General features: G+C 42.5%; 5 protein-coding genes across 11 annotated transcripts; 3 read left to right on the top strand and 2 right to left on the bottom strand.

Annotated features, from left to right (window-relative positions):
• Positions 1–9476: 9476 nt before the first annotated feature.
• Positions 9477–16724, bottom strand: PRDM13 (PR/SET domain 13). The gene is made up of 4 exons (XM_058802737.1): positions 16584–16724; positions 14785–14916; positions 14566–14686; positions 9477–10942 (listed from the first exon to the last, which is right to left on the bottom strand). The coding sequence occupies exons 1-4, from the start codon at positions 16722–16724 to the stop codon at positions 9477–9479; spliced, it is 1860 nt and encodes a 619-aa protein (XP_058658720.1).
• Positions 16725–34979: 18255 nt separating this feature from the next.
• On the top strand, positions 34980–51908 carry CCNC (cyclin C). Of its 2 annotated transcripts, XM_058800770.1 has the most exons (12): positions 34980–35106; positions 36011–36117; positions 39600–39684; positions 39930–39999; positions 41449–41500; positions 44055–44110; positions 45368–45403; positions 46818–46909; positions 48036–48103; positions 48384–48463; positions 49373–49491; positions 50147–51908. In XM_058800770.1, the coding sequence occupies exons 1-12, from the start codon at positions 35075–35077 to the stop codon at positions 50199–50201; spliced, it is 852 nt and encodes a 283-aa protein (XP_058656753.1). In that variant the 5' UTR covers positions 34980–35074; the 3' UTR covers positions 50202–51908. The 2 variants fall into 2 exon arrangements, with proteins under 2 accessions (XP_058656753.1, XP_058656754.1); XM_058800771.1 differs by lacking the exons at positions 34980–35106; positions 39600–39684 and having other exon boundaries at positions 36055–36117.
• Positions 51909–53266: 1358 nt separating this feature from the next.
• Positions 53267–55974, bottom strand: TSTD3 (thiosulfate sulfurtransferase like domain containing 3). Its single transcript, XM_058802638.1, has 4 exons — positions 55850–55974; positions 55588–55743; positions 55199–55358; positions 53267–53846 (listed from the first exon to the last, which is right to left on the bottom strand). The coding sequence occupies exons 1-4, from the start codon at positions 55926–55928 to the stop codon at positions 53783–53785; spliced, it is 459 nt and encodes a 152-aa protein (XP_058658621.1). The 5' UTR covers positions 55929–55974; the 3' UTR covers positions 53267–53782.
• Positions 55975–58281: 2307 nt separating this feature from the next.
• USP45 (ubiquitin specific peptidase 45) lies at positions 58282–108473 on the top strand. 5 transcript variants are annotated; one of them, XM_058802791.1, is made up of 18 exons: positions 58282–58318; positions 67050–67159; positions 69227–69396; positions 71522–71625; positions 72011–72111; positions 80691–80836; positions 82093–82188; positions 84281–84411; positions 93073–93160; positions 96471–96552; positions 97531–97622; positions 99605–99661; positions 101001–101144; positions 102419–103085; positions 104765–104862; positions 105240–105326; positions 105771–105924; positions 107309–108473. In XM_058802791.1, exons 2-18 carry the CDS (start codon positions 67060–67062, stop codon positions 107440–107442), a joined length of 2451 nt encoding a protein of 816 aa, XP_058658774.1. In that variant the 5' UTR covers positions 58282–58318; positions 67050–67059; the 3' UTR covers positions 107443–108473. The 5 variants fall into 5 exon arrangements, 4 of the variants coding, with proteins under 4 accessions (XP_058658774.1, XP_058658775.1, XP_058658777.1 ...); XM_058802792.1 differs by lacking the exons at positions 99605–99661; positions 101001–101144; XR_009274604.1 differs by lacking the exons at positions 97531–97622; positions 104765–104862; positions 105240–105326; positions 105771–105924; positions 107309–108473 and having other exon boundaries at positions 102419–102505.
• Positions 108474–114508: 6035 nt separating this feature from the next.
• PNISR (PNN interacting serine and arginine rich protein) lies at positions 114509–139812 on the top strand. Of its 2 annotated transcripts, XM_058800973.1 has the most exons (12): positions 114509–114580; positions 126744–126862; positions 128071–128256; positions 130036–130262; positions 131922–132108; positions 132373–132563; positions 133168–133305; positions 134331–134430; positions 135137–135190; positions 136458–136628; positions 138148–139249; positions 139488–139812. In XM_058800973.1, the coding sequence occupies exons 2-12, from the start codon at positions 126775–126777 to the stop codon at positions 139516–139518; spliced, it is 2475 nt and encodes an 824-aa protein (XP_058656956.1). In that variant the 5' UTR covers positions 114509–114580; positions 126744–126774; the 3' UTR covers positions 139519–139812. The 2 variants fall into 2 exon arrangements, 1 of the variants encoding a protein (XP_058656956.1); XR_009274518.1 differs by lacking the exons at positions 138148–139249; positions 139488–139812 and having other exon boundaries at positions 135036–135190.
• The last annotated feature ends 1928 nt before the right edge of the window (positions 139813–141740 follow it).

Below are 141740 nucleotides of genomic sequence, written 5' to 3'. Positions count from 1 at the left end.
GGCAGGCAAGAAATGGGCCAGAAGATAGGGGGAAAAGACAGATGGGAAGTAATTTGTGCAAGACCTTGAAGCAAGGAGTCTGAACTGTATGTGGGAAGCTATAGTACAAGGAATTTTTTCCATAAACATTCAAACTGAGCCAATGATATTTAAAAGCCTTAATAAGATATGAATTTGAGCAACACTTTAATTGTCTTTCTGAGAAAATTACTCAGGCAATCCAACACTCTGGACTATTTTCCATATTGTTTTCCCCATCTGTGGAGTCACTAAATAATTATGCCATTGTTGTGTTGAAGCCTCACTTATTAGGAATTACAGCAACATCTGGTTATACTGACACTAGCTCTGGTTTAGTGATGAAACTTCCTGCAGTTGCCTTAGTAACCACTTCTAGTGAAGGATAGATAGGATTAAACATTCTCTCACTCTTTTGGAAACTGCATTACTAATGCATTAATTTAGTAATAATAATTCTTCATACTTACCAATGTACTGACCTCAGGACCTGACTTCTGGGGTGACATTTGAAAATGTCTTAGTGAATATGTACTAGATTTTCTCTGTGTTTGAGCAAGCTTTTATTCTCTGTTGAATTTCTAATCAGCACCTGAAGGATCCCAAAAGGGTATTTCTCCAGTCCAGGAAAGGCCTCTGGAAAGGCTGCAAGGACATTGTCTCTTTCATCCTCGAGGTCTTGGATGAGGCAAATAAGCTCTAACTTTGCATATTTCTTGATCTATCACTTCCTAAAAGAGAAGTCAGGATCTAAGCTAACAGACTATAACAAAGGTTCCCACTACCAAGGGACAAAACCACATATTTTGCATACTGTTGCATCTGGAATATTCCAAAGAGCCCTGAAAACTTAGACACCAAATGTCCATTGTAATCCCTCAAAAGTGAGACACCAAGCTCCTTGAGTAATGCTTCAGCCAACAAATCCAATTATGCTGAGGTACAGGTGATGTGACTGGAGCTGACTGTGCTCTGACAGTGGCTCGTGCTGGATGGGGGCAGGAGAGCACAGGGCAGAATCACATCAGAAGCCATGTGGCATTCTGTGCTTTGAGAGTTGTGCACTGACATCCTGCAGCCCTCTCACCTCTGGCAGCTTTAGGTGCCAGGCTGCAGACAGGCACTCTAGGTGAGCCCAAAGACCTGCTGGGGGGTAGTCTAAGTGCAGGTGTAAACATGCACTCTTCTGCAGATGTTTGTCTTTTCAGCAGCATAGCTGTACCTGGTACGATTGAGTCCAGGAGTGCTAAGACCTGGACTGGGAACACTGCCAGGCTTTTGGGATGCTGCTGACACTTCAAGCTGTAGTACAAAAGATAAATGAAGTTGGTCTAAACTACTATTACCTCTACCCTACCTATTCTTTAGCTAGAAGGTACCTTTTAGAGCTGACTGTAGTTCTGTCACTCAGTGGCTAACTCAGTTAGGTTTGACATCTTTCATAAGCATGATAGCGATTCTGAAAGTCTTGGAAGGGTGCAGAGGAGACATCAGGAAAAGCATGCACACCACAGAAGACTGTGCCAAAACAAATGAGTTTATAAAGATCAGTTTTCTGTGTAGTCTATCTGAACATTGTACATGCCATGTCTTTCACCGTACATTCTTCAGACTATAAATAAATCAAATTGACATATATTCACAATCTAGCACCATCTGCTGCAGAAAGGAAGAAGGCATTTTAAAAGCAAAGGATCTGTTTGTTTTCTTACATGATACATCTCAATCAGTGAAATGTATTCCTTGTTTTATAAATGTGCAACTTGACCTTAAATATGACAAGCATTTTACAAGAATAATTTGAGGAAATCCTTCTAACTATGGATTCTCATTTGCTATTAGTTTCTGCACCACATTAAAATTCCTTCATTTCCAAAACATTAAGCTGAGAGCAAGAAGCAGGAAGGTCTCATCTGAAGTGTGGTGAATCAGACCTTTATGGAAGAGATATAATCAGATATAATCAGAGATAAGGGTTATGGTTTTAATGTAAATTCTTCTCATTTAAGATAAATATTGAATGTAATATTTGAGACAAATAATTGTCTGCATCATTGTGAAGGGTTTTATTTTGATAATTATATTTTTCAACTGTTTTATATATCCCCTTAAAACAGGTTTGGGGTTTTTTCATTAGCTATAACAAAAGCATGAGATATTATTCACAACAAATTTCATCCAGGAACAAAAGTTATGCATTCATATAACTCTTTCCTATTTATTCCTTTATTTAAAAAAAAATATGTATCCTTCTGAAATTCTAAGGTTCTCTACCTATTTTTAAATAGCATAGAGACCTATAAAGGCTACCTCAGGAAATTAAGGTTAAGCAACTTTGTTGGCCCACATGAAACTAAAATTAACTGATTCAGGAATTTAACTGTCATTCATTTCTTCAATAATTAAGCTGCCTTTTTTGATATTAGCATACAATGTTACAGAACCACTGAAGTAATTTAATATAACAAACTTGTTTACAATTCAGATCTCTTAGACTAAAGCAGTGAAAAAATAATTTGCTTCCTCCCTCTGCTTTGTCCAAAAGGCATCATTCTTAGCTAGCTGCCTGTCAGCAACACAAAACAAAGTGATGATAAATTAAGTTTCTGCTTTATAAACAGAAAGGAAAAAAAACCACAAAATTTCAGTGTGTTGTTGCAGTGAATTCTGGCCCATGCAAAGCTGAAGCAGCTTTCCTTATGGGCACTGACAAAGACAACTGTCACTGTGAGCCACAGGCACTGTGAGCTGCAACCAGAATCCCGCCTCAACTCACACCAGAGGCTGAAGGTCCCCATAGTTCCTTGTTTCCATCAAAAATGTCAGTTTTGCTTGTTTCTACAAGGAGGGAGGGGCTCTCTGGAGAAATAACAAGCACAAACTGGAGGCCAACCATCAGCCATGCAGCTACTCTGACACAATTCTGCGTTGTTGCTTAGCTGCAAACGTGCATTCCCAACAGGACTCTCTAGCCCATGCTGCAGCTAGCAGGATCTTTGGTGGAGCACCTCTGAAAACCCCAGGGTGTTCAGCCTCTTTGATTTTTCAAGAAGTATACGAAAAAAGTACACTGTCTGCTTTTTTGGTTATTTCTTTTGGTGAGCTACTGCATAGCTTAGACTACTGAAAAACAGGGAAGTGCAAGTCTTTTTCTGAATAGAGCAAATAAAAATTGTTCATGCTGTGAGAACCAGTTATATGCTCCAAAGCTAAAATACAAGCCTCTGCTGCTCTGACTCACCAGCAGGTTTTAAAAACTACAAAGGAGTACAAAGACTTCACCTCTTCCCGTTCTTCCTAAAGTTTTCTCATTGCAGCTGCTTAGCCATCAGCAATGAAACTGAACTGATGCAAGCAGCAGAACAGTGATGAATGTTTCCTTAGCACTCTGAACCTCACTCTACTGATGTTGTCTTTTTAAATCATACTTACTCCATTTCAGATCAGGACTTCAAATGACCTGCTACTAAATCACTCTCATTGGAAGCAAGCAGTCTACAATCTCTAAAAAAGAATATAAATATAAGCCCTTTCATTACCCTTGAAACAGGATAATGCATTCCAAACAGAACAGATTAAAAAATCAAAACTTAAACATCAAAAAGCCACACACATATGCAAATCTACATTAAAAATGTAGAATTTTCTACATAAAAATGTAGAATTTTATGAATTTCCAATGTTCCATAACATTTCAGAATTTCAGCTCTGAACATAGATTAATATAGACCTCAGATCTAACGACCTGTTTCCTCAGCTACAGATTTTTTCAGTTATTAAGAAACTTTCTCCTGATTCTTGTAAAATACAAGTTTATAGCATTACATATGCTGTAGGGAATCTTTTCTCATTGGATTGACTTTGAATATACCTGAAAGCATTTTTGTTGCTTGTAGATTTTATCTGTTATGGTCCAATGAACTGCAGTGAGCTTGAACATGACCTTGACATGTTGAACTTTACCTTCAGGTGAAAATTCAGAAAGTAACTGCTCACAGTCAAGTGCAGAATTGCTCTTTTCAGACAGAATTCTTGATCTGCACCATTCCCTGACCTGAAGCCAAGTGCAGTTAGCTTTTCTCCCATCCTCATGTCTCCCTGGCACATAGGAAATATAAATCCAAGCCTTGCTGCTCACTTCCTCAGATGCAGGTGTGGGGATTCTTTTCTATACTGAAAGTACAGCTTAAAAACACAGCGGCCATTTCAAAATGTACTTCCAAGCACATAACTTCTAGTGAAAAAAAAATATTTCCTAGAAATATCTTCAGCATGAATGTACCGAAACAAACTCATAGGCTTTTCTGGATCAATAAATCCTTTATTTGCAACACCAGAGATGCAGCTGTAGAAAGGGACCCTTAAGAACAAACATGTTTTCATACCTAAGCTGAGCTTTCTGATTAAATCATGTATATGGATTTAAAATATGAGTTCAAAACAAAAATTTTTGAAACTATATTCCTCTAAATGTATAGAGCCATTTCCTTGTTTAAAATGATCGAGAACTCCCTAAGTTTTTTACTATCAACCAGTTCAAAATCTAAACTCACTTGCATTACTGCAGACTACATCTATCTCACATGTCAAAGAGCCTGGCAGATTTTAAATCAGTCCCACTAACTTCACTGGGAGAGCAGGTGTTCAAAACCTTTGCAAAATCAGATAATTTTAGGGGTTGTTTAAAGCTGTAAACTCAAGGCTGTGTTCAAACCCATTTAGCAAGTTTAGAAGAGTAAGACCTAGACCCCTGGTCTGTGAGACCCTGCCCTACAGCTTGGTCATTCAGGGCACCATTCATCTCCCATGTGCATCCTCAGAAAACAGATACAACAGTAATTACAGCATTAACTAGTAAGATACATGACAGAGCTTTGTGCCAAAACCAAGTTTGCTTGAAAACCAAAATTGTTTTCAAGATCCTTACAACCTACTTCTTGGCAATTCTATGCACCCCCTTCCAGACACATCCAGATTTCTTGTTGGCGATTCTAAGAAGCTAATACAGGGCAATACAATAATCATCAAAACTGCTTTCCAAATTTTAAAAATAGGATGATACTGAATGAATTGCTTTTGCAATAATAGCTGAGGTCAAGTGTGAATTTTTGGAAACTGAAAGACCAGTTTGCAAAATGCCTAGACTAGTTTCTAATAATGTCCAAAAGCCATCTCAATTTATTTATTCTTCTTGGCTCTTGACTTCCAAACAGTAAATAATGTTCCATTCTTCACTCACAAAATGCACCCTTCATTATTCCCTGTTCAACTTGATTCAAAAAACCTGAGTCCTCCCATAGAAAATAAAAAAGAGAAATCTTGTCATTTAATGTGTATGGCCCTTGACAAGCATCTCAATGAGTAATATTTTAAAGGAGTTAATCCTTCTTCAGTCTTAGCACCATTCTTTCTTTCATTTTTTCATGCAAATGTGGTTAATTATTTTCTCCTTTATTATAAAAATTGAGGGCATACCAGCTTTACTGCAGCTATCAATAATTACAAATTCAGAAGGTAAAAACTGAGGGTTTGGGTTTTTTTCCTAGCTTCAAACGGCAGCCAGCCAGAAGCAATGGTAGGTGGACCTAGAGATGCTAAGAACACAAAATCCAGCGGGTATCGTGCCCAGGCTGGCTGGCACCAGCTCCGCACCGACCCTGCGACCTGAACTATTCTCACGACCCTCCAGACCCAAATTTGCCCGCAGGGAAACCAAAGGACGCGGGAACCGCCATGACCGGCATATGGCTCAATGGGCCCAGGAGCTGCAACCGGCCCCGCCGCAGGCCCACGAGCCCACGGGGGGCGCTTCCCGCAGCCGCGGGGCGATCCCAACCCCTCCGGCAGCCGCTCCCGACCCTTCCCGCAGCCGCGGGGCGATCCCAACCCCTCCGGCAGCCGCTCCCGACCCTTCCCGCAGCCGCGGGGGGATCCCAACCCCTCCGGCAGCCGCTCCCGAGCCTTCCCGCAGCCGCTCCCGACGCGGCGCCCGCACCCCCCTCAACCCCACGGCCGCGGGGGGCGGGGCCGCGCCGCGCAGGCCGGCCAATAGGAGCGCGGGCCGCCGCGGAGCTCAGCCAATCAGCGCCCGCGTTGGCAGCGCAGGTCGGGGCTGCGGGAGGGAGCGGCGGCGAAGGAAGCGGCCGTGGCGGCCGGGACCCTCAGCCCGCCCCAGAGAAGCGGGAGAGCAGCGGCAGCCGGAGATCTGACCCGCCGATCCACGAGCTCCATCCCGAGGAGCGAGGGGCCCACAGGAATCCCGGGGCTGCGGCTGCTGACCCGCCTGAAACGCTGCTTTCCCTGGCGCTGCTTGCACCTCCGGCTTCCAGGTCACTGAGGTTTCGGGAGAACGTTGCTGCCTCATCCCTGACCTGACAGGGACAGTGAAACAAAAGAAATCCAAATTGAATAAAATTACCCAAAACTTGGTAGAATTTAATAAAATAAATTTTAACGCGGTGGGAAATTAACAATCACTCCAAGAAGGCGGCGCCCCTCTGTCGGAGGCCGCTCGGGGCGGCGGGAGCTCCGGCGGGCCCTGCACCCCGGGCCGGGCACCCCGAGCCCTGCAGCCCGAGCCCTGCACCCCGAGCCCTGCACCCCGGGCCCTGCACCCCGGGCCCTGCACCCCGAGCCCCTGCACCCCGACCCCCTGCACCCCGAGCCCTGCAGCCCGAGCCCTGCACCCCGACCCCCTGCACCGCGAGCCCTGCGCCCCGACCCCCTGCACACCGGGCCCTGCACCCCGAGCCCTGCACCCCGAGCCCTGCATCCCGGGCCCTGCATCCCGGGCCCTGCATCCCGGGCCCTGCATCCCGGGCCCTGCACCCCGAGCCCTGCACCCCGAGCCTGCACCCCGGGCCGGGCACCGGGGCTCGCCCGCGGACCCGTGCCGGAGGGTGCGGCAGGAACATGGGTCCTAAAAGTGAATGGGGCAGAATTTCTCCGTGTGTCTCCGCCGGTACTTTGTATTTCGATTTAACCGCTGCATAGCAATTAAAAAAAAAAAAAAAAAAAAAAAAAAAAAATAATAATAAACCATATACTCTTTCTTCTTTTTTTTTTTTTTTTCCTCAGCTTTGGTTATTTGAGGTTGGTTAGATTTAGTTCAGTTTTGGGGGTTTTTCTTAACTCTAAGACTCATTATTATATATGCAGACATTATTATATATACAGACCATTAATTCCCATAAATTGACTCTCCGGAGTACCGTTTTTTCTTTTCTTTTTTTTCTTTTTTTTTTCTTTTTCTTTTTTTTTTTTTTTTTTTTTTTTTTTTTGTGACGGTGGCCCAAGTATTACGATTTGATGGAATCTTTCTATTAAAACTCACAAACTCTACAAACTCAAAATATTTCCCGTATCACAGTTGAATTATTATACCCTTTCCACGACCTCACAGCGCACATGGTGCATCCGTCCCCGACAGCAGCTCCACGATGGGAGTTTTTCCTTCCTTTGGGAAAGCCGCAGACAAATGTATTGAAATAAAGAGCAGGCAGGTCCTGCTGACGGTGCTATGAATGACAACAGGATTTCCAACTCCGCCAAGAGATTAAAAAGATCACCCTATTTGCAGGAAAGGGGTTTCCATTTATTTTCATGTCAGAAAGACAATTTCTGTCTTGGGGTAAAATGAATCGAATAAGTGGGTGCACAAGCCCAAAAAAGGGGGGCGGGGCGGGGGGAGGGGAACAAAAAGAAAAAAAAAAAGGAAAAAAAAGCCGACAAACAACGCTACAGCATCAAACCTTTGAAGGAAATTCAAGATTGGCATTTGAATTCCCGCTTCCTATTGCTGTCAGGCACGGTACAGCCTTAAGTGAGCAAACGAAGGACCAGTTTTGTGTCTGAAATTCTCGCAGATACTGAAAGTAATTCGTTTGTATTTTACATTGCGTCGCCTACACCCCGGACTGAAACAGGGCTCGATCCTCACAGTCTTCTAAGTGTATCGAGCAATCAAAGAGATTTACCCTCTGCTGCGCCGAACCAAAACGCGGGGCTCCCTCCTGACTCTGCCTGCCCGCGGGCGCACGGAGAGCCGCAGCTCGGACCTGAGCGGGCAGACCCGCACAGCTGGCGGGTCACAGCTGGCGGGTCACTGTCGGCAGCGCTGCACCCTTTTGCCTGGTGAGTTGGAGGAGCTGCCAGGGGAAACAGAATTTTCTGACAGTCTTTTTTTTTTTTTTTTTAAGTTGAACTCGTTTCAGATTTTTCATACCAAAGAATAAGAAGGTTTTTCCCTCAAATAAAAGTAACGATTCTAAAGAAGAGTGTTTGCAAAAAGTGGCACGTTTGACCGAGTGCAAACGGATAAAAACAGCCTAATAATGTCCAACCTCTAACAGCTCTGCCTTCGCCCTGTGCAAAACGAAATAGGAAAAAAAAAATTCGAAAATCCTAGGCATAGAGAAGAACAGATTGGATATGGGACTTTTGCCCTTTGGTTTTGCTAAGTGAGAGAAGGAAAATGCTCAGGCGACATATTCAGAGGCAAATTGTTTAGAGCTTGACCCAAAGACGCTGTATATAGATGGGTCTGAGCTTCCAATCATCAGAAGCACTGCGAAGAAACACGAGATCCTGCTGACAGCACCTCAACGAAAAACTAGGCAAACAGTAGTTTGTCAGTAACTTTATTTCTTTTTTTAAAAAATCGCATGACAAACTGGAACCAAGACCAAAATACTGTATCCACTGTACATCGTTCATTAGAAAACAAACATACACCACATTTGTATTCTACCAAACAGAGAGTGTATTTCCTTTAAAATTATATAGTGCGTGCTTTTAGAGTCATGCTTTTCAATATTTATTTTACATTTGTTACTCAAATATTATCTGCTATAAATAATTGCAACTTGATCAAATGGTGCACCTGTTATGCAAACCTCTTCCATGCTGCAACAGTGGCGTTTTGTTGCCTGGGGTTTTTTTCTGTCTTTCCAAAAAGCTGTTGGTATTGCTTTATTAGGACCGAGCAAGCACAGGTGAGGTGTCAAATAAAGTGTACAGGTGCCAGAGGCGCTTGCAGACCCGGGTCTGCTGCTGAGCCCCAAGGCTCAGACCGCTGGAGCAAGTGATGGGAGAGCGCATAGAAAAAAAATCGTTTCCAAAAGGCACAATTTTCTCGACACAAAGGTACAATAAAAATATATGGCCACTGAAATGCGGGCTCCTATGGGGATGCGGTGCCTGCCCAGCGGGATCCCGGGCCCGCCAGGGTTTCGCCCTCCCGCCCCTGTCGCGGCACCGCAGCTGCAGCGCCGGGGGCGACGCCGCGGAGAGACCCCGGGGACGCCCGCGCACCCCTGCCCGCCCCGGCGGCGGCTCTGCCCGCCAGCCCGCGCTACTCCGCGGCACGGCCCCGCGTGGGACCTCCCCGGGAGCCCGGAGTAGTGCGAGGGGGGCAGCAGCGCTGCCCTCACCCCGCCCCGCCCCGGCCGCCTCCCGCATCACTGCTCGCGGTGCCGGCTGCCGCTCTCTGCGTCGCTCTGGTCGTCGGTGAAGCAGACATCCACATCGCTCTCGTTATCAGTCTTTTGCTCCTGCTCGGGCTGCGCATAGCCAGAGTCACTCTTGTCCTCGGCCGCCTTGCCGAGGCTCTGCCCCGGGTGCCGGGATTTGACGTGCCGCTCCAGGTCGCGGCGTCGCACCAGCACCTTGCCGCAGTACTCGCAGCGGTAGGGCGTGTTGCCCTCGGCGTGCAGGCGGATGTGTTTGTTGAGGTTGCTGGGGTCCCCGAAGGGCCGCAGGCAGACCTTGCACTTGAGCGGCTTGTAGCCGGTGTGAGTCCGCATGTGGATCTTCAGCCCGTACTTGCGGGAGTACAGTTTCCCGCAGTACAGGCACAGGTGCCCGGTTTTGGGCTTCCCTCCGGCCGCCCCGGCCGCGCCCGCCGGCAGCGTCTCCAGCCTCCCCCGGCCTTTCTCGGCCGCCAGCTCGGAGAGCTGCTGCGTGTGCATGGCTATCTCCCGGTCGATGCTGGCCAGCGAGCCCAGCTCTGCGGCGTGCAGACCCGCCGCCGGCCCCGCGAAGTACGACACCGACTCGGGGTATTTCAGGAGGCCGCCGAGGTGCAGCTTCAGCGGGTAGTAGGGCGCGGCCCCGTAGAGCAGCTCCCCGTTGTAGACGGTGAGCGGCATCACCGGCAGCCCGCACTCCCCCGCGTACGCCTTCAGCCCCTCGAAGGGCGGCAGCGCGAAGCGCTCCAGGGCCCCGCCGGGCAGCGGTGGGTAGCGGGCGGGCGGCAGCGCGGCCGCGGGCAGTCCCCGCTCCACTTGCCGGAAGGCCGAGGCCTCCTCCAGCGGCGACAGCAGCGGGAAGGCGCGCAGCCCGCCGCCGCAAGCCAGGCCCGCCGCCGCCGGCTGCGGGGCGGCCTCGCCCGGCAGCGCTCCGCACTTCGGCGGCGCCTCGGCGGCGGCGCGTCCCGCCTTCAGTCCCCCCAGCAGTTTGGAGAAGCCGAGGGCGGCGGCGCCCCGCGCCTCTTCCCGCAGCGACCCGGCGGGGCGGAAGGCCGAGCGCGCCCCGGGGCACAGCGCCAGCCCGTTGCCGCCCGCCGGCCCCAGCAGCGGCCCCGGCCCGCGGGCGGCCCCCACGCTCATGTCCAGGGCCCGCTCCTGCTCCTCCTTGCCCGCCGCCCGCTTGGGCAGCGCCGCCTTGGCGAGCGGCGGGGAGGCGACGACGGCCTCCCGCTTGACGGGCTCCCGGGGGCCGCAGCCGGGCGGCGGGTGGCCGCGCAGCGAGGCGGCCGGCAGCTCCTTGGGGGGCAGGCCGAAGGCGGTGGCAGCGGGCCGGCCGTGGTCGTGATGGAGGAAGGGCCGGCCGTGGCTCAGAGCGCAGTGGAAGTGGACGTGGGCCTTGAGGCTGTTGGGGTATTTGAAGGTCCTCCAGCAGTACCAGCAGATGTACCTCTCCTCCCCTGCGGAGACAAGCGGAGGGACCCGTCAGCGGCGGCCGCGCATACCCGCGCCTCCCCGCGCTCCCTCCGCCTCGTCCCGCCCCCGCCATGCTGCGCCGCGGAGCGGAGCGGGCGCTGCGCGGTCCGGGCTGAGCTCCCGCGAGCGGGGCGCTGAAGGGCCGGGGGGAGCAGCTGCTGCCGCGAGTCGTCTGTCGGAGGGCCCATCTGTTGGCGTTTGCAGAGGAGGTAGCGTATGTCAGGGAGTCGGCTGCACCGAACAAAGGCCAATCTAATGATCGTGAGCCCCTCATTACGCGGCGAGACAATATCCGATATGTATGGGCCATATGTAATCGTTCCCTTTCAGAGGACAATGCCCTTTGTACCCCGTCCCATTTCGACTTCTCTCAAGCGGAACAGACCTCGGTGGCCGCGGCTGTGGTGGCTGCCCGACACCGCAGAGGCTCAGACTCTGCTTTCCCCTCCTGGCCTGGCCTGCCAGGAGGGCACTCCCAAAGAGGAGCATCTCCCCAGCCCCGACGGTGAAACGCCGCCTCTGTAGCCACCTGTCTGTCTAGTAATCCTTCCTTCCTTCCTTCCTTCCTTCCTTCCTTCCTTCCTTCCTTCCTTCCTTCCTTCCTTCCTTCCTTCCTTCCTTCCTTCCTTCCTTCCTTCCTTCCGACACTTCCTTCCGACACTTCCTTCCGACACTTCCTTCCGACACTTCCTTCCGACACTTCCTTCCTTCCTTCCTTCCTTCCTTCCTTCCTTCCTTCCTTCCTTCCTTCCTTCCTTCCTTCCTTCCTTCCTTCCGACACTTCCTTCCGACACTTCCTTCCGACACTTCCTTCCGACACTTCCTTCCGACACTTCCTTCCGACACTTCCTTCCGACACTTCCTTCCGACACTTCCTTCCTTCCGACACTTCCTTCCTCCTTTCCTTTCCCCTTTCCTTTCCCCTTTCCCTCCTCATTCTCTCCCCTTTTCTTCTCGTTCTGTCTCTTTGTAACCATCTTTCTCTTCTCTCTCGTTTCTCCCAGTCACCATACTATGCTGATAAGACCCTGAATTTCCCTTTCAACTCTCGCCCACCCTGACGGTCCCCAGCTGACCCTCACCCCTCAGTTTCATACGCCTAAGGTGAAGCCAAGCACCGCACCGAGATGAGAGCCCGCTCCAGGCCTGGGGGCTGCTCCTCACGTTTCAGGGAATCCCGTGGGGGAGCACACGGGTGAGACCTTGCGTCATGCCCCTCGTCTGTCGGGGCACCTGGGAAGGGCGGGTCGCCGGGGTGGCTGCGATGGCCGTGACCAGCCTCCCTGTCACCGGCTTCTGACAGGGATCAGTCGATGTCCGCTGCGGGTGGAAAACGGAATCTTCGCTCTCTGCGGGAAACCCGTGTGCCAACTCGCGTGGAAGCATCACACGCCGTTGCGTGTATCTGGCCGAGTGTGTGCTCGCCGCCGTGGGCAACCTTTCCTCGCTAGCCGTGGGCAGCCTTTCCTCACTAGCCGTGGGCAGCCTTTCCTCGCTAGCCGTGGGCAGCCTTTCCTCGCTAACCGTGGAGAGGCAGCCCCGGGATCTGCAGCATTGTGAATGCGTTGGGCGCTGTTTTTCGCCCCGTCGAGGAAGGGAAGAGACAGGACTGTGTCTGCCCGGGCCCCAGAGAGGCAGCGGCCCCGGGAGGAGGAACCACGGTGGCAATCCCACTGCCGTGCACGGGAAAAGGGGTAAAGGAGCGGCACGGATGGAGAGGAATACGGCCACGGACCCCACGGACTCCCTTCCCCTATCTTCGTTTGCCTACGCGGGTCTCTTCAGCGGTGCGGGTCGGCCCTGGTGTCCTCGGAGAAAGATGGTGGGGACCGGCTCCCGACCGCCACCGAGCCCGGCTCGGCGCTTCCCTGGCTCAGCTCCCGTTCAACAAGAAGGGCTCCAGGGGAAAGATTAAAAAAAAAAAAAAAAAAAAAAAAACAAAAAAAAAAAAAAAAAACCAACCAAAAACACCACCTACCACACCTCCCTACCAAAAACCACTTCTTTCTCACGACGGTGACCCAAATTAAAGGAGTCAAACACAGAAGAATTCAAAACTTTTGATTTGGTTAGGTTTTTTTCGTTTTGTGCTTTAAAAAAAAAAATCTCCGAGTTTCTTCCGTTGTCATTTTTCGGTTGGTGGGGGTTTGGGAGTTTAGTTTGATTTTTCGGCTTTTTTTTTCAGCATATGATCATTAAACAAGAGTACTTCAGCATGCTTTTCTGAGTCTGTATTAATCAGTCTGGAAACTGTGGGAAGACACAGCAGATTCGTAAGGTCACTTTGCAAATCAGCCTTGCTTCGACGGGGAGAGGAAGACGCTGCACTCTGGCAGCCTCTTGCAGACCTGATTTCTCTTCATTTTTCCCCCGAGTAGCACTGGTACCCATCCGCAGCAAGGGCTGCTGGAGAGGAGTGGGGCGCAACACAGCCGCGTGTCCTCCTTGCTACCGAACCTTCGCCAGGCTTTTCCAGGGAGCAACCCTCAGCAGATCCATGGCCTCACTGCCCTTCGACGTGGCGGGGACAGAAATGTGACCAAGAGTTCCTTTTCCGGGTGTAGTTTTCGTACAAGGAGGGATTTGGGCTCTTGCGCGATGTGATACAATAGCCAGAGCCTGGCCCTCCCGCAGCCGTCCCTTGGGGCCGGACCCTGGTCACCTTGCGGAGCGGCCAGCAGTGACAGGGAGGGGGCAGCTCCTGCCCGGACCGTGCGCTCGCTCCCTTCCCGGGGACACTGCCCAGCTGAAGGATCTTCAAGCAGGAGCGGCTGGGGTTCCCCCATCCCCCGCGGAGCGGGCTCAGCCCGAGGGGAGCGCCCACGGGCAGCGGCCGCCACCGACGGCCCAGGGAGCGCCCGGGCCCGGGAGCAGCGGAACGGGGTGGCCGCCGACAAAGAAGCCCGACAAGAGAACGCTGAAGTGCTCCGTCTTTCTTTCCCTGGTCTTTTTGTGAATGTGATGCCACCTTATCATTTTGTTAACACCGGTGTAACTCCAGCTAAGAATAGGCTTGCGGATTGAAGCAAGCCGTCCCAGACCGGTGCCTTCCCCTTCCCAACATCTTTGCATATCCTGATCTCAGGGTGATTTGAGGCCGACTTAACCTTTTTCCTAATGTATTCTAATTTACAGGGACTGCCCAGTACTGCCCAGGTTTGGCTTTACTATGTGAACCTACCCGCAAGAGAACCTGCAAAGAGTCTCTGAAACTCTGAGAACGGAAGGTAAACCCGATGTTTTGGAAACAGCATCGGGTGAGCTGAGCTGAGCCAATTTGCTGCCTCGCATACCAACTATAGCGATGTTTCACAGAAACCCCATTTGCCTATCAAAGAATCATTAAATCGGCCCGATGACGGAACAACTCGAGGCACGGGGGCCTTTCCATACGCTACAGAGTTAATAGATCACCCTTTAAATGTAAGCAGATGGAGCCTTAGTTTAAAGGGTGGTGGGTTAAATTCACGGCAGCTGTACTGGCATTTATTTTTCCGAGGACCCACGTTTGCCTACAGTCTGAGATCCCGTCAAAGGTGTCAGCTAAAGGGGGTTTGTTTTGTTTCATTTAATTTGGTTGCTCTGAAATGAGTGCCCGCATCTGTACCTTTCTCGTCGTGCGTCGGCGTGGCCGTGACGGGGATGTCAAACCACTGCGCCAGAGGGTTGGAGTACCAGACGGTGAGCTCCTCTCCCGGCTGGACATCTCGCAGCGCCCGGTAGAAAATCTGGAGAGGGAAGAAAGGAAACTTCTTCAGGAGGCTTGAGAGGGGAGGCCGGTGGCGGAGAGAAGTGCCCTGCCAGCCCGGAGCCGCGAGTGGGGTACCTGTCCTCCTGGCAGATCCGCAACAGCCTCCAGTGTCTGCTCTTGGGAGTTTCGGGCAGCTCGGATTAACCCTATCCATTCCAGAGCCGAGCTCCCGGCTTCATCCACTAATTCCCCTCTGACCATCCGCACCTGGAAAACAGGCGGCACTGCTGTCATTTTCACGTGAAACGAAACACAAAAAGAGCAAAAAGCTTACCCGTCCCCCTGCCTGCCTGCCCGCTCTGCCTGGCCCGTCGAGCTGCTTCCCCACACCGGGCAGGGGGCTGAGCATCGCAGCTGAAAGCAGCGGCGAGAGCATCTCCTTTTGCCGCCTGTTTAACGCTTCCATCCTCACCCACCTTTGGGTAGGACATTCCCCGGCTCGCAGGTGCCTTGGGAGAGATGCGGCTGCCCTAGCGGGGGCTGCAGCTCTGCAGCGTAAGGATGGAAGAACCCGTGCCCGGAGATGGGAAGCGGGATGTTCCCCTTGGGTAGCATTGATCCAAACGCACCTTGTCCAGTTGCAGCTGTTACATTTCGCTTAAAGCTATGTTAAATACCCAGGTACGATTTTAATTTTCTTTTTCTTTTTGTATTGCGACATGCAGGACTTGTCGGGAGATGGGGAGGGGGAAAGGGGGGAAGATTCTGCTTGGCTACAAAGTCCCTGTAGCCCCATACTTCATAATCTGCTTGCCCATACAAAGAGAAAATGAAGTGCCCATTCCCTGAATGACCGTGCAATAAAAGTCATCGGAACAAAGCAGTCTAAAGCGAGAAACCAAGGGAGCCAGATGAGAAATAAATTTGAGTGGGCTGGCAGAGCGTTTAAAAACAATTAAAGTGCATTAAAAATCAGAGCGGAACGCATGAGCCGCGTTTGCCCGGGGGGCGAAAGGAGGGGTCTCATCCGCAGCCCCTGAAGAGCCTGATGGACGGGGCGAGAGCCCTTGGCCGCCTCCTGCTCGCTCCTTCGCTCGGGCACGGGCTGAGCCCGGAGCCGTGTGCCCGGCTGTGCCATCCCCGCCGCTCCGGCTGTGCCATCCCCGGCTGATTGCGGCTCCGGGGCAGGAGAACCCCCGAGGCTCTGCGGGAAGGTCGAGCTGCCCTGGGCTGCCCCGACACCTGCGACCCGCACCCGGCGCCGTCTCCGGGGCAGCCCCGGTCCGTCCTCTCGCCCCACGCTCCCTTCAGGCCCAAGCCAAAGGACCCGCGGCCGGGAAGAGGGACTGGGGGGCACGAACCCGAGCCAAAGGCAGAAATAAATCGGTGCATTTGCCCTGCCCTGCTCCTTCCCGGGCCAAACCGGGGGCTGTGACAGCCTCGTGCCCTCGCCTCGCCGGGGCTCCAGGAACGGGGAGCCGGCCGTGGCACGTCCCGGCTCGGCCAGGGAAAGGGGCAAAGCCCCAGCGAGCGGAGCCCCGGGGGGCGGGGGCTGAGTGCGGGACCAGGGCCCTCCGACATCGGGCACGGAGCTCAGGCGACGCTTCCAGCACGTCTGTGTCCAAGGCGGAGGAGCGCCCACTCCTCCAGGAGAGCCCCCGTGTCGTCTGGCCTCGCCCCGGAGTCGGCCGGGCTGGGGCCCCGGAGCTGGGGAGGAGGCGGAGAGGGCATGAACGGGCACGCTCTCCTGGCAAAACCACGGGGAGACATCTCAGGACATTCTGGAAATGCTTCCCTTTGCTTTCCTGGCTCTCTCTAAGAAGGAAGGATCGAAGAGAGACGGGGGAAGAGCAGCCTCTTCTCCCAAAGCCGGCTTTCCCCGAGTCAACGAATAATCAAAGTCCAGCGGTGCAGGAGCGACCGTAGGAAAATACCTTTTTTTTGGGTCCTGGCTCCTTGCGGTCTGACAGGTACTTGCCCAGTTTGAAGGTGCCGGGCACAGGACCCAGGCGCAGCCCGGCCGGGATGCAGCTCTCCGCGCTGACGCTGATGGCCGGAGCCCTGCTGCTTTGCATCGCTGCCGCTGGCTGCGAGCGCTCGGGAACCCCAAGTACTTAAGGGGGCCGGAGTGACAGCGGCAGGCGGCGGGAGGATGAGCACAGGCGTATCTCCGCCCGCAGAGTGACGCGGCGCTGCGAGGACGCCGGCTTTTCAACGGGAGCAGGAGGGGTACCCCTTGGCAGGGGGATGCTCTGGGGCGCAGAGTTTGGTGAGAGAGTTTGGCTCCTCGAGCAGCTGCGGAGTCCCATCCAAGAGGGTCACATGGAGCCTTTCCCTCACCCTCCTGCATAATCAGGCGGAGTGAATGGCTGGCAGACAATGGGCCAGGCGACCTTCCCATTCCTAAAAATCCAATTTGTCAAGGGCAAAGAAAAGGCGCTGGTGAATCAAAGGTCTGGAGGGACCATTAATCCTCAGCATGGGGTATTGTCCCCGAGACAGTTACGATATTTTAAGTGACAAATCCACTGTATAATTTCTCCATAAATTTTACTTCCTTTTATTGTTCCTCGACAAACCAGTTTTGGAAAATAAGTGACTATTTTAAGTCTACTTGGCTGAGCCTTTTGAGGTTTAATATACTTCAAAGATTTTTAATTCTCTTCCCTTGGCTTTATTGTAAAGGAGATTAAACAAAGAGCTGGGGAATGTTTTGAGGACTTGTTAACTTCTATTGATTCCCGGCGTGTGCCATACAGAAATTGGGCAGGTACTTGATGGGAAAACACCAGAAAATACCTACACTTTTTTTTTAAGAACGACCATATTACCATTTCAGTGGTTTGGTTTCAGGCCAGTAATCTGTTTCAGAAGAGCTTTGATCCTTAAGGAGGATGAATAGCACAAAATATGAGCCGCCGTAGCCCCTGTAAAACACAAACCGCTGCACCTGCGAGCGCTGGGGAAGCTGTGTCTGTAGTTCGTGCGATTAAGAAATAGAGACAGGAGGAAATAGAGACATACAGCCACCAGGAAACAGGCAGGCACGGACAGCAGATAACACAGATATCTAGCAAACAATGTGCAGCTGGATTCCTCCTTTAATACATTCACAAGTTCCTTGCCACACGCTAAATCTTTTGCACCGAAACCACTTTAGGAGGTGGTACCTGCAAAAAACAACTGTAAATAAAGTCAGAACGAAGATATTTGAACGGAGTGTGCGCCTATGTCCCTCCTCTTCGCATAAATATTTTAATTAAGATACAACGAAGTGCTAGGATTAAGTCATCTTATAATTCAGGCTGGATAAATGTCCCAGGAATTTTCCGGGAGCTGACAAGGAAAAGTGTGCGACTTTTTTCCTTAAGTGCATACAACAGTTCAGATGCGCCTGTCAGACCAAGAGGGACACTAACAAATTCAATCTTTCACTTTTATTCTCCCATCTAATTCTTGCTGGTGGGTTTTCTCTGCTCCATGCCTCATAACACTCTAAAAAGGTTTCTAAACCTTTCTCCTTTGGAGAAGTTGCAAAGTTGCACATGAGATTTTATCCACTGCTTTCGGAAACAATGGCAGAGATGGAGCCCTCCTTTTTTTTCTTCTTTTTTCTTTTTTTTTTCTTTTTTTTTTTTTTTTTTTTTTCCCGTGGCGTTTTTGTAATAGTCAGCCCTAATAAATTTCAAGAGGAAAGCCAAAAAGCTACGCTTAGAGGTACATCTGCCAACAGCTGCCAGGTAACTGAGCGGGCTCTTCTCAAGTAACCCGCTTTCTGCAAGATAAGCTTGGCACGTCGCTTTCGACGTGGTTGTGTGGGAGCTTTACTCTGGGTTTGTTCGCCGCCGTCACGAGTGGCACCGTGAGAGCAAAGGCCACGGGGATGCGCACGGGGAGCGGGAGCGATTTGAACCGGCGCCTCTCACCAGCTGGCGGCCGCAAAATTCTTCTTTCCTCTCTCCCTACACTTCACCCTGCGCCGGAGAGCGCTGAGAGCTCAGCCCGGCACGTCACCGCGGCTGCTGCGATATTTGCCCTGGCTGGCCCCGCTCGCTGCCTGCCCGCCCGGTGCCGCCGCCGCCTTCCCGGGGCACCGGGGGCCGGGACGAGCCCTGGAGTGCCAGCGCCGCTGCAGAGCCGCGGAGCTCTGGGATGCTCGGAGCGGCCCGTCCCGCCCTGGGCGCTGCCCGCGGAGCTCCCCGGGACGGGCGGCACCGGGAAGGGACGGGGACAAGGACGGGACGGGCGCTGCCACCGCCCGCTCCGGGGGCTGCCGGCCGGCACCGAGCCCGCGCAGGCTGTGAGTGGATTTTCAGTGCTGGTCCGCATTGGTGAGCGCGGGAGATAAATGTGCCCCACCCCGCGCCTTCCCCCTGCAGCAGCAGCGAGCATCGATCGCCTCTCTCCGGGGTGCAACGCCAGGGACTGTCCCGGCTGCAGGGATGGGCTCGTTCTCACTCCGGCAGCGCTGGGAAGAGGAGGGGGAAGAGGATGTGGGGAACTGAAGATGACCCCTTTGATCAGCGGCATGAATGGGGGAAAAAGGATAAACAAGAAGTTGAGAGCAATAAATTTAAGCCATGAACATGTCCCTGTAACCTCTGGCCTGGCCACTCGAGGATGAGACCGGCTTGAAATTCCGCGAGCCGCAGAGGTAGAGAGAGGGCCTTTAAGGCGACCAAGGTACCCTACTGCTCCGCCTCGGGAGCCGCTCCCTCCCAGCCTTAATGAGTCAAAAAGCGTGAACGACACGCGAACAATTTTATCAATAGGACCATGTAAAGGCCGACTGTGAGGAAAGTTATTTATTAATATAGCCGATTGTGGCTGGTTCCCATCCACTCAGAAAAGAAAAGCCCTTGCTCTGGAAGCATTCACACCAGTTCTCCAATTTTTATTCTGTCCTGTGGCTCAAAGTTGAAGTTCCCCAAGTGAAATAAATTGTCCACAAAAGAGGAAAGGAACCACATTTTCTTTTATTTTTCCTTCCCTAAAAAGGAAGGGTGAAACCGATCTAATGTGCCCACTGGAGCAAGATGCAGCATGAAAGGCCGGGTGTTAAAAGTAAAAGCAGCCTTTGGAGCAAATGGGATGGAAAATTAAATGAAATTAAATAGCTTGAACGACCGTATTGTCCCTTATTAAAAAGACACATTAATTACATGGTTTCAGCTTTATTCAAAGACAATGTTTAGACTCAATCAAAACATTCCACTATCGCTCTTTATATACTTAAACCGGGCTACTAGAGGCACCATTAAAGAGAGATCACTTTTGCCCAGAGATGCGATGAAAGTTATTTTCCTCGACGGCCCTTATTTATGCCCACCGCTGAACTGCCGGTGCCCCTGAGTAACACTTTGGCACACTGTTCTCCCTGATTTAACAGGTTGCCCCATAATGAGGCATGAATGTTAAGGAACAACAGTCATCCAAAGAGGCACAGTTGCAGAGAGCAATGTCCCACCAGGGAGCTCCATTCAAACCATCAAACCGCTCCGGCACAGAGAAGGTTCAACACCACATTCAGACCAGCATGAATGCCTGTATACAGGGCCCGGCTCATTATGCCGCAGAGCATCGCAGCGGAGGCTGGAACAAAATGCTGCAAGTTCATTCAGCAGGCCATACTCCGGCGGGGCGGCCCAGCCGGCGGCTCCCGGGGTGACCTTTTTCCCAAATGGCTTTGCCCCGGCAGGGCTGCCCTTCCCGGGCCGCGGGACGGGACGGTCCGAGGCTCCCGGCCCTGCCCGAGCAGGCCCGAGCTCCGCGGCAGGTGGATAGGGATGCAAGGCACGGGCAGAGGGCAGGGAGGAGGCTTGCTGAGACCCTGAAACACGGAAATCCACTTTAAACCGAAGAGACCAATATGCTCTGAACGTCTCTTTCTTTTCGCCTTTTTTTCCCCTTCTCTTTTTCTTTCTTTTATTTTTAAATAAAATTTTGACACTTTTCTCTGTTTCTCCTTCTCCCCTTTTCTCCATTTCTCTTTCTCCCCTTTTCTCTTCTTCTTCCCCTTTTCTCTTACTCCCCTTTTCTCTTCTTCTTCCCCTTTTCTCCTTCTCCCCTTTTCTCTTCTTCTTCCCCTTTTCTCTTCTTCTTCCCCTTTTCTCTTCTTCTTCCTCTTTGCCCTTCCCTTCCCTTCCCTTCCCTTCCCTTCCCTTCCCTTCCCTTCCCTTCCCTTCCCCTCCCTTCCCTTCCCTTCCCTTCCCTTCCCTTCCCTTCCCTTCCCTTCCCTTCCCTTCCCTTCCCTTCCCTTCCCTTCCCTTCCCTTCCCTTCCCTTCCCTTCCCTTCCCTTCCCTTCCCTTCCCTTCCCTTCCCTTCCCTTCCCTTCCCTTCCCTTCCCTTCCCTTCCCTTCCCTTCCCTTCCCTTCCCTTCCCTTCCCTTCCCTTCCCTTCCCTTCCCTTCCCTTCCCTTCCCTTCCCTTCCCTTCCCTTCCCTTCCCTTCCCTTTCTTTCTCTTCTGCAATTTCCGAGTATCTTTTCCTCGATCTCGCTCACCTTCTCTAGTTTCAGCCGCTCTTTCTCAAACCCCCTTCTCTCTACCACCCTTTCCTCTCTCCCTTTCCCTCGCTTCCATTCCTCCCCCGCAGCAGCGGCTGCCGCCCCGCCGGGCGCTGCCGGTGCCCGGTGCTCAGTGCTCGGTGCTCGGTGCCCGGTGCCCGGTGCTCGGTATCCGGTGATCGGTACCCGGTGCTCAATGCTCGGTGCCCGGTGCCCGATGCTCGATACCCGGTGCCCGGTGCTCGGTGCCCTGTGCTCAGTGCTCGGTGCCCTGTGCCCGGTGCTGCGGGCGGGCGGTGCCGACCGGCGGGGCCGAGCGGCCCCCAACCAGCTGTGCGGTGCAGACGAGATGCGGGTGGGATATTAAAGCAGCTTTTGAATAGTAATTCAGGTTCTATGGGAATCCGGGCAGATGACAGGAGCTCGATTTGGTATTCGTATTGTTAATCGCGAGCGTCAGCCCAGATCGGATCCAAACACGTTTTGTGCTCGTTAAAAATTCCAGTGTAGGGGCTGAGATTTTTTTTCTTTTTAGCCCAACTTCAATTGGAGGCGAAGCTTGCTGCATAAAGTATTCAAAGTCTGTCTAAAGTTGCCTTTTAACCGTACTCCCCTTCTCCCGCAACCCCCACCGTATCTCTTGGTTCTTTCGGTTGACATGGTGCAAATAAAAGTCAGTAAACTTGTTGCTGAATTGCAATGTTTCGGTGTACCTTATAAATTCATACCTTTTCTCCCTCGATCGCCTCAGAATGAGCCCCTGCCTCAATTCGATTTTCCTTGCTGTTGGGCACATTTAGGAGAAAGTCTATTTGTGAAGTTCATTTCTAGGCAAATGTATTCAAGAGCTGATTGGGATGAATAGGACCGTGTGTCAGCCGCCCCTAATTGGGATTAAAGCACTTCGGACCATATGCAGAGAGTGACAGAAATTCTCAGGTTTCATTGTGCTCAGACTTCCACCCGCCTGGACACTCCCCCTGGAAAAGGGGGATTTATAAAGATTTCAGGGAGAAACTGAGGAAATAAAGGAGACTCAGAAAATGACCAGTCTAATGTGTCACTGTGGGGCTGCCAACGTGGCAACTGCCGGGGACAAGGACTGGCAGTGGTGGGCAGTAGCGAGAGCCCTGGCCCGGCTTTCCCTTCGGAGGGAAGGGCAGCAAGCCTCAGGTTTCTCGTGCCCAGCTTGCTTTCGGGTTTGGAAACACTGCGGGTTACACGGGAGTGAAAAACCCCATGAAAAATCTTCCTTGGGTGATTCTAGCCGAATGAACGGGCTCCCGGAGGGAAAGGGAGGCAGAGAGAGGAAATGCAAGTCTCAGGCAGACACCACTGCCTGCTCAGGCCAGGCTGACATCTGGGAAATGAGGTTTGTTTGGGATGCCGTCCTGCCGCAACAGGGATGGCCGAGGGCTGTACCCCCTGCTTGGGCCTGCCTGATCTAGTAGAATATCCCACGGCCCAGACTGGATGCTCTTCAAAGGCTCCTTCCAACCCAAACTACGCTGTCAGTCCGTGTTTTTAATCAAAGCTGCTTCACGTCCATAACCACCTATTGCCCTGCCTGTTCGTCTGTCTGTCCGTCTGTATGTCAGCCGTGCACCGCAGAGCATCCTGCCGCTGCTGCGGACTCTGTGCCTGTGGGGCCACAGCGAGAGGCAACCTCAAAGCTCCGGCCTGGCCTCCACGCTGTGACTGTCCCGTGTGTGAGGCCGTCGGGGGGCAGTACCTCAAAACGTGGTGAGAAAATGAACAATCAGGTGAGCGATTTCTAAACTCTGCGGTCAGTTATCAGAAAGACGATGTTTAATCCCATCACAGACAGACAGAAAAGAGCCTGTACCGCTACCGACCTTTGTTTGCAGAGGCTGCTCTGTGCCAATGATGATGGAGAGCTGGTTGGTGACCGCCTGCTGCTCTCACCCTCTCCACTTTCCCTTGCAAAGCAGCCTTGGGCCCGACGGAGCGGGTTTGCCAAAGTACCCGGCCGGAGGCACAGCCCGTGTGCCCGCAGAGGGGCCCAGCAGAGCTCGGCAACCCCGGGGCGGTACAGACACGACTGTATCTGTACAGTGATGCTGAGCTGGGTGTCCCCTCCGTTCCCCGGCGGGAAATGCCCTGGCGATACCTGTAGGCTTCTTCGTGGCGGTGGGAAAGGTCCTGCTCCCGCCACCCGATCGCGCTGGTCACTTATACGGGCACCTTCCACACGCCGTGGGGCTGCCCGGGTGGGGAGGGGAAATGGGGAATGTCCCCGAAGGCTGCTGGCCATGGTGCCTCATTACCAGCTTTGAACAGGGCTCGGTGTGCGACATGCGAGGCTCGGCTGGCCTGGAAAGCAGCGCTGTGACTCTTAACACCAGATATTGCTGAAGTCTCAGATCAGAACTGAAGTCGGTTCTCTAGGGCGGGTTTGCCCCTGCATACCGCTCCTGGAAAGTGGAAGATCAGGTTTAGAGGACATTGACAGAGCCCTCTGTTCCCAGTCTCTGTTCCCAGTCTCCTCCCGCAGCGTCGGGTGCCCGACGTTCGTATTCGCAGGACAAAGAGCGGCGGGCACGGTGGTGCGTGGCGCTGTGCGGGGCACGGGCACTGCAGCGGTACCGAGTGGCCGCCGCTGAGGCTGGTAAAAGCCCCTGACATAATTTCGCAGCAACTACGGTCGGCTACGGGCCGGAGGAAAAGCGAAAAGCCCAGCCCTGACGTGCCTCCGCCCAGAGAGAGCCACGATATTTAAATAAAAAAGGAAAGGGCATCCCCGCGCCAGCCGGCAGCGCTGCCCCAGCTTTCGGAGCGGGGGAGTGGGCAGGTTTGCCAGCACTGGCAAACCCGTGTTTACCCCTGCCGAGCCAAATCTTGACCCCTCCCCGAGGAGAGAAAGGCGGCCCAGGGCCAGGGCCGGGGAACAGGGGCTCTGCCCCGGCTGCCCGGTACCCCCGAGATGCCGCGGAAGGGATGTCCAGGAGGCGCCGCTGCCTGGAGGCTGCTCCTCCCGTTACAGGGAGAGCTGTGCGCCACTGTGTACAGCTACAGTAGCCGTGTCACAGGCACCTGAGAGGCAGCAAGGATGCGGGTTTGCTTGTGTGTCCGTACATGTGCACCCGAGGATGTTCATGTGTAAACACACCCAGGGATTTATTAATAAATTGATATGCTCGAGTCACTGTGATCCTTTTTCCCCCATGGTTTTCGTGATAAGAGCATAGGGATGAAGGCCTTTCATCTCCTTCCTGACCTTCCCTGAGAGACAGGGCTGTTATTTAGTGAAAAACACGTGGAAAAGTCAAAGGTTATCGAACGTATACAGGATCGATGTCTTAGGGAACATCTGCAAAAATCTGCGTGGCGCCGAGCTGTTCCTGCACTCCGGGGACCAGCAGGGTGAGGAAACAGGGGATGCTGCCTCCCTCCCCGTCCTCCAGCATCAAATATCCCCTGGAATCCAATTCATGGAGCTGTATTCTGATCTGAGCTCTCTCTGAGTCAGGCTTTGTAAAGACAGCGGTTGTAACACTTAAATCAGGTTCCCTCCACCTGTAGGCAGGCAACCTAGTATTGACTTTTTATTTCAGCCTAGGCTTTAATTGTTTGGGGTTTTTAAATATTCAGTGGGAGTACCCTTCTCTGAGCATTTCCACAGACTGTCTCTATCCGTTCTGACAGCTTGAAAGATTCCAGCCAGACCCTGAATCTCTTCCAGGGATGAAATTGTGCAGCGACAGGAGAAGCCAAGGCACGCAGGCAGAGAGCCCATCCCGCAGAGCTCCCCTCCTCATCCTCAGAGGACTTCTCTGCTGTGCTCAGCTCAGCTCAAGGCAAAAAAAGAATTATGTGAATTTGTTGCATTTTCCTGAAGAGCTTATGGGGGCTGAGGGGGGTTAATCTCTTTTAAAATCAGCTCTGTGTTTACAGAAGAATTGCAGCTGTAAAACAAGGCACTAAATTTCTGTAAATATTCTCCTCGAGGGGCACAGTTATAGCACGGTAACAGCAGCGACATGGCTGGAGCTTGTTCCCTAGGCGGATGCCAAAGACCTCGGGAGAAGCAAGTGCCATCAGTGCCGGGACAGGAGCGGGGAAAGGCGCCCTGCCCTCTCCCACGGCATCCATGCCCTCGGTTCGGCAGTCGGGAGGCGCAAACGGCGGCGCTTTCGCCTGTCGGGCTCCCGCCGAACCCAGCGCTTGATCTGAGGACAGGCAGGGGAAATAAATCACTGGCACGGAAGAAAGAAAGGGATGCAAAAACGGTAGCTGCTGGAAGGAAGATCTCTCAGTGCAGCGGCACCAGGGAGCAGGGCAGAGCTTGCTGGCTGGCTGGTAACAGTGTAAATGGAGAAAGAGATCGGTTTTGCCAGCGAGTAGGAGAAGGGGCTATAGGAGAGCTGACTTCCTAATGAGCGCATATAATGTTGTTAAGGGCTTCAGCGTTTTGTGCTGAAGATACGACTTTTCAAGACACGACTATCAGCAAGAAGAAAAAAAATAGAACTTTAGCAAAAATGCAGCCATCGGAAACTGTTCGTTACACTCTGGTAAACATTCCCTCATGGTAAAATTGTTGGTGGGGGCGGGAAGCAGAGCAGGAAAACGCATCTTCTAGTATGTGCAGCTCTAATTAATGAATTTGACAAACTGAAAGGTCTTTCTCTGGTCCCTGTGACTTGACTTTCTTTTTTTCTTTTTTTCCTTTTTCTTTTTTTTCTTTCTTTTTCTTTTTACTTTTATCTTTTTTTTTTTTTTTAACCCAAATAAAGATACTAGATTTGATTTACATATGCTGAATACAGCAGGTTAAACCCAGATTATCTAGGGCTTATCAAGTACATCACGAAGAACAGCTCTTTGTCTTCTCTTTATTTTGCCATTGTACATTCCGACGCTGAAATATGCATCATTTTTGACAGATTTGGAGTTATAAGACCAAAGAAACTTGTAGGTGTCACCTGTCAAAAACAATTTTTCATAAGAGCCTGCAGATGTAATGTTGTTCTTTCTGTTCATTGTTTGTGCTATTAAAATCTAAATAAAATCTAAATAAAATTTATTCAGTATTTTTTGCCTGTAGACCGTTGCCTTCAGCTTCCCCAGTGTCATCATCTTTCAGTCTAAATATTCAAATATGCATTTAGAAGAAGAAGACAGATTAACCTCAAAGTTTCTGTCTCACTCTGCATCTCTCACACGGTAAAACAAGGGCACACTTCGGGCACAGGCATACAGAAGGGTTAGCTATTCCACAGCTGGGAGGGAAAAATCCTATTTATCTTTGAATATTTCCATCATAGCTTGGTATTTGGCATGGGGTTCTTTTAATAAGATGACCTCCTTAAATTATTTGTGAAATGAACACTTAAAACCGGATTTGAATCAAGCTTTGCTGGGCTCAAAATATCAGAGTCGAACTAATCCCTTCTTTTGTGTCATCGTTTTTAGAGCTGAATTAGGATGCCCACCGTATAGGTATTCTGCCTGAGAAAGGACTTGCCACTATTGTTTCTAAACTCGTGCCCGAGGTATTTGAAAACCAAAAACCAAAAACCAAACAAACAAAAAATCGACTGCGCACACCGGGTTGCCGCTGAGCAAAGGTTTTCAGCAGTCCGTGTCAGCCAGAGCAGCCCCCGGGCTTTAGGGCTCACCCCCAGGTACAGGAACAGCTTTCGGATGAGTGCGGGATTGGACCTTCTGCAAATGCCTGCCCCCACAAAGGAACACTTGACTTCCACTCATCCCTTTGAGCCTTCCAGGCAGCCCCGAGGTGGCCGCACCCCGGGCACGGAGCTGCCACGGCCACACCGAGCTGTCCGCACCCGCTGGCACTGCGGCTTGCGGTCCCTGCCCTGCCCGACCTGTACAAAACCCTGCAACTCCCGACAAGTTTTACTTGAGAAAGGACAGCCCCTTCTACAGTCTGGGTGCCCCGTAGCCGGTGCGCTGAGAATTTCCAGTAGTTAACCTTGCAAAGAAAAAAAGTATTTTTTTTTCAAATTTGGGGAAATCAAAAATACGCATATCACCTGGGATGAGCTACCAGGAGAGGAAATATCTGCATTTTCATCACAGCCCACCTGAAGCTGTCACCCCGCCCCGTTGTGCCAGTGGTCAAAGCGAGCCCTGCTCTCCGTGTCTCTCAACTCCTATCAATATCAGCCTTATCAGCGCTGCCCCCGCGGTCTGTCCTTGGGAGGAGAAGCCGGCCCGGAGCCGCGGGGTCCGCAACGCAGCCGCGCATGTTGTGCGAGAGGCTGCGGGATGGATGCTGCGGGGGGCAGGCTGCGGCATCCCTGTCCTGCGGCCCGCCGGGCCCGCCCCACAGGCAGCTTGTGTTCTTGTGTTGGAGGCCATTTGAACCTGGGGCGAGAAGACAGCAGTCTCTCAAATCTCTCAAATTCCCTTTGGGAGCCCGCAAAACCGGGTGGAAAAGATATGCATTATATATATATATATATATATATATATATATATGCGTTTCTGATATATGAAAACTGTCCAGGGGAATAGAGAGACAGAATTATATAACGGGACAGGGATACATTTTCTCTCTTCGGTTGTACAGTTTTTCTTTACTTATATATAGATCCAGAATTCCCCCCTGAGTTTCTGGCTTGGAGAGAAACCGTTCGTTACCAGATAGAGAGCGAAGCCTGCCCTTGTGAAAGCATCTCTCAAGCGTGATGTGGGGAAGATGCAGCTAATTAACTCGCTTCTCTGTTTTCCGCTCATTTCTCTCCTGTAATGTCAGAGGCTTCTTGGGGAAGGGGGTGGGTTTCTCCTCGGGCCAGGCTCTGCCGTGCTCACCAGGAGCTGCAACCCCCTCTCGCCTGCCTGCCGGGTTGCTTCAAGGTTACCCGATACCTTCGCACAGTCGTGCAGAAAACCCGGCTCCCGAGGTCCCACAGGACCGAGTCAAGCAAGAAAATTAGTGTTCCTCATTTTATTCGAGTTAATAAAAGCGACACAACTGCTGCAATAGCGGGAGGCTCGGGTTGAAGGTGGAGGAGCTGCTCTCCAGGGGAGAATGCAGGTTTTTGAGTGAAAACCTGGAGGAGTAGTGAGAAAAGAAGGAGAGGAAGTGAGGAAAGCCCCTGTGCAAGCCTGGAGCAGCAAAGGGAGCATCCCTGCTGTTTTGGGTGGATGGGCTGCGATCCACTTCCATTTCACAGCAGTATCATATCCTCTGGAAGGGCCAAGAGCTCAGTGCAAAAGTCTACACCCTTGAGACAGACTCGCTTTCTCCTTCTCTTCTCAACAAGGCATTTCTCCATCGTTTATTATCAGTCCTGTCTAACTGGAGAGGTCCCAGACACCTGAGGGTTGCTCATCTACAACAAGGGTCATAAGGAGGATCCAGGGAACTACAGGTCTGTTAGCCTGGCCTTGTTCCAGGGAAGGTTATGAAACAGATTGTCTTGAGTGCCATCACTTGGCACTTACAGGACAACCAGGACATCAGACCCACTCAGCACAGGTTTAGGAAAGGCAGGCCCTGATTCACCAACCTGATCTTCTTCTATAACCAGGTGACCCATCTACTGGATGAGGGAAAGGCTGTGGATGTTGTCTACCTGGACTTCAGTGAAGATTTCAATACTGTCTCCCACAGCATTCTCCTGAATGATCTGGCAGCCAATGGTTTAGACAGGTGCTTTGATGGGTTAAGAACTGGTTGGGCACAGAGAGTGGTGGTGAATGGTGTTGCATCCAGTTGGTGGCCAGTCAGTAGTGGGGTTTCCCCAAGGCTCAGTTTTGGGGCCAGTCCCATTTAATATTTTTATCAATTACTTGTACAAGGGGATCAAGTGTATCTTCAGTAAGTTTGTGGATGACCCTAAATTGGGTGAGAGTGTTGATCTGCTGGAGTGTAGGAAGACTCTGGATACGCTGGGTTGATGGGTCAAGGCCAACTCTATGGAGTGCAATAAGGCAAAGCGCTGGGCCCTGTACTTGGGTCACAAAAACCCCAAGCAGCACCACAGCCTGGGCGCAGAGTGACTGGAAAGCTGCCCAGTGGAAAAGGAACTGTAGGTGCTACTCAACAGCTGGATGAACATGATCCAGCTGTGCCCAGGTGGCCAAGATGGTCAAAGGCATCCTGGCCTGTATCAGCAATAGTGTGGCCAGCAGGAGCAGGGAAGTGATTGTCCCCCTGTACTCGGCACACCTCAAGTCCTTGATCAGTTCTGGGCCCTTCATTACAAGGACATTGAGGTGGTGGGGTATGTCCCGAGAAGGCAACAGAGCTGGTGAAGGATCTAGAGAGTAAATCATGAGGAGAGGTTGATGTTCAGCCTGGGAAAAAAGGAGGTTTAGGAGAGACCTTATCACTCTTTACAACTGCCTGAAAGTTGGTAGAAGTCAGGTGGGGGTTGGTCTCTTCTCCCAGGCAGCTAATGACATGATAAAGGGAAATGGCCTCAAGCTGCTCTAGGAGAGGTTGAGGTCGGACATCAAAAAGAGTTTTTTCATTGAAAGGGTGGTTAAGCATTGGAACAGACTGCCCAAGGAAGTGGTGGAGCAACCTTCTCTGGAACTGTTCAAAAAATAACTGGATGTGGCAGTTTGTGCTATGGTTTTGTTGACATGGTGGTGTTTGGTCAAAGCTTGGACTCAATGATCTTGGAGGTCTTTTCCAATCTTAATGACTCTATGAAAAGTTGTTTAGGGTGCAGAGAGGCACCCAGGGATGCAGGTAGGATAGAGAAGTCTCCTGTCCTGGCTGGAATGCAGCTGTGGTCAGCCTCCTGACTTCTAAGGAAGTCTTTCATTATCCTTTCATTATCCAAGCTTAATGCTTGTTTAACTGAATGCTTGGGAAGAGGTGAGAGAGGAAAACTCTCCCTGTGAGGCGCAGGCTACCTAAGAGACCCTCAGTCCATTATTCTTGTCCCAGCACAGATTCCCAATGGAGTGACCCTGGCAACTCTGGGAAAGACCCCAGAGGCAAAGCCCTCCCTGATGGAACACATGTCCCATGTGAGTGGGTGGCTGGCCTGCAGGCTGATCTGTGTGACCTCCAGGTTTGAAGGACAGCCTGAGTAACCACCTCAGCCTGGGCAGGGTGAGCTGCTCAGGATACAGACCCACAGGCTACTCCCTGCATGGAAAGCCTGAGCCATCGGAGTAGAGAATGCATTTCAAGCTGGCCAGAGGAGGGAAAAAAAATCCAAACAACACAACATTGATATGATACTCCATCCTGCATATGCTCCTGCTGCATGTTTTACTGAGAGGAGGTGGGGTTAAATGCCAGTGTCTGTGATCCAGAAAGGAAAACCCTTTGAAATAACAGGCTACTATGTGGGAATGCTGATTTTTAAAACTTGTTTTAAGCAAAGGTCAGTAGGAGGTAGCTGAACCATCTATCCTCATCAAGAGGTTTTCACAACCCGATGGTTTTAATAACACTTCTGTCCCTTGCTATTTATCCTCATGCTGTAAACCAAACCCTCATTATTCTAAGGTCTTTCCCCCATCTAATGAAATTATCCTGAATGTCTTAGACATAAAATATTAAATGGTTGCTTCTGCAAGAGTCTGCTTTTTGTGTGGAAGTGGAAGTGTCTGTGATGGTGCTTCAAATAAAATTTCTCCCATATAAATCCCTTTCCCCTGACATTGTCATTTAAAACAACAGGATCCTTATGTTCAGATACATGCATTACTGAGCAGCTGAACTTTCATTTCGTATGTATAAATATTATTTGTGGCTACTTGCTGCTGGTTTGACACATGGAGTCACATCCAGGGTCACCACTCCTCCAATCCACCTCGCTTGTTGCAGAATATAGCCTAAAAGACCACCATTATTGGGAAAAATATCGGACAACTGTCACATTACCTAACTTAGTGAAATCATAACAAAGGCTTCCATTGGAAGTGACATAACATAAGCTGGAAGGGGTTTTCAATTCCACTTACACTTCTTTTCCCTGTTCCTTCCCTGAAATGTCTCACATTCTCAGCATGTTTTGTGGAAGCTTGATTAAAGTCAGTAAATCTGGTTTCGTACCACTCATTCATTTCCTGAGGGGATATTAAACAGCAGAGGGCAAACAAGAATGCTTATTGTCAGATCTGTGAAAAGATATGCACTGTTTTCAGTTATTAGATGAATATGTAAACATGTGAAAAACCTGAGAGTATCAGCAAAGTCCGTTTTTGTGTGCATCCAAGGAAAAGAGATAAAGAAAATATTGTATTTCCAATTGCGGGGGAGGACCTATGAACAAAAAACTGACCATGTATCATCCTATTTATTATGCTATTTATAAGATGTGGATTGGAAGAAACATATTTTGGGGGGGAAAAATTTATCTAACTATCCTGTGTATATTTATATCTAGCAGTGGACTACGAAGTATATTCAATATGTTTGTGATGGTTTTTATTAGGGGGGCAGAGGGGGAAGAGATCAGCAAGAGCTGACAGATAATTTCATCTCACAAATATGACAAAGTATAATTTTACCTGCAGGTTCTTGGCTGCGATTTTTTCATCCTATATCTGGATGTCCCTCAGAGCAGCAGCCAGGTCTGAGGCTGAGCAGGAGACATCAGCACACACAGCAGCACTGAACATCTGTTTCATGAAATCTTTGTCTGCTTGTTTTGACACACACACGCAGAGGACATGGTAAATAAATAAAGGGATCCTCCACACAGCTCCTGGAAAAGAAAGGTTCAAAAGCAATGTCAAAGGGAAAAAGCTCTGTCCTGTCTGCCCCCTGCCATGCCCCTGCCCAAGAAAGCACCTCCCAGCTGCGCCTCCAGGGAGATGGAGCCACAGTGGCATCCCCACATGGCCATCAGCCCCCCTGCACTGTGGGTCCACACCAGCTGCTGGCCTGCTGGCCTCGCAATGGGCATCCTCAGCATGGCTCAGTCTAGAGTCTTTTTGCTCAAGAGATGATGCAGGGCTGAGAATGACCCCCCTAAAGCACTGGGAGCCCCCTGGGTGCCATTCTGCAGGGAGGATCTCCAGCATGGCAGGGTGTCCCACTGCAGGGCAATATGTACCCCAAGGGGTCTTTGTTTCTCTCTGGTTTTGGGTCTGTGGAGCAAGGAGAGTTTCCCTCTCCATAGCTCTGGTATACTGGTGTGATCTGCTGCCAGAAATGGGTCATGCAATATGCGGTCTGTCCTGCTGGGAAAGAGACAGTCTGGGAGGGGAGCTGGCAAGAATCTGTGGTGCCAAGTGCTCCCATTCCAGCAGGATTAGACAGCCCCTATGGTGCCAGATACAGGGCCAGCAGAGCTGTTTCCTATGCCCAGTGCAGCACTTATCATAGCTATGGTAAATATCCTGCCCAGTCCCTACTAATTATTTCCTGCCATCCTGCAGTGTAAAATCATAGAATTGTTGAAGTTGGAAAAGATCTTGGAGATCATCAAGTTAACCCAGCACTGGCAAGTCCACCACCAAACCATGTCTCCAAGTGCCACATCCCCATCTCTTTTAAGTACCTCTAGGGATAGTAAGTCCACCACTTCCCTGGGAAGCCTGTTCCAACACTTGACAACAATTTTGGTAAAGAAAGCTTATCTAAAAATCCCCTGCTGCAACTTGAGGCCATTTCCTCTTGTTCTATCTTTTGTTTGTTGGGAGAAGAAACAGGCACCACCTTGCTACAACCTCCTTTTGGGGAAGCTGTAGAGTGATAAGGTCTTCCCTGAGCCTCCTTTTGCCCTGGCAAAACAATTCCAGCTCCCTCAGCTGTTCCTCATAAGACTTGTGCTCTAGACCCTTCACCAGCTCCATTACTCTTCTTTGGATAAGTTGCAGCCCCTCAGTGTCCCAGAACTTGACCAGCACTTGAGGTGCACCCTCTCCAGTGCTGAGTACAAGGGTATCATCACTGCCCTAGTCCTGCTGGCCACACTATTTCTGATATAGGCCAGGATGCCATCAGCCTTCTTGTCCACCTGGGCACACAGATGTCTCATATTCATCCAGCTGTTGACTGTGCAGAAGCACAAATCACCACCATGAGGGAACAAAACACAGGTACTAAATCAGAGCAAGAGAAAGGCAGAGGTCAGGTAGAGAAAGATGGTGAAAAAACCAGAGATGCTCACTTGATGTGATAACCAGAAGTATGAGCTTTGCTGCTATTTTGGTTGCTGTGGCATGTTCAGTGAGGCAATGACAAGCTTCTCTGTTACACAGCAGCCTCTGCTGACTCCTTGGTGCTGTGCTATGCTGTATGTGATGTTTGTGCTTGTGGGTCGCTGTGATCCAGGGCATTTGCTGGCAATTTGGTTCACCTCTTTGTGACACTGACACAGCAGAGTAAGTTCCTTTTCCCAAACCCTGCAAAGTCTGGATATTTTCTGGAGAAAGGTGTCAGGGCAGAGAGTCCCCACAGACTCCCCACAAACCCAGCCTGTGGTTTCCATTGTGTCTCCTTGCACTGAGAAAAGAAAGGTAAAGGGTTTGCAAAATATTTTTCTCTACCTCCCTCCTCCACCTTCTTATGTATAAACAGGGTCTCAGACCTAGAGTCTCTCTGGCATGCCAGAACAGTGTCTCATTCTGCCAGCAAAAGCATTTAGAAACACCACTGGCTCCATCTGTCCTGGCTCCAGCCAGGACAGGCTTAATTTCTGCTGTAGCCATGAGGGCCAGGGCCAGGACCTAGAGGTTATTCTATGCCACCTCCTGCCATTTTCCAGGGACAGGGCAGGAAAAAGGCTGGATTGGAGGCTGGGATAGCACTGCAGAGGGAGTGGTTGGGCATTGATTGGGGTTTCCACAGGGTGAGCGACAACTTTTGTTTTCTCCTACACTCTGTCATTAATGTTGTTGCTGTTAGTGTTTGTTTCTTATCTCATTGCTGTTTCCAGTAAATTGTTCTCCTCTTAGTCCATGGTCTTCACCTTTTGTGCCTCTAGTTCTGCTCCAGCCACCCCTGGGGAAATTGGCTGGGGGGAAGATGAGGGGACAAGGGGACAGGGAAGTGTGTGAGTCATGTGAGGTCTGGAGTAGTTTCACTGTGAACACAACACTTGAAAATATAATTTCTAAACCATGACATCACTTTACCCTCTGTGCATCTTCCCTCTCTGCTTCATCATTTCTAAATAGAATCTAAATTTCCCTTTAACTTCCTAGTTCCCAAATTTTCAAGTGCAAGGTATTGATACATCTCAATACACGTGTTGATACATCTCAGATCCCACTAAGAAGCTGAGAGGCACCACAGGAAGGAGCATGGAAAGAAAGCAGGCCCATGAACGTCCTGTTTGTAGTTTAAATCTAGAATTATTAAGTAAATGTCTCTAGAGACTCTCTCGGATGAGGAAAATTCCAGAGCACGGAGCAAGCTGAGCCATGAAAACTTGGGAACAGGGAAGTTAAAGGGAGATTTAGGTGAGGTGGAGGCAGCACAAGACAAGTAAGCTCTGGATCTTCCTGGCTGCTCACAGTAGGGACCTTATTGGGAGAAGCAGCCAGTTTTGTACTGACAGAGGGCAGGTTTGGGCTGGAAATATGGATGAAATTCTTTCCATGTGAAGGTGGTGAGGCACTGAACAGGCTGCCCAGAGCAGCTGTGGCTGCACCATCCCTGGCAGTGCCCAAGGCCGTGTTGGACGGTGCGCGAAGAAACCTGGCCTAGGGGAAGGTGTCCGTGGACACGGCGGGGGCCGGACCGGGTGGTTGGGAAGGTGCCTCCCTCCGGGCCCATCGCGGTCCGTGTCCCTGCGGCAGCCAGCGGGGCCAGGGGGGCTGCGGGGGCCGGCGGGGCGGGCGGAACCCGCGCGCGGGGGAACGGTTCCCAGTGCCGCGTGTTGCCGGCCGGCGGCGGCGGCGGCCGCCTCCTCCTTCCTGCTGCCGGCGCGGGGGCGGCGGCGCTGTGGCGGCGGGGCCGGGGCATCGCGGGCCCGGGCGCCTCCTCCCCGCTCCGCTCCGCTCCTTCCCATGGCCGGGAACTTCTGGCAGAGCTCTCACTAGTGGGTGCCGCGGCCGCGGGGCGCGGGGCACGGGTGCTGCGGGCCGCCGCCGCGCTCTGGCCATTCATTGCCGGGCCGGGCGGCGGGCACGGCGCTGGAGGGAGGCCCGGGAGCGCCGGGCGGCCGGCGGGGCCTGCTCGCCGCGGCACCCTGGCGGGAGCCGGGCTGGGTGCGGGAACAGCCCGGGCCGGCCCCGCTCAGCCGCCGCTCGGGAGGCGTTCGGGCGCTCCGGGACAGGGATCGTGTCCCGGTGTGGGTGCCCGCGGCTCCCCGGGCTCCGGAGTGCGGGAGCTCGGGTCCCTGACACGCCGGTCCCCAGCCGTGGGGCAGCCGGGCCTCGGCAGCTTGGGCGGACGTCAGGAAGTCGATACTGGATTGATGCTGGGACGGGCTGCCCAGGGGGGCGGTGGAGTCACCGTCCCCGGAGGTGTTTAAGGAAAGATTGGACGTGGCACTCGGTGTAGTTGACGGGTTGATGTTCGGTCATGGGTTGGACTGGATCTCAGAGGTCTTTTCCAACCTGATTGATTCTGTGATTCTGCCCTGGAACACTTCATGCTGAGCGCATGGTCAAGGTTTGAATGGTGCCGTGATGAAATGGCTGCAGCATAAACCTTGTTAGCGATTCCCGGGGTCTGAGATCCGTACAGCCATCTTACTGGGAGAGGCTGATCTCAGCCCCTGGTAGCTCATGTTTTGTTGTTTGGTTTCTGGTTTTTTGTTGCTTTGTTTTCAGTTGTCTAACTTTCAAAAATCCCGAAGAAGAGTTGCTTGAGAAGATTGTTTGTGGCGTTGTTTAAGGCCACAAGCTCTTTATCCCCAAGCCTTAATTCAGTCTGTTTGTACAGGAGATACAGTATAACGTTGATAAAAGAGTTGCTGAAATTATTTTCCATTCCTCTAGCTTACAATGGATTTTGGATAAACAAGATCTATTGAAAGAACGCCAGAAAGACTTGAAATTTCTGACTGAAGAAGAATATTGGAAGCTACAGATATTTTTTACTAATGGTAAAGCTTTTTTTTTACTTCTGCCATAAAATCTGTGCAATGTGTGCCATGTCTAAATGGAGGTTTGAATTGCTTAGAGAATGAAATGTTTTCATTGTTGTATTACATATACTTTCACAGCCTATTTTAACAAAGCTGTGGGATATAAACAATTTGTTAGTTGTACTAACACAATTCTAGGAGACCTTGCAGGCTAATTAGCTGCATATATGACATTTTAACCTGTGATAGGATGAAACAGTAAATTTTCGTATTTTCAAGAAGTTCTTATCAAAACATAAAAGGAGGAGAAGCAAGCAGAAACTTCTAAGCTAGTGTATTAAAGGCTCAATATTAAGCATTAGTACTCAGCCTGAGCTTTTGGAGGGTTCTTAGGGTGGGGTAAATATTTTAGGTGATCTGTGCCATCCTGTTAAACAGCAGAGTTTGGAAACTTGTTATTTGTGTTCACTTAGATTCTCTGAAACCTGCAACACAGCCCATGTTTTGTCTTCTGACTGATTTCCCAGTACCAGGTGGCTCTCAAATTGTCAACAAGTTTCTGAGAGCTGTTGGCAAGCAGCCTGTTCTCCCAAAGAATTTGGGACTTGTGTGTGAAGTTGTCTAAGATTCACTTGATCTTGCAAAGCATTAGGTATCCATATGAATGGCCACACCTGAGTATATCAGATTACAAAGGCACTTAAAATTTTCTCTGTGCAATTGTTCAGTAGTTTAAAACATCTCCTTACACAAAGGATATTGCTGACTAGTAACTTGTTTGCAAGCAGCTCTTTATATATTTATTGCAGCAGTCCTTTAAAGTACAGAATGCTTATTTTTTTCAGCTGTCTGGCCAGACTTGTGACAGAGAAGTGAAGTGACTTTCCCAGAGCCACTGGAAGATCTTATGTCAGTGCTGGAATGGTATCTGTTAAAGATACCATTGCTTCTCTCTTAGCTCAGCTATTTTTGTAACAATTGCATATGCTATAAACACGATCACTATGGATACCTCTGTTTTATTGCTTGTAGGGCATCAGGAAATCAAGCTAGCAATGATTTACCCATTTGATCCATTCCTGAAATTTCTTGAGGTTAAAACCAAGTGTCTAACTTCTTAATACAAAAAGAGACAGAAGGAGGGTAATGGATATTTCTAAAACTGTATTTTTTTGCTAATTTTCACTAGTATTAATTTGAACTGTGAAATAAGCCTTTTAAATGTTTCACTTCACTTGTTTTGCTTGGGTAAACAAAGCTTTACAAAGCAAACAAGTTAGTTTGTTAGTTATGGTTTGTGGTTCCCAGGGTCCTTTTCCTTGGCCCTGCTTGCCTCCCCTGAAGGTAGGTGAGTGACTGGGGGCAGCTGGAGAGCAGCTCTGCCAGGATCTCCCTTGTGCCTGGACAAACACAGCCTACTCTGCAGGAGTGAGTGCTGCTGGGCTTTCTCCCCTCTCTAGCAGAGAGGGCAGGACAGAGGGCAGGGCTGCTCTGTGTTCAAACCTCCATGTGTTGTGTCCTCAATGCCTCTGAACAGAGACCCTGCTTTGGGTCCCCCCTTGTCTCCCATCTGCACTACCTGAGAGCAGCTGAGGCCTGGCCCCAGCATGTCATATTCAGTGTGTGTCAGCCCAGGAGATGGTTGTTCCCTAAAGCAATTAAAATCTGCATGGAGAGGGGCAATTTCCTGCTGCTTTCTCATTGGAAAACAAGTGCAGTAGATCACTAACTGATTGTATGGCTCCCTGCAGCTATGAAGAGAAGGAAAAAGATCATCTTCTGAAGTAGTTTGAAAAAATAAACTGATATTGATTTCTCTGTTTGGATCACCAAGCCTTAACTGGTTTTGGTTGAGAAGTATTAGCTGTTTTCCCTTTTTGGTTTTGGGCAGAAGCAGTAATGTTTGTGTTAGAGGCTACTCAAAATACTCAGATTTAAAACAACCTTTACTAAAAAATCCCAAACTACCAAAACTGCTTACTTTCTAAACATGCAGGAATAAATGATTTTATAGTTTCTTTTCAAATTTTAATATTTTCAAATATTAAAATAATAACAAGCATTGGAATTTTTCCCAGCATATACAAGCTTCCATTTCATTAAGTCTCTCTAGGCTTTTGTCCATTTTTTTCTTCTAAACCACACTTGATTTTTCTCTGACAGCAGATGGCCTGACCATTCCTGAAAATCCCATGGGAGTATGAGACATATTTGGAGAATTCTGTTTAGCCTAATACTTGAATTTTTCTGATGCCCTAGTAGTAGGACAGCTTTTTAGCTCCATGGTCAAATTAAAGGCAAAAATTCTTTCCAAGCTCCCAAGATATGCTGATCAAATGTTTAATATTTGTACAGACATTGCAGACTGGGTTTAACACCCTTTTTGGAAGTGTTGCTTGTCCTATGTCACTGTCAAACTAGTCCCAATTTGGTATTCTTCTCTAGAAAAAGAATGATGTGACACAGGCAGGGATTTAGTGTTGCTTTGGGCCTTGCCAGTGGGTGACAAATGTGTACCCTGGCTGTTCACAGGGGATACATGATAACAGCATGGGCAAAAACTCTCAACTTGAGTGTTTAAGTAAAGACTAAGAATTTAGTGGTGATTGACAACAGAATTGTTTGCTTTTCCCACCAGTGGTCACTGACATGGTCTTGCTGTACATATTTAAAGTATCTACTTAAGTGTATTTTAAAATATTGTTTTTGACATTTCTCATGAGGGAGGAAAAAAAGAAGAGGGAGTCTTCACAGAGCCGAGCCGTTCTCAGAATAATGGCGGCGCAGAAGTATGGGAAAAATAACAAGTAACAACCTTATGTTTCACTGTGCCATTCTTTACATCAACCCCTGCTCTTAATCCCAGCTTGATGCATCTAATTTGCTTGGCACCTTTCCTTTGCCTGGGAGGCCAAACAAGAGCTACCTGCACAGATGACACCAGGGTTGTTTCTTGGCCAACTGGCAGAGGACCACCGTGATGGAGCAGCTGACTGCATCCTCTGGTCTCCCACCCCTTCTCCCTAGACTAAATATGTCATTTTTTTAACACCTGCTGCCTCTGCCAAATGTAATGACCGTGTTTGTGTTGGCAGTTTTACATATTTGAAAAAATACCATCCATTTTGTGTGGCACTGAAGAGCCGAGGATTTATACTTCCTGTGTCTGAATTTGTTTTGCTCTAATATGGAATACCTGAGCTTTACCCTTCAGAGGTTTGTGTTGTCATCTTCTTAAAGGTCACACTCACTTTGTACACAATGAATCAAAGTTCCTTTTCCTTTTTGAAGGTGTCCCCAAGCTTCAGGAGGCAGCAGTTCTTCACCTGCAGGTCCGTAGGTTTGCAGCAGCGTGTTGTCTCTCTAGAGCAACAGAGGGAGAAGACTGTGGTGCTGCTCCTTAGAATCCCCAGCACTAGCTGTGTTTTGAGACCCTTTGCTATTTGGTGTCAAATTGTTTAAAAAAACTCAACTCAAGCTTTTGTTCATTTTTTTTTAAGTTATCCAGGCTTTAGGTGAACATCTTAAATTAAGACAACAAGTTATTGCCACTGCTACAGTCTACTTCAAGAGATTCTATGCCAGGTAGGACTGTTTACTATGATGGTACAAGAATAAAACATTTGCTAGGCACATTTTGGTAGCCCTTTAAAAATGCAGTTCTGTATTAAAAACAGTGCCACTTTTGTTTTCTGGATGGTGTAAAGCTTTTATGCTTTAATAAAGTTAACTTAAGCTTTGCTTTTTCAAAAGGAAGTGTGGTGCTCTTAATAGATTAATCGTTCTACATGTATGAAACAACATATTATAATTTTGTTGTAACATTTCAGATATTCCCTAAAAAGTATAGATCCAGTATTAATGGCTCCTACGTGTGTGTTTTTGGCATCCAAAGTAGAGGTATGAAGTATTACAATTTTTTAATGTAACATTATGTGATGTATGAGAGAAAGAAAACGTTTAGGACTTTCAAATTTTTTGTCTTTCTTCATGCTTTGGGGGTTAAACCTTCTCTTTTTTGCATAGATTTCTGTAGCATTTGAGAAAAGGAGACAGAGAAGGCCTTCAAAATTTGTCTAAATTACTGACTTTGAAGTGCCTCTGAAAACTGAAAAAATATTTTAAATGGCTTTTTCACTGTCACACAATGTTGAAATATTTACATACACTGTATCTTAAATTGTGTATATCTTAATCAGTGTCTCCTTTCTGGTGTGTTTCTCCTTATTTATGTTCACTCAAACTTTAAAACATAATGGGAATTTTTTCCCCTAATTATCTTGTTCTATTTCATATAGCAAGGGATCCTCAGAGTTTACCACACTTTCATTACTTGGATTAAAAGTATGTTGTAGCTCGTGCTCTGTCCTTGAGAAATTATAAGGAACTGACCCATTGGGAGTGGTGGTGAGAGGGCTCCATGCCTTCACCATCAGTGCTCCCCTTTGAATGTGGCCAAGAGTTAGTGTGAGTCCTCTGTAATGCAGCAAGTTTACAGCTGGTTGAGAAGTGTCTCTGTAATGGAAAAAAGTCAAATTGGCCACTTTATATATGTCAGCACTAAGGAGTTTTACAGAAGGAGCTCAAATACTTTATGGATGGTAGAAACAGTCCTACTAAACTAGTGGTGACATGTGATACTGTTGTCTGTACAAGTACTGTGACACTCTTCAGTGTTTGGAAGACATCAAGGAAAAGAGAGAGTGTTGGAGAGACTGCTTTTTTATCAACCTGTTAAATGAGCATTTACGCGGGCACAGACATAGAGTGTATATAGGTAAATATACCTTAAATTAGAAGTCTGTGCAGCCTTCCTTCCTGTGTAGCCTTCCTAAAGCTTCTGCAGCTTTAGAGGGCAGCACTCTTGATTCAGCTATGGACTTCTCTGAAAGAACACTCTATACAAAAAAATTTTCAGATTGCTGACTGTCTCCGCACAGGAGCTAAGACTTCACAAAAACATAACTAAAAAGGGTAGTTAATGGCAGGCTTCTAAAGACAGTTTTCTCTCCAAATGAGATAAGGAAAAAAATAACCTCCTTGAAGCTGTCTTCTCTGTTTTATAGAAAGAATGTTAGCCAGCTGAGCTTTTGATGCTTTTGTACCTTTCATAAATCTTTACTGTTCCTCACAAACAACCAAGAAACTAATCAATGAAATAACTCTTAGGTAGAGTTTAGCCCTGTTTACCTTGAGGAAAGAAAAAAAAAGGGGTGGGGGAAAAAGCCAAATACTACAATATTGCAAAAGGAAGCCCAACTTAGTAAGAAGCCATTATTTTAATTTGATAACAATGTCAGTGTATGGTGTTTCAGGTGGTTCACCTCATTTACCATTCTTTTTCTTCAGGAATTTGGTGTTGTTTCAAATACAAGATTGATTTCTGCTGCTACTTCTGTATGTAAGTGTCAGTAATTTTCATTACACTCTAATTAAGTATCTCTGTAGGGAGATCAGTTGGTTTCTTTGCTTTTTTTTAAAAGGTAGCTTTTTGTCAAATCATGGAGGACTTAAAGAGCAAGTTAAAACCATTTAGAATAAATAGCTTCTGTTTCCAAATACAGAGACAGAAGAGTCCGTTCTGTGTTAGTTTTGGTTGATTATGGTTGGAACTTATGCCAAGCATAAGTGAAAACAAAGTCATAAAATAAAACTATTGAAATTTATGAACAACCTCGAGTAGTAAATTGAATGCTGAACTACTCAAAGTTAGAATTGGAAATTTACAACTTTGCCTGTTTAGTAAAAGGTAAAGCTCTATGAAAGAACCCGTTTTAAGAATTTTTGGTAGGCTGTATACCTTCAGATTTTTTAAAATCCTTTTTTCCACATCATAAAATTAGTCTTTGCACATGGTATTTATTTCTAAAAATACATTTTATCACCAATTGTTCACAATAAATTCAATAAAATTGCACTGTAATTACTTAATCCTCTATCTTTCCCACTTGCCTTTGTATTTCCCAGTTCATGTAACCTACATGTCATCCATCAAACTCTTGAAGTGATGTCTTCCTTAGCTGAATGCTGTTATCTGACCCAGAAGGTCCAGCTGCTCTCAATGGGCAATTCCTGGCTGTGCTCTGCCAAATGTAGGTCAGCCGTTGAGGGGACAGGTGACTGGCTGCATCTGCAGCCTCCAGATGCACACAGTGTATCAGTCCATGGGGCTGGCCCTGTGACAGTTCTGCCACCAGGAGCTGAAACACATCTTTGGTGCCAGCATGACCAAGACCAGTACTGGGTTTAGCACTGAGAGTTGCTATTTTTACATCAGAAGCACCATTGTCTGGAAGTTTTGATGCATAAGTGACATGGTTAGATGGATTTTCGTATAAATGTGGCAGCTGATTTTACTTAGACATCTGGTTCTTAGCTGTGCTGTTTCTCAGAATTCCAGTCTCAGGACCCTATAGAAGATTTTCCTCACAGCTCTTCGTCACACCTAGAAGTCCTGTCAGCCCTGATGAGTACTGTGCATTTCATGGAAGTGGGGGCAGGCAACAGGCTTTCTCCAAGCATTTATTCTTTTATCCCACCTGGTCTTCCTTTACCAGAGTTGCTTCAGTAGCACACAGCAGTTTTTGGGAGGCCTTAAATACCAAAGGCAAGAAAAGATGAGACAAGTAAAATCAAAAACAAGCTAACAAAAGGGTTGACTAATGTAATAGTGGCTGGTTTAAGAGGTTTGTTTGCTTTTAGCTCAGTAACAACATGAAGTTAATAACACTTGCTTCCTTTGTAAGGAAGATGATCTTAGCCTGGTTTTCAACAACCTCTTCAAGAGGTTTTTCTTCTATTAACACATCTCACTAAAATGACTGCTCTGTGTAGTAGTTGTGTCTGCAGCTTGCTTTGTGGGAAAAATGCTTTTTCTCCCTAGCTTCTTTCTCAAATTGGTATTTTTTTTACCATGAACATCTTCAGTTTGCATACATCTTGAGAAACTCTCTTATTAATTCTTCTCTTTCTTGAAGTAATTAAAATTTCCAATCAGTAGCCCAGTCTTGTGTCCTACAACAAATTTTCTAACGAAGTTCACCCTAGGTCTAAATGGTGAATTCTTTGGTCCAGAGGACTGATGCTGTCTTTGAACTGAATGTCATACTGATTTTCTGGAAGTAATAGCAATAGTATCATTTAATAATATACTGTCCGTCATTATTATAAGGAACATTGTCCACTTCCAGGATGTCAAATGTTGCTTGTTTTCCTTGGACGGCAAGGACTTAAAATAGCTTTTTAAATGTTTTATGTGTACAAAAGTCTAATCCACATCTTCAAGTGTTCTTGTTTTTCTTGTTCAGCATTTCTTACATTAAATCACTTTGGTTTTACATATTAGCATGTTTCTTACCAGTGCACTAACTGTATTCATTCTCCTTGTAAAATACACAAAGATTACTTAAATATCTCAATTAGAGATAATCATTACATTCTGGGCCTGCAAGAAGTCTGGCTGAACTCCCTTACCCTGCCCTTGGGCTTGCTTTTCTAAGACTTCATTGGTTCCTTTAAAATCTTGCCTGTTGAAGGGTCAAACCTGTGTAAAAAATCCCACATGAAAATTCCATTTGGATTTTGTGTTCGTACTGGGATCCTGAACATCAGTAGCTGGAGAGCTCTGTGAATGATAACTTGTGGGAAGTTAGCTGTCCCTGAGCTACTTGGTGGTTAACCAGAAGACTTGATAGTGTCCAGAGCAGCAGTCAAATGTCTGGCTAAGTGTGCAAATCTGGATTTCAGGTGTATTTCTCTTTCCTTTTCAGGATCTTAAATCTTGTAACTTACCTCTTCTCATTGAAATACAAGCCTTTTGTATAGAAAGCCACAAAGTGAAAGTTGTGCTGCCAGGTAGATTTGAAGGGCTATATACAAGATGAATAAATAGAAAGGGAAAGATGTAAAAGTATTAATTACATTATTTTTAACATACTTTTTTCTGTTTACTGTAGTGAAAACTAGATTTTCATATGCCTTTCCAAAGGAGTTTCCTTATAGGATGAACCATGTAAGTATGCTATTTGAAATATAACTTGATCAAATAATTATTAGCAGGAAATTCTTTCTTTTAAATACTAAGAAAGAAATATTTTCATACTCATATGTCAGGTTTGTTCATGATTAGTTTTGTATAGAATATTGGGAAAGTTACTTTTTAAAAATAATAAAAGTCTTACATAACCTCCTTTCCTTAATTGTTGATAGGAAAGACAAGTGATGTGGTAGGGTGACTGAAATGGTAGTTTTTCTATAGCATGATGAGAAAAGAGATTTAGGTTTTTTTGAATATTCTTGATTACAAATACATTGCTCCAGGGAAAGTAAATGGCCTTTGCACCTGGAATGCTTCCAAGCCTGCACACATGAGCAGTTGGCTTACAGAAAGCAGTTTTATTTTTGCCTGTAAAATTTAATGGCTCTTGAAAAATAGTTTTTAATTAGTACTTTAAATTTACCAGTGGTTTTCAAGGTATTCTCAGTCACAATACTGAGAAGTTTTTTAGTTTTTCTTAAAACTAATTTTGACCTGTGCTGTAGAATTTGGAAAGCTAAACATCTAAATAGTTTTAGATTGGCTGTAACAAATACTACTTTTTTGTTGGTTTGCTTTTCACCCAATCTAGAAAGCCAAATGATGCATCAGAATATAAAATACCGAAGATCTTATAATAAAACTGCACTGCTATTTTATAGATAAAGGCAAATGGAAATACATTTTGGAGTACTGCTTTCGTATAGCAAAAGTAGTCCAGTCTTTTCCTTTGTCATCATTGCATCACCTTCTGTATTGAGAGTGAGAGCTGATTTAATTGTTACAATTGCACAGAATATTTCATATGAAATCTGAAAATGTTTTGAAAGGCTGTTTGACAAGTTAGGGAGCCGATGAAGATGCTCTAATTCTACAAAACAACTTCTCTATTGCTGTGAAGTTCTTATGCACTGAGAACAATTTGCTGCTACCAGGTGTTAAAACAAATCAGGCAAGTGCTGCCAATGAAGCAGTCTTTCATAGCAAACTTGATGCAAAATATTCAACTTGTTTGTTGTTATGACTGGAGTTGAGTTATAATAGTGATAAGGCAATAGCCAATAATAATTTTATTTTTGTTTGGTTTTGTAGTTTCAGATAAAATGCATTTAGGACTGTTGGAAATAGTTGTTGAGAATTCTTGTGCATTTTTGATGTTAAACTCTGTGTCAGTTAATTCTTTCTGCTGCCTGAAACATACTGCTTATTAACTGTGATTTTGCTTCTTTACAGATACTAGAATGTGAATTCTATCTCTTAGAATTAATGGTAGGTTGGGTTTTTTGTGGATCTGCTTTTGTTTTTGTGAGAGAGGTAACTGGATCTGAGTCCTGATGCAGAGACTGGGATGTCAGTGTCTATTTTTCCCTAGATGGAATGGCCAGTTATGACCATGAAGAGTTGTATTCTTACTATGCCCTCTTCTTTTTGCCAAAAAGAATCTGAGGCTGCATATATGTGTTCTAGCAGAAGGTGTGGGTACTATCCCATTCAGGCTAGTCTATAGCAACCTAATAATAAGAGTAATCTTCTAGGAAGTGAGATGTGGCTTAAATCCTGTGAGGAAGAAACTGAATTCATGCCTCCCATTTTCTGAGGTGATGCTGTAACTATCAGGCTGTTGGATGAAAGGAGCACAGTGGGACATTTTCTTCCAGACCCTTTCAAATAAAGGAGCCATACCTGATTTTTGTGAGAGTAGCTATGCCATTGCTGTGTTTGGTAGCTGAAAGGAGGCAACCCAGGCTTCTTACAGGGCTTGGATAAAGAGGTGCCTAATTTCTGCATATGGCTTGGACTTGGATGGGTTAAGCACTGAACTCTAGTACTGCTGTACTAGAGTAGTTCTGCTCAAGTGCAGAGAAAAGGAGTGAGAAACCAGGGAGCAGCTTAGTGAGTTAAGCAGCAGATGAGAGAATGTTTTGGGAATTGAACACAGAGGAAATCAGATCAAAGTTTTTGTTTGTACCTACAAGTAATTTTAATGCAGTTTTTAGATTCCTGTTTAGATTTAGCCCTTGATACCTCTGCTATACATGGCAGTAACTCTTGAGTTTTGTATACAGGAGTTTTAGCACAAGTAATTGCATTTACAAGAAGTTATGTTTTGGGGATTCACTTATTTTTCCAGTACACTATGCAGTATATAGTGTGTGCAGTAATGGTGTTTCATGTAAGTGTTCAGCACATGTAACTTAATGTGGCTTTTCCCTGTAGTATCCACACATTTGGCTGCTTTTAGCAAGAGGATTATTTCTTGTTGTTTACCTGGACCTGAAATGAGGGAATTTGTGAGCAGTGGAATTTTTCTTTCCTTTCTTTCCAAACCAGCATCAATGATTTTGGCATGCTCTCCATGTATGGTATTTAGTAGCAGACTGTTTCCTGGCAGCATTTTGTGTTTCCAAGTGGGAATTACGGGTTTATAAGCAAATGAGGTTTCAGTGTGCTGCAGATGTGACTCTCTGTGTCTCTTTGGGGAAGGACATTGACAGACTGGCAACTGTGCTGTGTAATGGTATTCTAGAGAGAGCACTGCCCTCATTAGAGCAGGGCTAGGTGTTAGAATGCTACTTAAAAAAAAAAAAAATCAGTAATTGACTTGTAAACCAAATGTTTTAATATGAACTGACAACATGCTCTGTATTGAAATCTAACTTCTGTCCTGGTGACATTTTCCTAGGACTGCTGTTTGATAGTATATCATCCTTATAGACCTTTGCTCCAGTATGTGCAAGATATGGGCCAAGAAGACATGCTGCTACCTCTTGCATGGTAATGAAGACAATGGGAATAGTTCCTCCTTTCATCAAGAAAGCAAGTGTTTAGCAGTTATGCTTTTGCTGAATCAAGCAGGCTTAGCCATATTTGAATAGAAAGGGTGCCCTACTTAACCTGTGCAGGTATATGTCCCTGAATTAGCTTATTCTCTCTTTAGCCCTGTAATGATTTTACTTGGCAGTGGTCTAATTTTTATTTTGTTAGATTAGCTCTAATGGCACAGTTTCAACATTACTGAATGGCGACTATGAGTAGAGGAAGTTTCTTTCTGTCAAGATTGTCATAGGAGGTTTGTAGCTGCATTTCTCTTCCCAGAGAAAAGCAAGGCACAACTTCCCAGAGATATTTCTGGGATTCATATTCTGTCAACCTCAGAGAAAGAAAAGACAATTCTTATCTCAATTGCTGCTCCTCTTGTTGTTCACAAGTGGAGTGCATTGTGGAAGATTGTTTACCTGAAGGGAATTGGTAATTGGATTCTGGTGTGTTTTCATTCATTGACCAATTGAATCCACGTGTGTGTTGGGACTGTTGGCTGACAGTCATGAGATTCTGGGCAGTTGAGTTGAGGGAGTGCTTGTGCAGATTCAGTTTAGATGTAATGTAATGCAGTATAGAATCATATAGTATAATAAAGTAATTAATTAGCCTTCTGATATCCATGGAATCAGATGCATCATTTCTCCCAGATGTTGGGGGTTGCCCTGCTTTACAATAGAGGTAGAAGCAAATATATAGGGTTTTTTAGCTGTGTTAGCAGAAGTCATTCTTCAACTGTTTCAAATACAGAAAGACAGTAGAACTACTGCTTTTATGCTAGCCTTTACTTATTTGTGAAACAGATAATTATTTGATGGTATGCATACACATCCGCTGCAGAAAGACATTTATGTACTAAAAGAATGTTTCCAAATAAACTTCTGCTGTGACTCTAAGGGAAAAAAGGAAAGGCTAAGATATTTTTACAAGGGAAAAGATCTTTCATTAATATTGTGCCCTGCAGCCTCGTTGCTTCGACCATCTGGAAAACTGACAAAATATTTGTAAACCAACAGCAGTATTTGAAGGAATATAGTCTCATGGTGAATAGGAAGATACTTACAAGTTCTTTTTTGCACAGGAGGATAGTGAATGACACATACAGAACTGATCTTTGTCTGCTGTACCCTCCTTTCATGATAGCTCTAGGTAAGTAACAAGTAATGTCTCCTGGTCATGTTTACCTGGATGTATTCTGTGCACTGCCCCATCACAAGCATTCCTCAAAGTGCCCTCATAAGGTGCTTCAGGTTGTGTCTCATTCAGCACTGACACTGTAGCCTTGCAACTTTAAAAGCCTTAAAGAAAAGTCAGATAATTAATCCCGAGTTTTCTTTGTTGAACTGTATAGGGTTTATAAAAAATGGAATGTTTCTAACTGTATTGGGAGTGCATTTTATTCAGTATCCATGTCACCTGATCTTTGCAGCTTGCCTACATGTGGCCTGTGTTGTCCAGCAGAAGGATGCAAGGCAATGGTTTGCTGAGCTGTCTGTTGATATGGAAAAGGTACTCTGTTTTTTATTCCCACCACTTGTTATGGACTGACCAGAAATGGTAGTCATGGTTGTCTTACATATCTGCAGTACTGATTTGAACTTAAAATTCAGTGCTCTTGTTAGATGCTGTTGCACTTAGGCAAATCTCTTTGGAAGGGAGACAATGTCAGGTTATTTGGTTATCACCCTGCTCTGAAAGTCAAGACAAAACCACTGCATAACAGAAGAGCATTGCTGGTACTGCCATTTTCCAGACCAAAATATAAACCCAATATCTTTTACACTGTTTGCCAGAAAAAGGATTCCCAGCATTTTTCTGTCACACAAGATTGTCAGTATGAGTTTGACTTTTAAGTTCATATGCATGGGATTTTCTGATTCACTTTTCAGCATCACCATTCTCATTTCCTCCATGGCCTGTGCAGAGTATAGCATAGTGTAGAACATTTTTGACACTTTGAGGGTACCCAGCACTGTCACTTCAATCTCCCTGCTAAGCAGGGAGACACCAAGATCATTCAGTTGAGTTCCCTGCTAATGCAAATTCTGTGTCAAATAATCCCCTTCATTAATTTATTAGGTTTATTAGGTTATTTCAGGGTGCAGTTGTCCCTATACTAGCAGTGCTCTTCATCCTCACTAGTTTCTTTTACTTTTCAGGTTGGCTTCTTTAACCTTTATTTAGCTCCAGCAAGCAAATTGAAGTAGTACTCATACTCCTTATCACACTAATCAAAAAGTTAATTAAATGCTTTTTGGGACCAGATTAAGTGTGAGACAGCTCTGTTTATAATATGAAATTTGTGTTGCTTAGTTTCAGCTTGGGGCCTGTTTAGTTAATTGCACAATTAAACAGGCTATGACAAAGTTGAAATCACTGTTGTGTCTGACCTTAGGCTCTCTTCTCTTTCTAATTCAGATTTTAGAAATAATCAGGGTTATTCTGAAGCTGTATGAGCAGTGGAAGAACTTTGATGAGAGAAAAGAGATGGCTACTATTCTTAGTAAAATGCCTAAACCAAAACCACCTCCAAACAGGTATGGTACTTCTTTATTGCACCTTTCCCATGGAAAAACTACACTGTGATCTTAAGAATGTGCAAATGTTTAATTCAAGGTGTAGTGTCTGTTTTTACAGCCCAGATGTTTCTGATACAAAACCAGCCTGCTTGTTCAGGAGCCAGTGGGAAGCATAACATTCATTATCTTAGAGAGAGTGTTAATGTGATTAGAATGTGATCAATACAGCTCAGCAGATGTAAGGAACCCCAGTGAGAGGCTCCATGGCTGGGCCAGATTCAATGGAACTGGGCCTGCTTGATGTCCTATTTAATTACTGTGATTAAATATCACTGCTGGGAATCTGCACATGCAAATTCCTGTGCACATGCTCATGGAATGTGAACTTTGCAGTGTTGACTTCAGAAGTAGATTCAGCAGGCAGCTTCATGGGCATATATTGAATTTATTATTCACATAAATATGGTGAAGTGATTTATGCATGCTGAGAATAACCTTTGCATTTTTTTATGAAACTGAGCAGAATATTTTGACCTATTTATGTATATGTTGAAGTATTTTCTTTCTAAAGATTTTTGTTACTTTCAGAATACTGTATTTTTTAATTAAAAAAAGATAAAAATGTAATATGGTGCTTCTTACTGAAGATACATGTTTTTGTTTTTTTCAACAGTGAAGGAGAACAGGGTCCAAATGGTAGCCAGAACTCTAGTTATAGCCAATCTTAAGGCATTCCAAAGAATTTCTTTATGGACCACTTTGACTCAAGACATCCTGGGATATTTCCTGTGTTCATGAAATGGACAGAAGGTTTTAGTAACATCTTTGACAAAGAACTCGAAGAATAAATAGCTTGTTTGTGTCAAGCATTTTGAAAGCTTTTTCTCTAAAACTACATCGTTTTCTCTGACGCTGGAACAAATGTGCTAAGATTTTTTCAGTGTAAGGAATCAAACTTTAAACCAAGCTGCAAAAGATTAATGTTTTTCACTCAAAACAAATAGTTCATTCTTGGTTTTATTTGTGTTGAAGTGAACTGTTTTAGAGTGACAGTAACCCGAGGCCTAAGTGTAACTGTATTAATGACTTGTGTTGTCTTCATTTTGTTTGTGACTGAAGGAAGATAGTGCCCTCTATGTTGAATCTGTCCATTACCTTCAGTTTTGTTGATTAAAAAAAAAAAAAAAATACAGATTCTGCAACAAGTAACACAGTCCTTCAGAAACAAATGCCTAGAAAAGCCTGTAAAGAATATTGTTACAGTTCTAATGAAAACTGCAGGAAAGAAAGTCAGTTGCTATTTTTGGGTTTAAAAAAGCTGTATTCCTCAGTAGATCTACTTGGTTGTTTTTGCCATGATACAGTAGCCCAGCTTGCCAGAGAAGTGCAATATGTATAGTGATTCTGCAGTTTTCTGAAACATTTCAAGTGTTAGAAATTAAGACAACCCAACATACTAGGATTTTTTTTTTCAAATAAATGTACTGTATGGTACAATCAGAATATTTCACAATCAAGTACAAATCTGGATATTATTGCTATTTTTTATGGTGGATTTTTTTTGTAGAAAAGATATACACTGTTAGTCTGCCTTCACTGTTAGTGTGAATTTGTGTGGTACATTAGAGAGTTTATTTAAGAGGATCAAGTGTTTGGTGAGCTTCATACTGGCTAATTTTAATTGGGATGTTAGGAGCAACTCTAGAATAACTGAAATGGGATTCCTTGGTTACCTTTGTGCTGGAGAAAATGAGATATCTTCAAACAGAAGGCCATATCCTGCATTCCTCACTCAGGAAGATATCCCACTGAAGACAGGAATGGGCCTTAATTGATTACTTGATATTTTAGATAACTTTATTTCTAACTAAGTTCTGTAGAACTTTATTTTGAATGATGATGCCAATTTACCCAAGTATAAAAGTTGAATGATAAAGTTCAGTAAATTGTTCTCTTCTTTTTCTTTTTTTTTGTTTGTTTTTGGTTTTTGTTTTTTGTTTTCCTGGAACAACACATTTCACTGCTCTGAAATCTTGGAGGGAGATTAAAAATGTGTGCTCTGTGATGTGTCTTGGTTCAAAAAACTGGCCCCTTAAAAAAATCCCCAGCTGTTTTTGCAAATACCTGTCTTTGTAATTGGTCATCCAGTGGAATATAACTGAAGTGTTTTTCTATGTAGCCCATTAGGCTACTAGCATTTATTTCTGTTCAGGTTATTTCCATAAACCATTATGTGAACCAGCCCGAGACACTTTGGTGAGGTGGAAAAAATATACATTTTGGTCTTTGCTACTTGGTTTCCATTTGATCCATACTTTTTATAGACACTTGATTGATGAAGTGGAATTTGGCTATTTTGCTTTCATTTCTTGAAGTCTAAATTGTGGGATTTGTAATGTGGACTTGGGGAATAGAAATAAATCAAAGCAACTTGACCTTTGTTGTGTGGAGTAATTAAACAGGAACTGTTCTTTAGGTAAGCATCAGTCTTCTCACATATACCATGGAATCTGCCAGGAAAGTTCATGTTTTGGATTTGGGGAATTAATTAAGAATTCTGGCTAGAGTGATTAAATATTTTCTTGCTGCTGAAGAGTCTTTGCAGACTTTACTTCACACCTAAAGCACAATGGGACCTAAATCTTAGAGCTAAAATGTCAGGCACTTCTTGATGGTACCTAGAAGTTTCTTAAAGCAATTCTCTACTGGGATGATGAGGCTTTGATTCCAGTAAAAACAGTGAAAAGCAACAAAGTGCAGTCAAAAGAGCTGGATTCAGTGAAGACAGTTTTAAAAAGATGTAGTTTTGAACAACAGGAAATGGAACATAATGTGAATTCAACAGTCTTGCTACTAAGCATGCAGAAAAAAAAAATCACCTTTCTCGTGCTTCACTTCAAAGGAGAGGTGCATAAAAATGTGGAAAGACAGGTAGCTGAAACTCTTCACAGATTATATGGCAACAGGTGACTGAAGTGTCAAAGCGAACACAAGCCATCCATGCCAAAAAGACTTAAAGAAAAATCCCAAAGGAAACAAACTGGATCAGACAAGGTATTTAACTCAAACCCAATCATTTGGAAAGCAAATTAGAAAGGATCATCTAATTTCAAAAGCTACAAATAGTTTGAGAAACATCTTGCATAAAAACTACCATGATTAATAAAAAGGGAAAATAAAAAAGAGGGATACAGTAATTTTCCAATTATTAAAAAAACCCAACCCACAGCTACTCAGTTCAGAATAGACAATAGGTCTAGAAAAATCACAGGTGGTGAGAAGACTGATAGGTGATAACTGCTCACTTCAGACAGAAGGAGCCAGAGCAGCTGATGAATACATGACAAGTTGGGAAACAACAAAAGCAAAGATTTCTCACCACTGCTGTCTCTAATGGGAGTTTCTGTTGAAAATTTACAAATACCCAAAGATATGCAAAGCCTGGAGCACTCTGAGTTGTAAATGGGAGTAACCTGGAGATTGTACCACTACATACTAATCCTGTCTTTATACTTTTCCTCAGATGTTTATTACCAGTTGCTGCCAAACAGAAAATAATGGGCTAGATAGATCTTGGTGTAACACAGAATAACTTGTTTATTTTTTGTGGTTATGTAGTTTTAGGTGTTCCCAAGAAACATTAATGTAGCTACAAAAGGAAGCATTGGCTGCTCATGACTAAGTACTGACTAAGTGGATTAGAGTGCCTTGCTTTATTCATTTGTGTGCTGAAGTCTGGTGGCTTATCAATACAGCTAAACATGATGAATTGTACATTTAACTAAATCAGGAAATCCTCTATACACTCTGACCCTAATCATCTTCAAAAGGCATTGTTAGTCCTGGTGAGGCCTGGCACAACAGAGCCAGCAGCAGGTTTCTGTTGTCCCCCTGACCCCTTGATACTAGAATATCTGCAGTTTGACTATTCTAAACCAACTACCCAACACAGGTGTTTGAGAAATAATAATTTTATTTGCCTTATCATCCTTAGTTTAAACAGTCATAAACTACATTATACAAAAAAGTAAACACAATTTGCACTTCGGTTCTCTTCACACGCATTCACCAAAACCATAACCTGAAGTAAAGGCTGAAAGGTTGAGCAATTTAATGTCCTCTGTTTGTGTCATAGTCTTTGGGTATAATTCAAACCAAGCAGTTGCTATGCATGGCTGTTTGAAGGTGAATGTCCATTTACACAAGGAGCCAGTAGTGAGCTTTATTATGGAAGCAGAATGCATGTGGTTTGCTAAAACCTCCAAACCATCCTGAAGCCTTGATTGGGTAAGGGGTGGGGCTGTCATCTTCATTTCTTTTCTGGAGGTTCATGTTTTACCCAGTCATCAAAGCCACCACCATAATGCTGAGCTCTGAAAACATGCAGAAGATACCTTTCTCAAGGAGAGTCCTTAATATTGTCTCTTAAAGAGGAACATAACAAAAAAAAAACCCCAAAACCAAAAGTAAAAACTAAACACTCAAAACCCCACAAACAAACAAACCCCTACAAAACCCAGATGAAAATAAAGAGAAGACACAAAAATTCTCTGCAACCATATACATTTGTACCTAGCTTCAATGAGCCAGAATGATATTCCTTTTACTCTAAGACTGCCTGCTTCCATGCAGTGAGTTCTGTAACTTTTCTTCCATACTACAATGTTGGAGTTCAAACATCAAGAAAGAAATAGTAGCTGGATCAATGAAACAGTTGCCAGTTCTTTTTTAAAAGAGTGAGAAGAGACTCACAGCAGTGGGAGATGTACACATCTATTTATTATGTCTAATACTTCACTTGGCACCAAATAAACCCTGCACACTGATCTTTACTTCCTTGCAAACCTACATGCTCTATAGGTCTGACATCAACCTGTGCAAAACTAAACTCTGTAAAACAAAAATCCACTATACAAAACAATATTGACTCCTTCAATTGGGCATCATGAAAAACAGGTAATGGAAGGTATTTTTCACTCTGAAACAAGAACATGCTTCCATACTTTTGACTAGAATTAATGTAAGTGTTCTAGTTCCTGAATTGCAGTTCAGCGAAAACATGAGCAAATAGCCAATGTCTTAAATTTTATCTGCAGTCTTCAAGACAGAGAGACACCTTCCAAAGATAGGTTTAACAATTCTGCAAACCAAATGCTGCATTTCACTTTATCTCATAATTTTGTCAGCTATTGCCTTCACTGCTTTACTCCAGTCAAATAATCCAAAGCTTTACAGGAAGTGAAGGTATCCTTTTTCAACAGTGACCTGTAAAGGTGGAACTGCAATTCAACAAAGGGTGTGGTTTCTCAAACTATTATTTAAGACTGTACTACTACCAAAGCAAGCAGTTCTCCGCCTTTACAACCTCCCTGCATCTCAGGATTAGTGCTTATGGAGCTCTTTAAGGAAGAAACATCTCAGCAAGGGAGCCCTGAGAGGCAGAAGGACCCTTCAGTGGCAGCGTGGTCTTGCAGCAGTTTGTGTCACCAGTGGCACATGTGCAGAGCTACTGAAGGGTTGTTTCAGAGGGTGGTACACCTCACTTTGCTGCAACACCCAATGGCATCTCCAGGTTCAGTGGAGACAAAAGGAGGTGTCTAACTCAAATACCAATTGTTTTGTTCATATTCAATTTGTAAATTTTTACCCTTGCACACAAGGTGAGTACGTGTTCTGCTTCATGGGGGAAGCAGCATTAATCCCATACTTACACACAAAGTCATACCTGCTGAAACCCAAGGACATGGCAAAACCAAGTGCTTGTTTACTTCTTGTTCCTGCCAAACAGGAGAAAACCACAGGGTCTGACTTGGATGGCATTTTTTGATTATACTGCTCCTTGAAATCCGTTGGGTCCATTTGTAGAGCTTCCATTAATTCACCCACTGGGAAATACAGAAAACAAGCTATTGTTTATTCTCCATCCAAAGACAGGTTTACATGGTTTACAAGTTTGCAAGACTTCTAACTCCTCTGGAGGAAAAGTTGAGCCTCATTACATGCCAGCAGGTTTTTAGCAGCGTTCCTCTTTGTTCAGTCACCACACCTTGAGCATTCCAGCCAGGAGGAACACGGAACACCCGGCGCCTGCACACAGCGGCGCTCACAACTTACGCGGTATGTTGATGGACTGCGGGATTTTTCCAAACCTGTCGATCTCCCACCTCTCCCGCACGTCAATGTGAAGCACGTTGGCCTTCTTCAGGTCTTTGAGCTCCTGGTAGGAGAGGTCCGGCGCCGCGGCGGCGCAGAGGCGGCGGCAGGTGGGGCCTGGCGGAGGCACAGCCGGTCAGCCCGGCCGAACGGAGCCGCACGGGGCCGTCCCCGGGCGCCGGCCCAGCCCCGCACGGACCCATCCCCGCCCGCCCCCGCTCACCGGGCGCTGCCGCCCGGCTCCAGCCGCCGCCCGCCGCCCGCAGGGCCCGCGCCGCCCGCCACCAGCCCCCGGGGCCCATGCCGGCTCCCAGGCGATGGCGGCTGCCCAGCCCAGCCAGGCCCGGCCCTGCCCAGTCCAGCCGCTCCCGACCCAGCCCAGCCCGGCCCGGCCCAGTCCAGCCAGGCCCAGCCCAGCCCAGCCCGGCCCAGCTCGGCCCGGCCCAGCCCCGCTGGCGGGGAGGAGGCACCGCCTTCTCCGCAGGGGCGGGGCCCGCAGCCTCGGTCGCCTGAGGGCAGCGCCGCCGGGGTGGGCACGCGTGGCACCTGCCCGGTCACACAGACACCGCCTCCGGCCTCGGTACGTCCGGCATCTACCCTGCATTGCCTGGGCAGGGTAAATTCTACCGGCCCACCCAAACTGTAGAGACGCCTGAAAGTAGCAAAGGCTGGGCGATGAAACAGAGATGAGGAATTTTGATGCCAAATAAAATTTTAAAAATGCCAGCCTCTGAGTGTAACGTCGAGGAGAAAAGGTGATTTTAGCACTGGCCTGCACCACTTTCACCACTGTCACTGTCCCCTTACAGCCACAGGAGATGTGGTCCAGGCAACTATCTCGTTTCTGGTGACCAATGAGTGGATATGAGGGAAGGGCATGAAGCTGCATCACGGAAGGTTTAGGTTAGATATTAGGAAAACCTTCTCCCAGGGGATGGTCAGGCACTGGAACAGCCTCCTTAAGGAAGTGGTCATGGCCCATCAGAGTTCAAGCAGTGTTTGGACAATACTCTGAGGCACATGGTGTGTAATTTTCCTGTACTGTACACAAAGTTTGCTGGACTCAAACTTTGTATGTCCTCTCCAGCTCAGGATATTCTATGAGTCGATGATCCCTGGTTTCAGTTTTGAATGTTTCAGTTTTGAACTGAAACCCTAGTTTTAGCTTTGAAGCTGTCAGTCTTCTAGCCACAAGGACTAATGGCCAAGATGTATGTGAGTGGAGAAATGAGGGTCCTTCTGTTCCACATATTTTAAACCAGTATTCTGTATTTACTGCATACCTTTGTAGATATGTTACATACCAGCAATTCTAGTCTTTAAAATCAGGCATGCTGGATCTTCTCATAAAAGATGCACTTTGAGGAGTAGGTTGTTGAATCTTTACTAATTAGAGTTTTCCTTTTCAAAAGGAGAACAAAATATTTCTTGGTACTGTATAGTGTGACAAATTGAACTTGGCACATGTAACTGGTTCACTAGCTGCCCTTCTGCCAGCCTCTCCATATGGCCTCCTTGACAGGCATTTGCAAATTGTCTGTCTGAAGCAGTATATCTATATATGAATTCAGGTTTAATGCATTTTCCATTTCCCACAAGGTAAGGATATAATACACTATGTTTAGAAATTATCTTCTGAAGTATAATTTGCTGTATACTTTATCTGTAGTAAAATAATGACCACAGGTCATTAATCTCCACTTATTGCATGTATCACCATAAGGACCATAAGCGTTCAATGTGAAGCACCAGAACACTTGTCATATGAAATACTTATTCACAAGAAGAAGCGTTTTCATGGTTTTGATTTGATCCTGGATCATACTATGTACACAAAGAGAACACACTTTGTTTGCTGAAATAGGAAGCATTCACTAGCCAGCTTGTGAAAAACGCAGAGAATTTGAGGTCAGAACAGATAAAGACAGATAAAGCTTAGTAAGTTCTCGCAGCTGGGTGAAAAGGAGGGAAGCAGCACATCCAATTCTCCTTTTGTCTCTATGGCTGCATTCAGCCAACTCCTCAGCAGCTTCCTTCATTTCACCTCTTGGGACTCTCCCTCCACTTCACCTCTTCTTCACTTGACTTCCGAGTTCTGTACAACCTCCCACACTGAAACCCAGCGGCACTCAACCCAGTTTCCAGTAGCCCCTCCCTCGAGTGCTGGACATCCTTTACTCTGCGTGCCCTCGGTGGGGACATGCACATTTGATGCTGTTCTCCTTCCAGACCCTCCCACGGTGGCTGCCTCGAAAATCCAGGGCCTAGACCCTGCTGTATAACCTCTGAGCACGACTTTCCACAGCCCTGCGCGCTGTCAAAGCTCCCCTTAGCGCACTGCCCAGGGGTACAAACCCAGCGCAGCATCTCCAGCTCTTTCAGCAAAACTCAGAAATGAAGGTCACCCCAGCCTTTGCCCTGAGTTTCCAGAGTGCCTCGCAGCCAGACCTGTCGCTACCTGTTGCCTCTCAGCGGGCCCGGTGCGCTCCCGGGCGGCCCCGCTTCCCCCTGTCCTTCCCACCCGGGACACGCGTTGTGCCCTGGAACCAGCCCCAGCCCCGCTGCCCCTCGTGAGGAGCCGCCCGGGCCGCGGCTGGGGCGGGGAGCGGCGCGGCGAGGCCGGGGGCGGAGCGGAGCGGAGCTTCCTCCGCCGCTTCCTGCCGCCGCCGCGCCCGCCGCTGCCCGCCGCTCCGTGAGTGCGGGGCGCGGGGAGGGGGCGGGCGGCACGGGCGAGGGGCGCCAGGGCCGCGTCGGGCCCGTCCTGCGCAGCCGGGGGGATCGCGGGGCCTCCGCCGCGGTCCGAGGGTCGGGCCGGGTCGATCGGCCCCGCCATGGCGGCGGCCGGGCCCGCGGCCTGCGGAGCCGCGTCCCGGGGGGCCGGGCGGGCGCGGGGCGCGGGCTGGGGACGGTGGGAGGGGGCTCTGCCCCGCCGTGGCCCCGGGCCGGGCGGGCCGCCCCTCCCCGCTGCCGGCCGCGCTGCCCGGCGCTTCTCCCGCCGGGCTGGTGGCCAAGTGCGTGCGGCTCGTGTTGGGTCGCCGGCGAGGAGCTGCTGGTGGCGACCGCCCGCTGTCGGTGTGGAGCGGGTTAACCCTGCCGAGACGCGAGAGCGGCAGCGCCGGGCCGCCTCCGTGCGCCGCAGCGCGTCCCTCGGTGTGTCGGACTGAGCGCGGGCGGTGGCTGCGCCTGTGGCCGGGCTGAGCACACGGCCCCGTCCCTGGGCGCGGGGCTGCCGTGCCCGCCCGGCTCCGCGCTGCGTGTGCCGGCCTGCAGCCGCCGCGGCCTCAAGCGCCGTGCCCGGGCAGTAAAGGACAGCCCGGTGCCGGTCCTCGCGCTTAGCCTGAGACGTGGCATTCTATACCCATAGCTGCGACTCTCCAAGTTTTATTTATTATTGCGATTCTCTGTTTTGATTCCTGGTTTGGTTTTCTTTCTTTCTTTCTTTTGCTGTCATTTGTCCTTTACTTTAGGACTTTGTCCTGCCCTTGCTGTACCTGTGTTGCTACTTGCACTATTAAACAGGATATGCACAACAGCATATTAAACGTAGGTGCAGTAGAATGATGACAGCAAGAACTTAGAAGCATATGGCAATAGCTGCAGGTGTAGCACTGTATTCTAGTTGCGTGTCATCTTTAACTACAAGTATTTCCCAATTCCATGAAATAATCCTCTCATACAAGCATAAAGAACAGACTTGTATTTAAAGGATTCTTTCTGCCCTCGTTTTCTGGCTTTTAAAACAAACAGTAATGACACGAGCATGTGCAAGCTTGAAGCAGACTATGCCTTTGAAATTGTTCTTGTGTTTACTACATTTGTAAATATTTTGTCAGATTTCTTCATGAAATATTGAAGAACTGGTGTTCTGTAGCTTTATTTCTGTGAGATTCACAGAACTGCAGCTAGTGTCTCGGGGGTTCTGTTTTGAGCATCAGTTGTAGATCGAGGACAAGTTGTTCTGCTTCACACATGCCATCAAGGCAAACTGGGGCAGTCTGTGTGGAGGAAGAAAAGGGAATTAAATTTTTAGTTCTTGATGGCAAGACTTGGACTTTCAAAGAGCTCAAACTAGTAGTAACTTACTGTTTTATCTGTTCTGCCCTCACTGATCAACCAACTCCCATGACACCCTTCCAGAATAGATGGGAAGTTATGGGCAGCCATTGACTTCCTTTATTTTCTCCAACTCAGCCTTTTAGGTGGATGTACAGCAGCAGTCTTAGCTTAAAGTATTGTATTTGTGTGGGTTTCAGCCTTCTGTCTCACATGCTTCAACCACAGTTCCTTTTTTATTTCTTTGAATTCACAGAATGAGCATTTCTCCAAAGTTCATCATTTGCTCATATTGCCCTTTATTTTCTGGAGTGCTTTTTCCCTAGTTTTTGCCCACATGGTTATCCTAGCAAGGTACTGTGAGTTCCCTGGTTACTTTCCAGCTGTTTCAGTTCTTATGCCCTCAGATTTTCTGTGGTGATGGTACAGTAATGTTGTTTATATTATGGGAGTGCACAGTCTGTCATCTGACTGCCTTTTTGCATACAAAGTTTTACCTTGCAAGCCAATATCATTAGTTATAAGCTATGGCTCTTTTAATGGTGCTTAGGTGGGGTTTTTTTATAAAGGATGAATTTTCTAGAAGGACCTATGTTGGACCACGCATGCGTTTTTCCAGATGTTTTTCCCTTTTGGAATGTTATAAAAAAACCCCAAACATTTAATGTGGGATAAAGAACATAAACAAAAGTTGGAGTATGCTTTATGGGGCTGGATATTGCCAGGTATATCTGAAATTTTCCATAAAACTTTGTTGTAAGATACTAGCAAAAAATATGTCATCAAAGTGCTGCTCTTTTTACCCACTTAGAGCTTTAAAATACTCTAGTCATAAACCCAGTTACAGAGTCTTTTCAGTTTTGCTTCTGGACATATCTGGCTTCTGTTCATCCTTAGAGGTAATTTTTCTGTGGCAGGTGGTTTTAGAAGGAAATCGAGGGGCATTGTAGATGATATGAACATGGAAGTTGATAGAAAATGCTTAGCATGAGCAGCTGGCTGAAGTGGATTATTAAAAGAGATTTTTACTGTCACTTGGAAAGTTGTGTCTAGCAGTCCAAAGCCTCCATCTCACTCCTTGCTCCAAAAGTACATCAGTGTCTCACCCTTTTTAGGACCGTAATATGTCAGGATTGGTGTTGGAGCTCCAGTGACAGAGTAGGATGTGTGATGTGCCTTTGGGCTAGGACATCTTGGAGATGATGCTTTCAGAATTTCAGATGACATTTTCCAGGGGAAAAAGCTTTGCTGCCACTACCAGTCAGCAGTTCTGGTCCTTTTACTGCTCTCGCAGGCAGCGGGGGCCTGTTTTCTGCAGAGGTTTCGGTGCCTGTCAGAGCGCTGAGCCTCCTGGCCTGCTGATGGGTGACACTGCCCAGCTGCTCACCATGATGGATGTGGTGCCTCTTTTGATTGCCTGACACTTGGTCTAGTGGCCAGCAAGGCAAAATGCCACAGGTAATGCTCAGACAGATGTCCGAAATGTATCAATTTGTACATCAAAACATGTAGCAGTTCTGCGGAGGATCTGGCATTACTGATCCATGCAGGGACCTTTCACAGATGTGTTTCGAAGCATCTTTGGACTTAATCTGCACATCTGTGCTGTTCCTTCTCCCCTTTGGTGCAAGGCTGCTGTTTACAGCTGGGCAGTTCTGTTAAGTCATATTGTCCTGGTTTAGGGCAAATTTGGGAGAAAACCTCCAAAAGGAGCCCCTCCAGAAAGCAAACCCACATGGCCCCTCCCCACAACCAGTTTGGGAAGGATTCCTCAGAGAGAAGTGGAAGGAACCCGCTTATTTACCAGGCATAGCACCCCCCAGCACACAAAATGAACAATACCAGGTGACACCACTCTTTCACCGCTCTGAAAAAGATGACAAATTCACAAAGTCTCTCTTGGGGGTGGTTGCTCTGTTATCAGTTCCCCCAGTGCTGGGGCAGCTGCTGCAGCCACAAGGCGCAAGCTCTCGGTGTTCCCAGGTGCCAGTCCGGAGCAGGTTCGAGTGATTCCAAAAAAGGGAAAGGAAAAAGTCCAGGTAAAAATTTGTACTGATTAGCTAAACTAACTAATGAGCAGAATCAAAAAGCAGGAGCAAGAGCAAAGCAAAAAGCCAAAGCAAAAAGCAAAAGCTGCACTATGTACTGCCCTGTCTGTGTGTCCCACCAGCCATGGGGGAGCAGCTGATAGCAAAACCAAAACAAAACATTCACTCTTCAGAGCCAGTCTTGAAGGCACAGAACATAATATCCAGCAGAAACAGAACAGATGACTGGGGATACAAGCATCATAACGTCACCCTAGGACACATATGAAAATGCTAATTTTCCCGAGTATTCAGTGTGTGCTCTGCCCTTTCAGTGTGACCCAAATTTTTCTTTGCATTAGCAACGTAAAATGATACAATTTTAACTTGAAAGTTTGACAACAAGTAGTGATACTACTGGAATTTAGGCTACCTCAGATGAATCAAGGGATTGAGGTAAATGTATTTGCCCCAGCTTCTTTGAATTCCAGCTCACTGATGAAATAATTAACAATACTGGTTTCACAGCTAATGGGCAGTTCTACTGGGAGAGTATTGCCCATATCCAAAATAGTACCTGGAGATTCTCTGTAGACTCACTTGGCTACATTTCATAGGGTCAGTATGCTTAGATAGGCTGGTGGGTTTTGCATAATTTTTATCTTGTTTGCATTCTAGTAATGCAACTGTAATCCTCCTAGTTAATCAAGAATCAGAAAAATACTGTAATAGGTATTGCACAGATAAGAAGAAAATGTGGCACTTGTCTGAAAGAGCTTGCACCCTAATTATAAGAGGAGGGGAAAAGTGGATCTAGGCAGATGGAAGCAGTGATATGATATTAATCAGTGCAGCAGGTTATTTCTCTAACATACTGGTGGTCTGGTCTGTGTTTCTTATAAGCATCATGGTGAAGGTGCAGCATGGGAAGACTCACTAAGGTGACACATTTCAACATTTAGTAAGTGAACTATAGACATTCTAGGAGGAGGGACTCATCTTCCAAGTCAGAAGTGCAAGATGGGAAAAGGTTTTTGGGAAGTGCAGACAGTGAAGGCAGTTTGCTTCTCCAACTCTCGTGCATAAAAATGTTGTGAAGAGGAATAACCTGGTTGGTTGGTTGGTTGGTTGGTTGGTTGGTTGGTTGGGTTAGTTTGGTTTCCCAAGGAAAAGCGATTTTTAGTTCATGCTAGCCTTGTAACTTTTATTGGTCTTAGTTCTACTGAATTACTGTAAAATGTAATTTTTTTAAAAAATAGCAGTTTCTTATTTTAGGAACAACATTCAGCTCTTGTAAGTATCTAAATATATACTTTATGAAGAGGGTAAATTTCTAAATATAGGAATATTAATGCTGTTAAATATAGACTATGGCAAGCATAACTTAAATTTAAAATAGTCTAGGCACACCATAGATTTAACTTAACAAATTCAGCAGATTGATTTTTGGCACTCCGTCAAATCTGAAGCTTTTAAAATTAGATGGGCAGATCATTCTGCTGCTTTTGAAGTGATTTGTTCTTTCTAGAATGGTGCAAATGAGCAGTTGAGTGAGGAGGTTTTGATCTTAATCAGCTTTTTGTAGCAAGATTGACATTAGGAGTCTTTTAAGAAGTAAGAAGTCAACTGAGAATAGCTAGTGATGGTGATGATTGTGCTCCAGACTCTTGTATGCTGAGCTCAAAGAATCTGAACGTGTTTGGAAAGGATTAGTTCTTAGTTTTGTACAAAGTAATTTTTTAAAAGGAAAAAGTTTAGGGTTTTTTAATCTAACTTTTTCTATTTTTGTTTTTTTTTTTTTTTTTCTCAAGGAAACAGCATAATTTCTACTTAAGATTTTTACTGTGTGCCAAGTAGAGATGAGAGTAGAGCTAACATATCCTCAACTCAGGTTTTTCTATCACAAAAATCAGTTTCTTTTTATTTGTCAGATTCATTGGTGAAATATCGTGTGCACCATGACTTGATTTTTTGTGTACAAAATGAAAAGCTTAAATGTGTTTGCTTTTCCATCACAATAGAAAACTTCAAGGGAAGATTCGTGGTGACCTCTTTCTGCATAGGAAAAGGAGGAGAGTCTTTCCCCTTTGGGATAGTTGGTGGCTGTAGACAGAAAATTCTCATTGGACATATTAAAACAAATACGAGAATGGGTTGGAAAGAGGCAAATCATGGGAATACTACCATGGTGTTTAATCTTCAGTGTGTCTAGTTAATTTTGTCTAAATTGTTCTTTTCTCTTTTGCCTGATTGTCCTGAATGGCTTGTGCCTATGGCAAACAATAAGCTGTAGATCATCCCTTTTGGTTTTTTCTTAGCTATATTTTATGCTTTCTTGAGTCTGTTTGTTCAGGTTTTCCATTCCAACAAAAACTCAAATCTTTTATTTCCCACAAACTGAAATATTTCTGAAGCATCCTAAGTTTCTTCCTTGTTTAACTCAATTAAATACAATAATCAAATTCCTGTCATAAGCATTCTGATTTTGAAATTGATTGATGTTCATTATGTTTTTATTAAATGGGGTCTTTAATTTGTAATGTTTTCAGTCTCTGAATGTGCTGGAAAAGGGCTGTACTCCACATACACTCGCATTTTGCTCATGTGGAGTAGCTCGTTGCTGTTACCTTTCCATCACACTTCTGTGCTTTTCAAAATCAGGCACAAACCCTGGCTGTCTGAGTCCTTGATTTGCTCTGGTTTTTCCAAGAGCTCACAGGTCAGTAACCATTGTCTGATGGGTGTCTGTCTGTGGGTATGTCCATGGAGAGTAATTAATCTAATGGTCCATGTTGTCTTTTCCTCTGCCTGCTCTTAGTGAAAGGAGACTGGAAAGTGTTTGGGCTGTGCAGTGGGAGTGCAGCTCCTTATGCCAGTGTTCATTCTAATGCCATGTTGATTAGGCTGGGCTTGAAGTGCCGTGCTTTCAGTCACTGTGGCTATCAGCTGGCACTGTTTGTTCCCCATGTCCAGAGGGTCCCCAGGAGATGGGTCCAGCAGTGGGCTGTGCTTGCCCTGATCCAGGTCATGACACCTGTGCTGTGAGCCTCAGGATTTCACACAAGGGAAAGACTTGTTTGTATTTTCGCTGGTTGGGCCCACAATTATTTATGGGAGCTCTCTAAGTGTGCTGATACAAAGATGACTTTCATTGAGATGAAGTCTGTGCTTTGGACAGTCTTACATAGTCTGCCCAAAGAGATCAAAACTGTTATGCTGAAATGAACTCATAGATTGTTTATGTCAATGTTGAATCACCTAAACACAGCTATGTTCCTTTAGGGATGACATTTTTGCTGTCTTTGCTATTGACTCTTTGCATAATTTAGTGTAAGGTCTTGTGTTTTCTCACAACAGCTCTGTTGGCCCTACTGTTTGATGAATGTCTTGATGAATCTTGTGCTCAGTTAAGTGGCAGTGTGACAAGAGGTGATGGGTAGTCTCACATGAAACTTGGGTATATATGGGAAGCTGCCAAGGCAGAAGGACACAGCTGAAGTTGTTTGAGCCTCCTCATGTTCTAGGGATGCCAGGTTGCATGGCTGTTGATGGACATTAGGTGTGCTAACATCTGTTGAATATACATAGTCAGGAGCTGGAATATTTAGACATTTCTTACTGTATAAACAGTAAGAAAGGTCTAAATATTGTGAACCCATGAAATCAGCAAAGCTGAATTCAGTGGTGCTTTTCACTTGCATGTCTAGGCTTTATAACTATAAGTATAGGAAAATTTGAAATCTGTAAGAACATCATGGTATTTAATTTAAGAACATCATGGTATTTAATATAAGCTAATTTCTGTGTAAATGTAGCATTTTGTAAAAAAAAATTGGGCTGTGTTTTGAAGGATTGAGGAGACATGAAGCTGTTGATGCAAGGAAGCAGTGAGTAAAGATTTCTTTTATACTATACAAAAATGTGACTTGTCCAAAGCAAATCTCTCGCTGGTAGGTTCATGCAGAAAACCCCTAGCACTAACAGTATGTAGGGATGTAGGGCAGATGCAGGGATGTCTATCCAAATGTGTAAAACTTGAAACAGGAGCTTGCTGGTGCAGATTGCCTGCTTTCCTTCAGGGAAGGCTGTTCAGGTGTCAGTGGTGGTGGTGCTCTAATATCAATATTGATGGCTGTTCTGGTGATTGGCTTAGTGGATAAATAAGGACAGGGAATATTGAATTCAGTATACTGGTTGTTTCCTGTGTTTCTCAGAGCTTCAGTAATACAAAGGTCTAAATATATATACAGAAAGGATTAAAAAAATTTAAGTAGACAAACTTGTTAAACTTTGGCAAACTTAACTAATTGATCTGTAGTAAGAATACACCTTTTGCAATTCCCAAATGTAGGGCATTTTAGATGCTTCCTATACCTAAATGCAGTAGCACAGTTGAAAATCTTTGGTCCTGGTGGCTCAGGTGACATTACTGGCCTGTTTCTGGTACACAACAAGATGTCATTTTATTTCTGAACAGAATGGCTCACATGTTTGCGATGTATGAGTATTTGACTATTTTACATTCATATGCTTTGTATGTGAAAACAAAAATCTGTTTTTATGAACCCCACCATTAAAAGACAAACTGTAAACTAAGCCCCAGCAGCTGTCTCTGTGGTGCACAGCTACAGTCCTTCAGTGGATTCACATTTGGATTTTGATTAAATGACTGGTGTGCTGAAATCTCTAATGATTTTTTTTAACTTTTACTGGCAAACATCTTTGCTTTAATTCTGTTCCTCATAGGACTCCTTGATTAATGACACAAATTTCCTATGGGCGACTTCATCTTTATGGATTCTCCAGTGTTTAACAGAGGGATCAGTTTGCTCTCTAGTCAGTCATCCATTGTAGGATAGAACACTTTAATCAGATTTGGAAGACTTTTATTTTCTTACACTGTTTGAAATTGCTCAAAAACCTTTAGGGAATGTGCAAGTGTAAATAATGACTGAAACCTTTCATGAGGGATATATGTTAAGGAGGAGAAACATTTATTTTGATGAAGTTTTCCTGGTATGTTGTAGTTGTAATAACTTACTTTGCAATAACAAAAAGAAAATCTCAATATCTCAAATATTTAACACCTCTGCCTAGAAGTGAGTGTCCCCTTTTCCTACAGCTACAGTTCAGTGTGTCCTGTAGTCTAACTGGTGTTGTGACATTTCTAAGACTTCATTCCTGACACATTCTTAACACTCCTTGTTACACAATAGCTGACATTAGACCAAGCCTAAAACTGTGTTTGTGGTGTTTGAATGTGTGATTGGATCTTGTGCTTTTGGAGTTCAAACTTGAAACATCTCAATAAACAATAACATTGCCTCTGTTTGTCTTTCCTAGTAAGCAACAGATGCGGGTGAAAGATCCATCAAGAACCAACCCTGAGAAGCCAAAGAGAAGCAAAAGGCCCAACAGGCCCCAGGATGAGGACTCTTCAGATGATATTTCAGGTGAGTACCTAGGGGGGATGTTTGTCCTGAGGTTGAGGGCTAATAGCTTCCATGTTGACTGATGAAAGCCACAAATCATTGGTACCATGAAATACTTTTCTTGCTTGAATTTATAGCAAAAATATCCCCAGTCAAGTGTTTATGACATGATCAGTTGTTACACTACATGACTTCCCTGAAGGGCTGGAGAGTTGGTTATCTTCAATGACAACCTCTCCATGTGAGGTCAGGCACGTGTGGCAGGAGGCTGTGTGGCTGAACAGGGAGCTTCCAGCTGAGCTCACAGGGAAGAAGGAATGGCAGAGAGGGTGGAGGCAGGTTTGGGCTGCCTTTGCAGAGGTCTGGAGTGTGCAGGATTAGGGATTAGGTAAAGCAACTTCAGTTAGAATTGGGTCTGGTGAGGGTGTAAAGAGTAAGATGAGCCTTTATGGATACAGTGGCAGTAAAATGAAGACTAGGGTGAGTGCAAACCTGCTGCGTGAGGGGGCAGGGGGTCTAGGGACACAGGATGTGGGAAAAGGCTGAGGAACTCAATTCTTCCTTTGCTTCTCTCTTCACATGTAAGCTCTGCACCTGATCCTCCCTGGCACCTGACCTTAGTGGCAGACTCTGGGATATAAACATTGTCCAGTGTAGAAGATTGAGAACTGTTAAACGAACTGGATACACACAAGTCTGTGGGGTCAGATGGATTGCATCTGAACTGCTGAGAAAACTGGTTGATGTCATTGTGAAGCTGTGCTGTGCCGTCTTTTCATGGCAGCAAATTGAGCAGCCAGCTGATAAACAGGAGGATAGGTCTGCAATTCGGAGTGACTTAGACTGGCTGGAGAAATGGGCAGGCAGAAACTTCTCAGTGTTCAGCAGTGGCAGGTGGAGAGTTTGGCATCTGGGCATAACCACGTGCCATTACAGGGTGGGGATTAAGGCAGCTTTGCAGAAAAGGTCCTCAAAGTCCTAGTGCACACACTGAATAAAACCAAGCTGTGCTGTTTGTGCCTGCTGTAGGCAGGATTGTATTAATGAGAGTGCAGGGCAGGTGGGTGATTCTTTCCATCTTTTCAGCTTTTGTGGGACTTCCTTGGGAGAGCTGTGCCCAGTTGTGGGCTCTCTTACAAGAAAGGTTGGCTTGTCAGTGAGGCCAGTGGTTCACCCCCTCCAGATTTTTGAGGAGATTGAGAACATGATGTGGGAAGAGGGGCTGAAGGGAATGTCTTTGTTTAGCCAAAGGAGTGAAAGTATAATTTCTTTCATTGATTGCCTGATGGTAGTTACAGAGAAGGCAGAACCAGATTCTTGCAGGAAGTCCACAATGAGAGGACTAAAGGCAACAAATCAAATTTAGAGCATGGAAAATTTGATTAGGTGTGAGGAAATTTATTTTATATTCACTCTGAGGGTGGTCAGACAGAAACCTGATTTTCTTGTGAGTTGGTGAAGCCTCAGTCCTTGATGATATTCAACATTCAGCTGAACAAAACCATGAGCAAACAGATCTAAATTAATATTTGGCAGTGCTTTAAGTGAAGGCTTGGACAAGATGGCTTTCAGAGGTTACTTCAAACTTAGCTTATTCTGTAATATAGTGAAATTTTTGCAAAAAATTATGACAGAGAAGAATGGTTGATATTCACATTCAGAATGAGCAGTTGTAGTACGGATGCATGGGTGTTTGAAAAATGTTTCTTTATGGGGTGGAAAAAGGTCAATGGCCTGTGTTGTTATATGCAAAAATAGATTTATCCATTATTTTATTGTCAAAAACCAGGGAAATTAGTTTTGTACAAAAGTAATCCTTGTACTTTTGTACGAACTAGTTTATCTGGTTTTAAGAGGTGGCATTTATTGACTTGAAAAGAATTTCCATTACGGAAAGACTAAAAGAGATTCCTTCATAAAATTCAGTATGTGGGGCGCAGCTGGCTGATCTTTCCTGCTTTAATTCTTTGCTGTTTTTTTTTCCTGGTGCTGAATTAATTGAAGATCACGGTCTTTCAGTGTCCACGTGCTCTCTTCCCTAGCTATTGTTTCGGATGTCTAAAAGCGAGCATGTGTTGTTCCCTGCAGGGCTCACCTGCCAGCACGTGAGCCAGGCCGTGGACGTGACCCACGTGAAGAGAGCGGTGGCTCAGAGCGTGTGGTCCATGTGCGCCGAGTGCCTCAGGGAGAGGAGGCTGAGCGACGCCGAGCCCGGGGCGCCTTCAGACATCTGGCTGTGTCTCAAATGTGGCTTCCAGGTGAGCCTGTGTGCTCAGTGTGCACAGGTGCAGTTTCTGAAGGATGTGTTGGGGATCCTTGTCTGTTTGGCATCTCATTACAGAGGAACAGGGTGATGCAAGTGCTTGGTTGTGAGAGTCCCTGCTTCAGCTTCCTCGGGAAGTGGGGTGTGGCCTCATGTTCCTGTTAATTTTTCGCACTGTTTAGGGTTAGCTTTATGTGTCACACGAGGCCTTTCTGGGTCACTGTGACCCCAAGTCGTTAAAAATCTCTTTTCCCATCCCGAGTGCTTGACGAATGAGTCGGGGCTCTTCATTTCTCGGTCTCAAGGTTGTTTATTGCATCTTATCTATAAAAAATTTTCTCCTGCCCTGCTGGGGTCTGTCCAGCAGGACAGTTCCAGGCACACTGCCTGCCCCTGGGGCAGTGTTATGTCCTTATACTAAAAACTACATATACAATGTTTACAATTACTTTCCAATACCTATCACCTGTGTTAGACAGTGAGTAGACTGTAAGTACCAACATCACAGCAGAAGATGGAGGCCAAGAAGAAGAAGGAGAAAGGCTGGACACGTCCAGTTCCCTCCATCTTGCCTCCTGAACCCCCATACCAAAAACCTAAAATCTAATTTTCCACCCTGTGATAACTTCACTAATATTCTACTTAAACTGTTATGGCTTGCTGATCTTCACATAAGGTTGGTAGTTTGCTCCACGGGTCATAATCAAAACCACAGGTGTTTGGAGCTCTGTGCCAGGGCTTCTGAGGCCCCTGGCAGGGGTCCTGGCCATTCTGGACAGCCAGAGGGATGTTCTGGGTTCCCACAACAGTGCAGTGTGGCATCACAATTATTATGGCCCTGCCTTTTCTCTGTTCTTATCTGCATCCTCTTGCCACTTACAGAGAATTGGCTCTGGGAGCTGTGTGGCTGCAAAATGCATCTGTTCAGCTGGCTGCTCTGGCAGGAGTTCGCATAAATAGGAATGAATGAGAAACCAAACATGTATATTGCTGAATGAACTTGTGCTGTGGACACTCAGTTGCTAGATTTGACTGAAGCCAGGGAGAAAGGACTGTGCTGGAGTGAGAATGCTGCTCTTGTGGCTACTAGCCATTAGAATGGATCAGTTATAATGTCAGATCATGGCCTCAGAGTTCAAAGTGGCAGGTCCTGACCCCAAGGGCTTTCACAGATTTCTGCCCTGGGTTTGAAGTAAAGGAAAAATTTTTCTTGATACAGCAAAATTCAGTTTATGGGCAGTATCAGGCTTAGTTCAGCCAATAGTTGCCTGAACAAAGCATGTCATGATTTTCTTGGAATTTCAGTAGGTTTCACTATAAAAAACTACTTTCAGTAGGTTTTACTATAGAAACCAGCTCCTACCAGTATAATATGAACAGATTTGATTTTGCAATGAAACATGCTATTCACAGGGTTCAGAAGATAGTTAACTAGATCTATATGAGGAAGACTCATATATCTTGCTTGAAAAACTTCTGTTAAGGTGGCCTTTAAAAGGAGTTAATTCTATGTGCTTCTTCATGTTCATGCTGTTAACAGCTTCTACAACTTAATGCCTATTCAGAGACCAGTGCTGAATCTAAGTCCCACTCTCTTCATACTTGAACCATTGCAAATGCTTTCTCCTGAAATTGCTGTACATAAATAGTGTGTTCTGAGCAGCTTTGTAGTACAAAGCACTTTATGTACCTTTTTCATTTGCTGTCTGGAATGCATTTGACATTCTTGAGCAGTGAGGGTTACCTATGCTGTTGTCTTCCTTGCTATTCTGGACCAAATATGCTACATAGTTGTTTCATTCACAATTACTAGAGCATTCTTTCTTTTGTGAATGTTATAGTTTTTGTACGTTGATATTTAATCAATACTTATCCAAAAGCTAGGAATTATTTCTATTAGTTAGAGCAAACTTAGTAATTCTCTATATTTTTAAGTGATTTTCCAAGTAGAAAAGATGAGAATGTTAAATCCTCTCAATCCTTACAAATGATATATAAGTAGGGCAGAATAGCTTCATGTCTAGTTTTGAAAAGTGGAGGTTTTGTAGTGTATTTACTAATAATACATCTTTTCTTTTACCCTTTCCTGCCCCTTACTGGGTTGATGTGTCCATTTTTAGGGATGTAGTAAGAATTCAGAAGGCCAGCATTCTCTGAAGCATTTCCAAACTGCACGCACGGAGCCTCATTGCATCGTTATCAACCTCAGCACATGGATCATATGGTAAGAATCAGTGTGCAGGTGTTTGTGTGTGCCTGTTCCTAGGACTTCACATAACTGAAAGTAGTGTCTTCTCATGACAAAGAATGATTCTGACAGATAAAATGAATGCTTTCTATAGAAGAAAGGTAGGCTTTCTGGAGGCGTGTTTGTCCTTTGTATTCTCTGAAATTACTTAAATCTATAAGGACCACAGTGAATTAGGACTGATCTATAGAAGAGCATATATGAGATGAGAGAATTCAATTCTATTCCATTTTTTAGTGTGAAAAATTGAAACTGAGAGCTTTAAGTAATTTGTGTAAGGTTGTTTGGGAGGTTTGCTAGAGCTGAGATGTGCATGCATACAGATAGCCCTGAATTCCAGTTTGTTTCTTCTTTTGTTTAGGTGTTATGAGTGTGATGAAGAGCTGTCAACGCATTGCAACAAAAAGGTTCTGGCTCAGATAGTTGACTTCCTTCAAAAACATGGTGCCAGGGCTGAACCAAGTAAGTTTGCACAATTAGTTTTATCTGGAGATAATAATAAGCACTTTAGATTTTGAATCATGTTAAAAATACAGCTGAAAAATTGTGTACAATGTGACCATGTACACAATGTACATGGTTGTACATGGATGTACATGGATGTAATTTATAACTGCAGAACTTCTTGGGGAAGTAATGCCTATCAAGACATAATGTCACCTTTTTTTCTACAGTATGATTACATTTTAAAAATATTTTGGATGCTATAGGGTAGTTTTTCTGAATTTTGTATTTAACAAAGAAAGTTTAGCATAGAGGAGTTGTTTTCTTAAATATGATAAGGCCACATAAATTAATAAATTAATCACAAATTAACACATAATAATATATCAAAGTGTACATTTTACATTAACTATAAATTAATTTAATTTTCTTGGTATGGATGTATAACAGCTTAAAATTTTCTGATTTAAACTTGTTCTCCACAGTTTCCTAGATTTAAGTGGATTTTCTGTTGTACTCTGCTGTTGGATGCAATGTCCATTTTTACTGTTTGGTTTTAATTGATAGAATTGTCATTCCTATTAAAATAAGATAGTATTAAATTATTTTCTTATATTAGGAGCATTCTACACCTTCTCAATATATGTGACAGTGGATAGAACTTGATATGTGTGGCCCTCTACTCTTGATAATGTTGGTGTTATTCATCCCTGCTGTAACACACTTGGCAGCATTTCTGGCTTGTGACTTGGAGAGTGCATTGAATTTCACATTTGATTCTCAAAACCCACCTTAAGTAAACTTTTAAAACAATTGGTTGCATCCTTTAACGGAGGTAATCAACCAGTTAGAAGTGAGAGAGGATAATAGTTGCCATACAGAATTACACTAAGTATTCTTCTAGCTAAATGTGCACCTACCAGTTTTAAGAGATGTTACATATTTTTTGAGGGGAAAAAATGAAGGTCTGTTTAAAAATACAGTATTTTGATCTAGTCACGGGTTGTATATTGAATTATTCAATTTTAATGAATTGATACATTGCTGCCTTTTGCATCTTTTTTTCTTGAAGCAGTGAATATACAGCATGTGGTTTCACTTTTTTTCACAGCTTCAATTTCAAATTTATGTGTGATTAATATGTGTTGCAGCTTTCCTGCAGATGAAAATGCTGTGATGGGTTTTTTTCAGTTAATGTAATGAAAGCAATTTTATTCCATTATTGTACTGCTGGATAAGGCTTTCTGAGTGATGCAACTCTGTGCCTCATGGTTTAGATTCTAAATTTGTGAAACTTCAAAGCATCTAAAGCTTTCAGATTAAGAAAGCTTTTCTGTGAAATGTCTTAAATTAAGCAACTAAAATTCCAAACTAACTCAGGAAAGCTAAACATATTTATAGCAGAGCAGAGCAGCATATGTTTCTGCTGTATATGCATTTGTGTTTCATTTTGGTGCTCTGTTTTGAAGATGCTTACATTTCATGTAAGTGTTTGCTGGTATAACTGGAAACTTTGCTGTAACTGTATCCAAAATTGTATTTTTAAAATCTGTTCAGGTCTTAGACATAGCCTTGCAGGGTGCCTGCCTTGGCAGCAAGAGGTCTGAGAGTGCCAGGGTCGCTCCTGCAGGGCAGCCACATCTCCTGCTCCATTCTGGGAAAGGGTTGAGGCTCCAGTGCAGGATTAATGCATTAAGTGTGTTGTGTACTTCCAGCGATGTTTTAAAGGTGGAAGTCTGTGACCCTCTCCACTCTGTCTGTGTTGAGCAGTTTGGATTGCATTCCTGAAAGCTCTGGGAATGTTGGCCCAGAGATGATTTGTTGGGTTTTCCTGAGTGGCAAGGAAAGGACAGAAAATCTCTTTGCCCAGGACTGTTGCTTTAGGCCAGGCTCTTTGCTGGGAGAGGCTGGAAAACATCCGTGTGTTTATAAATGACTGGTGTGCATGACAGGGAACTCCCAACCAGAACTGACACTCTTGGTTCATTTTGATAAATGACAGACTTGGTACTTCCCCTACAGAAATCTAAGGTTTTTTCTTTTCTTTAAATTAGACTACCTTCAGGTATTCTGAAAAAATAAAATCTGAAATTGAAATGTAGTTCATGCTGTTGTCCAGAATACAAAAGGACATGATATATTACTGTGAAAATTAACTCTACTTTTGTTTTGGTTAAATTTTTTTTAGTGTAACATTTTATTTCATGTTCCATTGATATTTTCAGTGTAGTTATCATTCTTTAAATTATTAGCAGGTGTAGATTTTTAAAATTCATTTTGTGTATTCACACCTTAAAACATAAGCTAATTTTAAAAAATGATAAATAACTTGTAAAAAAAAAAAGTAGTGTAAAACTGACAATTAATATTTTTTGCTTAAAAATCACTCTTGTGCTTTTTTCCCCATTGCTTTTCCATTTCTTTCTAAAAAAGCAGTCAAAGTGAAGACAGTTCTCATAGCAGAATGTGGCACTGTAACAAGAATTCATCTTACGTCTGCATTTCTTTCTGTTGTAACAACTGGTTGGCATGGTGCATCATTAAAATTCAAATAGCATTGTGTAGAAATTTCTGTAGAAATGCAGTATGAACATGAATTGTCAATTGCTAATATGCACAAAGCTGCTGGGATATTTTTTTTTTCAGTTCTCAAAAGTGCAGGATTCATTTAAAGATAAAATGATCAGTTGAAACATGTGAGAGAGGGTTATATAGATTTCCTAATTAATGCATCTTGGAAAATAAACAAAAGCAAAATGCCTGTCATTTGGTACTAATGTGGTGGAATAGTGTGGCAGCAGGATCCCTGCTTTTCACTCGGCCTCTCATAAAGATTCAACTTCACTTCAGCTGTAAAAATGTGCAAATTACATTACTACTACATGACTGACTTTTGTAATTACATTAAGCGATTGAGATAAATCCCAGTGCTGGGTTCCCAAAAGAATGCTTGCAGCTGTGTGATTTTCACATCTGATCCTATGGTTTGTTGTACCCAGCAATGCCTGCTCTTTTCTTTTTTTTTTCCCCCCTTTTTTTTAGAGGAGTCTGTTTGGTTAAGAGGTCATGTTGGGCACAAGCTGGAAGAAAAAAGCAAGATTGCTTTCTAGGGTGTACCACCCAGAAATTTGTTTTGTGGAGAAGGTTAGCAGGCCGTGATGATTGCCACAGAAAGGCAGGTGCAGTATTGTCTGTGTGGCACACTTGTGAGCTTCACATGGACATAATGCACATGTAGTACACAGGAACCATGCTGAGACATTGCAATCTGTGTGTCTGCTCATTTACTGGAGAAAACAAATTGTTTTGCTGTCTTAAAAGTGAATCTTATGTGTATTTTCCTTTACAAAAGCGAAATTATATGTTGGTGGAAACATAAGATCACATACTTTTTATAGAGCAGTTAATTAAATTGGTTTGTGTGGCAATAGAAGAGAAAGGAAGAATATATATTCTCAAATGTTGTAGTTAAATTTATTGTTGGGAGGGGCAAGCAGAGGAAGGGGGTTTTTCTAGTAAGTTCAGCTGCCTGGATTTGCCAGTAAGTGAAAGTTAGCAGCTTGATTTTTGTTTTGATGGCTATAACTAATGTATAAAAATAGATACAAATTTACAGTACATATGAGAGTTGTAGACTTGTATGGAAAAACTGGTAGTGGGATGAATAACTTTGCAGATTTGCATTCTGTTGTGGATATTAGCAATTGACAAATGATCATGTTGAAAAAAGTGTTCTTTTCTTAAGTGATTTTAACATGTAGTTTGGAGTCATAGAAAACCATTCTATCTACTTAAAATTAAGTAGCAAAAATAAAACAGATTGTATTGATTCTCTGAATCTGAAAATACACTTTGGCAAAAAGACATTTTTGTCATTGATCAGAAATTTTCTTTCAAATCTGCTTGCTTGCTAGTAAGCTCCTTGCAAAGGAATGAAAATCGAAGCATTGACAAAAAATTTTTTAGGCATTCTGTCATTTTTAACCACAGATTCTCACCTTTCCTGCCCATGTACTTATTTGCTTATGAGGTGTAACACAAGTCATCTGAGCATAGAGGATCAAAAGCACTCCTTGAATAGGTTGCTCTTCCACACTGTGCAGATGTCTTTTCTAGTTTATAACATTGTGGCAAGACTCAAAGAAATAAAACTGCAGTTTATAATCTTTGATTTGTAGGGTTGTAATACTACTAGCGAAATTCAGCCTTTAAAAGGTAAAGCTAGTGACCATTTCAGAAGAAAACCAGGCTGTTTTTCTAAAGGTTGGATTCTAATTGTGGTACAGTGTTAAAAAAAAATCTAAATTTTTTAGATAAAAAAAGAGTGCCAGACAATTTAGTAGCATTTCATAATACAGCATGATGAGAACTTGGTAAAAGAAAGACAGTCTGTTAACCTTGCTTTTACTGTGAAGACCTTCAGCTGAAGTACCAGAGTTGTATTCAGTAGAAAAGGCTTGACCTTGGAATGAAAGTGTGTATTCCTGGAACCCTTATTTTTAATTAAAAAATAAAGTTGCATTGAAAAGATGAGCAATAGTGCTTACTCCCCTGGCTGAAAAAAAACCTTGATGTCATTTATCTTCTTGCTTTCCTGCCATCTGCACCCCCAGGCAGAGCTCACTTTCAGCAGAGACTGTGCAGAAGTCCATGTGTGCTGCAAATGTTGGAAATGCTGGCAAAACAAATTGATAGGGAAGCCACAATAAGTTTCCCTTTGCAAGTGGATGTGTCAGCACTGTGTGTTTTTGTACACCTGGTGCAGTAAGTGGCTCTGCTTTGTGGAATGAGTCATTGTCCATGCTAATGTTTGGCTTAGGAGTCTCAGTCGCTGCTCAGAGGCTGGTGCTGAGCAGCTGTGCCTCCAGAGAGCTTTTGGGACAGGACCACAGGTGAGTGGAGCAGGCACAAGAAAAGCTGAAGAGCAGCAAGAAAGGGGTGCTTTGCAGGCAGGAGCTGTAGCAGAGGAGCAGCTTCTGCTGCCCTTCTTCCCAGGGCTCTGGTGGGAGGGGGGCTTTCTGGCATGGGGGAGAACAGGGTGGTGTTGGGAAGCTTTGCCAGGCTTGAGGCTGTGTCTATGTACAGAAGCAGCTGTCTGAGGGTTGGAGGTGGATATCATGGTGGGACCAGAGGTGGGCACTGACCTGGTGCCTGTGGAGAGGTGGTCAGTAGGGTTGGATGATTTGGATGAAGAGCTGGCCAAAGAGTTTTGGCAGAGTCCTCAGGCAGAGTGTCCGTGCAGCCAGATGCACTTTGTCAAAGGAAGAGAAGGTTCTGGTGATCAAGGCACAGCTTAGGTGAGAGTTTTCCTTGTATGGCTGCATCAGAAAGGTCACCTCTGCAGCAGAACAGCAGGAGAGTCTGACAGAGGGGCAGGGCCTGAATGTGAGCCCCAGGCACAGTGGGTTCTCTGTCCCTGCTGGGGAGGGACAGCCTGCCTAGGGCCGATGTCACACTACCTGGGAAAGGCAGAGAGCTTAAGGATTACCATGTCAATTCTCTAAAAGATGAGTTAACTAATGACAGAAATCTGTCTGAATTTAATTACTTCTGTGCTTTTCACCCAACCTGCTCTTATTAATATGAACAAGGTCCTTTATAACAAATATTACTGCATGTGGACAAATAACTCAGACTACTTCTTTTATTCTGTTAGGCCGGGAGCTGAAGGTCCTTGTGGGCAGCTGCAGATGACAGCCATTTTGATGGAATCCTTCAGCTGGGATCCTTGTGTATATACTGGCTTAAAAGTTACTTTTCATACCTAAAAGCATGCCCGTTGAATTACAGGACTGCAAGATTGAGTCACCAAGGGTCCATGAAACAGTTGTTCAGTGCAAATTCACTTTAAAAAATTACATATTAGCTTTTTGATTAATAACATGCTTGTAGCCTTGGGTTAATCTTGCAGAAGGACCCTCCAGTCCCAATCTGTAGAAGTATTAGCTATCACAGTCATTACCAGCATGTTCTATTAAGACTGACCAACTCTTCACATGTCAAGTAAACATTCAGCTTCAGGCCCGTCTGTCACTTATCACCGAGTTAGGGACATTGAGCAGAACTAAATTAAAAACTGCTGTCCTTCCTCTGGCTCTGTATATGTACTTAAAAATATCTGTGTGTTATAAGCAAGGCAGCAGGTAATGTTTGTAATGGCAAAGCAGCACATTTCTGTCAGGACTTTTTCACAGGTACAAACAACATAGTAAAATGTCATGTAGATTGTGTTTTTAAAATTATTAACAAATCAAAAGGCAGTAATTAAAACCTTCTGAATGAAATGAGGTTCCTAACTTTGATACCAATATCCAAGCATTTTTCCAATTTGCTACTACTTCTCCTTATCCCTATACATATATCCTTATCCCTGTATATATCCTCCTAATTATCCAGCTTCATGGCAATCAGATGTCTGGTTTTCATTTCTTGTGTTTTGTAATTGCGTATTCACCCAGCTCTCATCACAAAGCTGGATGCCTTGGCTTTGTTTTCCCTCCCTTAAATAATTTGTATATAAGGTTCAGCAAATGGAACCTTGCTACTTGTGTGAAGCTGCCATTTAACCATGAAGTGAAATGCTTTTATCGAGTTTGCCCTGCAGATATGGTCCGCTGTGGCAGTGCTGTCCATATTTGGTGGCTGTGCAAGGAGAGCCAGGTGGTGCTGCAAAGCATAGCACAGTGAAGCGTGGACAGATCTAGGTTTGACATTTGTCATCCTGTACTGCTAAAGGGAAGAGAAAAATCTGCTTTTCCATATGCTTATGCTTTAATTTTTGCCTGCAGTTTTGTCCAGATGGCCTGTGAACATTGTTTACTTTAAGATGCTGTCCCAGATGTTTTTGAATGCCGATGGATAAATGCAACAACTGTGGTATACTAATACACAAATTATTTCCACAATTTTGGCTTTTTTTTCCATCTTTTTTTTTTCTCTTTTTAACCATCTCTTTTCCCCAGCGCTACTCTGGATGGCCCACTTCTCTGAGGGGAAAACATCTCCAGTGATAATATTAAACTTCTGAGAGAGAGCAGTGTGTTTGAATTGCAGATAACTTGGAGCTCCCATTCCCATGCTATGGCTGTTCTGAAGCTCTGTGGGTGGATGAGCTGCTGACACTGTAGCATTCCCCTTCTAGTCATGCCAGCTAAAAGGTGTTGCTTCATGTAGCCCATAAAACAGTGACTCTTTAGGGTGTGAGCAGCTTGCTTGTTGTTTATTATATTCAAAACCACTTTGTCTGCTTTTTCAAGGAGAATTCCATCTTTTACTTTGCCCTTGTACCATCTTAATTTTCCACCTGAATGGAAAGGAGAGTAATTTAAAGCTGTGTAAGCACTGTTAACAAGAACATTTAAAAGTGTTTTTAAACAGCAAAGCACCTCTAACTCTGTTTTGAAAAACTCTGATACAATTTGGAAGAATAGTTGTGCCTCAATGGCACTGTAGGGTGCAGGCAAGACTGCGTCAGAACCTTGTTACCAGATACAATAGATATTTTAATGACTTCTTTTTAATTTAATTTTTTTTTTCATTTTTCTAAGCAAGAAAGTATTTAGGAGTGTACATAAAAGAACCTTTTGGCATGAGAATTTCATTAACGTAAATAGGTCTGTTAGTTATTTCTCAAGAACACTTTAATGAGACTTCAATGTGAAACTCATTAGAACAAATACATGAATTCATATGTCAAGACAGAGATTGTAGCATCACAGTTCTTGGCATCTATTAAGTCCATAACTCGTTTACATTGACGTGCATTGTTAATCAATATTTAAGACACTGCAGATGTCAGTAATGTTCACATTTAGTCCTGCAACCATGACAGTATGAAAGTTGCTAGTAGAATTCAAGGCTAAATATTGTTATCTCAAGTCTTTCCATTACCTCTAGGCTACAAGTTAATGACTGTCTAACTTTGCTGTCCCTCATCTATTTAAATAATAAGGGAAACAAGGAATTATGTGGATGTTATAGCATAGTTTTATCAATTTTTTGTTACTTGAAATTAAAACACTAGCATTGTGTGTACATGGATTGCATTAGTAATTCCTCAGGCTGTGACAAACTGAGGTGAGTTGAGGAGCACATGTAGGGATAATGTGCCTTGGGCTGTTGACAAGGCAGTTGGAACAGAACACTAGAGTTGATAAAGACTTGCAGCATTCAGTGGTAACTTTGGGCTACCTCCTTTCAAATGCACCAAAAAGCAACCTTTGTGTGGTGTTTCTGATGTATCTAATGAACATTTATCTCAGCTGCCTATTGCTAATAAATAACTCATTTTACTTATTTCTTGTCTAATTGTGGAAGTTACAGTCTTAGAGGACAGTATGATTATTATGAAAGGTTTTGTTGGATATATGTAGTTGTTGAGGGCATTTTTTACTCCCCAGGCCTTTATCTGTTATGTCTAGTTTTTTGGGTTTTTGGTGTTTTTAAGACTGCGTACAGCAGCTTAGAGTATTATCAAGGTATCTTCCACATATGTTAAAATTAATTAACATATAAACTTCATTAACATAATAATGAAAGGACTTAAATGATTAAACTATGCAGTTCTGTGGTCATATTAATCTATAGTTTAATTATAGGTTCATCAAAAATCATACGTCTTCGTGAAGAAAACAGTGAAACAAGTGAAATACTGAAAGGAAAAAGTTCCGGTAATGGTGCATCAGTTCCAGTTAAAGGAATAAATAATTTAGGAAACACCTGCTTTTTTAATGCTGTCATGCAGGTAAGATGGAAAGATCATGCCACTTTCTCTTAATAGATTTCAGAAATACTAAGTCTGTATAATCTATGGGCTTCTGAAAAGGTTTTGAGTATTACAGGTCTTCATTCTGCTTTCTGAAAGTCCTTTTCAAATTCTTTTTTACTCCTTGCTATCCAAGGAGTGTTTCCTGTTATAATAAAAAAGAATTCTTGGATCACTGGCATTTTGCACAGTAATGAAACAAGTGAAAATGCCAAGTGTTTTACACACTGCATATGTGTGTGGGTTGTACTGTAGCATATGGTTTTATTTGAACTTCAGCATTATTAGTCATGACTAATGCAGGGTATCTACCATACTGGTGATGTGAATAGTGGCACTGTGTGCATAATGTAAATGTCTGCACTATTCATTGGCATGATTTTAAACCCCTGCTATGGATGCAGTTATAAAATTATTTTTATCGATTATGGTTTTTTTCTGACTACAATAAGAGGAATGAGCTATACTAATACACATCTATTGATGTTTAGTGCACAACCAATCCAACATCCTCAAAAAAAGCAGCAGTCTTAGTGGGTTTTATATTGCACCATCCTGTTGCTTGTCAGCTGAGCAGAGACATCTCTATGTCTGCAGGCAGGAGTGAGCAAGTGAAGGAAAACTGCTACAAAGGTGTTCTGCACTGGCACACCTCACCTTGTGTTTATGATGTTGATTGCAAAATTCATCAAACAGATAGTAAAACTGCAAATTGTTGTCTGTCCATACTTAGGGCATCACAGAAGCCTAAGTGATCTGCTGTCAGAGTTGACCAAAAATAAAGAAACAAAGATGAGATATGTTGAGTTGATTTCTTTCCTAAATTCTGAAGGATAATACTTTTCATTGTGCCAAAGCCTTTGTGCTTCATGGGGCATGATGACAGGGACTGCAGTGTTTAAAAGAGGGAAACGGTTTCTGACAATAATGTCCTCATCCAAAAAAAAAACAAAAAAAAAAAAAAAAAAAACCTTGTTATTCAATATAAATTAAAAAGTTATTACTAGTGAACTGTTTTGAAATTACAGAAAAGAAAATAAATAAAATTTTAGAAACAGTCAAGTTAGTGAATTTTTTTAGTGCTCTTTCTAGTGGTTGTATCTAAACCTCGGCTACATGTTACGAAGTGTATCTGGTTTGGTCTACCCCTGAATCTAGAGTATATAACTAAGGAAACTCTGTAATTGAATGATCAGCATGTTTCTCACATTTTTTTGTGTTTTTCTTTCTTTAAGAACTTGGCACAGACTCATGTACTAAATGAACTGATGTATGAGATAAAGGAGAAAGGAACAAAGTTAAAAATCTGTCATACTTCAGATTCTCAATTGGTAAGTATGCACTGAGAAATACAAATTTGGGAAAATGTGGGAAGAAGCTGGAGGACAGGAAATCACATCTCCATTAAAAGCACACTGTTACTCTCCAATTTCTTTTGCATTTTAATTGCTTAGCGGGTTTGTGTTACCTGTGGACTGGTTTCTTTTACAGAAATCATTACTCAGCCCTAGAGAAGGAGGAGGAATTACTTCCTTTCACATTTTTTGATATTGAAGTATCAAATAATGCTTTACCTTAAGAAAGAGCAGCTGGCTTATTTTTACTTGCCATTTAATTTCTTCAGTATGAATGTATGATACAGGAAATAGTTTGTTTGGCTCTAGAAAGTATCTGTGAAATGTTTTATTCCAGTCCATTCCTGCCCTTCATTGATAAGATCTGTAAAGTTTATTACATGCTTCACAGGCCAGGGGATTAAAATGAGAGAAGAGAAATTTCAGTGAGGAACAAATTTGTCCTCAAACTCATTGCAGGCATATGGGAAAGTGTCTCCTGTGACTATTATCCAAAGAATATTCTGCTGTTCTGGTCATGTCTTAGAGACTTGGGGTTTCATTATATGTTGTTGGCAATAAAGATAATACCCCTTTCCCTCTGCTAGCTGAAGCAAACAGTTTACAGAGGATTTTGTCTTAGTTTTTTTCTTTTTTTCCTGCTGCTTGCTGTGAGCTTTCTGGTGGCAGTGAGGGTAGAGGAGTGGTATTCTGTTTCAGATACCTCTGAAATGATGGTGATTTGACTGTGTTGCTGTAGGTGATGTTCATAGCTCCTCCAGGCAAGAACAGTGTGCAATTCACTGCATTGCTGTCTTTATTTCCTCCAGTGGCAGTTCAGAGCAGCAACATGTTTCACAAAGTTATCCTGAGCCACAGCAGAGGTCTGGAGCTTGTTTTTGCCCAAAGGCTTAGTGAGCCAGTGGGGTGTTGGCTTATGTTTGATGTGTAACTTGCACAGCCATAAGGTTGAAAGATTTATTTTTAATTTCAATGCTTACAATGTAAATAAGGTCTTTGGAGCAAAGACTGTGTTTTCTGGTCTTTGTATGCCAGTGCAAAACTTGGCATTGAATAAGAGGGCTGCAGTAGTCTAATTAATAGTAATGCAGAAGCCTCCTGCTTCTTGCTTGGTAAGGGGCCTTTTCCCACCTTTTGATAGTGCATATAAAGCAAATACTTTATATTTGTGTGTATCCATATTGCTTATGTTTTGTGTGGATCTGCTTTCTGGACAAGGTGCCCTTTCCAAGTGTTCATCTGGCACTTGTAATCTGTTTTTCTGAGAGTCAGGCCAGCTAGTAGGGAGCACTGGGGGCACATGGAACCTTGGAGCATGTTAGGGAGAGCTGGGTTCTGTGGTCATTTTAACAAGTGGTGCGTAAGCAGTGCAGGATTTTAAAATTCTGCTTTAAAATTGGCTTGATTCTTCCATACCCAGAACCTGCTGGCTGGGCTGAACATCATTCCAAGAGGGGCTGTGCAGGATGCAGCCTGTGCCTGGCTCCCAGTGCCACAGGGCGCTGTGGGGTCTGCCATCAGCTCTGGCTGTGAAGCACTGCTGGTACTTTCACAGCACCTGGTTTGTGGAGGAACAGGTTGTGTTTCTGTGGCTGCCTGATGTGTGGAAATGGCAGTGTGTGGCTCACAGATCAGAGAAGCTGGATGCCCCATTCCTAAGGTTGGGTAGCAGAGAGCCACTGAGCACAATCTTACACTGGCCCATGGAGGTGGTCACCTGGGTTGTCTCTGCAGATGAATTTCAGTGTATGTGGAGGTAGGAGTAAAGCAGGTAATACAAAGGTTGCTTGTTTTTGTGAGAACCAGACCAGCTCATTGACATGCTTGTTACCAAAGTTATTGGTTACCACCAATAATTGTTTGGTTTTGCAACTATTACTCCTTAAATACTAAGCCTGCTCTTAAATTATTTCAGTCAAATGGTTGACATCAACATTTAAAAAAACCCACCCTGAAACACTGTTAAGACTGAAAGTTACATTGCTCTTTATCATGTATCAAGTAACTTGAAAGAAGTCTGTGTCATTACTTTTGAAATCTGATGTGTAATTTGCCTTTGTTTTTGAAGGATCCTTTGGTGGTAAACCTGTCCAGCCCGGGACCTTTGACTTCAGCAATGTTCTTGTTCCTTCACAGCATGAGGGAGGCTGGAAAAGGTCCTCTGTCTCCTAAAGTGCTGTTCAGCCAGCTTTGTCAAAAGTATGTATTGTGTCCTCAAGCTCATCTTTCACTTATTTTTTTAATTTTAGTTTCCAGTGATGTGTTCCTAAGCGTGCAATGTCTGTTGTCCTTTCTAAAGAAACTGTTAGATTTTAACCAGGCAGTCCAGAAAGCAGCTCCTTCATGTTTTAAAGTTGAAGGACTCCTTGTTGCACACCAGGGTTGTACCTGCTCTTTGTGTAATGTGTGGCCCAGTTCATAACCATGGGCATCAATGGGCTCCAGACTGAGTGTGAGGGGGCAGAAGAGGGCATGGTAAAACTGAAGAAAATGGACTACCTTTCTGGTTTTGTTGTTTGTTAGCATAAAGCTGTGCTAACACTACAAAGTGTATGTGGGTATTTTGTAAAAAAGAATAAGATTTTAAATGGGGAACTTCTGCTATGATGTCTAGCCTTGGCATTAATTCAAAATTAAAAAGGGTCTAACAAGTAAGGACTTGAAGCATTACTGAAATGGCATATGGCTCCAGATTGCAAAGAGCTTACAAGCCCTAAAGAAACTCCTGTTTCTTGGTGTGGAAAATGTTTACAGTGGTGCTTTGTAGGTACTTTCAATTATGCAAACAACCCTGCTTTTAAAAACACCTGTAGAAGACCTACTTAAAATTGATACAAGTATTTAAATGTTGACTTACTAGTAACAGAATCTGTAGAAGCAGAGTAGCTGGAAGATGGTAAATATGAATCTCATATTTAAAAAAGAGCAATGTTGTGTTATAATTTATTTGCTACATTATTGCTGTGTGGAACTTAAAGCATTCTGCAGCATGAGAGTTAGGAGGAAAGTTGCAGCTTCCTACCATGGAGTTCCAGGACAACCTTAGTGAGCAGGAATGGATTTAAAATATGGTAAAAAGAAACAAAGACATTTAGAATAGAGCAGGGACAATTTAATTCTGTAAAGAAACAAGTCATTGCTTTTTATTTATCCTTAAAATTCAGCTTCAGAAATTTAATATTATATTTTTTCTATTGTACTTGTCTTCCTTTTGATTCTTTGAGCTGTAAAAGGAAATGTGTGTAAAGTTACCTTACAGCATTTTTGAGTCAAACAGCAGTGTTCTTTGTTTAGCATTATCTACCTGGAAGAAAAATATATAGGGAAGAAAACTATATTGTTTTCTCACTCCTCCTTGTGTTTCAAGGCTCTCTCAAAAAATGTGAGTGCAAGAATTAAATTTGGCTGAGAAATGGGAGGAAAATTATTAAATAACACTAGTAGTTTTTTCCCAATTAGTATTAAGGATTGAAGGGAAAAAATGATGTAAAACATGTTTTGAAGCCCACCTTAGCAAATTGATTGTGAAATAATCACAATGCAGTGCAGTTCAGATGGGATGCTATTTTTAGAAGTGACAGGCATTTTGTGTCTGCTCTGTGTGTCTGTAGTCGTTGAGCAATGACAGTATTAAATCTCATCTATCTGGTTGTTCTGTTGTTGTCTTTTGATCATTAAGATGTGCATACACTTTAACTAGCAGCTGAAATTGAAGCATTTTAATGTGGTCAGCACACTTTTGCTATTTAGACAAATATCTGCTAGCTCCTACCATCGCTCTCCTTCATCCCTACTTCTTACTTTTGTTATCTCTGCAGAACACTTCTTAGATACAAATCCTTTACTAGCTCTAGCATAGCTCTACTATCAACAGCAAAAGTGTCAGCCACATCCTGTTAGTGAGAAGTTAGATGTTCAAGGGCAGTAAGGGGCTGGACAGGTATGACAGAAGGTTTTGGTCTTTAGATTGTTTTCTTATTGTTTGTGACACAAGTAAGAAAGGGAGGGTTTCAGAATATTCAGCAGTGTGCAGTGGTGAAAGTAGGAGAATGGGAAATCTTTATCTTTGCAAACTGAATACATTTACTATTTATTAGCTTTAACAGTATGAATGCAGTGTTCTGTCATGTCATTTTTACAAAGCCTTTTTCTTTCTTTTGTTTTAAAGTTGGCTTTCTATTTTTCATCAAAGTTGAAATGCAAGAGAGAGCAGGGCAAGACTGCAGGAGTTTCAGCTAGGAAGAAGTCTGTGTTACTGCAGCTTTCTCTGTAAAACTGCTTCTTGACTGCTGCCAAGAGGTTGTGTTAATGAAGTAATCCTAGAGGCAGGCACTACCCATGGTCTTCATATTGCATTAGCACAAACTCTTTTTATTCAAGAAGCAAAGTTGAAACAACAAGTTTCCTAAAGAGATGACAGGATAAATGTGTAAAAAGAACTGCACTGACACAGCTACCAGGGAGAGGAACATGGGGAAGGGCATTATTATTATGATAGTAATATTTTGGGTTTATATATATTACATAAAGGTTTGCTGACTCCAGTTGCAACCTCTTTTTATTTATTTTTTTTAAATTCATTCTTTCCCCATCACAGATCTTGCTGTCTCAGTGCAAGTATACAGTATGTCACCATACCTTTCTTCAGTAAAGAATTTATGAAGGAGATTGTACAGATAGTATAGGACAGAAAAGGGTGCAGATACTGCCTTGTTCAGCTGCAGCTCTGGCTTGTCCCTGAGTGGGATCCCAAAATCTGCAAGTGGATGGATATGTATTCACTGCTCAAGAGCAGTAAGAGAACTGGAACACGGTCATTTTCAGCTGCAAACTGCTTCTTTAAGTGTCTGAAGAGATCATGGTTTGATGTTCATAATCTTGTCTTGAAAGGACATTTGTGGGGCTCTTTTTTTTTATTAAATAATAAAAGAAAAAAATGATACCAAGTGTTAATTTTATCAAGTGGTGGAGTAGCCAGGTTGAAGAAGGGGAGAAGAAGAAAGAAGTGGATGAGTCTTTCTATAGCAACTGTTTAGCGTCTGGTACTAACTCATCCACTGTTAATTTTGTTAGTGTTGCAGCTGTCAGATGTTTTGCAAGGACAGATTGTGAGGATAGCTACAGGGCCCTTCTGTTGGTTTTCCACTGTGCTGAATATCAGGGCTGCAGACTTCTGACTTATCTGGAGACTTAGTGACTAACACAACACTGATGTATTAAGAGGACATAAATTTTATTTCCTTTATTTTTTATGATTGAGTAATTTTATTGGTGGAAGAACTCTTAGGTTTGTGTAGCAAGTAAATGCTGAAGCATGTAAGTCATAAGTCCAGAAAGGAGTTCAAGAATTTAGGTGCTTCAAACCTCCATTAAATAATTATTAATAGTAGTATTTTATTGCTACATTACCATGCAGGAAAAAATACTTCCCTAACAAAGATTTTACTGGTGTTCACAAAATCTACATAGGTCTTTGTTCTCCAAAGACCTTTATTCATTCTTCCTTCTCATGTGCAGAAAGTAGAACTGAAGGCAGAGGTGGGACTGGCAGAATGGAGGTCATGTGTGGTTAGGACTGTTGATATTAACAGAATGATAGTTTCAGAGGGGAAACCTAAACAATTCCACATTTATCACTTCTGAGAGGAAATGCTAAGGAAAACTAAGGTAATGTTATACAAGATATAAGAGATAAATAAAGCAGGGTTTTTCTCATTAAGGAGTCTTTTTGAGCCTTTTCTTTTTAAATAATACTGTATAACTAAGAAGATACCAAAAAATAATCTTCCTAGGAAAGATTTTTTTGCTTGCTTATTTTTCCCATTTGACTTTTACCATGTAATATAATAGCAGCAGAACACACATTTTGTTTCCTTTACCAGTAGTTGTGGATTATTTTGTGTCCTTGTCATGCCTCCATGTGCCTTGCTGTTGGTGCTGTGTCATGTTGAGGAGCTCTGACAGAGGAGTTTACAGCTTCTCCAGGCAGCAGCAGTTGAGAGATTGCATGTCTTTTTTGTCAGTAAACTTTGTCTGAGTTTTCATAATTTATGAGTGCAAAGTAGACAAATGGCATGTAAAAGTGTATGTTGGCAGCAATCATCTGTACATGTTCCCGAGCTTTATGTTCACTTATGCTCAGAAGGAAGACCTGTGCGGCATTTTGGAGAACACAAGTATTTTCAGTGTGTGGTATTGGTGAACTCTGTAAGCAGAGTTTATAGACAAAATGAAGAAGAAAACCAGTAATTTTATTAGATACATTGGCAGTGTATTCTCCATTTGGGTTAACAAATTTAGAATTTAGGGAGGGGTAACAAAAACAGGAAGCCTTTATGTCAACAGGGACATTGGGAACATTGGGAGTTCAGGCAGGAGAGAGCATGAAAAGAAGACATGACATCAAGAGAAGACAATGAATGATAAATTAGCTGTGCTTCTTTAATTGTCCTCATAAGAGTTCAGGGAGCTGTCTATGAAACTGAAAGGCAACAGATTTAGAGCCAGGGGAAAAAAAAGAGTTTTTAAGCATTTTATGAGGCTAACCTATGGAACCTGCTGTCAGAGCAGAATGCTGTTGGAAATCTTAGCAGGACTTAAAGGAAGAGAGAATAGATCTGGTGCAAGTAGAGGTATCTCATTTTCCCTTTTGGGGGAAGGTGAGACAAAAAAGATGAAATGAATTGGCCAGTGCATCCATAGGAGAGCAAAGTGCTGTCTCTCCATGCCCTTGAGATAGCACAGTTGTGCCTGGTGTTATCTGTTACTTACATGTGGAGGCAAGCCCTTGTTTGACTGGGCTCCTCCCAGGCACCTCCTACCCAGCAGAACTCTGTAGTGTGTGTACTGCATTACAGGATTCCTGTGCAGAAAAAAATCAAATAGTATCTGCTGGTTTCTGCTTCCAAGTGCTTACTGTTGTTTCTAAATTTATCCAAGGTATTAGGCTATCTGCTGCACAAAGTAATTCTTGAAAGGATGAGTTTGGAGAAAATTTTTATTAAAAACAGTAAAAGTATGTCAGCTCTGTGCAGTATGATTGAACGACTTTAATTGTATCCCAGTTCTGCTTTTTAAGCATAGCTTATTTCCCCTCAAATGAATATAATATAGGAATCATAACTATTAGCTTTTTTCTTTAAAATACTATGTTACAATGTAGTTTTTGTTATTAGGGCATTCTAGGAAGTAGATCATCATGAAAAGCATTTCTTTAACTGACAGTCAAGCAATTCTAACTGGTCTCCAGATGAGCAGCGAGAGGCTAGTGGATGAGATGTCACAGTTGTCCTTCACCACTTCTGGCCATTAGCAGGAGTTCAACCTGTTCTGTCATTATCCTGCTGACACTGTACAACAGGTTGTACTGCATTGGCACTGGCTTCCATATGTCAGCACATCTGTGAGCGGTCAACTCAACCAACCATCTCCAAGTCCCCACTTTCGCCAAGGATATTGCTTGAAGCACATTTTCAAGGAGACGAGAGCACACATCTTTTAGTTGTCAGATTTCTATGTATCAGCATGGTTTAATTCCTTTTTCTTCTCTCATACTGATTTATAAGTGTAGGGAGTTTTCAGTAAATGCATTGTGAAGTGTAAAATTCCCTCCTTTCTTTTTATTGTCATTTTTTGGTTTCCTCTTGTGGTTCCCCCCCCCCCCCCAACAAATGCACTAATTTCAAATATTTTTACCCAAACCATGAGATATTTAGAATTATATGCAACATTACATAGCAAGCTTTGTGCATGAGTGACAGATTAAATATATTTTAAGCAGTGTTAAAAATGACATAATTTGTCAGTCCAAGTAAATGACTCAGCCTTACAGGGAATCTTTACAAGTCGCTTTCCCTGCCAATTCACCTTTAAAGAGGTAGCTGTTACATTCCCATCATCCATTAAAATCAGGCATATAAATTTATTACAGGCCCTGAGAAGCCTAAATAATCTTGTACTTGTAAATGCACTGTGTTCTAACAAAATGAAAAAAACTCAAACCAAACAAAATTAAAAACTTCCATGGCTGAGTTAATTTTCTCCTCTCTAGTTTAAGCTAATAAAACTGTGTGGAACATGCAGGCAAATTATTTTACTTTGAAATACAAATTAGTAAATTAATTTGCACCTGAAATGATTTTTGTATACTCATCGGTGGGAGGTTACACTGCAGTAACCTCCCACTGCAGTGTGTGTGGGGCTTTATCCTGATTTGCATTGAAGATTTAGTTCTGTGAGGTGTCTCTGCAGTGGAAAAATACTCCTCCTGTAACAGTGATGGAATTTTTGCTTGCCCCTTTGTCAAGTAATAATTAATTTTTCTTCCATTTTATTATAGTGTCTCTTGAAAGACGTCCTACTTTTGTTGCCAAAAAATAACAAAATCCCTATTAGTACCAGGATTCAGAAGATGTATACGTGGAAGGTTTTCTTGCTAGACTGGAGCTATTAATGTGCCTGTCCTGGAGGAGATGGGCTGAATATACCCATTGGTTCTCACTGCCTCAGGAAAACATGAAATTTCTCATAAATTAATGATAATACTGTGGCTAACTAACCAGATTTCTCAGAATTGAACTGATTTTGGCATCTGGGTTTTTTTAGATTCCTGGACATTAAATGAGAGAAAACAGTTTTGGCAAATTGAAAAGTGAAACTGTGCATGCATGCAAATGTGCACACAGCTACAAATGTTATTTATTTTTTTAATGTATATTGAGTGTTTTATTGGAACCAAAATAAAGTTTCAGTGCTTTTCAGAATGTATTTGCAATTTATAATCAAATTTATTAGAAATCAAACATGTGATTTTAATAGAAGAAAAGATGGTATTTTAGGGATATTAAGCAAATTATTTAATTTTAAAGATTATTTCAATTTTTAAAATTTGAAATTAGTTTTTGATGTTGACTTGCTCATGAAAAAAATGCAATTTCAAAAGAATGCTTAAAAAAGTCACCCACTCTACTGAATCCAGATTTTATAGTAAGCCTCACAGTACAGTAGCATCATGAAATCATTTTTAACTAGGGATATTGTCAACTTTGTTTCAAAAACTAGATATAAAGTGCAAATTTGAAAGTATCTTATTTGTAAATGTGAACGTGTTGTTTTGCATATGGAGCTCCAGATTTGTTCCACTTAATTTTAGGCATTGACCTTAGCTATCTGAGTTGTCACCTTCAGTCCTTCTCCAGTTACACCCCACAGTGCCTGCAGGGAGCAGTTCAGAGCTGAGACCCTGTATCACCTCTTGCCTGTGCCCATGTCTGCTGTGCCCTAACAAGGTGTGCCCCAACACCTTGCCCAGCTTTACATTTTGCTGTTGTGGGCACATTGCACAGCTGGAGTGTTTTCTGTAATTTCTCCTGTCCACGAGCACAAACTTCTAAGGCAGATCTGAGCAGCTTTAGTGTATGAGTGGGATGGAAGCCTCACTAACCAACCCTCAAAACCCTGAGCAGCTGAAGAGCTCTGCTGGGCAAGGGAGATCATTGTGCCAGGGGAAATAGCAATATGTACTTGCAGCTCTGTGTACTGGCTGGCCATAGCATGCAGTCCCCAGCTCAGAGTGAAAACTGGCTCAGCGTGTGTTTAATGAAATTGAGGAGCTGAGTGAGTGGTTGGTTTTTGTGCCTGCTCTGCCAGTTGGATAAAATTCCTGTTTGAGCTGTGCTAATCCCCTTGTCCCCTGTGCTAGGTTTGGGAAGGGGTGCACAAGGTTACACCTGTGTGTGCTCACCTCAGACTGCAGCAAGAGTCACAGCGGCCATTTGGTGGCATTACTGGAAATTCAGGAACCTACCCACTGCAATCCTAAGTAACTTGCTCTAGAGGACCCTGCTTGGGCAGGGAGGTTGGGTTAGGTGACCTCCAATGGTCTCTTCCAACCCCTTGTGGTTCTGTGGAATCTCATTTTAGATTAAGTAGTTAAGACTGTAATTAAAGATCTGAAGGGTAACCTGCCTGGAAGGCCAGGTGTAGTTTGGCCAGTCAGTTACACAGTGTGAGCAGAGATGTGTTAATAGTGAATACTATTCATTCATTTGGGGTTGCAAACTCCAGAAGATTCAAACTGTTAATTAGGAGCCTTCTGGCTGTGGTAAGAAGAATCTATCTTTAAGGATCACCTGAAGGATGATGTACTCATCAGTTTATTTTTGTAATGTCCATGTACTCATGAGTTTATTTTTTCTTATTTCTATGTAATCTACGCCTAAAAAATGTGATATTTAGAGTACATTTAGCTGCTGTGAATAGTAAAAAAGAATTTAATGGTGCTTGAATAGTAGTGATTGATATTACTGAGTGGCTGTCTCAGAAATGATGCAATATTACTCCTGTGCAGTTGCCAAGAAGATCACCAGTGTAAATGGGAGCGTAGTCAGAAACTGATGTTTTTCCTCTTCTGGCTTGTGGGGGTGATGTGGATGCTGCTGGTGGTCTAAAAGGACTGTTCATGCACATTTGAGATTTCTCCTTGAGAAAAGGATGAGATAACAAAGGAGGTTAAGCACTTGGAAAATCTTTTTTCTCTCTCTTCCATGTCATTGGGAATGTCATGAATGAGTAGTGGTACAGAAGTACTGGTGTAGTCTGTCAGGAAAGGGCTGCTAGCATGGATGAGACTACTGGCAAATCTGTATTTTGGTCAGGCCATATTCCATAGAATCAAACTGCAACCCAGGTCAAAGTGCAACCTTGCTGAGCAATTGCCTACTGCACCAGGAGCTTCCTAAAGTCCCATGAGGTTCTGCAGGGATTGTACCTATTTGTATCCCAGCAAAGTGTCTGATGTTGACATTGTCTTGTTAAAAATCTCCCAAGATAATTAAAAATTCTTCACTGTTTCTTTCACAGGGCTCCTCGATTTAAGGGGTTCCAGCAGCAGGACAGCCAGGAGCTTCTGCACTATCTGTTGGATGCAATCAGGATTGAGGAGACAAAAGTAATGTCTTTGTGTGCCTTTTAAAAGTGAACTACTAGTGATTGCTTCAATGTTCTTCATGTTCCCAGAGTTTTAAAGATGTACTTCCTGAAGCAGGAGTGTCTATTTTCATTATCTTGAGAAAAAAATTTTTTGGAAAGATATTTGTTTATGTTCATGTTGATTTGTTAAAATAGTTGATTAGAATCAAACTTTCAGTTAGTAGGAGGAACATGATAAGTAGAACTTGACAATTTTAGGAATCCAAGTTGTTTGCCTTTTAAAAAATGAAAAAAAGGACATATGAGACATGAAGAAAGTAAAGGTGGTACCTCTGCATTAGCTGACAAAGTGAATTTTTAAAGCTTTGTATCAGAAATTAGCAGTTTTTAGCTAAGGGCCTGCCCATAATTTTAACCAAAAATTTTCACTGAAAATTGTGGGGGGAGAGAGGAAAATCTTGCAAAGTTTCTTGTGTCTCTTGAAAGTGTGAAGAACTCCTTGCTTTATCAATAAGGTGCTGCCTTTCATTTCTTAAAATCTACATCCAAATATGTGAAGTATGGAAGCAGTTTGTTATGTTGAAGATGTCCCTGTATAGTTTTTTTTTGTTTGTTTATTTATTTTCCTTAATTATTTGTGCTTCATGAATTGTTCATACCAGAAAGGGAGTGTTTGGTTGCTATTTTGACCATATCAGATGTAATCTGTCTGACTTAGTCTTCTCTTCAGATGATGCTTTGTGGTAAATAGCCTTTTCTGGGTCTCCTCTAAAGGAAGGCCTTAAATCTTGTACTGACCAGAGTACTTCCTCTTCCCTTTCGTTTAGTAACCCAATGAATGTTGTGATCCTGAGCTAAATTATGTCACAGATAAGATGTAAAGCTGTGTCTGAGCCTGGTTCCTGGCTCTACAGTAGAGCTGAACAAATCCTCATCCTGCCAGAATATGAATGTTTACTGGTCTTGTCAGCATTCTTGACTATAAACAGAACTGAAGTGCAAGAAGAAACAATCAAGCCTTGACACTCATGCTTAGAAAATCATGTCTTGAACACGGCACACAGCAGAAGCAGCTGACTTCAGTTGGAAAACAGTTGTTACATTTTTGCAGCAGAGAGAAACTTTATTATTTTATTTTTTTATTTCATGTAATAAAAGGTGAAAACTCCGTTTTCTTGACAAAGGAGGAATCACAGAAAGCAGGATTATTGCAACAACTAAGCTGCTTCTCCAGGAGGTGCTTGTGCTTTCCCCTCAAGTCAGTCCCCTGTCAGCTTCACCAGTGGATGTGCATCATTGCAATAACCTGCATTAGCATTTGCCTTTTGAGTCATTTACTATTAGAGAGCAGTGACAGCTACAGTACCTACCTCAAAAGAGTGATGGAAGATGGTAAGAGTTTATACTGATTTTTGGGTAGTATTTCTGCCACTCCATCAACAGGCAGAGAGCCGTGGGTGCCACCCTGCCCTGCAATTACATCCCACTGCTGCCCTAATGGTGCATGACTGCAAACACATCTTTATCACCTCAGGGTGCTCTGCCACCGACAGTACTGGGAAAAGCTTTCTCCCCTCCCTCTCTCTGTTTTTTTTTTTAATTATCCCATGTTTCAGGTCTGTAGATGGCAGACAACCAGCTGGGCACAGGCAGCAGCCTGGCCATCCCTGCTCCCCTATCCCTGCCAGGATTAGTTGTTTTTAAACCTTTAGCTTTGATGAGAAATACACACAATACATAACATAACACTAGTTATAGGAGCTAACCACAAATCCTGTTATACTTTTGCCTCTTGTGTGTGGTTTTGTGTTTGTGTCTGACACCAGTGCTGAACTTTTTCGTATTCCTAAGGGAAAAAGTTTGGAAGTGTACACAAGTGGATTTTCAGCTAAAAGCTTGGCCATATAACAATAAAGATGACATAGTGTCTGTGTCCCCAGCAATGTGGGCTGGAGATGGTTTCACACCGGGGCCTGAAGTGGCTGAACCCTGCTGCTAATTGATTAATGTCTGCTGCCATTGTCCACAGCACCCTGCCCATTCAAAGACTATGTCTTTCTTTGACCTAAATAAATGGTTCAACGCGCTAATCCCAACAAAAGGGTTGCTTATGGCCCTAAACCCATTTATGGTGCTCAACTTCATGAATTACCTATTGATTAATCCTTTTAGTATATTGTTGGCTTTAAGATGAACAAAGCTGAGCTCGGGGCAGCGGGAGTTAATTCACAAGCCAGGTCACATACTCATAAGGTCGGAGTATGACTTGGTCTGATGGGTGCCTGAACTGGAAACCAAACCTCTGATACTGTCTGTCATCCTCACACTGCAGTGATATGTGGCTTGGAAGTGTGCTTTGCTGCCTGGAAACTAGAGCCATCTATTAATCTTTTCCTGTTAGGAGAGAGGGTTTGAGTTGCTTGCAGAAGGTTTGGTGTTTGTCTCTTAGAATGGTACTTTGCTCCAAGTGTGACTTCAGTATTTAATTATAAATGTCATTTGCACACCAACAAGGGAGACTCATACATGTTGCTAGAGTCTGTGGATCAGAGAGACAGGACATGTACCAGGAAAAGGGAAAGCATAGTAGCTAGAGTTAGGGGACCTGATTCATCCTCCTGCTTCCCTCTCTGCAGCATGTCAGAGGTTGGGCTTTTCTACCCGCCCATGCAGTTCTGCTGCCAGGAATACAATGGCTCTTCACTTCCAGGCAGTTGAGAAATAACAGGGAGAAGCACCCCCTGTCTGGAGGGACAGCTACAACTCATTAATGAATTTGCTTCTTTCTCATCCTTCTTTCAAAACTGTAGTTTTTAGGAGTTTTTTTTTTAAACAAAAGTTGGTAACATTTACATGAATTCATAAGAAGTTTTCTTTCTCTTCTAAGGTTTTCTTACATACCTCTGGAATTGGCAGTGTTAGAAAATAAACAGAAGTGATAAAAATACTGCCCAAACACAGTCACTGAAGTTTGGCTAATGAAAGGCTCTTAGCTGCCTTCCAAGTATTTTGTATCCTAGTCAATCAATGTAAGTCCATTTGCAGTGGGAGAGATTGATATCTCTCTGAAAATCTGAAAATCTCATAGTTTCTTGGTAACCTGTGAAGTGCCCTATGATGGTTCCCTTTTAAGGGAAGGAAATTTTTGGGTGATTATCTACAAAAGTTAAGCTCATGGAGTTTTGACATTGTTAGTGAATAACAACAATAGTTTTACAATATTAAATTACATTTATTTTATGGAAATAAGACAAGATATAGTCTAATAAAATATGACTAGGTTTTAGAATGTTTACACTTAAAATACCTTGTTTTATTTTTACTTCTAGCGTATACAAACTGGTATCTTAAAGGCATTCAATAACCCAACTACTAAGACAGCAGATGAAGAAACTAGAAGAAAAGTCAAAGGTATGCAACTCTTTATTGAAAACTTCTAAAACTGCACTAGTCTTTAAATACCATTGTTTTCTGAGCTGCCTGTTGGGAGCAGGAGATCTGCAGTGCCGTAATGGCCAGGCTTTATTCTGTGTTACTCTAGTGCCGCCTAGTGCGTACCTAAAGTGCAGAGAGCTTAGTGTGTGCTGGCTTGCATCTATTTATCCAGGAGAAAGGCTCCCCAGAGTTAATCCAACTCTTAATAATAAGTAGAATTTAATTTTGTTTTCTAAAATAGCCTGTTCTATATTTGTTACATAGTCATAATTACTTTATACTCAGAGAGGCCACTTTCCATAAATTAAACTAATTCCTCTCAGTTGACTGGTACTGTGAGCACTCTAAATACAATTACAAAGTCAAGATAGGCAGCTGTTTCTAAAGAAGGTTTTTTTTTCAAAAGAAGAGGTTTTTGTGTTTTTTTTTCATGTTTGTTTATTCAGTAGTTCTAATTTGGGGGATTTTGTTTTAATTAAAGTCCTAATGATTAAGATCTTTTGTAAGTTATCCCTTTCAAATCTGCAAAAGTTAAGGCATAAAGATGTATTAGAAAAGGATTTTGTTATGTTTTAGAGAATTATAGTTGCAAAAACCATTTTGAAAGGGTGAGAATCTCTCTGCTTATCCCAGTGTCTATATCAAAGCAATGCAATATTATTTACTCAAAAGAAAACTGAGATATAAAAAGCTTTTTCTTAAGAGATGCAATATTATTACTCTGTTACAGAAGGTGGGGAAGGGAAGGATAAAAGGGAACCTTCTCACTAAAATATTTTTAAATGTTGAGATAACACAGTATATGATGTATTGGTTACTGTATTGTGTTCAAAACATTTTGAATATGTTTAAAATTGTGCTTTCATAATATATCTTGGGAAGAATTTTGTTGTACTTATAGTGTGGCATTGGATGTGTTATTTTTCACATTTAAAAAAAGCAATGTTTTTTCAGCATATGGAAGAGAGGGTGTGAAGATGAACTTCATAGATAGGATCTTTGTTGGTGAATTGACTAGCACTGTCATGTGTGAGGAATGTGAAAATGTAGGTATTCTGGAATTTGGTTTGATGTGGAATAGATCACATACTGGTTTGATTACATTGTCTTGAAAGTATAAAATTGTGCTGCCAATTTTATACTTGTTTGTTTGTTTGTAAAAACAAGATTTTATTGAAAGTTTCTCATTTGAAATTATTTATTCCTTCTTTAAAGCATTATCCTCCCTGACCTAAGAAGAGGGATCCTTTGAATTCAAAAAGGATTCAAGTACTGAGCTTGATTTTACATCTGACTTAAGGCTGGAGGTTCCAAATTCTATAATCATATGTGTTACATGCCAGTGTTATTTGATATTTTTGAAACACCTATTTTAACATAAATCCTCCCGCCTGCTCTGCTGGGATACACCTGAAAATTGGAAATTACTTACTTTGAATTAGAATGAGTGGGAAAATGCTAAAATGACTTCTTTTTCTTTGAAATATTTTTTATAATTAACATAATAACCCTAATGAACAGTATATTCCTTTCATAATTAATATTACTGACATTCCATCATAAATGCTTTCCATGATCTTTATAATTTTCTTTTAAGTTTGACAGAGAAAAATCTTAATTGCATGACTTTTTAAATTGGATGTTACATTTGTGTTTGGTTTAAAACATTCTATTTCATATTATAGAGATTAAGTAAATTAATCAATCTGAAAAATTAAGCACAGTCCTGCAGTGCCAGGTAAACTTCCCTGTGTGTGATGTGCAGATTACTCTTCAATGTGCTGCTAGTACCAATGAAGAACTTTGACCATATAAAAAATAGAGGTTGTATGTATTTTGCATGTCTCATCTATTTTTGCTGGCTTCTTATATTCTGCCTGCACAGGACTTGAGAATATGCTAGCTGTAGCCCTTTGAGGAAGAGTTTAGCATTCATTTTCCTTTGCCTGCACTGGCAAGGTATTTTTGATACGTGTTTGTTCATGCAAAGCGACACTTTAGAGGAGCCCCTGTTTGGACCTTGCTCACCAGGCAGGCAGGCAGTCACCAGAGCTGCCTGCTTTTGATCCCATTTATTGCTTTACTGGAACCTAAACATTCCTCAGTCCCTGGCACAACAGGTAAATTAAGCTTGCAGTCCATACCAAGTGTCACAGGTGGAAGATGGGGTCACAAATACAAGAGAAGGGACATGGTGACAGTAATTGATGGCATGGCTGTGACTTAAATGTAAAACATGATTTTTACTTCCTTTTTTAAGGTTTTGTTTTTCACAGTCTTTTCAGAGGTAAGATAAGTCAGTTTTGGAAGGCATTCGAGAACAGCAAGGGAGAGAGCCTGAGGAACTTAGTGATAAAGGCAGATGGAAAGTGCTGGAAGAGATTTTCTTTAGGTATGCTTTGTAAGATGTTTCCAGCTCATATATGGCAAAATGAAACCTCAGCACAAAAAAAGAGGTTGGTTTTTTTTCAAGGCCCTTTTCCTCTGTAATTGGATTTATTTTACCAATTAGTACATGGTGTCAAAAAATCTAACAAAGCTTTTGACTGTAACCAATAAGGCTGACTTAATCTTAACTGAGAGCATGAGGTTAGAACCTGTCACTTAACTGTCATTAACCAGTCCTTGCTGCATAACAGCTCAAACACCTGTGCAGAAGTGTCCAGAATCAGGAGACACTAAAAGGTAGCTTTCTGCAAAAGGGTACCACAGGGGCCCACTTGAAACTCCATCTGGAGCTCAGAGAAAGTGAGCACCACACTGCTTCAAGTCAGTTCATGCCCAGACTGATGGCCTTGCCCTTTACCTTACATGCTGACGTTTTGTGTGGTGTTAGAAAGAAAATTAGACTTAACTTAATAATTTTTTTTAAAGTTAGTGGAAAGTTCTTCATTGTAGTTTCATACATCTTGTAAGTAATTAGCTTGTTGTATAGTTTTTGATAACAAATTGATTAAATAAAGGGAGCTATGTACTAAACCCATATACTCTTCTTTGTGTTGAAGTGCATTTTCTCTTTTTCTTCAAGATTTCAACAGTAAAAGAACCTTTCATTGATCTTTCACTTCCTATAATAGAGGAGAGGGTAAGAAACAGAATATGTAATAAGTACCTATTGCTTCCAGTGGATTGTTTTTAATAACCTTATGAAGATACTTATCCATATATGCATAGTTTTGATTTAAGCCTAAAAATGTAACCTTGTCCATAAAGACATGTACTGTTATCCATCTATTCATTATATGATTTTCTTTTTATATATATATGCATATAATGTCATAAGTTCATGTATCTTTAAATCAGTCCAAACTTGCATCAAATGCCTATAGTAACCCACAGAATATATAGATCTAAGATTAGTTTAATTTAATAGTATGTACTTATATAACTACAATGATTATAAGCCTTTTTTTTTTTCTTTTTGGAGGTCCAGAGAGTCAGATTCTAACCTATTGGTTTGTATCTAGAGAACCTGAGTCCCTTGGGCTGATGTTTACCTACAGGATGAGACACTTTAAAAATGGATATTCGAGTTTATTTATTCTGGAGTTCTCAGCATTTTATGGATCACCTCCATTAGCTGCAGAGGAACTGTGTTCCTTTGAAGGCATAAGCTATTTTTTCAGGATTTGGGCTTTTCATTTGAGAGTAGTGGGTGTGGGTTGGGAATGGTTCTTCCTCCATCCTGCGTATATTCATCTACATTTAAGGGAGAGTAATTAATGTAATATTATTTCTGTACAAAATGTATTTTTCTCCAAACTCCAGTTTCTTTCATAACCAATTCTTCATCTTTGTTGGTGCACTGAGCACAGATGCCTGTGGGACTTTAGGCTTTAAGAGCATTTTGGGTATCTGGGCCCTTGTGCTTCCTGGCTCCTGTGTGTAGCAAGGGAGGTTTGTGGGTTCTGGTTGAGGGTGATTTCTGTGGCTGTTCTGCAGTGGCTGCACTTGTTTGAGGATGGGCATTACTTTGCAGCCAGCACTTTGCTTCACAGGTGACTGTGCTGCTGCCAGTAATGTGATGGGGGGGTGTGGCAGCTCTGTTGTCACAGGCTGCGCCAGGGACTGACTGAGGGGGACCTGTGTCCCTTTTGATAAAGTCACATCTTGTACAGCTATGGATGTGCTTACACAATAGTAGAATAGATTATTTTGTGTTGTATTACATACAGAAATTCTGTATCATTCCTATTTCTTGTGGCTTTCAGTTGAACCTTCAGAGACACTGACAGTGAGTTCATGATTAAAAAAAAATTAGAAAGTAGCCTTATATCACAATTCAGGGGGCCATTTAATTGGTTTTATGTAGGTCACTGTTTTCCAAAATAAAGGAAAAAATCCACGTGCATTCATTTTTTCTGTATGCAAAGGAATACAAAATGGACATGTTGCCTTTCCTAATTTCCTGTCTAATTTCTTAGGTTGCAAAACCTGTGCCCTTGGGAAGAACAGGTAAAAGTAAAAGTGTACAGGAGACAGATCTTGGTCAGTATAATTGTTCTTCTATCAGTTCTCTGAATAATCAACCCAAAATTGTCAAGAAACACACTTTAACAAAAGATAAGGTAAGAACTTAACTACTCACACTTACCAGTCATCCTGAGTTAACTCAGGTTTCTAGGGTGACTGAGAACTTCTAAGGAATTTTCATACATGTCAGTTGGATTTTCTAGTATACATATAGCTGACATGGACTTGTTTTAAAATATTTAGGTCATCATTAGAAGCATGAGAAATGACAGTCATTGGTAACCATTTAGCTTTCAGTTACAGGGTTTCATTTATAAGGAAAAAGAATCTGCAGGCTAGTTTCAGTTCATGTTGCTTTTGGGACTGTTGCAAGGATCTGTGCTCTGTTGAGTACCATAAAAACCCTCCTTCATCAAGTCCTAACACATTAAACACATGTGAGGAAAAAATACAATGTATAAAATACAACATATAAAACACAAAATATAAAAGAATGATAGGAGAAGAGAATGAGACAGAAGTAGAAAATAGCCATGAGGTAGAAACAAAAGAAAGGATGGAAAGTAGTAGTGCAGAGACTGATTGTTCTAGAAGAAAAGGCCTCAAACTCAAACCATTGAGATTAATGGAAGGATTTCCATTGGTACCACTGGAATTTTGATCCAATTCAAATAAAGGGAAAAAAAAAAGGGGAAGGAAAGTTGTTAGTTTCCTTTGGGAAGTAGCCAAACAAAAGAAGGCAAGAAAAGAGTTGTGAACATTTGCAAATCACCTAAAATTATAGCAGCTTTGTGGGTTCAGTTTTCTAAATCTATAGGAGTAGTTTTCTGTGGAAGCAATCTTTTACTTCTTCTTGCAATCTTGATTGAAAACAAAGTCAACTTCAGATGATATTGAAATCAGCAAACATCCTCCTAGGGATGCCTTAGTTAATTCTATGACAAATGCCCATAAGGCAGGTTGAGTTTTTTCTGGAGCTGCTCATCAACTAAGGCCTCTCATGGGAGGTCAGGGAAGTAACTTAAACTTGAGGACCTTTTAGAAGCTTAAATTGGATTAAGTGAATACCACTTCAAATGTGCCGTGTACAGCTGTCACAAAGTGAAATTAATTCGTTGTGAGAAGTATTGATCTCACAGTAAGTATAAGCTGACTTAGCTGACTGGGATGTAGGTTTCTAATCCTAAGTTAGTTTAAAAACTTCTTAAGGAAATCAGCTATCTTAAACATGAGAGATGGAGAATATAGAACAATATAAACCCCCAATAATTTGCTTTGCATTTGTCATGTTGTGAAAGATTGGTTCGCTTACAAATCTGCTTCCTGTTTCTCCCCTCTGTTACTGAAATAATAATGCCATCATTTACAGAATCAATTGAACCATGAGAGACGGCTTGCCAGAAAAGCTTCCTCAAAGGAAGAAGAAAGAAGCCCTGTTATCCTGCAGGAAAAAGCCAAAAAGCTGGAGCTGGAGGGTGGCTCTGGTGTCCTGTTCTCCAAGGAGCCCTGTGCAGAGGCGGCTGTCAATGGGAGCCAGACGGAGGGCAGTGAGAAGGAAGCCAGCCGCTCCGAGAGCAGCTTTGATGCCGACAGTGAGGCCTCAGAAAGTGAAAGTGCTTCCAAGCAAACAGCTCTGAGCCCCCCCAGCAGCGTGCCTGGTGGGCATGGGAACCCCTTGAACCCTAAAACGCCGCACAAGCCGAGCGACAGCACCGAAGAGATGATTTCCAGTTCCATATCCAAGCTTAGCTTCTGTGAGCCTGTAAATGAAGACAAAAAATCAAGTTGTGGAGATCCAGCATTGGGTTTATCAAATAATTCCATGTTCTCAGTAGGCAAATCCTCACTTTCCCAAAACCCTCAAAATGCTTTCCAGACACTTTCCCAAAGCTACATAACCAGCTCAAAGGAATGTTCTGTTCAGTCCTGCCTTTACCAGTTCACCTCTGTAGAGCTCTTGATGGGGAACAACAAGCTTTTATGTGAGAGCTGCACAGAAAGGAAACAGAAGTATCAGAAGAAAACCAACTCCACAGGTAAAGTGCTTGTACCTCTGGACAATTTCCAGCATTGCCTCCCAAAGCCTGTGTGCTGGCTGCTCTTCCATTGCTCCAGCATGGGCCTCCCTGCCGTTAAATAGAAAATAGAAAATGTCTCTCCAAACAAAAATTGTAACAATTTAAAACTTCACCAGGCAATGGCAACAGGACTAATTTTTATATTAGAACATAATGGTAGATATAACATAGAATTCATTTTGCATCTTTATTCTGTCCAAGATAAAGAATTTAAAGATGACTGTAAACCAAGTATATGCATTGCTCAATACTAATGTTTGCTGCTGTTTCTGTTCCTTACAATCCTCAAAGCTTTGACATATATGCTGCAAGATTCCGCTCCTGTAGCTTACATACTCAGGAAAGTAATGTAATTATGTTTGAAAAAGAGGCAAAAAAAGAGAGTTGCAATGAAGAGAGAAATACCAAAAATTTGTAAGAATGGAGATGAGACAGAAGCACCTTCTTATGACAGTGTTTTCCTCAATGCTTGTAAAGCCCAAGCAGACCATTAGAGTTCACTGAATAAGAAAACAAATTTAATGAAAACTTAACACTTTAGAAGGACTGAAGGGTTGGGGCTTTCTTTATATAGAGAATTTCAGAAGAATAAAAAAATTAAGCTCTTCTGATAATTTGTCAATACAATAAAGGGAGTTCATATAATAACAAAAAATTGCCTGTTTGCTGTGCACTTATAGATACCTGGGGAGATAAAATTTAAGCATGAGTAAATTCAGAAAAATTATTTGTATTTTATAGTCATACCTTTAATCATCATTGGACTATAAATGCCATATAAATAACACTTTGGTTCCATGGGCACCATAGAAAAGCAAAATCAATTCACAACTACTCATTATTTATTTTTTCCTTCTAAAACGAAAGACATAAAAGGTCACCCAATCAACCATTAAGTGCTCCATTATACCTCAAATGAACTATTTTCTTTTGAACATATATAAAAGCAGTATATTAATTTTTTCAGCAAAACCAGATTCTAGTGGCATGTTCTCTTTTACTGTGGAGCTTTTCTGTGGAGTTTTCACTGTGCTACTTTTGGTAAGCACCCTGTGTTCTGTGCCTTCTGCACCACAGGGGGTTTGGAGGCCACATATCCCAGTCCTGAGTGCTGAAGCCAGCAGGTTCTGAAGCTTCCTGAAATAGACAGCTCTCCTCAGACATTTCTCTTAAATAAGTGTAAAGTATGTAGTCATGCAGAAAGAACTGAAGAAAGGAAAACTCAATTCTTAGTGATTAGGACATTAAAACAGATAAAGAGACTTGTGCCTTCCAGTTTTTATGCAGGGATCATCCATTTATTTTAGGTTTTAACAGGAAAGTTGGCTGCTATAGTAACAGAAGATGTAGTTATCTCAGTGTGCAAGCTGACCTAGATAGTGGACAGGCTTCCAGCTTCTGATCTGATTTGCACAAGAATGGCTAAAATAATGCTCAGATTTCGCAGATTATGTTTATTAATAACTAGAAAAATGAGAAAATATTTTTGTTACTCCACAAAATTTCCCTTGTGTTTTATTTAACAAGTACAAAACCATCACAGCATAGATCTGTTCTGTCAGATGTTTAGAAAGTACTTAAAAAATTCCATATGACTGCCTTCACTTTACATATTATTTTGATATTCATAAATACAGAAAAGAAGATGGAAGGTGTCTACACAAATGCTCGGAAACAGCTGCTGATTTCTTCAGTTCCTGCTATTCTTATTCTCCACCTGAAAAGATTCCACCAGGTAAGAGGCCAAATCCCTCTTGTATATTCCTCTGCCTCACTGGTGGATAACTGGTGGTTCTTCAAGTGTCATTGTAGGTCCCAATACTGCCTTTTTAGATGGAGACCTGGTAGAAGCACTGTTTGAAACATGCTGTGTTTGTTGTGGTTATTCTAACACCTTCAGACTACATTTAGCCATCCTGATGTATCCAGGGAAACCCCTTGCGTGTCCATCATGTTACTGTAGCACTGCATTGGAAACATAACAAAGAAGGTTTAAATCAGTTAAAATCTTACTCTTGGATTTGGTTAATTTTAACAGTATAATGATACACCTTAGCTTAAAAAAGCTACCTCGTAAAAATATTTATTTTACAGTTTTTTTTTGTTTTGAAGGCTGGTTTGAGTCTACGGAAAGTAAACAGGCACGTGGATTTCCCATTGATTTTAGACTTAGCACCATTTTGTGCTGCATCTTGCAAGGTACAATTTCAAGTCTTTATTTTTGTTGTACTTCAGCAGTTGGTGTCCTGACCAAAGTTAAATTGGATTGATGGTGATGATGATAATGATGATTTTTAATTAAATTGTAGAGTGAATTTTTCAGATAGTGTCTTGATATCAGAACTGTAACTGTGTACAATCCCATTCATATCAAGAATATCATAGATGTTAGCTGATGTTAGTTAAGCTGTGGTGCCCTGGTGGTGTTGGTGTATATAACAGCATTAAGGACAAGTATTACTGTCTCTATGGTAACTAAATTAGTAAGACTACTGAGTACTTGTAATAGAGGTATTTTGCTGTTGGAAATGCTGTGGCTGGCTGTTTGCCTCTTTTGGAATCATACTGCTGCTAGCTACTTAACATGCCTGTAAAATTTACTGTGAAATAATTCACCTTTGTTTTGTTTTTCTGGGAATGCAGAACGTTATGGATGGTGCAAGAGTGCTGTACAGTCTGTATGGAATAGTGGAGCACAGTGGCTCAATGAGAGGGGGTCATTATGCTGCATATGTGAAAGTCAGGACATCCTCCAAGAAACTGCTGGAGCACATTTCTGCCACTAAATCTGTTCTGGGTACGTACAAACAGAGCTTCCTTTCCTTTACTGTAAACCAAAAGTAACTGTCTGCAGGGATTTGTAGCAAATAATTTTTTAGCTGAGAATAATTGTGGTTTTTAGATAAGTTGTAGAAGCCCATCCCAGGATGTGCTCCAGGCCAGGCTGAATGGAGCTCTGAGCAGCCTGGGCTAAGGGAGGTGTCCCTGCCCATGGCACAGCTGTTAGAACTAGATGGTCTTTGAAGTTTCTTTCAACCCAAACCAACCTATGATTCTATTAATTATTCTTTTTTGTTGTTGCATATCCTACTTCTGCTATTAGTGCTATATAGAACTGAGTGAATAATGGAATTTTGATTCAGCTATTAAACAGATAATTGAGGGAAAATTTTCCTCTCTTTCCTACTCAAAATAATACACCCTGATGAATAGTTGTGCCTGGTAAAATTTAATTATTTGGCATATTTGGTATCTGAAAATGCTTTAGTACACCAATCAAATCCATTACATTAAATTAAATTACATTTTCTGAATATTTGAGCATGTTGTGTATCTTAGATATTTTAGGATGGGAATTTTTTAATACTTAAAAATCTGGAATACTCTGGTTTAATGTGAACAGCAATAATCTTTTTCATGGAAGATACAAGATTTGGTGTAGGGTTTCTGTTGGCGTTTTGAGAACAGCACACTAGTTCTTTTTTATTAATACTTGATGGATATGCAGAACAGATGATTGGGGATACAAGCATCATAAAGTCACCCTAGGACAAGAGTGAAATAAGTTTCCAGGACAGAATCTGTTAGTGAAATATTTGCAGCGGCAGTAATATGTTAGGCTGTCAAAGTTAGGTAAATATATTTACTGTTTCCCTTCTTGGGGGAAGGTGAGAACCAAGCATTATCCTTTCTATGCTGTGTAGTATCACTTTGCATTTGAAGCTTATTTCTCAGAATGACAATCTTTTACATTATTCATGAAATCAAAGTTTCCTTCAGTCTTATGTTTATCTTGCAATGATTATTAGAACAGATTAGATCTTTTCATGTTCTTAATTTCACACCGATCAGCTTTTAAAGTAAGACCTTTTCTCTATGTCAGAACTGGTTGTGCTCTAGTATAACTTCTGTTGGAACTCAGCAAACTGTACTGGAAATATCTTAGGCTTTCTAAAAAAATATGAAACCATGGCAGCATTCATTCCTAGGCATTGTCTTCCACCAATTACTCTTACAGTGGTCTTTGATATGTAAGTTTCAAACTGAGTAGCAGACTGTATCTAAGTAATTAATTACTCTGGTACATGACAAGCTTCTCTTGCTTTTTGAAATAGCCACTGTATTTGCTTGATGATGTTGTGAAAGACAATAAAAACATTTCTTTTGCTTCTGCATTTCAGGTTTGAAAGAAGCCATGGGAGCCTCAGGAGGACAGTGGGTGTATGTTAGTGATGCCCATGTTCAGATGGTTCCAGAATCAAGAGTACTAAATGCACAAGCATATCTACTTTTTTATGAAAGATTATTACTATAATTCTTAACAGTTTAATTTCAAAGAAGATAGTGTTATTTAGTTTATCTTATTTAAAGCTGCAGTGGTAAGAGTACCTGTAAATATTGTGCCTTTATCTTGTAGAGAATTTATCATATTTTGACTCTGAAGTTCAGTTAAACTATTATAAATATCTGAATGATTCTCTTAAAGTATGCACTTTGCCAAACATGTAAAATTCCTGGGTTCATTAAAATGCTGTACCATTAGAATGTAAGATGATGTCCTATCCTACTGAGGTCTAGGGAGAGTTTGTTTTTGATTATAATAAAGATAAGCTTTCGCCCATAGTTCTAGAACAGTTGAGAATAGAAATACTGATAGAGCTAAGTGCCTGGATTTGCTGGTGTACAGTAACAATACAAAGTGTTCAAATTTTCTTGATCCAGTCCAGACCCTTCCATCACTGGGCTGGGTGTCAGCTGTTAAGATTTCTGCAAACAAGAGCCTGTCAAATTGTGTCACTTCCATGTGTAGTAATTGGAAGGCAGAGTCCTCCAGAAGGGAGTGACAGCAGCTGTCTCTGGGCAGTGCTGCAGTGCACTTTCTGATAAGAGCTGGGAATAGATTGGGAGAACATGGCTTCTGGATAGTGGCAGTGATCCTCAGATACCCAGTACCCTTCCAGTTGTCTCCAGCTGGCACTGGTATAGCAATGTACTCCTGTTTCAATAGAAATATGTACTTGGTGTGCATAACTGTATCCTCTGAGATATATGCACACACCATAAATCCATCAATAGACATTGTCATTTTACCTTCTAGGGAAGAGAATTGCAAATAATTTCTGTATTTAGTAATTTTTCAACTTCACAATTATGACAATGTACAGCATATAAGCTTGTGTATGTACAGAGTTTAAAGCATAATTCAGTAAATTCTGTTACTTTTGGTTCCAAACATGAACTTGTTTATCTGTTCCTGAATACTTTTCTCACAGGAGTAATAAACTATAAATTATTTTTGCACTGTGTGTGTGAGTTGGACAGTAAATGATGACTTTTACCCACTGATACATGTCTGGACTTCTTTTGTCAGCAGTGGGGGACAGCAGGAGTGCTAGTGGCAGAACTGGTTTCTGTAGACTGGGTGACTGCCTTGTTTTGAGGTGTTACTTCCTTTGGTAATTTCTCATTTCCATCCCAGAGAGTAACAGATACATTCTAAGGTCAAGACCTGATGACTGCTTGAAGTTATGTGGTAATTAAATTATTTAATAAGCAGTTACTTAAATACAAATTACTTCTGTAACAGTTCCATCCTGTATGACTTGCTCTTTGGTAGAGAAAAAATGTTAATATATGCTTACTGTTGTCATTTATGGTAATGTTTTTTAAATGAAAAGACATGCTGTCCCTATTACTGTCTGTACCACATGTTGTCACACCTACCTGCCTGACTCCCCTGTTCTCTACCTCTGTTTCAGAGCTTCATCCACTTGCATTCCCTCTTTTGCATAGGAAAACGGCACAAGCTGCTAGAATTGCATTTGCTCAAACTGCTGAGGTGTATCTTACAGCCACATGACTTGCACATTCTTGTGCAGGCACTAGGGATTGTTAGGCCATAAAACTGATAGGCATAATGGAGAGAACCTCTGGTTGCACAGCATTTTATTTTCAAAAGGAAAACTCCTCTATTTAGATAAAAATTAGGCTATGTGTTTTGGGCAAAACCATGTTTTTTCCTTGTACAAATTAAAATTGTCTCAGTCTATCCAAAAGTAGTAAAAATCAGAAACCAAGCAGCCAGCTTTAGCTATCTGTATTCCAGCTAACAACATCTTAACCCAAGTCTACACTAAGTAAGAAAGCAAGATAATGTTTAGATGAGAGTTGGTTAAAATACCATAATTCTCTTCCAGCTCCTTATCTTCCCATACTATTCATCCACCTACACACACTTTATCTTCTTTGTATGTAACTGATCAAAACCCAGAATTAGTTCCAGGCAACAGTGGTAGCAAATGGCAACTAAGTATCACTTGTGTGACACAACCTTGCTAGGAGGGCACAGGGAGTGAATCCTCACCCTGAAGCTCACAGTGAGTGGCTGGCACCTGACCTTGCTCTCCTTGCTGACTTTGGAAAACTACTGAATTTAGGTGCCTGCATGACTCTACTTTTTAGCCTAGACTGCACAGCTAGGAGAGAAACAGAACGAGGTTCTTTACCTGTTACTTCCTACTTTTAATGCTATTTTCAGGAAATTCCTGAGTGATCTTTTTAACTGTTTAACTAGTTCAATCTTTAAACTCCTTTTTAACTGGAGTTTACAAGCTGTTTGCTGAAATTTTCCCAAGTGGACATAACTGCCTAGAATGTCATAAAAGATGTTGGCAGGATTATTTTCTCATTAACAGCCAGGAAACATTTACTTTTATTTACAGGTATTTTATAGAACATGGAGAGAAAGTGCCATGAAAAAGAGCCAGTGCCTTTATTCAGGATAGCCATCACTGTTGCTCCTGGAGGAGGTGTTCTGAGCTGAAATAAAAAGCTATGTTGGCAGGAACTCTGTAAGCCTTGAGTCAGGAACAGGTATGAAAATATGATAGAAGGAAGCATTCTCTAAAAATGAAGGAAATAGGTGAAGTTATGCTTTCAAAATGAACAAATTGATGACCAGTGCAAGACTTCACACACAATTTTAGATGCAAGTCACAGCATCCTTTACACAGGCCTAAGTCATTTTGTGTAAAGTTTGACTCTAAAGAAACTACATAAATGTGTATACTGAAGACTTCTTATAATTCTTTATCAGGAATTGGAAAAGAAGCTCAGAGCATTCTGGGAAAACAAGAGATCTATATCTATACATCTCTCTATAAGAGATATACATCCTATATGTATATCCTGAATGTTAAGTATGATTCTAGAGTCAAGGAACTGGCAGTTTCCTGCAACTACCAGATGTGTGAATGCTACTGAAAAGCTGTATGTTTTCAGAATTTTAGTGAAGGGCTTGAAAGTTTAAGACTCTCCTTAAAATGTCTTATGTTACCAACCAAAAATCTCTTCAGGCTGACAGCATGTACTCTTTACAGAGCTTCACCACACTTTTGTGGTCCCCCACCCTGAGAAAGTGCAGTAGCCTGGGTCTTCATGTGGCAGAGCTTCAAAATGGCTTTCCCCTCATCCCACCCTTCTCACAAGGGCACCACGGCTTTCTTCATCAGCTTCATTTGTTCTTTATGTTTTTGGGGTCTCCATAAGCCTCTGTGTCAATGTCTTTGCTTTCATTGATCCTTAGGCATGATGTAGTGGTTCCCAATCTCATCCCTTATTCTGTGAGCTTGCAAGGCTCTGGCAGGAAGAGCTGCTGCAGCTGCAGTCTGGTCTGTCCCCACCACCCACTGGCTCTGCCTACAGGCTGCAGCACTGACCCCTGAGCAAAGCTGTGACTCCTGAGCAGCTCTGCTGAGCAGTCACAAGACAGTGCCTGTAAAACAATTACAAAGGATTCAAATTAAATAGTTCCTCACTCATCTGTAAGTAAACCTCACCTATGGGAAGTACCTGATTTACATATATGGACAACCGGAACCCCCTACAAGTTTCCCCAGAACAGAGGCCTCAACAAAGACTACTCCATCAGCTAAGGAGTTAGCACAGATTATAAGAAAGAGCTTTGTTATCTTTGGATTTATATATCATTTATACTAAAAATGGCAAAAAAGGATGTGGAGATTTACTATACTAACCTGTCTACAATATGTGTACAGACAACATATTTGCATTAGTCTGTTCTCCTAAGAGATGGCTACAAATGGAGGGGAAGGAAAAACAAACCCTGAACTTTGGTGCCCAAAATGTACACACTGTAATCGCCTTTGTTTAGAAAATTAAATCCATGCAGTCTGCCAAACCTTCCTCCCTTGCCCATCTGCACCCTCTGTGTGCATCAGTGAAGTGCTCTTGCCTGTGCATTTCAAGTGGTAGCAGGTGAGAGTGGTTTATAAATCCATTAAAAGGCTGAAATGTCTTAACTTCACCATTTGCTTCTCTGGACCCTTCTTTTTTATACTAACACAAACTGAATCATAAAGGGACATGAAATTAATGCCTCTATATTCTCAACCCATTATAAAAATCTTATTTGAACATATTGGTAACAAACTAAGAAAGGAGTAATTTCTTTAGCAGAAAATCTAAGATGTATTAAAAAGGAATCGAATTAGATGGGAACAAAGAAAGCATTTAAATACAACTCTTCTGTTAACAATAATTAACAAATTCAATTTTCATGAAAAAGCACACCTCAGCTTTAGCTATCTGTATTCCAGCTAACAACATCATAACCTAAGTCTACACTAAGTAAGAAAGGAAGATAATGTTTAGATGGGAGTTGTTACAACAACCCTGATTAAACAAAGATTTCATACTCCTTAGTTTTCAATATCTGGACTCTATTTTGCTGTACCCTGTACACATTTATACATTTGCACAAAGATTTGTATATCTATTGGAAAGAAATGCCACTATTCTTTGGTAGAACCATTTCAGTCTAATTATTTTAGAACAGATTATTGTTGCTTCTGTGTCTTTTTATCATGTCTTAGGCTGTTATTTTGCCAGCTGTTCTAGCTGTTGTACCTCTCCTGTTGGTGTATAAACAAATTGCAGAAATGGTGGAAAAGTGATTATTCAAAATGATTAATAATCTATTTTTTTGTAAATGGATTATAAAATATATTTTCAGATGGATGTCTGTTTGTGCAAGTCAAATACTTTCTATGTACAACATTACATAAGAAATCTAAGTTAATTTTTATGTTATAATAAAACCATTGCAATGCACTGCAGCCACTTCAAAACTACTTTGTGTGTACATTTCACTTATATAAAGTTATAAATACTTCCATCATCATTTATAGCAGCAGAAAATACTAACTTTTAAGTGTCAAGAATATTTCTTACATCTATTGCAGCTTCCAGCATTTTTCTAGCACAAAATGTAAAGGTGCAGAATTGCTTTTAAAAGAAAACAAGAGCATTTATTTTGAGTGAGTTTGTGACCTCTTAGCAAATAAGGTCTAACTAGCTTTGCTAGTTTAGGTTTTTTTTTGCTTTTGAGCTGTGTAACATAGGAATTGTTTTAATGTATTCTGTAGTGAAACCACCCTGCCAATGGTCACCATTCCCTATTTAGCCATTCCACAAAGCTGAGTTCTGATTCTACTGACATTTATACATGGAGATAATTCCTGGTATGTTCGTGTGTGCTTGCACTTACACAAAAGGCAATCCAATAATCAAAAATCTTGTTGCTAAGTTCAAAATAGTTGTGAGCAATAAATCAAGCATGTTAAAACTTTCATCTAGTTTTCATTCATTTCCTTTTTTCATCTGTCTGAACTAATAGTCTGACTCTACTCTGCAGGTATTTAAATAACAAATAGTATCTTTAGAATTTGACTACAGTGCTGATACATGGTACATTTCATTTGTAGATTTCTAATTCCAAATATTACTAAGTAAGCAGACTGTATTTACAAAACAAACACAAGTCTGATCAGTTTTCCAGTCTACCCAAGGTGCTTTAACAATTTCTGAGAGAATAGCTGCATTTGTCATCTACTCATTTTGTCTTTTCATCTGTTATATATTGTTAGAAAAATATGTAAATAAAACATCCAACCATTTGGAAAGCTGTGTTATTTAAACAAAGCTGTACGTTTTACACCTGAGTTAATGTATTTTTGCTTGTGTCTTGTCTCATATCACCACTGCCTGTGGAAGAGCTCCCCTGAGATGAATCCATATCCTTGAACACTTAAGGTGCACCTCTTGTTTCCCCTGTCTTACCCTCTGTGGCGAAGGGCACGGATAAAGTTTGTTCCCTTTATGAGAACTGAGTTCTGTAATTCTGTGATAAAACCAGGACCAAGAGGGGGACTCCCTCACACGCCGTTTCAGTGGCAGCTGCAAGTTTGTCCATCCATAAGCATCACTCCAGAGTTCCAGATGTGAGTCAACACTGGAGAGACTTAAAACTTCTACAGCATTTCTGTCCGTGGAAAGCATGCTCAATCCTGTGACAAAAACGGGAAAATCTAGAATGCTTCAGCCAACACTAATATGTCGCCTAACTGGCACTGACAATCATAACAAAAGTTGCTTGAATTTTCTCTAGATTTATACGAGTCAATTCTGTTACTCCGTGTGAATATTAATATCACTTTATGCAATGATCAGAGACTGTGGGTGTTTTAGGCATTTACATCCGTGACGCTGAGGGAAGGGAAGCAGCGATCCCAGCCGTAAGTAATGTGCCAGCTAATGGAAACCTCTGCTCCACACAAAGGAATGCAATTACCCATTCCCTGCCTGCGGAATCATCCCAGGGTCGATACAAGAAGAGCTGGTTACTGCAGGTGATTTTTTTTTTCTTCATGCCTTAAAATAAAAGGAAAATTTCCAGGTAGAAGTCACAGAAGTTAATGTGGATATTCAGAAGAAGCTACTTGGAGAATTGTCCTTACAGCCATACCCTGGCCTGGCTTTGAACGCTCACACTCTGTAGCTGTGCAGCACAGAAGTTATTGTGTATTTCAGTGTAGGGCCACTGCCCAGAGCCTGTCCACTTACGTACTTACACCACTTACAGGCGTAGCAACCAGCATTATAAACTTCTTCATGCGGCTTTATAAACTTCATGCAACTCTATGAACTTCTTCATGCCGACTCCGTACTGGAAGCACGGATCACACTCCGACTACAAGTTACCCGTGGAGCTGCGGAGCTAATGCGCCTCCCACGGGCCTCCTGACACTATCGCAGGCGGGAATGTGAATCCCGCTCGGTTCTCCCCGCTCGTTCCCGGCCCGGAGCCGTCCCCGCCTCCCCGTCCCGCCGCCGGGGCTGCCCGCAGCAAAGATGGCGGCGGCGGGGGGCGCTGGCGCTGCGGCCGCGCCGAGGGGAGCGGGAAGCGCCGCCCTCAGCAAAGATGGTGGAGGCAGCGCCCGAGTGTGCCAGGCGAGGGTCAGCACCGTGACGCCTTTCACTTCCGGGTGAGCGCTAGCGGGCGCCATATTGTCTTGTCCGTGAAGACGAGGAGCGATAGCGGGGGCAGCGCGGCCGCGGAGCGGCGGCACCGGCGGCGGGAGGCGGGGGAACGCGTAAGTAGCGGGGCGGGCTGCGCTCGCCAGCGCTCCCGGGGGGCCGGCGGGTGTCGCTGACCCGCTCTTCCCCTGCGCTCCGAGTCGAACCGGGAGGGCGCCGCGCGCCGCGGTGGCGGCGGCAGCAGCTGCTCGCCGGGCGTGAGGAACCGGCGGCGCCGACAGCGGAAACCGGCGGCCAGGACGAGAAGGGACGAGCCGAGAGCCGCTCGCCCTCCCCCGCTGCCCGTCCGGGGGGGGGGGGGGGGGCGGCGCGCCGCGCATGCGCGGTGAGGGCGTTGGGGGGGCGTTGGGGACCCCCGGGACCCCCCCTCCGTCCCGCCCGCACCCCCGCGGGGGTCCCCGGTGGGGACGGGCCCGGTGCCGGCAGTGCGCATGCCCCGGGGCCGCCCCGCGCCGCTGCCCCGGGAGAGGCCGGTGCCGGGCGCGAGCTGGCGGGGCCGGGATGCTGCAGCCGGGCCGGAGCCCTGGTTCCGCGGGGCGCGGTGTGTGCCCGGGCTGGCCCGTAACCCAGTTAGGGAAGCGACGTGTGCGCTGGGATTCCGTGCTTGGCTGTGTCAGCAGCCTGGCTCCCGCACATGAAATGTATTCCTGGGGTATTTGTGCTGTTTCACGGCTTTCGGGGCCGCTCCTATGAGTTCGTTCCACTGGAGGGCTCCAGAGAACTGAAATTCACACAGCGGCATTTGCGAGATACCTGCACCAGTAGCTTGGCACACGCAGGGTGTTTTTAAACGGATTCTCAAGCAGATCATGGGTTTGAAAGTCTTTTTGCTTTCAGCACTTATCGCTGCAGTTTCTCTGTACTTCATTAGGTAATCCCACAAAGTTGTTGAAGTGAATTTTAATGGGGTGTGCTAGGCTTTATGGTTAAGGATGGAGACACAAAAGTGGTCCAAGGGCTGGAACCACTCTTCTGTGAAGACAGGCAAAGAGAGCTGGGATTGTTCAGCCTGGAAAAGAGAAGGCTCCAGGGAGACCTTGTTGTGGGCTTTCAGTACCTAAAGGGAATCAAAGGTACTTTTGTGCATGAAAAAGATGGTGAAAGGTTTGTTACCAGGGCTCTGGGTGAGGGACAACAGCATTAAACTGAAATATAGATTTAGACTGAACATCAGGAAGAATTTTTTAATGATAAGGATGGAGAAGCTGTGGAATACATTTCCTAGGGAAGCTGCATGATTGGAAATGTCCAAGATTAGGTTGGACAGAACCTTCAGGATTAGGTTGGACAGAACCTTCAGCAACATCATTTCATGCAGGATGTTGAACTAGATGGTCTTCAAAGGTCCCTTCCAACCCAAACCATTGGATAATTCTGTGATATGCTACCCCAGCAGAAATTTCCTAAGTTTCTGTAACAAATGATAATGGAGATTGTTCAGCCACCTTGGTTGTTGTTCATTTCTTCTCTTGTAGTTGACACCTGTGAATGTTTTCAAGCAAACAATCTGTTGGAAGGTGTGGGGTACAGGAAGCAAGAGTTGCCCTAAAGGGTTGCCCTTTGTTTTGAGGCACAGTCAGCCACCTTTCAGAGAGGGGGAATGGTGGTCTTCAAGCATAAAGCTTGTCCACCAGCACACAGTATTCCAACATCATTTTCCAAAGACAGGGTTACAAGTACCAGTGCAGTCCAGCCAACGCCTGTACTGTTGGCAGGAGTAAGAAACCCCTTTCTGGAGTGCAGCTGCACTAAAGATGGCTCTGATGGGGGTGACAGATGCAGCTGCAGCTCCCCTGACTGTAGAACAGAGGGGAGCTGAAAGTCTCTGCTTTGTCCAGGCACAAACTGCTAGGATTGCTGACTGACAAGCTCCTGGTTTTTAATTTGTTGGGTGCAGCAGCAAACCTTGTGTCATCTCTGCTGTTAGGCCATGACAAGGCTTCCTTTGTCCCATATCACATACAAACTCCTGCTCTGATAAGAATGCTTTCTGCACTTTGGGCTCAGGGGTCTTGTAGGGCTTAAGAGTCCACAAATTTAGCACAGTTCCACAATTTTTTAGTGGTTAGCTCACCTTATAAGGTGTAGTGGTAGAGTGGAGTTATAACCATGTTTGATTTTTAGTTAAGTGCAGGATTATGTGAAGATTCAATGGGAACAGCAGTGTCCAGTCTTGCTTCTTTTTGTGACTGAGGTATGTAGTGGTTCTGAGTCTGTTTTTGGTGACAAATAATACTTTGGGTAGGTTTTATTAAAGTCTTCTTGCTTTCATCACTAGCTGATTCCTTATTAAGTGATAATTGTATTTATCATTGAGGTTAATATCTGTTCATGAGTAGTGAGGAGTAGTTGTTTATTTAGTTATTTGCATTGTTAATTTTTGAGCAGAGCATGTTCATTGCAGAGGAAGTTGTAGATGGACCATTCACTTCAGAAAAAAAAAATGCTGTGTTACAGGGCTGATTGAAAATCCTGCATCAGGATTTTCAGTGGAATGATACATTAAAAAAATAATCAGATTGGACATTTTTTCCCCCCAAACCCAGCACAGTTTTGACTTAAACTGCCTAAGTTATGATAATATTTCTGTGGTAGTAAATGTTCTAGCAGTGATTTTGTTTTGGTACTATATGATAATCAAATAATGTATTTATCTTCATGTCTTAGAAGTAGAAAAAATAAGTAAATGGTACCTGGATGCCAATATCTGGTCCTTTTGCTCTTTTAAAAAAGAGTTGTGTTCAGCTCAGTGGATGTAAGTTTGGATTGACAGACCTTGGAAGCTGTACTGCTGGAGTGACTCCCTGAAGAAGATTTCACAGTACTTTTTTTTTTCTCCTTTTAGTTTTTTTTTAAATTCGACCTTTGTTCATGCTGCTTCATCTTGTTAGCATTGTAAATATTAGTCAGACATACTGATGTGTGAACCAGGTTCTGGGAAAACTTCATGGATCCTGAGCAAGCTGTTTTCATCAGTTCTTTTTCTGATTCTGTATTTTGGATCTTGGTTGCACATTTGAAAAGCCTCTGTTCTTCAGCCTGAGAAAGAACAGGTCTGATGTTAAAAAATGCAGTGGAGCAAATTTTAGTGATACACAGCTATAAGTGAGCTGGAAGATTTTACATGTTTTTTGACTTATCATGCTAACAGATCCCAGCAGGCACAAAGGTATAGATAGCTTCTGGCTCTCAAGAGGAGGAAAGATGCCTGGTGTCTGGGCATGAAATGCTGGGAGCAGCTTAGGGTGGTGCCCTACCTGATGGATAGAAGTGTTTGGCCAAGTGAAAGTGCAGTGAGTGAAACAGAGTAGTAGGCAAGACAGTTACTGTAACTTTTCTGATTTATTGCAGACTTAAAACACACCATAAATACTTGATTTTCTAAACAACAGCTGAGTATAATACAGTAGTAAATATTAATTCTCCCAAGTAAAATGAAAGCTGGTATGTTTTTGTCTGAGTGATGGAATGCATTTGTTCTGACTCTGAGTGAATGTGTCTGCAGCCCCTCTGTAGTAACTTGCAGGGTTTGTTCCTGTGTGGGTGCACAGGATACAGCCCTTTTCCAGATTCCCACATCCTTTTAACTGCAGAAGGGTTCTGTCTTACCTGGGTCTCCTCTGCTAAGACCCCCACCTAATGATAATTCTTGTCACACCCTTTCTGCATTAAATTTTTCCTCTTGGTGGGGGAGCTCCTTTGGGTATGCAAAGCTATTTTTCATTTGCAGTTCTTTTCAGTTGCACCTCTTTTGTACAAATTCTCACAGAAAAGTAACTTTTATTCCAGTGGCACAGTCATGGAAGAAGTGCTCAGTTTACATTTCCTTCCAGTTGGGAGCACTTTGAAACAGACATCTCTGGAGTTTGTACCATGTGTGTCCATTACTGACTTTGGATTCCAGTGTGGTTGGATATTGATGATACCATGGATGAGCTGCTCTTTCTAATTCCTTGGGAGGGCTATGTAAGCTGTTGGTATTGTATCCCCAGAGGATTTATCCACTAGTCCTTCCAACCTCATCAGTGATGTCTTTGCTACCATGGCCCTGTTGAAGCAATAGCACAGTGGGAGGAAAGTGAGGGGAGAAACAGCTCTGCAGCAACACTTGCTCAGTTTGAACTCTTGGAGGAATTGGCATTGTTCTTGTCTTTCTACTAACTGCCCTGAGCCTGGTGTGGTGAATGTAGGATTAGGTTTATCCTGCTTGCAACTGAGCAGTTCCACAGAATTCATCATGGATACTCATCATGAGCTTTCAGTCACTGTGCTAAAACTACACAGAGTCAGTGTCAGCTACCTTGAATGAAAGGTGAAAGCCTTACATTAAAATAAGGCACCCACATGAAAGATCAAGAAATCAGACTATGGATTTCAAGGAGCTCTGCTCCTGAAACATCTCCAGTTTCCTTTAGGTTCACCTTCAGAGCCTAAATCTATATGAGATAAAGAAACTCTGCCCACAGAGTATGTGATGCTTTTGAGATCCTTCTCAAGATGTGTTGTGGATGTCTTCTGTAGCCCAGGTTCTACAGGGAACATCAGAGACTAATGTGCCTTTGTGTGTTTCAAAACCAGTAATTGCAGTTTGTTTCAAACCAGGACTCCTACCTCTTGGGGTTTTCCCTTCAACTGTATAGACCTAAATATAGTCAAAAAGTCATGGCTGCACTGTCAGGTTACCTCAGAGGATGTGGAACATCTCTGAACCCCGAGGTACAAAGAGCAGCTGTGTAGGGATTCTCCAAGTATGCATGATGGCCTGCTCTTTCAGCTTCCTTGTTCAATTAGATGATGGATATTTCTTTGCTAAATGCCATGCCTGTTTGGAATGCCTGCAGGCCAAATCTTTAGTCACCAGAAAAACTCCTGCAGCTGTGTGTTAAGAGTTTAATTTGCAAGTAAAACTTGTCAGGCCATCTTGTGTCATATATTGGCCTGCTCTTCAGGAAAGATTAGTAGCATGATCAGAAAAGTGATGCAACAGCCTCCCCTCAGCATCAGAAGGCTCTTGATTTCTGGCTGTGGGCTCTGTAGGTTCCAGAATCCTTAGTCTGCCTGTCTACAGGGTTGAATAAACCACCAGAATGTGCCCTGAAGATCAGGTCCAATGAAATTGATGTCTCATGTAGGAATTCCTAACCTTGATCTCTTCAGCTCAGGACACAGCAGAAGGTGTGTGCCACTCTCCTTCTAGTGACAGCTTGACTCCTAGGTTGTCTCCTGATTTCTTGGAGTTGAGATAGTCTAGCTTCTAACAAATCCTTGATTTTATTCCCGAGATGACTTCTTTCCTCATTTTTAAGACATTTCACTTTCATGGATTTCCTGGCAAGCCATTCAGTATCTGCTGCAGAAGCTGTTGAGCTCTAAGGTGTTCTGCATGGTTAGGATGGTGTGTAACATTGGTATTAGGAAGAAGCAGATTGGCAGAGTGATGGGAGTTACTTAGAAAGAGCAAGAAAGTGTGTACAAGATGCACTCATCAGGACAGCTTGATGTGGGTAGTTATCTTCCTGATGCCTTTCTGGAGCTGAGCTAACTTCCTAGCTCTCTGTGCTTCTCATCTTGGACTGGCTGCATGAATTGGAGCAATTCAGTTTATCCATTAGCTGTATTAAGTTTTGTATGGGGACAGATCCTGCTTATCTTTCCAGGGGAAGTTTCTTGGTATTTTTCAGTTCTGCTGCAGCCAATGTCATAAGGCTCCAGGGTGACGAACAGGCTTTGTCTTTTGACATTTCCAAGACTGAGCCTTGCTCCATAAGACTCCTCCAGTGTTGAGAGGTCAGAGCACAGTTAGCTCTGCACAAGTGCTGTTGAACTGGGAGTGGATTTTAGGAGTTTACATTACGAAACTGCCTAGGTAGGGTTGTCCAAGGAACCTGAGTGAGCCTGTTACTGCTCAAGTTCTGTTGGTGGCCTTGTCTAAAAGATGGCCCCACCTTTGACATCAAGGGCCTTCACTCAGCACTGTGCCATTGGCAAGTTCTCAGGAAACCGTGCTCTGCTTCCTGTTGGTGTGGAAATATGTAATTTGCTTCAGGATAGCTGTGTTTTGTGGGAAGTGCTTGGGGGAGTCTCCCAGAGTAGAGCTTGTGAATTAACACTCGGGACTGTTTACTGGTAAGTACCTTCTAAATGTGTAATTTCAGTGTGTGGTGTGTCTGGACACATCATACAACTATGTTGGAAAATACCTTATTATGCTAACAAATAGGGTGAAGGAGATGCCTTTTTTCCCTGAAAGAACAGGTTAACATTGAGGTGTAATTTGTAGTTGAGATGCATGTTACAATCAAGCATGGGAGTTGAAAGGTGCCTTTAAAAATATGCTCTTTGTCTTTACACAAAGAAAAGTTAGTTTAAATACAGTGGTAGAGAGTTTGACACCACATTTAAATGTTTCTGAGTGCTGTTGGCTCTCAGAGGTTGATGGTGGTCGAGGTAAGTCCTGTCTATATTGCTGTCTCAGCTTTCATCATCAGCAGTGGAGCCCTCACCAGCAGTATTGTCAAGGGTTGCACATTTTTATACCAGTAGTTTGCTTTAATAAGACTTCAGCAGATTCTAGTCCAGCCTTTGAATAGAAATTTAAAAAGAAAAAACCCCAACACGTGAAAGAACATAATTCAGAACATGTTTGCTCTTAAGAACTCCTGCAGCATTTTCAGGTATCTTGTGAACTTTCCATAATCTGTTAAATATGTGTAACTGAGATTAAATGTGAGCTGATGGGGTGCTTGGCTCATGTGATTGTGCTTCTGTATAAAACAAAAGCAATCCTGAATTGGCTTCTGTTTCTTCCTTGGTAAACAGATTTTTAATAGATTCAGGTTCCTGTTCTGTGATCTGACATCAGGGAACAGCTCTTGAGGCACCAATAAATGTTCTTTTGTTTATTTGTGTGTGTATGCTAGAGAGAGGAGAGAAAAAAAGGCTATGTCCAATTGAATTGGAGGGTAGAACAGCTAAGTAAGAGAACCTTAACCCATCATTGTGAAGGAGGCATAGTATCTGCATTTTCCTTTGTAAGTAGGTGCCTACAAAATGGATCCATTCTTTAAGCCTGTTGCTTTTCAGACCTGTTGTATCGTCACCTGTACTAGTAATGTCAGAACCAGTATGTCTTAATGAGACTGCTCAGTTGAAGCACCCCTCTGTTACTGTCTTGCTAACCTTTGAACTGAGTTAGTTTTAGCCAATATTCATCTCCCTCCCCTCCAACTTCAGTAGGAAATAAAGTTTGTTTCACTGTCATTTGGATGCTCTGCTGTGTTTGGCCTTAGATCCCTGGTGGGAAATTGAGCTGTTCATTGTATTAGGTGAAGCCTTTCTTTCAGGTGATGCTGATTTGGGAACTTGTAAGAAATAAAAACTTGTTTATTATTTGTGTGGCAGCATCCAAAGTTAATTTTGTCAGTGCAGATTTTAGTTAGTAGGACAGGATTTTGAGTCTCTTTTCTCCATTATTAATTACTACTTGTGTCTCAGGTTGTTTTTTGTCATATACATTAGTACAAGAGGTTCCAGTTGTTTCAAGCCTGTAAGTTCCTGGTTTAGTGGGTGAGAGGCATTGTTTGTTGATTTTGGGTTTGTTTCCTCCTCCCCTGCCTTGGTATAGAAGTTGAATGCCTTGCAGTACTTTTAAAATTACTGCTAACAGGCTACATTTTCTCCACTGTGTTTTGTGAGTTCTTTGTGAAGTAGTTTGTGCCCTTTTCTGTTTATGGACTCAGGTTCAAAAGTGTTGTTTTGGTAACTCACATCTCGTTTGTTCATTACTGTATGACTTGACTTGATCTGGTTTGATTTTTGACACCTTTAAAATATCACTAGGAAGGAAACTGTCAGTGATGTCTGGCAGGACAATCCTGAGATTCTGTTGAAGAGTCCTTTCATACTCAGTAAAGTTTCACAAGCAGAATACAAAGTTTCAATGCCTTTATGTAAAAAAGAGTAGCATCAAATAGCACAAGTGCTTGTTTTAGTTACCTCTTAGAACATGACAGCTGCAAATGAGGAGCTAAAACCAGGTTGGGGTTGGCCTCTGAAACTTGAAAGCAGATGGAATTATTAGACACTGAAGTGCTTAGCAAAATAATTTTTTAAGACAATGAACCATTTTTAAATGCCTGTAGCCTCCCTGTAGTAGATAAAAAAATTATATCAAGTGTCTTTTTCATGTTTACCTTGTACCAGTTAGTGAAAACTGGGAGAAAATGCAGGAAAATAAATGGAGAACTAAAAAACAGGGGAGTCTGTTTCCCAGAAAATGACAATGTCCTGCTGTTCCAGGTGACCATAAAAAGAGAGGTGCTACAAGTAACCTCTTCTGTTCAATGGCTCTGAGCCATACTTTTAGTCTTCAATATTAAAATTTTTGAATATGACCTTCTCTTTTAGCCTGTATATGTTAATATTACTTCTATAAACATTTTAAGGTGCAAATTTTATTCCTTCCATATCCAATTTGTGTTTCTGTAAAGCAAACATTGCTCAATAAGGAAGATGTGTTGAAATAAATAAAAAATCGTTTTGGACAGTTTTCACATCATATTTGGAAAAAGGCTTCTACATGTATGGTTGCATAAAAAAGGTAATGTTATTGCTTAAGTGTTTCTGTAGTACATAGTTCTGATTAGTAATGAATGTTTTTACAGTGAATTTGGTAATAAAGCTGTGTGCTTGAAAGCCAGCATATTTTATAGTTACTAACCTATGAAAATTGACATTTCTTCAGGAAAACCGTAGAAGTATAAATGCAGTACAGAATTAAGATGTTACAAACCATGACTTTCTGGTTGAAACCAAGCTTTCAAATACAGTTCACAAACGAAAATTAGCTGCTTCAAATAGCAGTGATTTTAAATTAGTTTGTTCTGAGTGGCATAAATTGAATTAATCAAATGTTGAAGTTCTTCAGGGTTTGGCACTGTTGTTGCTGTCTTGTCATAATGTTGTGCATCAAACTAGAACCCAGCTCCATGCCTTGACCTATTGCTGTGCACTTCCCCACCTGATTTCTCTCCCCAGAATAGAAGTAATAAGATGAAATAACCTCTCTCGGGCAAGTTGAAGAGTGGGCCATATTATGTTGCAGAGCAGTGGATCAGCAGATCAGTGCTAACAGCTAAAACCCAACAGTGCTTTTTATTCTGCCCTGCAGCCAGCTGGCACTGAGGGAGAGCCTGTGACCTTCCAAACTGGGCTGGACAGCTGGAACTGCCTGTGGGGTCCCAGCTCCATGCAGCACCTGGGGCGTGCCTGGAAGCACCCAGGGAGTGTGAGGTGGCCTGGGCCAGTGCTGGTCTGCAGTGGGACATGGGGGGGTCCTGCAGCACCCCTTCCTGCAGGAGTGTGGGCTTGGCCTCGCTGTCCTAGGGCACAGCAACCTGCTGATGGGGCAGCCAGGAGTGAATGATTGCTGCTGCTCTCTGAGGTCCCTGCTCCCTTGGTCGCCATTTCAGGTGCCCCTTGGTACAGGGCTGCAAGGTCTTTGCTACAAGATTTATTTGAATACCCTGTAAAATAATAAGGCAGTTATTGTCTTGAGGGCAGGTTTTACTGAGATGTGGAGGCATTTGTTGTCTTAGACCTTATTAAGGATCAAAACAAGTGCTTCAGTTTGTCCATAGTGAGGATCAAGGCCTGAGAGTAAAGAAAAAAAAGGCAGAATACCAAGTGTCCATTTCAATTGAGAAATAAATATATAATTGTGTTAGCTGGAACATGTTTTAAAAAATCTGTAATGCTGAAGATTTTAGGACAGAGATAGAACAAGTCCAGTAAAAATAAATCTCATCTAATCCTACCATGTAAAAACTGTGTGTAGGAGGTTCCAATTTAGTTGCATTTGTAGAAGTGGTCTTAATATTGTTACATTTTGATGTGATAAATTGGTATTTAAATGTGTAATTTTTTTGCGTTCAATTATATGCAAAGCAGTCTTAGTGAAAAAAACCAACCTTTTGCTGAGTTTTAGTGTAATTCCACACACTTGTTGCAACATACTATGTATTGAGGTAAAAAAATGCTACCAGAGTTAGTGAAATCCATGTTGATTAGTGCTAGTGGGATTTAACAGCTGCAAACAAAGGGAGCAGTACCATGCGGCTGTGCACTGCAGTGGTAGTCTGAAACCCCAATTCTTGAAACTTTTAATATGTAAACAAATTTATTTTGACACTTGAAAGAATCTTTATTCTGGATGAAAAGATGAACTGAGGGAAGGAAAAAACATTTACTTACAGTTTTCTTTAGGGTGAAAATAGTATTTGCAGTTACTTCCTCATATCTAGTGTATGATATATGTGTCTAGGAATACCTGGAGAGCTAATTTAAGGGATCAGTTAAAATGTTGCAATAACTGCATTAGTAGCCACCCCATACACTCAGCTGGTATAAAAAAGTTAATTTCCTAGGTACAGATAAAATTGTGAAAAGAAAGAGACAAGAGAAAGGGCGGTGTCTTCAATTATTAAAGGTTTGGATAGCATAAAAATATTCATGAAATGGGAAAAAGCCTCCATACTTAGTTTGGCAAGAAAAGGTAGTGAAAATAATAAAGTATTAGATAGGTTTTGCCCAATACTCCCCCTGTTGCCAAAGTTGATATGGTCTTGTTTGAAGCCCCTGCCCCCAAAATGCAGCTGAAGGTTTCAGAGCCACAGGTGTAATTTTTGTACAGTGTTGACAGTAAATGATTTCAAAACAAAGGTGATCCACAGTTTTTCAGATAAAGGATTTCATTTGACAGAAGTATGCAAAATACAAGTTTGTGTTCATCTCTGCATGGCCCAGTGCCTCTGATGTTGAGTGCAGCCCTTGGTGGTGCACTTTTGTGGAGTGGTGCTCTCTGCCCATGCAGTCATGCAGTCCCTGTGTGAGCTGGCGAGCTCAGGATGCCTTTGTGAGCAGGTGCCACTCCAGAGAGCAGGCTCTGTCTGTGGGGTGTGTGTGTCCTGCTCCCTCGGGGCCACTGGGGCTACTCCTGGCTGGCCACCCAAGTGGCACTGGCTGCTTTGAGCTGGTTTGCTCTGAAGCAGAGAGGCTCTATTCATCTCTTCTGTATTGCACTTGGCTGTGAGCCACGGCTGGGTCCTGTACGCTGCTCCTGTGACCTCAGGGAATGAATCTTTCTCTTTCTTTTAAGTTTGGAGTGTTTGAAACTACTTACATGCTTGATGTTTGAACAGTGTGAACTCAGGGGTTGTATGTTCAATTCCATGAGGATATATTCATTGAGTGAAAAGCCTATTGAGAAGTTCTTAAAAGATTGGGTAGGGCAGAGGGGGTTACACTCAGTGCATTCTTACCATACTGGTTTTTGGGAACAGCTTCTGGAGTGAAGTGTTCCCAGAACTGTGTCTAGTCTTTGTTTTTGGAGAAGCTGTTTGGAGCAGTGCAGGTGGCTGCTCTCAGGTCTTCCATGTGTGGCAGGTTAGGTGTGTGCTGGAGGTACAGATGACTGTGAGGAGCTGTGTGCCATGGTGGGCACGCCTGCCTGCACTGCTGTGCCTCACACGTTCACCCAGAGCTGGCCCTGGAGCTGCACTGCAAGCGGGCTGTGGAGCTCTCTGCTGCCTGCTCAGTGAGGATATATACAGCACAGCAAAAATTGTTTCTCATGATTTTAAGGGGCAATGTGGTAATTGTGTGGTCATATTTATTTATCTTTCTCAGATTTGGAGGTTATATTTAGAAGTTAAAAAGAGTCTGTACAATGCATAACATGCATGCGGGCACTGTCTTGTACCTGTGCAGTTCTCCTGTGCAATCATTAACAATGTGTTTTACCATTTGGTGACTTTTGTCTTGCTTAACAGCCTTGCATGACACTTTTTTGAAGAAATACACATCTTTTCCCTAAGAAGCAGGCAAAGATACCAATCATGCCTTTTATATTTTGACTTGCTTTAAATTGCATTTATTGCCAGTTGAGATCTTGTCGTACAAACTTGTCATATCTCTCCTTGAACATCATTTGGTAGTTAATTTCTTTGTGAAAATACAGAGAAATCATACTAGACTCTTGAAATCTTATAGTAATATTTCAGATATTACTCCAAAAGGATGAACCATTTCCTCCAGCTTAAAATATTAAGCCAGCATTGCTTCAGCTTGCTTTGCAAGGCTTAACTATATCTGCAGTTATGTAAGTTTCAGTTATGTGATATTTCATGGGCATCTATTTAAACATACAACTATTATTTTTAGTTGAAATATAGACTATATAAAGACTTAAAAGATGTGGGATCAAGGTGGACAACCTTGGCAGCAATGGCCTTTGAACCAACAGCAGTGGATGCAGTCATTTCAGCACCAGCAAGATCCAAGTAAGTATATAGAAAGCTTTGTGGATTCATTCTTTTCATGTGTTGTCATTTAAATTTTTGAATCTTCGTGACAGAGTATGACTCATAGTTGCCTTTGTAGCTGCTCTCAAGAGAATACATTTATGATGCTTTTCTGAACTAGAAAACATAGAAAACATACAAAGGTTCATACAAATGTTTTCACACAGTTAATATATAATACGCAAATACAAGCAAGAAACCTGAGTTATCCTACACAATTTACCACCATTTTATCATACAGATCAACATTTAGACCTCTGTTACTAGACATGTATCCCTGTCAGTTCTTTAGCCAAGCTAAATCCTTTGTTTAAGAGAATATGCTTTTTTATTCAGTACCTGTGTGGCAGAAGTATTAATGCAGATTGTATATACAGAAAGAAATCTCACTGGAAGACCAATGCAGTTCTTGATTTAGGCTACAATGGTGATAATCATGATCTCTTGTTTGAATTTTTTTCCCCTACCAAAACCACCAAGTGCTTTAAAGAGTAGAACATAATATACCTTAAATTGAGAATGTGATGGCAACAATTCATAATATCAAGAGAAATAGAGAAATGGATGAAAGTGCAGGTGTGTATTTAATACTAAGGCAAAGTGATCAGGCACACAGTTTTTACTGTCACTTTAATTTCTGTTAAATTCACTGGAAGGTTTTCCTAATTTGATAATAAGCAGAAGACATACTAGTGTTCTTATCTGAGAGTGCAATTTATTTGTTTACTGATAGGAATGGCAGTAAAGAAAAAGAATGGGAGAGAGAACTGTAACATAATATCTGGCAAGGGTTATATGAAAGAGGGTACATTGAAGAATAATTTTCCAACTATATCTTTTTTACTCTCAAATCTTCATGAATTTATAATATAAGGATATGTATATTAATTTCTGATGTCAAAATTAGCTCACATATAAAAAAGTGCATTACTACCACTCATTCAGTGCTAATGTAAAATAATCTGCCTTTGAACATATGCAGAGAAACTGTACTTCAGCAAGTGTGTACACTGACATTTGCTTTGTTTCTTTTACTGTACACTGTGAATAAGTTTAAATGGTGCTCACAGTGCTTGCTGAAGGTAAATATTGCCCATTTATCTTGAGCAATAAGACATGTAATTGAGAAACAGTGTTGAACTTCAGACATGTGAGTTCTAACCTCTAACTTCCTCTGTTTATTTTAGGCCAGATTGACTGGGCTGCATTAGCTCAAGCATGGATTGCTCAGCGAGAAGCCTCAGGGCAACAGAACGTGGTGGAACAACAAGGAATGATGCCAAACGGACAGGACATTTCAGGAATAGAGTCTGGTCCAAACAACCATAATAATTTTCAGGGGGATCCCAATTTCAACAGAATGTGGCAGCCAGGTTTGTTTCCCTTGCTGTTCATTCCTTTTTTTCATGTTTTTTCATTTTATTCTTGTCAGACTTTTTGGGGCGAACATGCCCTGTCCCTCAGGCTTCAAAATGCGAAACTACCAGTTGATTTATTAATCACAGCTCCTACTCAGAGAGCTACTGTTGCCTCTCCTGTAGTGTAATACCTGCTTCTGGTATGATCTTGAAGGGTAGAATGAGGTCACAGTATAACTGATGCTGGCTTTACATGTCAAAAAATCTTTAAAAAGGAAGATCAGCAAAAGTCCGTGTGAAAAATATGGGTTTATTGCGTTTCATATACTTAGGATTTATCCTTTTATCTTAGGTATCTGATTGTCAGCATTTTTCAGTCATTGGAAGTTAAAGGTGATTGTGCTCTTCTGTTGGTATTGATTATTTTCTGTATTTTTTACTTCCTCCAAACTTTATTTTTTCCCAAAAATTAATTTTCTTTTTAAAATTTCACAAGATACCACTGGTAATAAGAATGGGATAGAAATGGGTTATTTTCCGCTAAGAATTTTTCTGAAATGGTTTTCTGAAAGCTGGGTTATGCCACTATACTGTAATGCAATTTGAAGTGTATGAGCAGCATAGTAAGCCTATGTGCATGTCCTAGGTTGTTTTGGGGAAAACTGCACTTCGTACTTGATTTTGTTAGTGGTTGAGAGAATAACACTCCCAGTTTTCAGTGTCCAAATATATTGAAATGCAACATTTAATATAAGTAGGCTTAATATGTTATTGGTAGATCTTATATGTGTGTAATAAAAGGGAGGTAGCCATCAGGTTTCACCTCCCTGCACTAGGCTACAAGTTACTGTAGGCACATGTGAGAATTTTTAACTTTTCTACATGGCAGAGTGTATTCTAGCTGTATTTTTGTACAGTAAGGAGAAATTTTCACAGAAATAGAAAAGCTATAATAGCACTTTTTAGTTGCTACAGTAATAGATGCAATTATGATACAGATGGGAAGGACAGTAAAAATTAGAAAAATGTTCTGAAGGACTGGAAGGAAGGTAGGAATTAACATGAGAGGCTAGATCCTAATTCTGTTACTGGTGACAGTTATAAGGCAGCTCTGTCACGGTCTGTAAGTATCTATATAGTGCACATAATTTTTATCTTTTTAAGGAGTCAGTCAAAAATTATGGCCACACGAGCTATTAATTCATTCCTTTTCACTCTGTTAGCCAATTGTAACCTATGTTTCAGGGCTTATGACTGTAACTTATTCTGGAACCTGTGCTAGATATTGGGCAATCCAAGAAATCATCCATTATCAGGACTCAAGACTTTAAGGCACAGGTTTCACTGGTTTCAGTGGTTGTGCTGCTTACCAACACCATTTTCCTTCCATAGTAGGTATTTCAAGTCTATTATGCAAAATAGTAAAATTGCTCCTTGGTTTCAAAATTGATGTAGAGAAGGAGGAGTTTTTTAAGTTCAAGCAATTTATAAGTCTTGCGGTGAACTCAGTATTACTAGAAATTTATAAAAACAAATTTAGAGGATGTCTGTACCTGTCCAATTCTGTCCCCCAACTGCATGTTTCAGTTCAGATATAGCTATTTGTATTTCCTTTGTTTAGTTGAAGAAATTATTGAGACAGTATAATATAGTCTTCAGATGGATGATTCTTCCTTGCTTTATCATCTGTGATGCTTTGAGGAACCTTGTGATAAATGCAAGAACACTGAGTGATTGGTGACTCATATAAATGATACTAACTTGGTATCAAATTGTATTCTGACTCCTGAACAGAATGGGGAATGCCTCACCAGCCCCCTCACCCACCTCCAGATCAGCAGTGGATGGCTCCAACCCCCCCAGGTCAAATGGAAATTGTTCCTCCGTCGGAAGACAGCAACAGCCAGGACAGTGGGGAATTTACTCCTGACAACAGGCACATGTTTAACCAGAACAATCACAACTTTGGGGCACCTCCCGATAACTTTGCAATGGGGCCAGTGAACCAGTTTGACTATCAGGTGAAACATTTGTTGCTTTAGTAGCGTAGGCGCGCAGAGTCCCTCCCATGGATGTGTTCCTCTAATATCATCTAGCGGCGGCTTTCACTCTTCAGTTCTGCCAACATCTACAGAATCTGTTATCTGCTAAGATACATTTTAACCAAACACTTGACAGAAGATACTTTAAAGTTCTCAGTTCTCTTCAGAGGCCAAAGGGTTTTATTTTTCTACAGTATTAATAAGAAATGGCTGTTGTCTGCAGTATTAAAATGAATCACTGTGTTCCAGTATATAAATTAACATTATGTAGCTTTGTGTTTAAAAAAAAAAAAAACAAAAAAGAGGAGAAGGAAAAAAAAAATTAGAAATATATGCTTAAATATGCTAGATGATGTACCACAGGAAACAGTCCTGTATTTGCAGGGAGATAGACTGGATGATCCATTGATCTTTTCCATATCTATCTACTGTGATTCTTTGAATAAACAATGGTATTTCTAAAAAAAAAAATCCATATCCACTTTTTTCTTCATTCTGGCATATAAGTTGTATAGTATAATAAACATGTAGGTGGTTTTGTTGCTAATAATAGCAGGGTACATTAGACAGACCTTTAAACACAAACAAGTTTTGTATCTTCCCTCTATTTTCAGTATTTTTCTTCAGAACTCCTGATGTAAATGACAAACTAGCTGTCTAAAACCTACCTCCTATTCATAAACAAATACATGGGAAGATGGGCAGAAATTTTTTTGTTATCTTCTAGGCTATTTTTTATCTTCTAGATTATTTTTCCTCTTACAATTCTGTTGTTGAACAGCACTGTTAAATAGGGAACTAATAATTTTCCAATACGTGAGTTTATTATAATTTTTGTTTATTGTCATGGGACAAACTCTTAAAATTAGCTTCTCTAAATACTACAGAAAACTTGTTTGGCACTGAATGAAAGAGGGATGCTTAGCCTGAAATTGTAGTGCCTTAGTGCTAGTCACTTAAATACTCAGTGGAATATTTGATACTGTACTCTTTTTCCTGAACACTCTCTTCTTAAATAGTTTCATTTAGCATTTCTGGGCAGTAAATATTAAAATAAAAAACTCCTCATATATGCCTCAAGACTTGTGATTTTTGGGTTGTATAGAGGTTGCCCAGAACCCATAATCTCTACTAAAATTGCATATTTTGCATTTAATATTTTATTCATATTAATAAGACCTGTGAAGGATTACTGGAAAGTACATAGTGCAAAATTCTTATGTAATAAAAGGCTGGTCTTTTTTTGTTCTCATGCTGTAGTTAAAAGACTGCTAACATAGCTAGACTTTTAAATCTTAGTTTTGTACATTCTTTATTTAACTGCATGCTCTGATGCTAAGCTGGCATGGAACTGATGGAGATAGATGGTGATTATAGAGCTTAATGTTTAGCACAATGTGAAAGGAGATTGGTTGAAGCCCTTTCAGGTTTGTTAAGTATCCTTGCTTAAGTCTAAGTTTAGTCATTAAATATTTAAAAGAAACTTGTTTCTTGGGGACCACAGTAAAAGAGATTGAGAGATCTCAGTAGCATAGAAATCATGGATTCCTACTTGCATGGATTTTTGTAGACCGACTTGCTCACACGCTGCATTTCGTGTTACCATGTGAAGAAAAATAAACTGCATTACTCTTTCAGCATGGGGCTGCTTTTGGTCCACCTCAAGGTGGATTTCACCCACCTTATTGGCAGCCAGGACCACCAGGGCCACCAGGTCCTCCAGCACCTCCTGCACCTACTCAGAATCGAAGGGAAAGACCCTCATTCAGAGATCGACAGCGGTCACCTATTGCGATGCCTGTGAAGCAGGAGCCTCCCCAGATTGGTACATGTTAACCACTCCTTAATGAAAAATTAAAAGCTGTATTTTATAAGGAATTGCAAAATTTGAAGACCTTTTTCTTTTTAATAGCAAGTAAAAGAGCAGGGAAAGAAAAAGCAGTTATAAATGTTTTTCCCCACAATCAGATGTGGGACTTCTTTTGATGGGGATAGGGGGTTTGCTTCTTTATTTTGGGGCATATTTTTATTCCTTTTTGTGGGGGGAAGTTTTCTCATCTTGCAAAACTGTAAACCTTGCTTTATGTAGATGCTGTGAAGCGTAGAACTCTGCCTGCCTGGATTCGTGAGGGCCTGGAAAAGATGGAAAGAGAAAAACAGAAAAAATTGGAAAAAGAGAGAATGGAGCAGCAACGTTCACAGATGTCTAAAAAAGAGAAAAAGGAAAGTGAGGAGGCTGAAGAAGGGGATGGCCCACGGTTACCTCAGAGAAGTAAATTTGTAAGTATAAGGTTTTTTTTTGCTCAGATTTGTATTTCCTGAAAGGTGTCAACTTTTTAGTCTCTTAGAAGGAGACACTCTGTTCCTGGTTACCTCGTTGGTTTTGTTTTTTAAAGTAAGGTTAAGCTGCTGCTCTGTTGATAATTACTTGATGTTTTGAAGATTTTAATGGCTAAGAGGTAGAAGTATATAATTTGTTCTGTAATAGCAAAGAAACAAGGATGAAATTGGACTTTTTTTTTTCCCTTTTGGAATGTACAGAGCCTTTGAAAGTCAGAATTCCGAGTCAGCAGCTGAAAATATTCAGATACCTGTATTTGCTAAACTGAGCCAATTTAGGCAACCTTGCATTGCCTTCATTTTAGCAGTTATATTTTCTGTAGTCCAAAGTATATGTCTGGCAGGGAACTGACAACTAAGTACTTTCTTAGCTTGTGTAGGTACATGTACCTGCATGTCTTTTAGGAAAGGAGAAAATAAATAGTTCTATGATAACTTGTAATACAGATTTCAGTACAAAGTAAATGAAGCTGACTATTAAAAATAGAAACTAAGCAGCTTGATATTTAAATTTTTCCTGAAGTGTATGATACTGTACTTGTAGGACAGTGATGAGGAAGATGAAGATGCTGAAAACACAGAAGCTGTAAGTGTTGGGAAAATCAGCAGGAGTCCATCCCCAGCTCCTCAAGAGGAGCAAAGTGAACCAGAAATGACAGAAGAAGAAAAGGAGTATCAAATGGTATTAATAATGTAGTTCTCACTAAGTATTTCTGTTTAACTGCTCATACTTTTCAGGCATATCAAAGTAAATCACTTGTTCTATGCCCAATGCTGTCAACAGAAGTGCAGTATGCATTGTTATATTTGCATCTGTTATATTTGCAGGGTTCATACAGGGTTATATTTGCATCTGTTCATAATGCTGTCTTTCCTATAGAAACAAAGATATCAGTTATGTAACTCATATTTAGCACAATAGTGAAAGAATGTAATGACTAAAATCTTTACATTGATCTTTACTAATTCTAGGTTCTTCACAAATTTCTGAAGACTTTTAGTGATTAAGTGCACCCATTTCAAATCTGTGTTTCAGCCTCTGTTCCTATGAAAGGGTATTTAAGAAATGTATTCTTGCAAGGAAGTGCTACAACCCTAAATCCTAGATCACCAATAGTTTCACTGTGTCTGCACAACCTTCACTCTTGTGAATTCTTATTAATTAAGGCCCTGAATTCTACTAAGTTTGATGAATATATTTTTGTAGAGCATGTGGCCAGACGTAAACGACTTGGAGAACTAGCTACCACCTCAAATTTTTTTCCAATTTTTGTAGAAAATATGTAATAATAAAATGCTGCATAAGGAACCTCTGATGGTCTTCACAGGCAGCATACCAGTCAGAAAAGTGCTCTTTATTTTTTGAAAGAATAATTGGAATCAGTCTAAGTACATTGCTGATTTAGATATTCATTGTTATAATCATTTTAGACATTAAGATCAGTGCCTGGATAGCTATTTGCAATACATGCAGACACAGTTCACAGTCAAAATAGAAACTTCAGAGTTGTGAAATCAGGTCACATTTAAACAGCTTCAATCTTTTCTTGGTTTTTTAGTCGTGTCTTTTGAAAGAAGTTATTAAATAAGATGTGCAGGAGATGACTTTCATAGTCATCAAAAGAAGTGAAGCTGTATGGATATAATTTGAATGCAGAATTTATTCAAGATGTTTTGGCCTGTAATTGTATATGCAATTTTCTTCAGATGATGCTGACAAAAATGCTGCTGACAGAGATTCTCTTAGATGTCACAAATGAAGAAATCTATTATGTGGCCAAAGATGTCCACCGTAAAGCAACTAAAGGTATGCAGGGTTTGGGAGGTTTTTTCTTTTTAGTTTCTTCTGCAAAAATTCTGTATTTGCATGTCTTTAGAACATTTAACCTCCATAGTTCTCCCTCAAGAACAATTCCAGTATAATGCATCCAACTTGGTAGAGTTCAAATCCAGTAATCATGTACTGTTGTCCTGTGCAGTGTATTGTGAGTTACTTGAGTTATTCCATTTTTTTCATACAATTCATTTCAGTTAAAATGGTACCTGTGTGTCAATGACTCTTGAGTTGTAGCTGTTCCTTACTACTATCATCTTTATCTCAAAGCTGTTCAGAAGTGAAAAGAGATGAACTTTGAGTCCTCAATTAGTAATTAATTTGCTTTTGCTCTTAACATGTATTGTACTTACAGAACAGATTATTTTAACATAACAGAGTTAATCTAAGTATGTAACTACTGAAGTTGAAAATTATGTGCAGATGCTGTAACTTGGAAAGTGATTTATGAGTATATATTTGGTTTTTTTCTGTTCATTGTTAATTTGCAGTTAAATTCTAAATCTTCATGGTCAGAAAATCTAGAAGTGGTTTTAAATGGATGATGCGTTTTTAATGTTTCTTCTCTCCCTCCAAAGAACAGCAATAGTAGTAGATTTAACAATACCATAGACTCATGACTATGAAATCGTGGCTATTTGTGTTAACATGTTGTTCCTGTTGTTGATGTGATACAAAGCTCCTGCAAAACAGCTGGCACAGTCCAGTGCACTGGCTTCCCTCACTGGACTCGGTAAGTATGTTCCTTATTTTTGAGAGGGCTTAAAGGGGGAGTTTCACTTTTGCCTTGCATTTCTAGAAATTGCATTTTGAAACTAGATTTTAATTGCCTGGGAGTATGGGTCACTTTCTGATAACTTTATCATTATCAGCACCTTTGTTTGTTCCACAGGTGGTCCTACTGATATATAAGTGGGATAGTTGCTGGAGTAAAGGACTAGGCAGTGTGATTTAATTTATGAGAATCTTGCCCTAACTTTGAAAATATGTAAAAATTTTAGATAAATTTACTTGTCAAAATATGATAGTTTCAGAAGCACACTGCAGCCTTCAAAGAAAGGAATACTATTTCATACTTTTCTTCTGTTTTGATCCATATGAACCAGAGGGGAAAGTTGATAGAAGAGTAATGTGAAAGTCTATAAATAAAAATATTATAATCTTTGTAATTATTATTTTATTGAGAAGCTACATAAACACAAAGGCTCCCATATCATATACTGCCAGAAACAACACAGGAAAGAGAGATTGAAATTCCAGCTTGAGACACAACTGCAAGAGATTTCCAACATGACTTTTATCATCTAAAATGTACTACAGCAGTGTCAGTGATCAGTTATGTGTTCATTACATGGAATATTGATGAATTAGATTAAATGTTATCATCACAAGTATTCATGTTTCAAAACTAACTCAGTAAAGATTCTAAGGACCTCAGACTGAAAGAAATCCATGTCATGTTTAAACTGACTTTATCCTTATCAGTCCAGTAGTTAAATATCTCTGGGGGAGAAGAAAGTCTGTTTCTATTCCATCTCCATACCTGTCAAAGTGCTATGTTTTCTAAATCATATGGAAAAAATTGATATGGCATCCAGAATTTCTGTAGCCTTGGACTTTGGAGGCAGCTGAGATGTCTTCTGGGAAAGATCCCAGGCATTTTCTGTCCCGTTGCTGATACAGAGGCAGGCACTGTTACACTCTCCACAGGCAGCTTTTTTGCCTTTCCATACAATGGAAAAAGTACCATGGTCACAGTGGTTGCTTGCTGAAAATAAACAAGCTGTTCCAGAAGGAGTAGAAGCAGACAGTGACCATCAAAGCAGATACGGGGGCCTTGAACACACTGGCAAACAGCACTGGCACTTACCAGAATAAAGTGACTTCTTCAGAGACAAGGAAGTGAAGGAAGGGCAGTGTTACTCTCCTCTTTGCCTCACAGAAGTATTAAGAACAAAGCTTAATCTTTCCTCGTGATAGACTGGACTTTATGCACGCAGGTGGACTGGGTGGTTATGGATCAGGAGACAGTGAAGATGAGAGGAGTGACAGAGGCTCTGAATCATCTGATACTGATGATGAGGAATTACGGCACAGAATAAGGCAAAAACAGGAAGCGTTTTGGAGAAAAGAGAGAGAACAGCAACTACTACTAGAAAAACAGCTAGAAGGTAAACCATAGGATGTCTTCTTACTGTGCCACTGTATAGGGAGTTTACTACTTAGTGTATGTAAATTGATGGCAAAGAAACATGTTTTAAGCAAAAAAATATCTGAAACTAAATTTTTAAATAATGGATTTTTAATTCAAATTAAAAAACCCAAAACCTTGTGATTTTCTTCTGCTTCTCCATACAAGGTAAGGTTTGTCCTTTTGTACAAGTAATGTAGGCCAAAATGTAGGTAGCACATTTGATCCCAGTGCTGAAGAGCTGTCTCAAGATGGATGCAGTGTTAAGAAGTCATGAACCAAGTTCACAGGCTGGAGGAGAAAGTGCTGTTATGATAGAACTTCAAATTGATGGTTTCCTCCTTTAACTTTTTATTTAAAAGCCTGACAATAAGACATATGGAGCCCTTAATGAAAGGCTGGACTGGCCAAACTTTTGGTTTTCTTAATAGTCCTGTCTCTCTTTGAGTGTTGGAAGATGTATGCATAAAAGCACAGCCATATGGAGAGTGTCTGAGTGGTGCCTGTGACCTCTGTCTCCTAGTGCAGGAAGCCAGATGTCAGTGTGGAGACATCTCCATGAGACTATTTGCAGAAATGCAAAACCAGGGTGTAAAGCAGCTGATTCTGTATGTCCATAATACAGAAGAATGCTAGTGCAGAGTCTCATTTGTAGCAGTGTTTTGGAAAGGTGGAAGATTTCTAATGGACAATACAGCATTATCTAATATACACTGGCTTCAGCCTGTATTGCCTAATAACTTAGGGACCAGCTGGAATTGTTTTCTGGGTTAAATTTGACCATTGGCCATTTGGACCACTCTGGATTTCTGGATGCAGTTTTATTCCCTAAATTAATTCAGGAAATTATGGCCCACATCAAAAGCCCATTTTAAGGCAAAAAATGTCAGTTATTTTTTCTGGATTTAATTTAAAATGGGGAGATTAGGTTGGCAGTGATGCAAAGAATCCTAGATTGAATAAAAATAATTTTTATTTTGGAAACCTCTGAGAAATGCTCTGAGGGTCTCACTATGTGAGAAATACAGCTTCTTCAGACCAGACAGTAATCCTCAAACCCAGATGAATGGGGCTCTAAGAAAGGCAAGAAGCATCAGTACTTTCTGCTGTATTGATGAGGAGTCTTGTAGGAAGCAGAAAGGGAGAACCAGGTGTGCAGAAAGGTTGCAAAAGGAAAAAGTCTTTTGTGTAGATCATTTTGGGACTTCTGGTGTTCCAGGATGTTTGTTTGAGAACTTCATCTTAAGCCATTAAAACATGGAATAACATCAATACTTCTAAAATGGCTGGGCTCTACTTCTAAACCAAGAGGACAACTTTTCTAGAATTATAAGAAAAGAGAGTGGTTTGTTAAGTAGTTGGTATAGTGGCAGTGTTTTAATTTTAAGTATTATGAGAGGTGCTTGGAAACTTGGTTTTGTCAATGTAATAGTGTGGAAATTACTGACATACTGCTCGAAATTAATTGCATTTTATTTCCTGTGTACTTCTTTTTTTAGAAGAAAAGCTACAAAATGAAAAAGTTTCAAAAGAGATGAATGAATTTACCAACAAAGAACAGAATAGTAACTTAGCATCACAGGAGGCAAAAGAAATTGAAGCAGATATGGTTCATGAAAAGAAGAGATCTCCAAATGCAGTCGCTCCTGATGTAGAACTCAAGAAAGAGGGTAAAGAGAGGACAGGAAGGAGTGGGTCAAGGAGCTCTAGCAGTGGTAGCAGCAGCAGCAATAGCAGGAGCAGCAGCAGTAGCAGCACAGTGTCCAGTTCTTCGTACAGCACTAGCTCAGGTAGCAGTCGCAGCACTTCACGTTCTTCCTCTCCCAAGAGGAAGAAGAGACACAGCCGCAGTAGGACGCCGTCACATAAAGTTAGGCGCAGTAGGAGCAGGAGTTACTCCCACAGGAACAGGAGAGAGAGGAGTAGGAGCAGGGAGAAAATAAGGGAAAGGAGAAGATCTAGTAGAAATCACAGTGCTGAAAGGGGGGAGAGGCGGAGAAATCGCAGTCCTTCGAGAGAGAGAAGCTGGGATAGGCGTAGGAGCGGCAGCCGCTCCCGAGACCGGCGAGCCAACCGCGCGAGCCGCAGCAGGAGCAGGGACCGGCGTAAAGCCGAGGAGCAGCGTAGGAGCCCTGCTGGAAATAGGCACAAACATAAAAGTGAGGGTAAAGATCAAGAAAGGAAGAAGGAGCAGGGTGGAGGTGTAGATAAAGACAAAAAAAAGAACAGAGAAAGGGAGAGAGATCAGGAAAAAAGAAAAGATAAGCCCAAAAAAGAGGAAAAAGAAAGTAAGGCTGGCAATCACGATGACAGTAGATTAAAGAGAAAAAGAGACAGCGAAAGAACTTTCTCTCGCAGTGATTCAATATGTGTGAAAATAATAAGACAGGATTCCAGACAAGAAAGCAAAAAAGTTACTACCAAAGACAGCAAAAAACGATCAGGCTCTGAATCTAGTGCAAGGAGTAGTTCTGAATCACCAGGAAGCAGTAAAGAAAAGAAGTCTAAGAAATCGAAGCATATTCGATCATGCTCCATGGAGAAATCTCAAAGGTCTGGTAAGAAGGCAAGCCGCAAACACAAGTCTAAGTCACGATCAAGGTAGTATACTTTTTAAGTACTTTGTCTGACTTTTTAAAAGTTTTTTTATATTCGTCTTCATGTGTACGGCATATGAACCTTTTTAATAAAGTATGGTATTTATTAAACTTTGTCTTAGGCAAAAGTAACTTTGGAAAATCTTTTAAAACTATTAATTACTAAGGCTAAAGTGTGTGTGGGTTTGGGGGTCTTTTATTTTTTCCAATTAACTTTTTCCCCCTTTTCCTTTATTTTTCAGATCAACAACTCCTCTTCGTCGTAAACGCTGAGGAATTTATGGCACCAGTGCTATGATGTTTAAAAATTCCATGAGTTATAAAAGGCTTGTCTCATTATAGAGGCACATTGTGGCTATGTAGGTGAAACCAGAATCCTTTTTTTTTATTTGTAAATAGGTGTATTTTTTCCAAATGCTGCTCAGAATAATAGGATTTCTTTGTATTACATTTTTTCAAGAACGGTAGTGCTTATTAAGACTATAAAACAGGCCATTCTCTTTCAGCTGTAATGTTCTTAAAATTACTATTGAATGTACTGTGATGTCAATAAAGCTCTTTAGTTCATTTTTTTGTTTAAAATTCTTGCACCTGAATTTTGTGGTATATGGTAGAAAGTACTTAAAAAAAAAGAAAAAGAAAACGGCAGCTTTTTTGGTATAACAGATTTTTAAAGTACTTGAAAAAGATTTAACGTGAAACACTTGTAATCAATGGACATTATAAGATTACTTTATTGGGGGTGTGGAAGAACAGAGAAAAGACATCTTATTTTTCTTTAGTTATGTATAATAGATTTTTTAATAACCCTTTTTTTTTTTGTCTAGCTGGTACTATATGCTGTTTGTGTAAAATATGGGTCACTGTAATACAAACTATACTTAAACAGACTGAACCCCATTAGGAATATGTGCAATTAACTGATCTCATGTGGCAGTGCTGAGCTCTGGAACTCTATTCCTCACCCAGTTTTCAGAGAGATCTTTGGATGTTCCGGCATATTACACACATCTCACAATTGTAGATGTTTTTATATGGAGCATGTTTATAAACATCACTCAGTGCACATGGGAAACTGACAATAGGTTAACTTTACATTTTGGCACATGCATTAAATGCATAGTGAATATTGAAGCTGGTTCTTAGTTCCCAAGAATTATGACTCGTGTAAAGCTGATACACTGATGTATTAGCAATGCCACTAAATTTTTTATTTTAATATTACCATAAAATGAAAGAGGTCACTGATTACCTGCTTAAGGAAATTGACTATTGCTATTAGAAACAAGAGTGTGAAATAATAGAAGTTAAAAAACAAACCGACAATACCCAACTCTAGGCCAGTGACTGTTACAGAAGAACATAAGTTCAGGGAGAGATCTGTGCCTAAAAGGTCTGGTATGACACCAGTTGTGGAAAAGGTAAAAGGCTCAACATTGAAGTAAGTTCTCTTTGATTGGCTCAATCTTTCAAGAAAAAATGGTACTGGTACAGGCAGCTTGGAAAGCATGTCTTCATGAATAGATAAATCCATTTAACTACATCAAAATTCAGCTATGCAGCTTTTTTCCACTGTAATTTTTTTCATAAATAAGATGCAGAAATGAACTGCTTCAGGGCAAAGAAATGCATTTTAACTATGTGTTTAATAAGCAAGCTAATTGCTAGTGAATACATGCATGTTTATCAAAACACTGTTAGAGATAAATAATCAGTTATAAATTATAACACCCCCCTCAATTATATCATTCACATAGAATAAACAGTCATATTTATTAGCAAAATAAGGCTTAATTTACAACACACAACTTTTACTTGCATTGGTAGGAATATAAATAATGATGTACTGATCCAATCTCACTGCACTCTTGGCTTTGGGTAAGAGTGAGGAATTTTGGCAAGTAGGTAGCATAACAGTTCAGATGTCCTTGAAGGACATCTTGTGAGAGACAGAAAGAAACTAGAAATAAGCTTAAGAAAAGCTGTTGAGGAATACGGTTTCCAGGATGCATTGAATTTGATTTTCAGTTCAGATTTTATATTCTCTGTCTAATAATAAAAAAGATTGTGTATGAAAAGCTTTATATACTCTGCCAACAACTGGAATTTTGTTACTTCCTGTAAATATGAAAATTATTTTTTTGACACAAATGCACTTCTATGGGTAGTGACTGTATGCCAATAAAAAGAGCATACGATCTCTGTATTTAACTGTTTCAGAAATCTTACTCATCACTCAGTAATTACATACACCTTGGTACTCTTGTCAGCATCACATACATTAAATTCCTTTGGGCTTTGGAAACTCCCCTTAGAAATCTCTTTCACCAGAAAAAGCTAAAATAACAACTGCTCTTTTAATTCCATACACCTGAAGTTATCCTAAAATGTGCAAATACATACAAAAATGGGAATGTATTGTTTTAAAATGAATGCTGCAAAAACATTTCAGTGCACTACAGGGAAGCAATACATAGGATTTTGAATGTCGTGTA

Source organism: Ammospiza caudacuta, chromosome 3, assembly GCF_027887145.1.
Source record: "Ammospiza caudacuta isolate bAmmCau1 chromosome 3, bAmmCau1.pri, whole genome shotgun sequence".
Classification (NCBI taxonomy): domain Eukaryota; kingdom Metazoa; phylum Chordata; class Aves; order Passeriformes; family Passerellidae; genus Ammospiza; species Ammospiza caudacuta.
The sequence above is the reverse complement of the archived record's forward strand: the minus strand, read 5'-3'. Positions and strand labels throughout refer to the sequence as shown.

Excerpts from the sequence above, each read along its gene's own strand:
- USP45 (XM_058802791.1), top strand. The coding sequence starts at position 67,060 with ATGCGGGTGAAAGATCCATCAAGAACCAACCCTGAGAAGCCAAAGAGA. Across the intron at positions 67,160-69,226 it reads CTCTTCAGATGATATTTCAG|GGCTCACCTGCCAGCACGTG; the intron begins GTGAGTACCTAG and ends TGTTCCCTGCAG. Across the intron at positions 105,327-105,770 it reads TTTGTGCTGCATCTTGCAAG|AACGTTATGGATGGTGCAAG; the intron begins GTACAATTTCAA and ends CTGGGAATGCAG.
- CCNC (XM_058800770.1), top strand. The coding sequence starts at position 35,075 with ATGGCCGGGAACTTCTGGCAGAGCTCTCACTA. Across the intron at positions 35,107-36,010 it reads TTCTGGCAGAGCTCTCACTA|CTTACAATGGATTTTGGATA; the intron begins GTGGGTGCCGCG and ends CCATTCCTCTAG. Across the intron at positions 44,111-45,367 it reads TTCCTTATAGGATGAACCAT|ATACTAGAATGTGAATTCTA; the intron begins GTAAGTATGCTA and ends GCTTCTTTACAG.
- PRDM13 (XM_058802737.1), bottom strand. The coding sequence starts at position 16,724 with ATGCAAAGCAGCAGGGCTCCGGCCATCAGCGTCAGCGCGGAGAGCTGC. Across the intron at positions 14,917-16,583 it reads AGCCAGGACCCAAAAAAAAG|GTGCGGATGGTCAGAGGGGA; the intron begins GTATTTTCCTAC and ends CCTGTTTTCCAG. Across the intron at positions 10,943-14,565 it reads GCCGACGCACGACGAGAAAG|GGGAGGAGAGGTACATCTGC; the intron begins GTACAGATGCGG and ends TTGTCTCCGCAG.
- TSTD3 (XM_058802638.1), bottom strand. The coding sequence starts at position 55,928 with ATGGGCCCCGGGGGCTGGTGGCGGGCGGCGCGGGCCCTGCGGGCGGCG. Across the intron at positions 55,744-55,849 it reads GAGCCGGGCGGCAGCGCCCG|GCCCCACCTGCCGCCGCCTC; the intron begins GTGAGCGGGGGC and ends TGCCTCCGCCAG. Across the intron at positions 55,359-55,587 it reads GCAGTCCATCAACATACCGC|TGGGTGAATTAATGGAAGCT; the intron begins GTAAGTTGTGAG and ends TGTATTTCCCAG.
- PNISR (XM_058800973.1), top strand. The coding sequence starts at position 126,775 with ATGTGGGATCAAGGTGGACAACCTTGGCAGCAATGGCCTTTGAACCAA. Across the intron at positions 126,863-128,070 it reads TCAGCACCAGCAAGATCCAA|GCCAGATTGACTGGGCTGCA; the intron begins GTAAGTATATAG and ends TGTTTATTTTAG. Across the intron at positions 130,263-131,921 it reads TGAACCAGTTTGACTATCAG|CATGGGGCTGCTTTTGGTCC; the intron begins GTGAAACATTTG and ends TTACTCTTTCAG.